Genomic DNA, 144,179 nt, shown 5'->3' with positions numbered 1-144,179 from the left:
AAGTGAGTACATGCAGTATTTGTTTTTCCATTCCTGAGACATTTCACTTAGGATTATGGCTTTCAGTTCCATCCAAGTTGCTGCAAAAGAAATTATTTCATTCTTTTTGATGAATGAATACCATTTCATGGTGTGTTCTGTGTGTGCGTATACACCATGTTTTCTTTGTCCACTCATCAGATGATGGGCACTTAGATTGATTCCATATCTTTACAATTGTGAATTGTGCTTTGATAAACATATGAGTGCAAGTGTCTTTTTGATATAATGACTTCTTTTCCTTTGGGTAGATACTCAGCAGTGGGATTGCTGGACCTAATTTTAGGTCTACTTTTAGTTCTTTGAGGAAATCTCCATATTCTTGCACTAATATACATTCCCACCAACAGCAAATGAGCGTTCCCTTTTCACCACATCCACACCAACACCTTTTTTTAATACTTTTTAATAAAGGCCATTCTGACAGGGGTAAGGTGGTATCTCGTTGTGGTTTTGATTTGCTTTTCCCTGATGGTTAGTGATGTTGAGCAGTTTTTCACATATTTTTTGGCCATTTGTATCTCTTCTGTTGAAAAATGTCTGTTTATGTCTTTTGCCCACTTTTTAATGGGATTATTTGTTTTTTCTTGCTGATTTGTTTGAGTTCTTTGTAGATTCTGGATATTAGCCCTTTCTCAGATGTATAGTTTGCAAATATTTTCTCCCATTCTGTAGATGGTCTATTTACTCTGTTGATTATTTCTTTTGCCATACAAAAACTTTTTAGTTTAATTAAGTGCCATTTATTTATTTTTGTCTTTGTTGTATTTGCTTTTGGGGTCTTAGTCATAAATTCTTTGCCCAGGTCAATGTACAGAAGAGTTTTTCCTATGTTTTCTTCTAGAATTTTTATGGTGTCAGGTCTTACATTTAAGTCTTCAATCCATCATGAGTTAATTTTTGTGTATGGTGAGAGATAAAGATCCAGTTTCATTCTTCTGCATGTGGCTACAATTTTCTGAGCACTATTTATTGATAGGGTATGTGTTTTTGCCTGCTTTGTCAAAAGTCAGTTGGTTGTAGGTATTTGGTTTTATTTCTGGGTTCTCTATTTTGTTTCATTGATCTATATGTCTACTTTCAGTTACTATAGCCTTGTGGTATAATTGGAAGTCAGGTAATGGAATGACTCCAGATTTGTTCTTCATGCTTAGGATTGCTTTGCTATTCAGGCTCTTTTTTAATTCTATATAAAATTTATGATTCTTTTCCTAATTCTGTGAAAAGTGATATTGGTATTTTGATGACAATTGCTTTGAGGCTATAGATCACTTTAGGCAGTACGGACATTTTAACAACATTGATTCTTCCAATACATGAGCATGGAATGCTTTTCCATTTGTTTGTGTCATAAACAATTTCTTTCATCAGTGTTTTGTAGTTATCCTTGTGAAGGTCTTTCACCTCTTTGATTAAGTATATTCCTAGACACTTTATTTTTTTTACAGCTATTGTAAATGGGATTGAGTTTTTCTCTTTTTATTTCAGCATACTATGGGGGTACAAATGTTTAGGTTACATATATTGCCTTTGCCCCACCTGAGGCAGAGTTTTTTGTATCTGAATGTCTAAATCTTTAACAAGACCAGGCAAGTTTTCCTCTACTCTTCCCTCAAATAGGTTTACCATGCTTTTTGCTTTTTCTTCTTCTCTCAGGAATACCTATGATTCTTAGGTTTGGACATTTTACATAATCCCATATTTCTCAGAGACTATCTTCATTTCTCTTGATTCTTTTTTTATTTTTGACTAAGTTTAATTTGAAAGCCTTGTCTTCAAGCTGTGAAATTCTTTCTTCAGTTTGGTCTAGTCTATTGTTAAAACTTTACACTGTATTTTGAAATTTCCTAAATAACTCTTTCATTTCCAGAAGTTCTGTTATTTCTTTTAAGTATCTATCTCTTTAATGAATTTTTTATTCTTGTGAATTTTTTTGTTTCTTTGTTTTCAAGTTTCTCATTGATCCCATTGAGCTTATTTGTGATCCTTATTTTGAATTCCATATCCAACATTTCACAACTTTCTTTTTGGTTGGAGTCCATTGCTGGAGACCTCCTATGATCCTTTGGGAGTGTTGAAAGAGCCTGTTTTTCATATTGACAGAGTTCTTGTGCTGGTTCTTTCTCATCTGGAAACTCTTCCCTCAGTTCACCTGTTCTCTTCTTCCTGGAACTGTGCTGCTCAGTGTAGAGAAGAGAGGTACACTGCCTTTCAGCTCACACAGGTAGGTACCCACTGTGGTGTTGCCGGCAATTTGAGTCAGCCGGACCTCAGACCCCTGGGAGAGTGTTCAGGTGCCAGTGGAGGTTAACTAGGTTATGTAATTTCCAGCTCTCAAGCCCCTGGATGGCATGCTTGAGGCCTGGGGGTACCAGACCAAGACTGAGATGGCAAACATGCCCTCAGTCCTCCCTGAGTTCAGGCAGTGGCTATAATATTGGCGGGGGGGGGGGGTGGTGGTCTCCTGCCCTAGAGGAATGCTCAGGCAGGAGAAGGGTGGATGCACTGTGAGTCTGTGACAGGAGGATCAGGCCCCTCTTGATAAGATTGGCAAAGGTGGGCAGCTATGGCACACACAAGCCACTCACAACTCCCTCTCTCAGCAGTGACAGTGGTCTCTGTCCCTCAGGGATACAAAAGCACCCAGATTCCCAGCTCCCACTCTGCCCCAGCTGCAGCAGAGGGAGTGGAGGCAGCTCAACCTGCTGTGTGCAGGGCTACCAGACTGGCTGTGGGCTGTGGCTAAAATGCTCCAGCATGAAAGGTGTGACTGTTTCAGGGACTTGCTTCCAGGATGGGTAGCTTCCTGGGAGAAGAGACAGGCAGCTCAGGGAGAGGACTGCTAGCCCCACCCTACCTCAGAGGAGGCAGTAGCTTTTGTCCTTGGGGCACACAGAAATCCTCACTGCTTCTTTTTAGAGGGAAAAGAGTGTGCCCCAAGCTCCGTGGAAGCCTGGGTATGATAAGTGCCCTGTCAGAGGCCGGGCAGCCACTCCCAGGTACCCTGGTTTAATCGTCCCCTATAGAACACTGCCAGTCCTTAGTGGAAACAGCCTTTCAGCCGTGGCTGCCTCAATGGCAATGGGCTGGGGAGGGGAGAAGAAGGAGAAGGCCCCAAATGGTAGAAAGCATCTCCCCTGGGAGGGGTTCAGACAACTTCGGATCATGAGCCAGGGGCTCTCCGGTATAGGAAAATTCTGCCTTCCTCTGTCCTAAAAAACATTCAGGGCACTTCCCAGTCCCCTTGGGGCAGCCTGCCCCATAGGTCAGAACTCTAGGAACAGTGCTAACCCTGCTACTCTCCTGTGTTTCCCTGTTCTTTTGTGGTTGTCACAGTTCATGTGGCTGCTGGGGAATGTTCATGTGGGCTTCGGTGACAGGGAGACGGAGGGGCTGTTACTTCGTCAGCTCAATATAGGCACCTGGTGGGTGCACAGGCAATATGGTGCCCACCGTCTCAGCTTGGGTCCATGGTGAGGGGAAGCAACCCTACACAGGCCTGCAGCCCAATGCTCTGCTCCCAAGAAGCTCTCAGTTCACTGATGGCAGCAGTACCTGGATTCGTCAGGGCAGAGGGGTTCTCTGACAGATCAGGAGATGGCAGACCAACACAGGTATGAGGAGAGGAAAAGTATACACTCCACTTACCTTTTCTACCAGGCTCCAAATCCCTCAGGGGTCCACCAAAATTTTGCTCCTTCTTATTCTGCTCCACCACCATACAATCTCTGGTTAGAAGAGGTTCCAGCACTTTTCCTTCAGTGTTTCACCTGGGCTATGCTTTCTCACCTGAAACATCTTCCTCTATTGGGACAATCCAGCAACCGGTGTCTCTAGTCAGCCGTCTTGCCCCCTCCCCCTTCCTCATCAGTTTCTACCAGCCCCCCACAAGTAATAACATCACTGACATGAAATCCAGGGAAAAGATCATTTGCAGCTGAAATCAAGCAGCCTTGCTCTTTTTTGAGAGCACACAACACATAGCCATGGCAGTCCTAGTGTGGCAGAACAAGTATCACTTTGGAAATGAAGACCTACTGATCAAAAAAGAGAATGAGAGATGACAGGGCCCCTCAAAAGATACTTTCTCCTCCACTCTCTTTTAATTTTCTTTCCAGAGATTCAGATTTGATTGTGTTGGGATGGGGCTTCAGGCATACATTTGTTTAAAAACCAACCCTAGGCTGGACGCAGTGGCTCACGCCTGTAATCCTAGCCCTCTGGGAGGCCGAGGCAGGTGGATCGCTCGAGGTCAGGAGTTCGAGACCAGCCTGAGCGAGACCCCGTCTCTACTAAAAATAGAAATAAAAATTATCTGGACAACTAAAAATATATATAGAAAAAATTAGCCGGGCATGGTGGCACATGCCTGTAGTCCCAGCTACTCAAGAGGCTGAGGCAGTAGGATCGCTTAAGCCCAGGAATTTGAGGTTGCTGTGAGCTAGGCTGACGCCACAGCACTCACTCTAGCCCGGGCAACAAAGTGAGACTCTGTCTCAAAACAAACAAACAAACAAAAAAAACAACCCTGTGTGCCAGGGTTGAGAAACACTGGTCTAAGGGTCTTAAACCTGTGTATTAGGATCATCTGGGGAGCTTTTAAAAATTCTGATGCCCCAAGCTACACAACTCCACACCAATTAAATCAGAACCTCTGTGGGTTGGACCAGACATCAGCACTTTTTTAAACCCACCAAGTGTTTGTGTTTCCAATGTGCAAGTCAAATTTGAGAACTGGTGCTTAAAGGTGTATAAGAAAGAACAGCAAAGAAGAAGAAATAACTCTAAATCCCAGGCTCTGCTTTGCCACTAATTTGCATGTGGCCTTGGACATGTCACTTTACCAGTCTTAGCCTCAGTTTTCCCACCTGTAAAATAATATCCAAGACTTATTCTGGCCTTAATTCACATCCTTATGAATGTTAAAATGGCTTTACTAAGCCAACCCACTCTACCGCATGTGTTGCCTCCTATAGTTCTGACTTTATCTACAGCTCTCTCTGCTATTGGAGAGGTGGTCACTTGCCTCGAGGATTAACAATCTTGGGCATTGCCTCTAAAGCAGAAAGATCTAATGCATCCCAATTCTCCCTCCATCTCCAATCAGATTGAAGGTGTAATGCAACCATGGTCCTGTGTAGAAGAGCCATCACTAATCAATTGGAATGAAGAGTCATGGTCAGAATGTGGCCTGACATGGTGCGGCTGTCACACACATAGAAAGAGCGGTATTTGATTGATTTGTAGTTTTTGTTGTTTCACTGGAGCGCAATGCATCAGACACAAACTCCCTGTTAATCTAGACAGACTCACATCCCTAATTTTGAATTACTGGGAATGTCAGACCTCTTCACCAGCATCCACTGGACTTGAAAAGCTGCATCATGTTCCTTATTTATTTTTAAGATCAGTACACAGGCAACATCCCTAAAATGAAAACCAAGGAGAAGATAATTACCATCCAAAGAGTCTAGCTCCTTCTTGTTAACCCACAGTTGCCTTACTTTGGTTGTCAAAAGACTAGGATTCTAGCCTCAGCTCTCCCATATGCTGGCTGGATGACTCTGGGTAAATGAAGCTCTGTTAATGAGGCCCTTGGTCTCCCCATTTCTAAAATAGTGTTCATACCTGCTACTTCTCCAAAGGGTGTAGATTGGATGGAGCAACATAAGGGAGAACATTTTGTAAAACATTATTTCTCTACCTTTTTTCCCTTGGACTCCCTTCTATTACAACACCTAAAAATACATTTTTAGAAATTTAAATTATTCCCTGCTGTGATATAATTCCCCCACAGATGGGTCCCATTTGATATCCCAAACTTCAAGTTGCTGTAATCTAACACATATGAAGGAAGCAGGCAGTGTGGAGATGCTACCAATTAATGCAGGACTTAGGAGAAGACAATAATGCAATTAATAAAGAAACAATCCCCATTCTCATTTCCAATTCGGTTTGTGTGTTAGATTTTATCACAAGCGAAAGTGAAATTATTCAATTAGAATGTAAATACAAGAGAGAAAATAGAAAGGACCTGGGTTGTTGAGAAAAGTGAGACTACTCTGTGAAACAAAATCAGCAACAGGACGATAGAACAATGTTAAAACAGAAATAAAAAGGTTTTATCATGGTAACAAGGATAGGGAGGGTTCTTTGCCTCTCTTGTGTTCCGGTTCTTCCGTATCAGAGGTGCTTTTCAGAACAGAGACACCACATGCATTCAGCTAAACCACCAGATTACAAAGACAGAATCTTCTCTATATTCCCAAAGAGACTCATTTCTGCATGTTAAGTATAAGTTGTTGGAAAATGACTTGGAGGCTGAGAATGATGAAAACAGTGACAGAAAGTAAGAGTTCTGCCAAATTCTAAATGAGAAGACAGATTTAGAACCAAGCCAAGACTTCTGATCCCAGACTCAGCTCTTTTCTCCACACTGTGAGGATACTATGGAAGATGTATTTTCAAACAAACAAAAACACTTACACCATTTATCTGAAAGTCAGACTACTGTCAATCTCAGTATAGCCCAAACATAGAAGTCATGATAACAATAGTTAATCACGTGCCCAGTGCTTCCTACACTCCAGGTTCTCCTTAAAATAATTTTCATATGTTGACTTATTTAATTTACAAACAACCCTCTCAGTAGATGCCACTATTTCCCTACTTTACAGATGGGGAAACAGAGGCACGGAGATGTTAAGTAGCTGCCTGAGCTCACAGAGCTAAGAACTGTCAGAGCCTGGATTCACACACAGGCCATTGGCTCCAGACCCCACACGCACAACCACTATTGATACTGTAAGTGACTCTGAGCATTGGTAATAACTACCCCAAACCCTGATAAGTCATCTATGCTGTGATGTCTCAAGCCTTACTTGGAGCCTCACTGACTCTTATTTAACATCTAATTATTAACAAACTTGCAAAGAACTCACGGGCAAGGCCAGCATGATCTGGCCCCAGCCTACAACTCCACTTCTACCTTCTGCCTTTCTCCCTGGGCTCCCGCCCCACCAGTCTACTTCAGTGCCCTCCTTAGGGCCTTTGCCCAGAATGTTCTTCCCAGCATTCCATGCCTGGTGACCTCCTACATCCCCTTCAGAATTCAGTTTAAATGTCACTTCCTCATGGAGCCTCACCATCATTCCACTTTTCTATAGTGCTTACTTTTCTACCAGAGCACTTACCACAATTAGTTGTTATATACTGGCTTGTGTGATTACTGGCTTTACAAGGACAAAAGTGGAGACAGTTCTGCTCACCCCTATATTAGCTGTGCCTAGCATGCTCTGGAACACAATGGCTGTAGAAAAAACATCTGTTGGCTACATTAGTTAATTAATGACATTATTTCACATAATCTTCATAATAACACTGGGAGGTGAGTAGGCAAGGGTATCATTAAACTCATTTCACAAATGAGAGTACTTAAGGCCAGAAATATTTAGAGTGATTTGCCATAATAACACTCCTAATAAGTCGTGGGGCTAGAACTCAACTCATTCAAGGTCAGGTGGTCCAAGTGCCTAATGCTGCCTTTTGCCTCCTCCATGAGAGGAATTAATAATAAACTGTCCTCTACTTTCAACAGTAAATAAGTTGCATACTCACAGGTTAGTCAAGGGCAATATCAAAACCAGATCTATGCCCATTTTCCTTTCTCATTTCCCCAGAATCAGAAAACACTAATGTTCTGCTGTTGTTTGATAGTCATTGAAAGTCCACAGTGTTCTAGGCCCTTGGTTTCAAACATTACCTGACAACATAGAAAGTCAAATTCAAGCAATTTTGAGTTATTCTTGGACATTAGTCCAAAAGCCTGGATGAGACTGACTCAGTATTTATTTGGAGACAACAGAAACAGTAACCAAATGCACAGAAAAATTTGTTCATGAGGTTTTTTTTTTTTTTTTTTTTTGAGACAGAGTCTCACTTTGTTGCCCGGGCTAGAGGAAGTGCCATGGCGTCAGCCTGGCTCACAGCAACCTCAAACTCCTGGGCTTAAGCGATCCTACTGCCTCAGCCTCCCAAGTAGCTGGGACTGCAGGCATGAGCCACCATGCCCAGCTAATTTTTTGTATATATATTTTTAGTTGTCCAGATAATTTTTATTTCTATTTTTAGTAGAGACAGGGTCTCGCTCAGGCTGGTCTTGAACTCCTGACCTCGAGCGATCCACCCGCCTCGGCCTCCCAGGTGGCTAGGATTACAGGCGTGAGCCACCGCGCCTGGCCTGTTCATGAGGTCTTAATCAGATCATTGGCCTTTCAGGCCCTTGGATCTTTCATGTAAAAAAAAATGAGAGGCCTGGATGTAGTGATCTCTAAGATTTCTTCTCTGAATGCATGGCCTTCCAAATATACTTGTAGATTTAACTGCTCACAATTTGGCAGGATAATTTTTGAGATGCTAATTATATTTTTCATATATTTTCTACCTTCCCTTTCAATAAGGTAGAAGTCAATGCATACACCCTTTAAAGGAAGTATGAGGTAGGCTAGAAATCAAAAGTTGCCTACATATAATTTTCTTTCATTTCCAAAACACTTAAGACCCTGTAGGAGAAAAAAAATTGAGGGATGAAAATTGAGGAGAAAGAGGTCTGTAAATCTAGAGAGCAGATGACATGTAGACTGCTCCCTAGAAATGCCCAGAAGGTGACAGGACTGCCTAGAAAGAACCTCATGGGAAACAATAACGGCTAATCTTGTAGGCTGGAGCTCCCAGACTTACCAAACCTCACCATGCACCAAGCACAACCCAAAAGCACTAAGGCCAACAGATCTGAAGAGACCGTGTAGTCTGGGATAATGGTGTTATACAGAGCCACTGTGTACAGAAGAGATGACCAAAGGAAGTTTACCAACATCTTGACAATGTCTAAGACTACAGAACTTGGGCTGGGGGCCATGGTTGAGTGAGGTTGAATTGCATGCCCAAGGTTGGGAGCTCGAAATTGAAATCAACTTTAAAATTTTTAAATGCAGTATTTCTGAATTTCTGAGTGAGTTAGCTGCAATTCCTATCACTGAGATATCATAACCTGTATCAAGACCAATGGGATGTAGTTGCAATGAGAAGCCTTGCAGAGGAGAAAATGTCACGGACCGAGCAACCTGCATCCTGAGAACTAGATGAGAACAGCAGCAAAGGAAACTCCCTGATTTTGTGGGGAGGGTGAGAAAGGCTTTGACTAGGTGAGAACTTCTGGCTGCTTCTTTTAACAGAGTATACAATTCAGTCGTTCTATTCTGTAATTTCAGAGCCTGGCACTTAATAGACACATTTTAAACAATTAATTCATTCTAATTTTTAGTTACTGGTATAATTGTTCATTTAAGTTATGCTACTATATTAAGAACTATCTCAGGAATAAATTTCCTATGTTTATAACCGTAGCTACTTTAGCCAGCCTGGTTTTTGGCATCCTATATCTTTCATTGTCAACTGAAAACATACATCTCATAATTAAAGAGAAGCACCAGCTAACATCTCCAGCAAATATAAATAACTTGCAAATGCATTAGTAAAGTTTCTCTTTAGGCTTTTACTATAAAGAATAATGACTTGAGCAGTGAATAATTCAGATAAATTAGGAATAGTAAACATTTCCATTCTATGCTCTAAAATTAACCCCCGAAACATCAATGTGAACAACAAACAGAAGCACAAGCACAATCTCCATTTTTATAAAACCAAAAAACATATCAAACCCAGAACCACAATATATTAAGATGGAAAAATGATGGAGAAATGGAACAACCATACAGCCAAGGAACAAACCAACATATATAAACAATCCTCAAGAATTAGGGACACCTGGTAAAGCAGACAGCAGACTGCACAAAAAGGGATTATTTGAAAGTTGATATACCAAGCAATTAGACCCCAGGTCATTCCCACACTTAACAGGTGAACATCCTCCAATCCCTGAGGGAGATGGGCAGCACAGTCTGGGGGGAAATGAATGAGAGAATACAGAATTGAGGTCACCAGGGCACAAATGAGGCTCCAAACTAAAACCAGGCACTAATTTGAAAGTTTATATGCTGAACAGAAAGACCTCCCCCAAGCCCTCTTTTCCTGACCATTTCCAAAACTCTAGCAGTCCAGTCTTTATCCCTCAAGTAGTAGACTGGAGGAAATTCTCCTGGTAAAATTGAACCACCTCAGAATAAAGACAGTGAGAAATTAACATGTGAGGTTTCCAACCAAAAAACTGGATAATCATCTGATTGTCCTAGGAGGCCCATCAGTTGACAATATCAATGCACAGTGGCTTTCATAAGCTTTTAGCCACCATTATTAAATGCAAATGGATAGCCATGGATTATTAGAAGCAAATGAACAATGTCTCCAACATAAAAGGCAGAGGGACAACAAATATTAATGGGGAATTTGGAGAAAACAATTCAGAAAACAGGAAAAAACTTTAAAGTAAAGATAACTACATTATCATCACAGGGAAAATGAAAGGTATTACATTTGTGAAAAAGAATAAGATGCTATTTTTATAAATGATCAATTAGAAAAAGGAAAGAACTTTCAGTAATTAAAAAATACAATAGTCAAAATAGAAATTTCAGTGAAATGGCAGGAAGGTATAGACAAGGAACTTTCCTAGAAAGTAATACCAAAAAGAGGGAAAATAGAACAAAAATAAGAAAATTAGAACATCAGTGCAGGAAGTCTATCATATCCATATAGTATAAGTTGAAGAAAAAAACAATACAGGAAAATTTCCCAGTGAAATTTGATTAAAAGGATCCACCAAGTGCCCAGACCAATAAATGGAAAAGAGAAACACTAAGGCAAATATTGTGAAATTTGAGAACCAGGAATAAGAAAAAAATTCTAAAAATCTCCAGGGGAAGGAGGAAAAGTTCACAAAGGATCAGGAATTTGCATTATGTTGCATGTTTCAGCAGCAGCTTTGGAAGCTAGGAAACTAGGGAATAATTTTGAAGAGAAAATTAGTTTCTACCTAAAATGCTATACCTAGGCAAGCTATCAATTAGGTATGAAGGTAGAATAAAAATTCATCAGGTTCACAAGGTTTCAAAACTATCCCTTCCCTTGAACCTTTTCTAAGGCAACTACAGAAGGATATGCTCCAGTAAAACAAGGGAATCAATAACAACAAAAAAGCAAGTGACTCAGAGAAATGGGGAGTCCAACACAGGGAAAGAAGCAAAGAGCATTTTCAGGATGGTGGTGAAATGAAATCCAAAGATAATAGCTGTGAATTAGACCAAGCGAGCAACCAGTCCAGATTGGAGCAGGAAGGGAAGTTGAGGGAAAATGTCTACATGATAAAATGAAGCTGAACTTTTATCTGATAAGTTGTATGGAAATTGAATGAAGAGGCATTTTATAATGGTATAGGAAGTGATGAAAATTAATCTATAGGTTCAAAAATATATACATAAATGGAAGGAGGCAGAGAGAGAGATTATTATCTACAGGAAAAACAAAAGATTATAGTAGAAAGAAAGTGTAATCACTTGGCTCACTTGAATCTAGATTTAACCAAACTACGTGAAATAATGGGTAGATAAAAAGAAGAAATCTAAAAAGAGATAAAACTTTAATCTTCCATAATAGGAAGTCAATAAATGTCCAAAACTGAAGACTAAAGATGTAGACATATGCATATATCATTTGAAAATGTGAAGATAAATACAGAAGACATAGCTTAAAAATATAGGTGGATGTCTCTGGGATATAGATCAGCAATGGTCAGGGGGACAGGTCGAAACGGAAATAAAATAAAAATAAAAACAATAAAATAAAATAGAGGTCTTTTGGGATTTTATAAGATTTTTAGCATTATGTATGCATTCTTTTCATAAAAATATAAATTAAATTTTTAAGGACACCTTATTCCAAGACTTTGGGTTAGGATCTTCATAAGAAATGTAATAACATGAATAAAATTCAAACTCAGAGTACTTAGGAAACTTAAACACATTTTCCTTTAATCATGAGTACTGCTGACTTTCTTCTTCTTGAAAGAAAATCAATGATTCCTCTTAAATGAGGGAAGTCATGAAATTGCTTCTTTACTGCTGCAGTAAACATCAGCACGCCTGATGATCAGCGAAGTGCTTTGTTAATGTTTTTATTATTCTAAAAAGAAAACCATGATTGGGGGAGCTTCTGAACATTTTGGAAGATATTTGGAGCTACCCGGTTTGAAAAAACTACCAAGATATATCCTTTAGTAACTTTGATGTAAAGCAATTATCCAATCATTGCTTTGAGAGAAAAATGGGAGGGCATCTTATTAATATATCTAAATGCAAACAGTACTGTTCACTTTTGAGTTTAGTAATGTAAACTGCAGGTTTGTATAATTGGACTATGCCTTTGAGGAAGGATGATAAATAGATTTTCCAGAGAAAAGATTATTATTATTATATACAACTTTCTACCTGCTCCCCTCCCCTCAATCAAACACATGCAAAATCACATTGGGTTATTTAAGGCTGCATGATCAACACTTCAAAAACTGTGCTGTGGACTATTGTGATTACTCAGGCTGGAGCAGCAAGTCTATACTGGACCATGATTTGAGGTAGTTAAGGAAGATGGCTATGTGTGTATTTGGATCAAATTAGAAGAAAAGAGCTGATCCTGGACACAGAAAGCTAATGCTAGAACAGCTCTTGATCTAGCATCATGAGGAATGACTGCGGGACCAGAGTTATGGCAGAATGGGGCCACAACCACCATGACAACCCCTGCCAAGGATGTGGTCTTGCACAGTACCCTGGGTCACCCGGTCTTGGAGGTTACACTGTGTCCCAGCTGAAGCAGAAGTAGCAGCAAAGAAACTGGGCTTTTTAGTGGCCCGAACAATTTATTAATGGTGTTCTTAACTGACCCCTTTGGACTTAGTAGGTAAACCTGGGGTTCCAGGAAATATCAAAGAGACCCTCTGGTGAAAAATGAACATCTCATATGTTGTGTTAGGGACACAATGCCATATTCATTTAAGTAGTAAATATTAATATGTTGTGGCTTTATTATATCCTAAGCTGTTGAGGTGGATATATATAGCAGTTTGTTTTGTACTGATGTTGTTACAGATTGGGGGGCAGGTATGTGGGGGGAGTATTTTTTTAAGAACACCTTTAATTCAACCACTCAGAATCACGCACTGTTAGTATTTTGGAATATATACTTTCAGAAATGTTCCTTTGTAAACGTACAAATGCAGGCATGATACAGAGTTAGTCCCCCCAAAATTAGATCGTAGTATGCAAACTGTTTTGTAATGTTTTTTTCCAGTTAAAAAATAATGTGAATAACTCTCCATATGAAGTATACATCCACATCATTTATAGTAATTGAATTATATTCTATTGACTTGATGTACCAAATTTTTAATCATTCCACACTAATGAATAATTTGAATTTCTTCAATTTTTAAATATTATAAATAGCATTGTATGGAACATCCATTATGTCTATTCCCTTATATCACTACCCTCATTATCTCTCTCAGAACTGTTGCAGTGGTTTCATAAATAACATCATTGGCTCTTTCAGAATTATTCTCTCCTCAATAACAGCCTCTCTAAACCAGTTTTCTCTATGAGATAATGTCCAGGTTACAAACATGACAGAATTCTTCATGATCTAGACTCTGCTGATATTCTTTGTAATGCGCCTTAGAGTGCCATATTCTTTTTACAACCTGATATGAAAATCGATCTCTGTTTAGAGAGGGCTACCCTCTCCAACATTTGAGCAACTGTGGTGTTAGTCACAGAAAGCATCCATTAGTTATACAAACTCACAGCACTGCTCACCAGAGCCATCCCTAGAATGCGCAGGGCCCTGGACCATATTTGATTTTGAAATGTATTGAAAAATGCTTGAGTCTATGTGAGGTATAGTAATTGCCAATCAAGAATAATGAATAAGGAAAGGTGCATAGAGTTTACTTATTGTCCAATCAGTGAAGATTCTTCAGAGTACCATGTCTTTCTGTTCAGGCCCATTTCTCCTCCTTTTTTTTTTTTTTTTTTTTTTTTTTTTTAACAATTCATGATTTTATTGAAGACTCATTCACAGGATTTTGACCTGAGAAATGGAGATTATAACATACACCTTCAGGCACCCACATTGATCCTACTCAAGGACCCCCTAGGCCCCTCCCCAGGCTTCAAGATAGTTGTGATTTCATCACACCCCGGACACTTCCTTCGCAAATGGAGCCAGGCCAGTTTTTTTTTGTTTTAATTGTCAAATATGTCATGACTAAAAAACGTCATATCTCCCACCATGAGCAAAAGTAGCCACATACTTGTTCACAATGCCCTAGTTATTCAGAATCTCTTTGCATTGAAATAACATGGATGTTCCTGTCTTTGCAGTTCCCTGATATCATTTATTTAGTGCCAGTTATATCATTACTCACAATGCTGCATCATCCATCACACTGCTATGGAGCTGGCTTCTAATGAGTCTCTCAAAGCTTGTTGCTGTGCTTCTGTGAAGACCATAAATGCAAGATTTACCCATAGTAATAAAGGAAAACATGGACAATAATATTTTTGGCCATGTAAAATTTATCATTCAAAATTTGATAGCATAAATACAGAACAACACATCTTCCAACCACGTCTTCCCTTTAATCACTGCTTTCTTAGAATGTGGACTCTTTCCATATTAGCCACACACCTGCCTTCCACACACTGCCACCAGTGAGGAAGCTAGGTGGGAGCCCCTGGGTGCTGTAGAAGGTGTGGTCCCACTCACAAAGATGATTTCATCCCTATCTGACACAGCTTATGACCAACCTGAGAGAACACAGTATCACCATATTGACTGGTAGCAAAAGAAGACATGGGTTGGAAGGGCCCACTGGTGTCACAGAACAAAGATCTCCAAAGCCTATGGAGGACATAGGCACATCAATTCTGGAAGACTGACAAGTGGTGTGGAGACTGTGGAAGGGTAGAGTGACCACCCTGGATGCTGATGGAACGGGGTGCCCAGGTAAAGGACATCTGCCCCCCACCCCTGCCATAATCGTGTGCTGTAAGCTGGAGGAGGCACCACAGGTAAGCAAGAGAAGACACATGAGCCCACATACATGGCTCAAGCCCAAGGTGGACCAACAGAAGCCCAGACCCCAGAACTCATCCTGGGTCTGACATGATGAGAGTCACCCAAAGGCAGTGTGTCAGCATCATTCTGATGGTCTAATCTCACATGATCCCACAAAAACATACTTCAGCAGGAGCAATCCACTGCCCTCCTGGAACCATCCCAGCTATAGGGCCTCAGGGTAACGCCACAGGCACAGTCCTGGAAATCATTAGGGTATCTCATCAATCCACATGCACTGCAGCCCTGGCTAGTCCCAAGCATCCAAGGGAGTCTTAAAATTTTTGATAAAGGCACTCCAAAGCATGGGGCCCTCTGAGGCCTAGGATCCAGGCAGATGTCCTGTCTGCCCAGGTCTAAGGTAATTACCGTTGTTCACATTCTACTGCATATCTCATTCATTTCACAGTCTTTAGTTGAGTACCTTTTTTAATTAAAAGATATAGTTCCGCTTTCAGTTTAGAACAATCTTTGTCTCTGTTTATAAGTTTGCTTTTCACTTAAGTTTGCCTAGTGACCCATAGATGAATCAAGCACAGCTAGTTATCTAATCAGGAGTACTGATATAAATATTTGTCCAAATTTGAAATTAAAAATTCAGTTTCTCAAAAAGTCAAACATAGAATTACCATAAAACCCAGCAATTTCACCCATAGGTGTACACCCAAAAGAATGGAAAAGAGCTACTCAAACAAGTACTTGTACATGTATGTTCATAGCAGCATTATTCACAACAGCCAAAAGGTAGAGACAACATAAATGTGCATCAGTGGATGAATAGATGAATGGTGGTATATACACACAAAGGAATATTATTCAACCATGAAAGGAATAAAGTACTGATATATGTTACAACATGAATGACTCTCAAAAACATGATGCTAAGTGAAAGAGGCCAGACACAAAAGGACAAATGATTGTATGATTCCAGTTATATAAAATATCCAGAATAGGAAAATCCATAGAGACACTATGCAGATTGGTAGTTGCCAGGGGCAGGGAGGAGGAGGAAATGGAAGGTAACCACTTAACAGGTAGGAGTTTCCCTTTAGGGTGATGAAAATATTTTGGAACTAAGCAGAGAGGATGGTTCCACAACATTGTGAATTTACTAAATGCCACTGAATTGCTCACCTTAAATTGGCTAATTTTATGTTATGTGAATTTCACATCAATTTTTTAAAAAAGATCTCAACCATTAAGATATTTACTCAACATATAGTTGATATTAAGTTATACTCAAACATAAAATCAAGTAAACTATGATGATTTATGATTATTATTTCTCATGGAACAAAATACTACTGAGAAAAGACCCAAAATACATCCATTTAGGATGATTTTCAAAGAAAAGAAATAATGTTAAGGGGGAAAGATGCTGAAATAAATCTATAGGAAAAGCAAGCTGGAAAGAAAGAAAGGAATTATATTTGCTTCTTTAAGAAAGTGATCTTTTTTATCAAGATTTTTTATATATCAGAAAAAAGAAGCACACATCCACAGTTGACCTTGGAAATGATAGAACAATCAGAAATCCATTTCATAACCAGAACACTGAAAATATTACCTTAGCATGGTGGTCTTCCACAAAGATAGTTTCTGTCTGTTCAACAAATATATTACCACCAAAGATACAAAGGCAAGTGCAACCTAAAAATGTACAGTGTTCTTTTGTACAGTATTGAAAAAGATAGACTTTCACTGGAAAGATGGAGTAGGCAATATGATTAATTCATATGTGAGTTCAATCTTATTACAACCATTACCTTCTAAGTAAAGATATAATGTAAATAAGGCTGTATTTCTCTTTAGACTGTTCTTATCAATTGCAGATATTAAAATAATTATTTTAAGCTGTTATAGGCCATAGGCAAAATCAAACAGCATAGGAACCATAAAGCTTTGTAAAACAAAACATATAAGTAGCCAAACTGAGCTTATCAACCCCTGCCAGATAAAAAAGAATGATCACCAGTCAAGAAATACAGGCCGGGCCTGGTGGCTCACGCCTGGAATCCTAGCACTCTGGGAGGCCGAGGCGGGTAGATCCCTCGAGGTCAGGAGTTCGAGACCAGCCTGAGCAAGACCCCCGTCTCTACTAAAAATAGAAAGAAATTATCTGGACAACTAAAAATATATATAGAAAAAATTAGCCGGGCATGGTGGCACATTCCTGTAGTCCCAGCTACTCGGGAGGCTGAGGCAGTAGGATCACTTAAGCCCAAGATGTTGAGGTTGCTGTGAGCTAGGCTGACGCCACAGCACTCATGCTAGCCCGGGCAACAAAGTGAGACTCTGTCTCAAAAAAAAAAAAAAGAAATACACACATTAACCCTGAAGGAAAGAACATTTGCATTTCTATAATGTGAAATTACTCCTGCACTAAAAGATCTTGTTGTCGAAGAAATTTAATGTATTTCTCCCAAAAACAATTTTTAAAAAGTACTTCAATGCTGGGATTTCTTTGGCACAAAAAAATGAAACAAAAAAACCATCTACTTTCACAGTATAATAAATTTTTAGGAGTAATTGTTTCTTCAACGGAGATAAAAAGCTCCACTTTTAATGTGCATGATTTTCTAGATAATATTAAAAGCAATGCAATTACAGTTATGGTAATTGATATGGTTTTTACCTGATAATGATCACGGGTCAAGAGTTCAAAACATAAAGCAGAACACGTTTTGTACTTTTTAAAGTCAAGTGAGTGATTTGAAGCTTGATTTTCCTATGACAGACAGTGGGCTCTCTCTGCCCTGACTGCTTGAGGTAGAAGTGGGGACAGAGTGTTGCTTAGAAATTCCATGTCGTTTCTTCTTTCATTAACACTCTTATCTCCCCCAAACCAGAACTGTTCTTTCCTTAGGAAAAGAGTATAATTCTCAGTTATCTGGGCAAAGGAGAGTCATGCATAACAAGGATAAGTCAATTTCACAGTTAATCTCAAAGCCCAGTTTCAGCCCCATTTTACTAGTGTCCTAGGCTTACTTAATACATTGACTAAGCAGAATCCATAGGTCAAGATAAATAAATAAATAGCCTTTTAATTCATTCAGAGTGACAGCACCTTATAAGATTGTGGAGACCTCTCCAGGTCCCATGGTGCCATTTTGTTCCTGCTGCTACTGCACCTCCTGCCTTGGACAGTCAAGAGTGGACAGCAAGTCCCCTTTCTGACAGGGGTGGTGGAAGGCAGCACGATTTAATTAGACCATTTGGGTTGTTCATTTGTTTGGGTACTTATGAACCAAATTCAATGGAGTCAGACAATTTACTCAGGTGGAAGAAATGAGGAGAAAGCTCATTACCTTTAATGTGGCAGATACAGGAAACTCTAACGAAAAATGGAATCTCAAAAGGAAGTCAATTTTTCAATGACCTGGAGATCACAGTTGAATCTGCTTAAGACAGTACATAAGATCACTTTTGAACCTTTAATGGCACTGTGTGATCCTTTCTCTGAACCAGAAACAAAAATATGTGGCATTACCAAATTTAAACACTGGCATATTTAAAAATCAGTGTGTGTACAGGATAATACTAACAGTATTATTAACCAAGTTTATCTTGGGGTGCTAAATGTTTGAGATATTCTGTAATTATTTATATTTTTAATTTTCCCCAAATAAACATATATTGCCTTTATATTAAGAAAAATCAATAATAATCTTGTTCTTAATTTTAAAAATTAATAGCATATACTCTCATTGAGCTAGAATTTCTAAGTGGTTTTCAAACTGTCTCCTCTAGGGGAGAGGCAGAGTACACAGATATTCAGACTCCTTGCCCAAACTTCAGTTTTATTTTGTTTATTAAATTTTCACATAAGATTTCTTGTTTAAAAAATTGTTTCACTGTTTTAAAAAAAACAGTTGGAAGCCATTAATCTATTTCAGATAGTTCCTGGGAATTTACTATTGTGTTAAGATGATTGAGTCACATAGAGGTTGTGATTTTCTATTATTTATTTATACACACACACACACACACACACATCTACTTTCCTTTTTTCCTTTACTCGCTGTTCTTTTTTTCTTCCATCAGTAAACCTCAGTCCTCTCCTGTTTTTTTTTTAATTCTTACACACCTTGATTCTACATCCCAAAAACCCAGAAATGAAGAAAGCAAGGACAGAACTTTCCATAGAGGATGGGAGAGGGAGAATACTACATATATTTACAAATTACTTGTTCCTTGAGTATGTAGAGGTGGAGGGAAAACATAGTTGTCAACTGAAAAGTTTTAGGGTGATTAAGAGATGGTTGGGGAAAAAAGAATAGGTTTTAAGAAGGTTTTTCTTGATGTTCTTTGAGAACTTCCATTTTTTTATTTCAGAATATTACAGGGGTGAGAACCTCCACTGTGATTTGCTTGCAATCAATTACACTTTTTTGTCAGACTGCAGCTTCTTTGAACTTGCACTTAATGGAGATTTGGCTTCATGGCTCTCTGGTTATAAACAGGTTTCAAGTATAACAGGTGATGGGAGCAATACATAGAGCACATTAATTACAAACATTACATAAAACTTCCAAAAATGAAAGAAAGTCTAAATGAACCTGGACATAAAATTATCTTTGTCCTCGGCATGAATCTTAAATGGCAATAACAACTGGTGAGATGTCTTTCTTCTAAGGAACTTTCAGTATGCTTCTGAGTCTATGATGACAGCACCAACATACAATGAGCGTAGGCGTTTTCTGGTGTAAAATTTGAGGTATGCTACTCATATTTAGCATAACTTCCAATATTCTTTTAGTATATTGACTCACACACGAGTGTACATGTGTGCACACACATGCACTTGTGGGCCAGGAGACATGGAAATGTATCTATTAGGCCTGATTTAGTTCTTCAAAGACAAAAACTGAACTAGTAAGGAAATTAATTTTATTCATGCTCTGGCAATGGGGGAGCACCAAAGATTGAAGGATCAGAGTGTCCCAGCAAGGTGGCTTTGTCTTATACTTTTACAGGTAGGTGTGGCCAAGTTATAGGTGAGGTTGCTTACAGTAGGGATCGATTTTGCAATCAGGAGAAGTCTCAGTCAATCAGCTTAAAAGGAAATGTTTATCTCTGTGTCTAGCTAGTTTCAGGAGGACAAACAGTTCAGCTAATTGTTCTTAAGACAAAGCTTGGGACATTGGAGGGTCTGCGTTTGGCCTTGTCCCATGTAAACAAGGAATCATCCCTGGGTTCATGGAGTCCTGAGAAAGAGTCAGGAGCGGACAGCAAGTCTTATCTAAGTCACATGGGGAAGGGTGGTTCTTTGTGGCAAGTGGTTTCCCAGAACATAAAACCACTGCTGTTTTCAGAGCTCAGGTGAAGTTCAACATTGTCAGGCACAATCATCTGCGGAGGGAAAGAATTGGACCCCTGAGATTCTCACATAAAAAGCACAGCTTCACGGTATCACTGGTTCCTGAGGCTGGGCGTGACTAATTAATCACCATACGTAATACTCACCTGAGTTTAATACCTGTGCATTTTGCTACTTGCAGAAGTTGAAAAAATTTTAAATGAATTTCTTTCCACTGCTTGGTGATAGAATGAATGTGATGAAATCTGAGGGTACCTAACAGTCAAAATGGCATATAGCTGACCAAACTGTGTTACAAATGTCATGTTATCAAAAAAAATAAGTAAATAAAAACAAAAACTTTTAATGAAGCAGCATGGTACTGAGGAAAGAGCACAAATGGTTTTGGAGTTCAAATCCAAGGTCCATCATTTGTTAGCAAGCTGACTTTGGGTGACTTAACCTCTTTATGTCTGACCTGGAAAAGAGGAATAAGGCTTATTTTGAAAGAGTTCCATGATCAGGTAAAGCCCCAGGTAATGTCTACTTGGAATATGGTAGGTACTCAGTGATGGAAACGCACTCCCTGGCCGAGGCTGAGTGGTCCCACACTGTATCAATGAATGCCTCACTCAACTTGGGGAGAGGTGAGTGTGTGTGTGTGTGTGTGTGTGTGTGTGTTTCATAAGAACTTGAGTCTATGCACATTAAGTCAAACTCTCCCTGGCTAGTAAAACTGAAGATGTAAACCTTGGGAACTCTCAGTGGTCATATCTTCTGCCACATGGAGAAAGCCAGTCTGTGCCAAGAAAGAAGCACGAAGCTGACACCCAGAGAGAAGTCAAAGGGAAGGACTAAGAGTTTGAACAGTGTTCAAGTCCCTGGGCCCACTTATCCCTCTCTCTGGCTTCACCTTTCCCATACCTTGGCCATGCTGAAGCCTGAGTTCCTGTCACTTATATCCCATAGTCTTAATTAATACAAGCAGTAATCGTTATTCTAATAATAGACAGGATGCCAGGAATAAAACAGGGACAGCAGAGAATAAACGTTGTCTTCCCAATTTCATCTAATTAATAATTTATTCCATCACTTATTCTCTGCTTTCAATTGTCTAACAGAAATCCAAGAATGTTAAATATATGCAATAAATATTTTCTCAAAAGATGCTTTTTCCCCCCCGCATATATTTGGCTTTACTTCGTTAGAATTCATCTTCAAAGAGTAAATTTCATCTTGACTCTAGTTCTAATCTTCCTAGTGGAGCTTTTAAAGTAAGCTAATGGTTTTGATGTATATCCAGCTCAAGCTGCAGAGTATACTATTATATAGGCTGTTTCATCTGGGAAACACTTAAAGGAAATAATCTGATTATTTGCTTCATACAAATTGCTGCTCTGAAAATTAGTTTTTAATGTAGAAAATAAGAAAATACTTAATACTTCTTATCAGGCTTAGTCTTTTCAGATGTTCAAGGGACTCCAACACAATATTGACATGTAGCAAAACACTGCATTAGATGCAATAGAGACATTCTAAACTATGCAAACAAGAATACATTTATTTTGCCAACCTGCATCCGGAGTTATTCTTAAGAGTTGTTTTCAGGGACTTAGGAACCAAAAGAATCAGAGATAAGAGTGGGCTCCTAGTCCCATCTAGGAAATAAATTCATTCTAATTATATATACTCTGGGGAGCAATAAACAGGTGAGGGCCAAAAACACCTTCAACAGTAATGTGTTTCATGGATGGAATGAATTATGAGCTAAACTCACTTTTAAAAAAATTGTAGTCTACATATACAGGATGCCAAAAGAACAACAACAACAAAAGCAAAACACAGATTTGTACCATGATGTACCCTTCTAATGCAGAATAAAATGCTCCTAAAATGAAAATACTATGTCAATGGGGATACTTGGTTTTAAGAGTTTAAAGTTACTCGGGTTTGTACTTTGGGTTACCTTTTAAAACATATTTAAGTAAAATGTTTTACAGCTTTCAGAAAAATTAGCAGAACATCAGTACATAATTAAAATAAAACATGTAGGCGGGGCGCGGTGGCTCATGCCTGTAATCCTAGCACTCTTGGGAGGCTGAAGCGGAGGATCACTTAAGATCAGGAGTTCAGAACCAGCCTCAGCAAGAGTGAGACCCTGTCTCTACTAAAAATGGAAATAAATAAATACAATAAAATAAAACATGTAAAACCAACACACATTGCCTTCTTTGTCAAAAAGTAGTTACTGCTCTTATTCCTAACCAGAAGAAATCGAGTACATGTATACTGTATTAGCCAGGGTTCTCCAGAGAAGCAGAACCAGTAGGCAATAGGATATGTGTGTGTGTATGTGTATATATGTGTGTGTCTATATATGTATATATATAGAGAGAGAGAGAGATTTATTTTAAATAAATTGACTCACATGATCATAGAGGCTGGTAAATCCAAAATTTGCAGATTGAGCCAGTTGAGCAGGAAACGCAGGGAGAGTTGAGGCTGTAGCTCAGAGGTCATCAGGCTGAAAGATGAAGTCTGAATGCAGTCGGTTGGCTGGAGAATTCTCTCTTACTCACAGAAGGGTCAATCTTTCTGTTCTACTCAGACTTTCAACTGATTGGATAAACCCTATCCAAACAATGGAGGGCAATCTGCTTTACTTAAATCCACCTACTTCAATGTCATTTAATGTTACTCTCACCCCAAAACATCCTCACAGAAACACTCAGAATAGTGTTTGACCAGCCCTCTGGGAACCCTGTAGTTGTCACATAAAATTAGCCATCAAGTATACGTATACCAGCTCAAAGCCTTGCCCCCCCCCGCCCCGCCCCCGACCTACCCAGAGGTCACCTGCACGGTTCCCATTTACTATCAAAGCTTCCTGTAGCATCATTTATTTGAGGGCATCCTCTGACCACACAAGGGAGAAAAGACACAACGGGAAGTACCAGGAAGTGAGTGCTCCAAGGACGACCCCTTAACTAATGAATGGTGGGAGTTGGTGGAGAACCTTAAATTCCTCATCATTCGGGGTGATGTTCAGAGACTCATTTCACCCCATCTCCAAGGGGAGGATCCCTTTCCTGTCTCATTCCCCTGCTCCTTCACACTGCCTCCTGGGATCACCCCCCAAAAAACTGCTTGCACCTAATTTCTTGTCTCAGCATCTGCATTTGGGGCAGATCTCCAAAAATTAAAGGCAGTCTCTAACCTGGTTGCTGTTACTCCACATTGCTCCCTTCCCTTTCTACCATTCCCTTGTTAGTTTCATCCCCTAAATCATACAAAGAGAGCTTATGTCTATAAATTGTAGAAAACAAAAGTTGATCTCTGCATTGAGAAGACAGAACCAGGAATAAGGGATTACCCCTTTTTTATCCAAGGACTTTTTTAGCAATGTACATAACACACACACACACACACACACACAAATTTGACAGTATCATTATAAAATAACAAATAGATTCTTCCCATAAATAATTGTATCTGTAAAGCTGAATAAAACCATTCCTAGACAGAGATGCTCAATTGATACTTATTCGTGGAGAGCACATAAGTGAATGAATGAATAAATGGTTAACTTTCAGTTGTAGAATTGAACACATAGGTCACCAAAACAAGGGCTGTCCCCTGATAAATATTGGAAAAGCCGTCGAACTGAGCATAAGATCCAAGTGGAAAAGCCTAGCTCTTGCTCCATCACTGTCCATGTAAACACCCACAGCAAGTCACATTACTGCTGTGTCTTATCTTGCATCAAGAGTGTCACCCATTCCAGCATTAAGAGCTTTGGTCCCCAAGTCAGGACAACTGGACAGGAAATCAAGCTCACCCGTAACTGACACTTAACATTTGGTAAATTACAATCTCTATTGGAGTAAATGCAAAGACAACACTTAACAGATTATTATTCAACTGCAATGAGAACTTGGCCTCAAAAATGTAGTTAATTAGGTTCTATACCCAGCATAATTATTTAGGGGCTCAGAAATCCGAGGGCTTTCAGTTATCTTTGCTTCCCTTCCTCAAGGACAGAGGATGATCCCAAACCATGTTCCAGGCACTTTTGTTTTATAGTGTTAGAAACCTTTATCAAAATGAACTGTTAGTCAGAAATAAAATTTATATATTATAGTATCTTAATTTAGTCCGTCAACCAGTATTTATCATGCACCATTTTTCAAAGTACCAGAGATACAGCAGTGAACACTGTAGACAAAAAACTCTAACGCCATAAAACTTACTTTTTAGAAGAAGAAGTGCTCTGGTTCCAGGGTATATATGAGCCAGCAGAGGCAAGGGGGAAGAGTCTCTGGGGCTCTTCAGTATGCATAAGAATCACCTGGAACAGCCTCCAGGAAGGAAATTAGAATTTTTAACAAGTATACCCCAAAGTATTTGATACCCACAATACAGACCACACTGGAGAAACACTGCCCTAGAGTTACTCAGGGCATAGTTTGCAAACTGCGTGCCTAGATGACTTCTCTAGGGACCGGTATTTCTGTCCTGTTTCTCAGACTGTCATCAGTGAATGTATCTGATAGATGTCACCATTAAACTAGAGCATGGGAAACGCATGAAGTTTAGCTAGAGGTAGTCTTTGTGCCAAAGTCATAGTCAAATAAAAACAAAGACTAAACCTCATATCTTAGAGCCCCAAAATATTCTTAACAGAAAACAGATGAAGACTTGTTAGTTGATGTTTAACCGAGTTCCAGAATGCTCAGCATATACCTCTACACACAAACTTAGCCTAATTATCATAAATATCTATGTCTGCCACTGTTTCCTATTCTGGAGTAGTTGTTTCTGAAATATGAGCACTGTGATTTGTGTTAGTCTTTGTGTCCATTTGTGTCACCACAGTACTTGTCATATCTAGACAATAAATGCCTGTGAAATCCTTGAATAAATGAAATAATGAATAAATGAACAAGTGAATTAATAAACAAGCCAACTGCTTCTGCACTAGCTTCCTCATCTTGCAAACGAGTAGGTCTCCTTTCTACATGGTGTCCAGCTTCCCTCCCAAGTCTCGGATTTTAATATTGAAAGAAGAAAGGACAGGAATGAAAAGAAAGATCAGCCACTTACTGAATGCTGCCTCCAAAAATTGGCCAAAAAGAAAAAATTACAGAATGCTGATTACCACATGGTTTCATAGCTTGTAAGTCCTAGATCTGTTTACATTTCAAATCAAATCAGCAAAAATATATCTGCTAAAAAGAAAGCTTTTGTAAGGCAGCTTATAAGAGTTTTCTGGTCTTCCAATACCAGAGTCATATAAAGTTTTCACAGCACACCCTATTTCCACTGCAAACACTTTTAACCTTTAAGGTATTCCCCTCCAAAATTTGATGATGGTAGTGGTGGTGATTGATGAAGATGACAGCAAAGCTTCCAACTGTTTACTTAGGTATCACTGCCCTCTGCTGGATAGAATTAGAAGTTTCCATGTGAATGTACATAATTTTCCAGAATCTCTGGGTTGGAAGGGACTTTTAAAGTTATTCTTATCTAGTCAAATCTGGGACTAAAACTAAAGATCAGTCATTGATTTTTTTTCCTTTTGCCTAAGGCTTCACTATGACTCAACACAGCGTTGTTACTGATCCTGTCTTTATTCAAAATGGTGATATTTTGTTCATCATGGGTTTTCACATTAATTTTGATTATTTTTAATATTGCATTAAAATACTGTTTATCTTGATGACTGATTCCTTTTGTGCCTCCGTAAATTTTGGGCATGAGGTGAATGCCTCACCTGCTTTACCCTAGTGCCAGCCCTGGACAAGCTAGCCCTGAAACTACTTGCTCCAGGTGGTTGGCCAGCTGCATTTGGACACTTTAGGGACAGCTTCCTTGACCTTTCTCACTAAGTCTAGGCTCGTTAAACCAAGCTCATGCAAAATCATGTACCCTTCCTTGCATAATTGCTGGATAAATGTCCAACTCCACTCTAGACTCTGAGCTCTATGAAGGCAGGAACCTCATCTAGTATTTTTTCTAACCATAGGATTTTTCAGTCTCTAACACAGACTTGGCACATAGTAAACTTCCATAAATGTGATTTGGGTGCAAGAAGAATCAAATACCCTCAGTGAAAGAAGGAAGATCTGTGTGGCAGACTTGTCCATACTTAGCTCTATTAAAAAGATCTTACCATGGAGCAAGGTAATAATAACAACAACCGCCACGTCCTGATCATTACTACAAGGCAGACCTTGTGTTCGGTAATATTTGGTCTCATTATCCATACAACAACCTTATGAGGCATGTACCATTATCATCAACATTTCAGTAGAGGGGGAATTTGAGTCTTAGGAAAATACAGAAACTGGAAACATTTCTTCACATTAGTTCAACACTTTTACACATCACATAAAAATAATTCCAAATCCCACCCAAAAAGGATTTTATATCTGTTACGTGAAAGCCTCTGGACTAATATCTAAAGGGGACAAAAAAGAAATGCAAAACATATTTCCATCTGGGATCATCAGTTTAGGGAAATGGAGAGTATTTTTAAAAATAAGTATGCATTGCACTAGAATGTTTATAGCAGCACAATTCACAATTGCAAAGATGTGGAAACAACCCAAGTGCCCATCAATACATGAGTGGATTAATAAAATGTGGTATATGTATACCATGCAGTTCTACTCAGCCACAAAAAACAATGGTGATCTAGCACCTCTTGTATTATCCTGGATAGAGTTGGAACCCATTCTTCTAAGTGAAGTATCCCAGGAATGGAAAAACAAGCACCACATGTACTCACTATCAAATTGATTTTAACTGATCAACACTTAAATGCACATATAGTAATAACATTCATCAGTGTCAGGCAGATGGGAGGGGGGTGGTGGGGAAGGTTATATCCACACCTAATGGGTGCGGTACACACTATCTGGGAGATGCACATGCTTGAAGCTCTGACTTGGGTGGGGCAAAGGCAATATACATAACCTAAACATTCATATCCCTGTAATATGCTGAAATAAAATGAAGTAAAATAAAATAAAATAAAATAAGTATGCAAATGACAATTTTAAAATATAAGGTCTAGAAGGGTCAATGTCATAAAAGAAGGACTACATGTGAGTGAAAGATTATAATCTGGTTGGAGGGATCAGGAATTCCTTCACAGGAGGTGGTGGCACATCAGCTAAGCCTGGAGGGAGGGATAAAAATTAACAGGTAGAATAGGAGGAGGAGGAGGGAGAGCAGTTTAGAAAGAGACAACAGTCCAAGCGCAAGGAGGGAGGCAGGATCCAGTTGGGGGTGGGGTGCATGTCACTCAGGAATGTTCCAGTTTGTCTGTAACCCGGGGCACAGGTAGAAAACCAGAGGGATATAGGGCAGTGAGGCAGACTGGAACATACCACCAAGGGGTCCCCATGCCAGGCCCAGGAATCTGTACATAACTATTAGAAGGAAACAGTGTTCTTGGGAAGAACAACGCCATGGTGTTCAAGCCCTCCTCCCCCACTAAAATCCATTGCCTCTGTCAGCTGGTAGTTCTTCTGGCTAACAAGGATACCTCATCCAAGCCAGTCCCAATTCCAGGCCACAAAGGTAGGTGAAAGGGTCTGGAATATTGGCGGCACAGGGGAGGGCAGCCCCAGGTGGCTGCTCAGCCAACCTAGGTAGTAGTGGAGGCAGCAGCGCTGGCCCCACTGGGCCACATAGGTCTGGGTTGGGACAACAGACCCAGTGGTGGGCAGTGTAGTTTGGATGTTTGTGCCCTCCAACCTTGTGTTGAAGTGTAATCCCCAGTGTGGCAGTGTTGAGAGGTGGGGCCTTAGTGGAAGGTATTTGGGTCATGCGAGTGGATCCCTCATAGCTTAATGCCCTCCATGGGGGGAGTCTCACTCTCTTTGTTCTCAAGAGATTTAGGACACCTCCCCACCCCTTCCTGTCTCACTGTGTGATCTCTGCACACGCCAGCTCCCCCTCACCTTCCTCCTGGAGCAGAAGCATCCTTAAGCCTTCGCACCAGGTGCAGATCCTCAATGTCAAACTTGCTAGCCATCACAGTTGTGAGCCAAATAAAACTTTTTTTTAAATAAATTACCCAGCCTCAGATATTCCTTTATAGCAACACAAAACAGAATAAGACAGCAGGGAATAACGAGATGAAACTGGGGTGTCAAGAAAGGCCATCATGAGTCACCTGAAGAGGTCTGGGCTTTCCCCTGAGAGGACTGGAGGGACATGCGAAAGGATTTAAGAGAAGAGTCGCGTGATCATATTTGCACTAGAGACTGGACGCCCAGCTGCAGCGTGGGGCCGAGATAGGAGAGGGAGGGACTGGGAGCAGGCAGCCCATGAGGCTCACTGTGCTAGATCAGGGGAAAGAGGATGGCGTCCAGAACTAAGTTAATGACCGTGGGAGCTGAGAGAAGTGGGTGTTCCAAAACCTATTTATTAGGAAGAAGTAAAGACCTTGGTGACTGATGGGTGGTGATATGGAACGAATGTGTTACCCCACAACATTCATATGTGGAAGCCCTAACCGCAGTGTGCCTGTGTTTAGAGACAGGACCTCTGAGGAAAAAATTAAGGTTAAATGAGTCCATAAGGGTAGGGCCCTGATCCAGTAGGTTTAGTGTTCTTATAAAAGAAACACCACAGAATGTGTTTTCTCTCTCTCTTTGCTCAGCATGTAAGGACACATGGAGAAGGTGGCCATCTGCAAGCCAGGAAGACACCCCCACCAGACACTGAATTTACCAACATGTTGATCTTGGGCTTCCCAGCTTCCAGAACTGTGAGAAAATAAATTTCTATTGTTCAAGCCATCCAATCTGTGATATTGTGACATAGCAGCCTGAGCAAACTAATACAGATGGGGGTTCAAGTAGAGGGACCTCCAGGGCTCTAGCTCAGTAGCAATATGACCTGGGGCACCGGCCACTGATGGCCAAGCACAGGAGAAACAGGCTTGTGGGGGAGGATGAGTTCTATTCTGGGCATATGCGTAGAGTTTGAAGGACAATGGGACATCCAAGGAGAGATGCTCAGTAAGCAATTGGATATATAAATCTGGAGCTCAGGAGAAAAAGCTAGACCAGAGATGCAGATTTAAGAACAATCAGCATATAGATGATAACTAAAGCCTTGAAAATAGATGAAATTTCTCAGGAAGAAAATGAGGATGAACGAAAAGAAGAAAAAAGACTGAGGATCTAAGTCAAAAGACCACCAATATTTAAGGAATGGAAAGAGGAAAAAGAAGAGATCTTATGAAGTTTAAGAGTGGAGAGGGAAAATACAAAAAAATGACGGTGGGCAGAAGTCGGGGGAGGGGGAACATCAAGAAGGAGGGCATGAACAATAGAGTGAGCTGGAATGGGAAATTAAGTCAGGTAAGGACAGAGAAGGGCTGTGTTGGTTCAGCGGTGCAGAGGATGCTGGCAACCGGGAAAAGAGGACTCTCAGTGGAGCAGGAAGGGCAGAGCCAGGTGCAGAGTAAAGGGATGAATTGACAAAATAAACTCAGAGAGAAATGGAAGCCAAACCACAGGAGAAATGAGGTCAGTGCATATTTGCAAATTTTTTACTATTGAGCTGTAATTTTTTAAAATAGATGTAAATAGTGAGATGGAATTCATTACCAGAAGGCATAAAGAGATACTTTATTTGTGCAATGCTATTTTTTAAATTAGGCCATTTGGCAGGTTAGAAATGAAGCCACATTTCAACCTCATGTGGAACTAGATTGGTATATTTTGTTCAGATTAGATGTTAATAGAAATGAAGCCTCATGAATCTCTAAGCTTTCAAAACCGTTACTTGTGTTTATTTGTAAAGTGCCTTGAGAGCAACTGTAAACATATTCTGACACCTGGCAAATTCCAGGAAAGTTCTGTGTGTTGTAATATGGATTGTCATTATTGTAATTTTGGGATAATAATATGCTGCATATTATTATAATTGAATGATTCATACTGACCAGAACTTTACCAGTCTATTGTTGAGATAGAAATCTCTGGATTTTAGTGAGAGTCTAGGAGGTGCTAACTCTTTCCTTCTCGCTGGCCCTTCCACTTCCCTCTCCCTCAGTGATCATCCAGATGTGCCCTAAATCAACAGCTGGCAAGATCCTAACTAGTGGTTTGTTTGTTTGTTTGTTTGTTTGTTTGTTTTTCTGAGATGTCTCTGTTTGCCTGTGAGTTTAATTCCTCTGCAAGAAGTCCTTTCCTGCTCTCAAATCCCCAAAGGTATTGAAGGATTCTATCACTCTCCTCCTCCCTCTAAATCCCAGAATTTGGCCCATCTGAGACCTGTAACCTTCTCACTTTCCCTCTAATTTTCTTCTGCTTCTCCCAAGTCTAGGCAGATATTATCCAGTCTGTATGCAGCTGAACGGGCTCTAACCCCTCATGTAGTCTTCTAAAGTCTTTGTCTTTGTCAGGTGTTAACTTCAAAAACACAAAAGTTAAAAACTGACTTTCTCCTACCTGCAGTCTACTCCATGTCAGCCCGTTCTTGTAGCATAAAGATGAATTTCATACTGCATCAGACTGACTCAGAAGTATAAAAAAAATAAAAAAATAAAGCCCTATGGAGGGAAATTTTAGTTTATATCTCAAAATATCTTGCCACTTAAGCAAATAAAAGAGAGAGGAAAAAAGGAAGGAAGGAAGGATAGAAGAAAGGAAGGAAGAATAGAAGGAAGGAAGGAAGGAAGAAAAAGGAAAACCAATCATATAATTTAAGAAATTAAATCACTCATCATCTAACAACACAATCACTGGCACACAATTTTGGTACATATCTTTTCAATTCATTATCTACTTATATGTATATATATATATGTGTGTGTGTGTGTGTGTGTATACATTTCTATTATGCATATCTTTTGCTACCTGTAGGTTGCAAGTTGCTTTATTTAACTTAATAATTCACTTATCCCATGTTTGATAGCATTATTCAATTCTGGAAAACCTTGCTAAATGAAAGAAAAAGTAAATTAAGAATTTTTCATTAATTTTAAAACAAGCATCACATGTACTCACCAGAAAACTGGTTTCCCTGATCATCACCTAAAATGTACATCGGGGAAGGATACCAATTGGATATCAGACTGGGATGGGGTGTGGGGGGAGGGGATGGGTGTATGCCTACATGACGAGTGCGTTGCACACCCTCTGGGGAATGGTCATGCTTGAAGGTGCAGACCCGGGGAGGTGGGGGGGGAGGGGATGGAGATATGACTACATGATGAGTGCCAGGTGCACTGTCTGGAGAATGAGAACGGACGCGCTTGGGACTCTGACTCGGGGGGATGGGCAGGACATGGACAATGTATATGACCTGAACTTATGTACCCCCATGATGAGCTGAAATAAAAAAAAAAAAGAATTTTTCATTAATTTTAATGGAAAAATTATGAAATGTTTCATTCCAACCTACCATATCCAATTTTCCCATTGCTAACTGAACAATAAAAACATGTTTATACAAGCAGTAGACAACAATATTTGAAAGTCTCTGAATATAGTTTACACATTGACTAAAATATAATAAAGATTTATTGTACTCACGAAAGGAAGAAGAAGAGTCTTGTAGTGGGTGTTGGTTGGGAAGAGCTATGAGGGAGTCATTCTTTTGGAAGATGAACTCTCTGTGAACTATTTTATTTACAAACTTTTCAAAATTTCAGGAATTTCTTCTTTTTGTCTTTTTTTATTTTTATTTTTTGGTGAGATAAGGTCTTGCTCTGCTGCCCAGGCGTGAGCGCAGTGGCATCGTCAGACATCACTGCAACCTCAAACTCCAGGGCTCAAGTGATCCTCCTGCCTCAGCCTCCCAAGTAGCTGGGACTACAGACATGTGCCACAGTGCCCTGCCACTTTCAGGGATTTCTGATTATTATCTTGCACTCAAATTAGAAATAATTGGGGAAAGAGAGGATGAGTAAATTCATACCTAATGGATGCAATGCACACTATCTGGGGGATGGGCACACTTATAACTTTGACTCAAAAGGTACAAAAGCAATTTATGTAACCAAAACGTTTGTACCCCGATAATATTCTGAAATAGAAAAAAAAGTATACCAAAAAATTAAGTTAGGTTAAATTTAAAAAGAAACAATTGGATTTAGAAATAAAGTTAGAGCACTTTTCTACCTTAAGGGCAAAATTAAGGCTAAATCTGACACTCTAAATATAACGCATAAAAGGCTAAATCTAACATATAGAAAGAGCACACAAGATGCTGTGGCTTCACTCCCTTGATTGTTGAACGTACACAAAGGAAAGTATCTTAGAATCACCTAAAATGGTGCCCAATTCAACTCTGTTTCATATTATATTATTTCATTAGAAACTATTATGTTGAGAAAATTGGTGAACCAATTTGGTTAATATGGTTAGCCTAAAACCATTTTATTTTTCCAGAGACAGGGTCTCACTCTGTCATCCAGGCTGGAGTGCAGTGGCACTATCATAGTTCACCACAACCTCAAACTCTTGGGTTCCAGCCTCCCAAGTATGTGGGACTACAAAAGTGCACATCACCACATCCAGCTAATTTTCTTTTATTTTTTTGTAGAGATGGGATCTTGCTGTGTTGCCCAGGCTGGTCTTAAACTCCTGGGCTCAAGTGGTCCTCCCACCTTGGCCTCCCAAAATGCTGGGATTATGAGTGTGAGCCACTGCTCCTGGCCCAAAACTGTAATGTTTCTGTTAGCATATTTATTTAGTATTTCTTGGGTGAAAAATAATTAAATTTTTGTAAAAAGTTGTCTGAAAAGTGGTATAAGTGTCCAATAGCTAATATGGCAAATAATCATTAAGTGAAAAATCATTATATTGAGTAAATCTATATATAAAAACATCATTTCATGCCAGTAAACATAATTCTACAGCAATATTTTAAATGGCTGCATAAATTCCACTAAGTAAATGTACCATAATTTATTTAAACAATTCAAAATTGTTGGAAATTTAGTAATTTTTTTCAGATTTCATTGTTATAAACAATACTATGGATGAATGTTCTTGTGGTAAAGTCTCCTAAGAGGTTTTTCATATTAAAGCATTAGCCTTTTTTTTACCTGTAGCTAGATCTCAATTTTTCTGTTCCCAAGTTAGTATTTCTACATCAAATTGAGCAGACTTGGATCACATTAAATTTTCTATACATAGATTCTGTACAAACACAGAAACAAACAAGGCAAGATTCCCATGAACAAACACATAAAAGTTTATGTTGATTGTTCAATTCAAGAGAATACAATTCTCACTCCAGAGTAATTGACTGAGAGTTTATTAAATAATATGCCTTTTGGAGACATATAGCCAAGCAAAAAAATTTAGTTCTTGTCCAGATTCCTTTGTCCTCATGGTTTGGACTGGGAATCCATTTTGAGAGACTCCATGCCTGTAGGCTAGAGCCTCTTTAAGAGTATTTCACCTTTCTTTGCTTAACCAAGTAGGGGGGAAACAGTGATGTACTAAAAAGAAAAAAAAATCAGGCTTGGCTAAAATTCTTCTGTCTTTGCTCGTATTGCTTTATTGACTTGTAAAGGTAATTAACATGGAAAAACTCTGGCAATCCATATGGCCACAGTGTTCTGCACTAATTATGTTATATGGTTCACACACACACACACACACACACACACACACACACACGTTACCTGGGCAACTATTTGCACACAGAAGCAGAAATAAACCTGGTGACAAATATAATTGAAGCAAGAATGCAAGGCCTTTGAAAGGTAAAATATAGTATAGCTAAAAGAGTAAAGACTGAGAGTGTTTTCAGATACAGAGAAATAAATGGATTCAAATTCACATTTCCTATTCAGATGTGGCATTTTCCTGATGCAGCATAGGTCCTGGACAAGCAGAATGCTGTGTTATAAACAAGCAAGTTTTCTTTAAATTCTACCAATCTATTTCAGATTCAACAAGTTCTCTTAACTTCTCTCTCCAGCAGTTTGGGTTTAAAAAAAAGTATATATATATATACACACACACACACATATATATACACACATATATATATGCACACACAGACAGAGCATATTAATGTAATTTATTCATCTTGTTCAAGAAGAATAGAGCAAGGTTTTTATAAATTCTGCCAACAGAGTCCACAATTGGTAAGGTTAATTGATTTCCTATTTAAGGTTTCTTTGAAAAAAAAAGGTGTTTTGATGAAAACTTCATAAACAGAAAATCAGTGACCATTTCATTTTCCTTCATCTCTTTCTGAGCCTAGGGCAGTAAACCACTCCCCAGACAGAGAAGTGGAAACGCCAGAGAAGTGGAAATGCCAGAGAAGAGCTACTGCTGCTTAACAGACCCCGGGGGTTGGTAGTTGCCCTAACCCCACAATGCCCACAACAATCACCAGCAACTTCTGGCAACTGTACACTGCTGTGGAAGCCAGAAGCAGAAAACATATCTCTTTGTCCCACTTCTGAATGCCTTTTAATGACAGAACCTAAGAGGAAGTCCGTTGGCAAAGGAGCCTGGGAAATGTAGTTTGTGGACTCCCAGAACCCTCAGTACAGAACCAAGTATGGAAGAGAAAGTGTTCAGACTAGAGATAACAGATAAATAACTAGCACACTTCTAAAATTAAAAATGTAAGCAGAAAAAGAAAACAGGATTAAGGAATTCAGAGAAAAAACTGACAATATAAAGAACATTAACCCCAAAAAACTTTTTAAGCAATAAATTAGAACTTCAAAAAAAAAAAAAAAGAGAAGGTATAACATACATAAAAACAGAACAAGAAATTGTTAAATAAAAGGAAATTTCAAAAAACAAAAAAGAGCAAATTGAAATGGAAACTGTGATAACCAAAATTAAAAGTTCAGAAGAGGTCCTGTAAGATTAGGTCAAAAAATTCTCTCATAGAATTTAAATATATATATCAACAGAAAGGAGTACAGAAAACAAGAAAATGATAAAATCTACTAAGATCTGAACAATAAGAATTTCAGAAAAAGAGAACAAAAAATAATGAAAAAGAACATAGCAAAGATACAATAGAAGAAAAATAGAGAGAGAGTTTGAAAATGCCCACCAAGTACTCTAAAATTACCAAGTTATGTCATCACAAAGTTTCAGCACACCAGGAATAAAAAGAAGATCCCAAAGTTTGAAATAGAAACCGCAACGATATTATGTATAAAGATTCAGAAATACAAAAATGTCATTAGACTTCTAAAGAGCACAAATATAGGGGAAAGGAGTGCAAAATGTCATCAAAGTTGAGGAAAAACTATTTTCAATTTAGAATTCTTTTCCACCTACATTATCAAACAAAAGGTAAAATGAAGGCTTTTTAGAATACAAGATACCCCCCAAAATTATATCTCCCAAACATTGTTTCCCAAAAAACTATTCTAAAGTAAATTCCACCAAAAGTAGGAAGTATGCCAAGAAGTCACAAGATCCAAAAACAAGCAGTCAAACCCAAGAGAGAGGTGAGGGGAATTTGGATGATTGGATGAACATGTTCCTCAAGGGCAGCTGTACAAAATTGTCATCAGCCTAGAGATTAAACAATCCAGACTGGAGCAGCAGAATAAAAGGCTTCAAGAGAGTTGCTTCCTATGGGAAGAAAAACTAATAGATCAGGTGTGGCTATACAGAAAGCACATTACAGTGAGAGTATGTGGGGAAGTATTAAATGATATGCACATAGAAAACCAAATATATGAGGGAAAAAAACACAGTGATCACTAACTCCAGAAAAACAAAAAGTTATAAAGAAAGGAAATATAATTTTATTACACTTTATGGTAATCCTGTGAACAATATTCACATAATCAAAACAATATAAGTGGTGAATATAGATTTCACCAAAAATATATAATATATATATAATGGGAGATGAGAGCAGAAGGTTGCATGCCAGCAGAGGGAGCATCGTTGATGAGGGGCACAAAAGAGATAAAACCTCCACTACTGTAGTTAGAAAATCAATAGAATATATTGAAAACTGAAAAATTAAGAAATATTGTTTAAGCACGTGGATCCATTGTACAGACCATGAAACTAATGTTTTTAAATTGTGAGCAACTTGCCACAGGTGGTACACAGAAACAGGCAGTGCTGGGATTCCAGTCCGAGTCTGTCATGCAAAACCTCTGCCTTCAACCCCTCTGAATGCTGATTCTGTCTCACTGGCTGTCTTGGGTGCTTAGGCTCCAAAAGTCTCACTTTCTAACCCCACAGACTCTCCCATACCATGAAGTTAGGGCTGTTACTCAGAACTTACTGCAGAGGAGAACCGTGCCAGCCCATGTGTCGGTATGCTATTGAGCAGCATCCTCTGAGAATGAATGACAATGCCAAGATCCTCTTACCATTTTACAAGGAAATCATTTTAAAATTAATTATTCTCACTCCTGACTTCTTAAAAATAAAGGTTCTTAATAACCATTAAGGTTCTTAAAGATTCTTAATAATCATTGTTGACTTTTTATTAATGATTCAATGCCATTGCATTTATAGTGTCACTGAAATGCCCTTTTTCATATTGCAAGCTGCTTTGGAGAAATGCGCAAGTAAATAGCAGATCTGAACTAATAGTTTTTGGCAGCTATAAATTAGACTCACTGGGGAATTTTTAAAAATACTGATCCCTAGGTCCCACTAAAAACCAATTAAAAATTCAACTCTCTAGATTTTTTTAAAAGCATCCGAGATTATTCTAATGTAAAGTGTTGAAAACCATAGGTCTACAATCATGATTCTTAAAAGTGTGGTTCCCAGACCAGCATCATCAGCATAACCGGGGAGCTTGTCAGAAATGCAAATGCAACCCCAAACTTGAAACACTGAATCAGATACCGTGGAAATGGGGGCCAGCAATCTGTGTTTTAACAACCCCTCCACGTGAGTCTGATACACACTTATATTCATTTCCTAGGGCTTTCATAAGAAATTTCCAGAAATTGGATGGCTTAAAATGACAGAAATTTATTTCCTCACAGTTCTGGAGACTGGAAGTCTGCAATCAAGGTGTTGGCAGCATCTCGCTGCCTCTGAAGGCTGCCCCCATTCCTTGCCCTTCCAGCTTCTGGTGGCTGTCGGCATTCCTTGTGACTGTGTCACTCCAACCTCTGCCCCCATCTCCCTATGGCTTTCTCGTCTGTGGATCTGTGTCTGCTCTTCTTCTGTCTCTTACAAAGACAAGTATCATGGGATTTTGGGTCTGCGTGATAACCCAGAATGATCTCATCTTAAGATCCTTGAGTTAATTACACCTGCAAAGACATCCCTTCCCCTTGCATTCACAGGTTCTGGGGGCATATCTTCGGGGGGCTACCGTTCAACCCACCACAACACTCAAGCTTGAGAGGCACTGGTAGAAGAAGGACAAATGAGGAAATTCCACATCAAAAGATACTCCCTTCAATTTCACACAAATCCTCCACTCTTCATTTTCTCCTCTTCACAGTCTTGTCTGCTCCCTTCTCTTCCTTTTATCCACTTAACTGTTATGTGTTTGTATTTCTTTTCCACTATTTCATCTTTTTCTCTTTCCCCACATTCCTGGAGACAGAATGTTTCCATTACCTTTTGATTCTTCCCCTTGTAATCTCATTCAGGCTGGAAACTGCATTTCTATTTTAGCAGAAAACTCAGAATAGTAAAACAAGGCTGCCTTTCTTGGGCAGAATATCAAAACTCATATTGCACATAAAATGTGATCAAATCTGATTTTAGAATTAGTGCAACAGATGGCAATTAAATGCTGTAGATAATTTGTAATAATTCTACTTTTTTACCACTGCAACCAGTGTCCTCTAGTGGCCAATGTAGAAACTGATGGTGAAAAATAAATACTTTCCATCTTTTTTTCTTACTTACTGATGAAATCACATATGAGCAAATTATATGTGTCAGACACTATAGATGTCTATATGAAACATGTAGACAAGAAAAATACAAACCCTGTCCTTCAAAAGTTCAACTTTTCCCCATATTATTTCAGAGATGCTGGAATAACATGTGATTGGAACATTTATCAGATTAGAATCTATGAAAACTATTTCAAGTTCATTAGGGTAACTATGCAGACTTTCTAGACAGCAATATTTTTCTTGTCTGGAAGTATCATTCCATAAGTTTTATAATTTTTGAAAATGAATGAAATATGTAACTATAACTCAAATCAAAAACCCTGGGTGCAATTTAATAAATCACACATGCTGCTATGAAAACTTTTTAACTCTTTGAAATTCTTTTATTTACAATGTTAATCCTTATATCTATTTTATATTTTGAAAAAATAGCAGTTCATTCAAGATAGCTAATCAAGCATGTACATATATCTCTCCTTCCTCCCCAAGTCCCATGGAATTAATAAAAGAAATATAAACATGAGAATAAATCTGTAAAGAGTTGAACCATGGGAAAGGTGGCATCATCAGACCAAAAGAAAGTGCAATTTGGACAAAAGGTATGGGGCAAGTGTACAGAGGATTCATGTCAGGCATGAGACCCGTGGTTAGTGTAGGATTTCCTAAGAGTCGTGCTGGTATTTACAAGAAAAGAAGGTGCTTGGGGAGGCAGAGGTCATGGCAGGAAGGGAACTGGGAGAATGTCATATGAAGAGCCCAACTCCTGAGATACTTTCCTCAAAACTTCAAGAAAAGTCTCTTTCAGTTAAAATTTAGTTCTTTCCCTTCCTACACTATCATTACTTCTTTTAAATCATTCCAACTCTTCAGTAGATAAATTCTTAAGAGCTGAATTAATTGTATCCCCAAAAATGCACATGTCAAAGTCCTAACCCCCAGTACCTCAGAATATGACTGCATTTGGAGGTAGGGTCTTTAAAGAGGTAATTCAGGTAAACTGAGGTCATACTGGTAGGCCCTAATCCAATATGACTGGTGTCCTTATAGGAAAAGGAGACTAGGACACAGACAGCACACAGACAGAGGGATGGGATGACCATGAGAGGACACAGCAAGAAATCAGCCCCCTACAAGCCAGGGAGAGTGGCCTCACTCGAGACTAACCCTGCTGACACCTTGCTCTTGGACTTCTAGTCTTCAGAACTAGCAGAAAATAAATTTCCATTGTTAGGCCATCCAGTCAGTGGTAATTTGTTATGGTAGCCCTAGCAAACTAATACACATATTCACCTGCAGGGCCTAGTGGGGTGATCTTAGAGACATTTTTTAATTTATATGTGCTTAACAGGATGGCTTCAAAACATACATAGCAAACATTGAGAGAATTGCCCAATGAATTTGATAAATCTACACTCACCATGGCAAAAAGCAACATAGCTCTATGAATAATTGACAGTTTGAGCAGAGCAAAAATATTAAACCTGATGTAGTGATTATACAGAGAAAAACTTGTACCAAACAATTAGTAACCACACATCATTTTCAAGTATGTAGGGTATATTTACCAAAATTTGCCATATGCTAGATCACAAGGTGATTCTCAGCAAACACTAAGAGTTACTGTCATATGTACTAGATTCTCTATTATAGAAAAATATAGAACTTAATAAGTAAAATATGATTGTGTTAGTTTTCTATTGGTGTTGTAACAGATTACCACTAATTTAGTGGCTAAAACAACACCCATTTATTATTTCAGAGTTCTGTATGTCAGATGTCCAAGTGCAGCAAGAATCAAGTCCTGGCCCACTTGCCTGCAGCTCCCAGAGGCTGCCCATTTCTTTCTGGTGTTTTCCATGTGCCCTGCCTCCTCCAATGTAGCAACACTGTCAGTCCCTCTCACACTTGGATCTCTCTGGTTTCTGCCACATTTCTGTGTTTCCAGCCAAGGAAAGTTCTCTGCTTTTAAGGACTCATGTGATTAGATTAGTCTCACGCAGATAATCCAAAATAATCTCCCTATTTTAAAATTCATAATTTTAACTACATCTGCAAGTCACTTTTGCCATATAATGTAACATGTTTATAGCTTCCAAGGTTTAGAGTGTAGACATTTTGTTTCAGGGGGTAGGGGCAGTTCTGCCTACCACAATAATCCAATTAATTCACAACGTATTTGGAAGTGTTTAAAAGCTACAATTAATTAATAGGTCAAAGGAAAAAATCATAGCAAAAATTTTAAAATATTTAGAGTTCAATCATGATGGAAAGCCAAAACTTGACAAAATGAGCTAAACCATATTTTCCTTAGAGTAAAAGTCATAGCTTAAAATGCTCACCTGCAAAGAGAAGAAAAAATATTAATAAATAAATGTACTAATGCAGAATTTTTATGAAGAACAACAGTCTAAAGTCTAGGGGCAAAAAGGGAAATAATAAAGATAAAAGCCAGAATCAATGATGAAGCAACAAAAGAACCATAAAGAGAATCGAAGAAATCAAAAAGTCAATCTCGTGGTGGTTGGCACCTGCAATCCCAGCTACTCAAGGGGCTGAGGAAGGAGGATCACTTGAGGCCAGGAACTAGAGACCAGCCTGGACAACACAGCAAGACCCCATCTTCATTTTCTTTAAAAATGAAAAAAAAAATTTAAATCAATCTTTGAAAATCCTAATAAAGTAGACAAATTTCTGGCAATACTGGTCAAGAAAGAGAGAAAATAGAAATAAAAATATTTATAAATAAAAAGGGAGAATGAACTACATTGTTTTTAATTATAAGAGAATACTATAAACAACTTTATGACAATAAATCAGCAAGATTTTTCTACATATGATCAATAAATGAAAACTAATCACTGTTTTAGAATTTATTGCTATAACAAAGTACCATAAACTGGTGGCTTATAAACAACAGACATTTATTTCACACAGTTCTGGAGACTAGAAGTCCCAGATCAGGAAGCCAGCGTGGTTGGGCTCTGGTGAGGGCTCTCTTTCAGGGTGCAAACAGCCATCTTCTCCCTGTATTCTCACATGGTTGAAAGAGCAAGAGCTCTCTCACCTCTCTTGCCTCTTCGTATAAGGGCACTAATCCTATTCATGAGGGCTCCACCCTCAAGACCTAATTACCTTCTACCTGCTCTACCTATAAATACTATCACATTGCAAATTAGTTTCTTTTTCTTTTCTTTTCTTTTTTTCTTTCTTTTTTTTTTTTTTTCTGAGACAGAGTCTTGCTCTGTTACCCAGGCTGGAATGCAGTGGGTAGCTCACCACAGCCTTGAAGATTTCAATATATAAATTTGAAGGGGGACACAAACATTCAGTCCATAACAGCTGCCAAATAAAAGACACAAAAATGTAATCTTGCTCTCTAATGATAAAATGGAGACTTGGGGGGAGGGGAGTGACATTCATCAAAGAATAACGCAAATACTAATACTTACAGAAATGCAACTATATTAAATACTGATCACCTGATAAAGTCAGTACTGTTATCCTCATCATCATTCCTATGTTATTACTGAGAACTTTGAAGCACAGTGAGGTTTAAAACCTTACCCAAGATTGGTGAAACTAGCAAGTGGTAGAGCTGAGGCTTGAAGCCAGAAGGTGTGTATTAGGGAGCCCATCACCTTAACCACTCATCTCCGCCGCTTTTAACCACTGCACTGTATGGCCTCCATGAGAAAAAGGCAAGTATCTGATGCCAGGAAACTGTGCTGAGAACCTGAACGACAGGGATTGTGTGTGGTTAGTGACAATTTAGCTTAGATCTGAAGGGATATGTGAGCCTTCGCCTAGCAAAGAAAGGAAGTGTTCCAATCAGAGTGAACCGCTGGCAGAAATTACCTTTGGCAGTAGGAGCACAGCACGCAGAGAGAAATAACAGGAGGTAGGAGTGGCTGGGACTTGACAGCCAGAGGGAAAGTAGTGTGAAAGGGGCTGGAGAGGAAGGGTGAAGGCTGGAACAAGAAGGGCTTTTTGTTTGTTTGTTTGTTTGTTTGTTTGTTTTTTGTTTGAGACAGAGTTTCACTCTGTTGCCCTTGTTAGAGTTTAGTGGCATCATTGTAGCTCACAGCAACCTCAAACTCCTGGGCTCAAGCAATCCTCCTGCCTCAGCCTCCCAAGTAGCTGGGACTACAGGTGCATGCTACCACACCTGGCTAATTTTTTCTATTTTTGGTAGAAACGAGGTCTCCTCTTGCTCAGGCTAATCTCAAACTCCTGAGCTCAAGCAATCCACCCCCAGACTGGCCTCCCAGAGTGCTAGGATTACAGGCATGAGCCACCATGCCCGACCAAGCGGGGCTTTTTAAAGCAGTGTGACATTATCCTGAAAAATAAATGAGAATTCATCCACGGGCTTAAGAGTCAAGTGTATGGAGCTGATTGGATGGAGCAGAAAATGGATACAGGTGACATGGGGTGATCAGTCAGAAGGCACGTGAGACATAGTGTGGACTGGGCGGCTGATGAGGAGTGGACAGGTCCCAGCAGGGGGCCAGGAGAGGACTATATAATGGATGGAGAGGGAGGGGTTATGAGGGAGGAATCAAGGATTATTCTAGGTTTCTGACCTAGAAGGATGGCTGGTGTTGTCATGAAGATAGGAAATGCTGAGTAAAGTCTGAGAGTGTGGCTATGAGGGAAGATCCTGAGATTGGCTTTGCACATTTGGGTTTGGAGTGCCTGGGGAACATTCAAGAAAAAAAGTCAGGGAGGCAATTGGAAGCAGGGGTCTCGAGTCAGAAGAACAGAACCATCTGGGATGGAAAAATAAATATGGGCGTTTGGGAGTCTTCTCTTTGGTGGTATTTAAAACCAGGAACATGAATGATCTCCCTTAGGGAAAAATAACCTGAGAAGAAACAAGAGGCAAAGGGGGAGAGAATATTTTAAGGGGAAAAAATAATCACCTGGGTTGAATGCAGCACAGAGTAGGGAAAAGAATGAAGATAGAAAAGAGGGAGCTTTTCAAGATGGCGGTCGCTGGTGACTAGAAAAGAACAGCTTGGGCTGGAAATAAGACTGAAGTGAATTCACAGGGAACAGAAGTGGGGACATAAAAATAGACAACTTGTCCATATTTAGCTGTGAAGGGAACCAGGGATGTGGAGGGTTGCTGAAGAGAAATGTGGGTTCCTAGAGACTTCTTTAACATATTGAACATACTAGAGCATAGATTTGGGAATGTTCACAGCACTTCCAGCAGCTGGGGGATGAGAAGATTTGAGAGAGAGGAGAAAAAGAGGACTGTGAGATAGAGGAGAGAGAACCCCAGCAAAGTAGCTGGATACACTGGCTTCCAGAGAGAACTGAAAGTGGAAATTCCCCAGAGGAGAAGGAATGATGAATTTTTGGAATAATGGTATCTAATAAGCTAACTTAAATTGTTGCTTATAGTGTGCTGGGCTGAGATTCTCTATCATTATCATAAAAATGTCAATGAAGGCTGAGCATGGTGGCTTATGCCTGTAATCCCAGCACTTTGGGAGGCCAAGGCAGGAGAATCACTTGAAGCCATGAGTTCAAGATCTGCCTGGGGAACATAGTGAGACCCCTTCTCTACAAAAAAAAAAAAAAAATACTTCTTTTTAAATTAGCCAGGCATGGTGGTGCATACCCATGGTCTTAGCTACAGGAGGCTGTGGTGGGAGGGCTGCTTAAACCCAGGAGTTTGAGGCTGACTACTGCACTCTAGCCTGGGGGACAGAGTAAGACCCTGTCTCAAAAAACAACAAAAAAAGAAGGCATTGAAATCTGTTGTACATAACTGCCTTGTGTTGTATTGCTGGCACTTTGGGTTAGTAAGGACATACATGGGTGAAACCATGGAAAACAGGAGGCTTGGAGATCAGGGTGCAGCATGGAGAACGGGGTTTCAGAGGAAACAGGAAATGAGAGCAGGTTGGGATGGGATGAAGCTCATGGAGATGTCTGGAGACACTGGGGAGAACACTAGACTTCCAACAGCATGTGAGGTTCACGTTGCAACAATTCTACTAAGTATTAGAGGAAAAGGGAATCTCCTAAGGCTGGAGAATGTGAGAACACCCAGACTAAAGACTGCTGGATTTTAAGTAGCTAAAATAATTGAGTTTTTAAATTGTTTCTTTTTGTGTGTAAATTAGGATGGTCTTGCAATCCTTATTAAAAATACCACGTACATTCACCTGCATTTAACACGCTTCCTTGATGGAGGCAGAAGGGGGCGGTTAGAGCCCGCCTGAGGCTGGTGGGAACCAACTGTAGATGGGCTGTGCTGGAGAACCTTACCCAGCATGTGCGTCACAGTGGGGGGAAAATCCGAGATGATCCAGGTCATGGAACGTGCTCAGGGAGGGAGTCTGTCCTGGTAACGCACCTGATGTGTTGTTCATAAGTCTCTAGGCGACAGAGGTTTGGCCCACACTTACCTGAATGGCCAGAGCAGAAATCAAGAAAAAAGACCACCCCTTCAGTGCCCTCAAACCCAGGCCAGCACACCCACCCAAAATAGCCCCAAGCATCCTTGTTATGAGCTGAATCGTGTCTTCTTCCCACCCCCAAATTGATAACCCCCAGTGCTTCCAAATGCGACTGACTGTATTTGGACATAGGGCCTTAAGGAGTTGATTTAGTTAAAATGCGGTTGTTATGATGGACCCTAATCCAACCTGACTGGTGTCCTTAAATGAAAAAAAAAAAATTGGGGCACACAAAAAAGACACCAGGGGTGCACCAGCACAGAGGAAATACCCCATGGGGACACAGTGAGAAGGCGACCATCCACAGGCCAAGGAGAGAGGCCTCGGGAGGAGCCAACCCTGCCAGCACCTTGATCTTGGACTTTCAGCCTCCAGAACCATGAGAAAATATATTTCTGTTGTTTAGGCCACCTACTCTGTGGTATTTTGCCATGGCAGCCCTAGCACACTAATATATTTCTCACGGTACGATGTCTGATTTTTAATTTTCTGTCAACCGAGCTATTAACCTTCACCCACTAAAGATCACCAAGACACACCTGTGGTCAAGAAAAGGTTTATTAGCTTCCTGCAGCAAGGGGAACACACCCCATGAGAACTGTGGCACCCCTCAAACTAGGGCAGTCGGGGAAGTGTACTTAGGGTTTGGGGGACTGACTGGGGTATCTCATAGGATGGATTTAGGGCAGAAGGTAATGAGGAAGGTCTGGGAAGTAATGAGTCAGAATTTATAAACTGTTGTTATAACTTGTTGGAACTTACTGGAACAATCCAATAAGTTGGATTGGAGTTGTTAGAACAATCAATGGTCTTGTTTCTAAAAGATGCAAGTCCTTGTGTAGTTACTATTAGATCAAATTTGTGGTCTTAACTTAAACACAGGGGTCTGAATGAGCTGGGGTTAAAAGGGTGAGAGCTTGGATAGTTTGTCTTGCATGTCGTGGTTGGGTACGGTTTGTTTTGCAAGTTATGGTATGGTTTTGCAAGCTGTGGTTTCTGTTTTACTTCTCACCGCTCAGAACCTCTTTGTGCTTACCTCAGAGATCTCAGACATGATTCAAAGAACTGACACGGATAAGTGAGCACTGTATTGTTGAGATGTGACTATGCTCACTTTCTGGGTAACTTCAAGATTTCTTATCTGTTTACAAACCACCATGATCCTAAGATTTAAAGAAGCAACTTGGCATCTGAAAAACTAAAGTTTCAACACACGCAATTAACACAAATTTATTTTTTCATTTAACTGTAATCCAAACAGTGGGATTACATTAACAATTTAACACAAAAGTTCAAAAGAGGGCTCTGGAGTTACATAGACATCGATTCAATTCACATCTTCCTGGCTTGTTAGTTGTAGGATCTTCGGCAAATTACTTAACACCCTTGGGTCAATTTCATCACCAGTAAAATGGCTTAAATAACAGTGCCTCCCTCATAGGGTTATTGTGAGAATTGAATAAGTTAATGCATGTAGTCTAGCTATCTGTTGCTATATTAACAAATAATCCTAAAACCTAGTGGCTTTAAATAGAAATTTTATTTTGCTCATGATGTTGTGGGTCAGGAATCTGGTAAGGGTTGGGCTGAGCCTTCATCTCTGCTTCACTAAGCATCAGCTAAGGTGATTCCATCGAGGCTGGGGGACTCACTTCCAAGATGGCTCACTCCCACGACTGGCAAGTTGGTGCCGGCTGTCAGCTGGGAAATCACCCAGGGCCGTTGATCAGAGCCCTTGGTTCCTCTCCAGTGGACCTCTCCACAGGGCCACTAAAGTTCCCTGACAGTCTGGTAACTGGGTTCCACACCCCTGAGCAGATGCTGGAAAGCTCCTTTTAACACAGCATTCAGTCCCAGAGTGTCACTTCCACTGCATTCTGCTAATAAAGCGTGTCACAAAAGCCAGCATAGATTCAGGGGGAGCAGAATTAAACTCCTCCTTTCCCCGGGTGGAATGGTAAAGAATTTGTGACCATCTTAAATCTCCCACACATGTAAAGTGTTGCGCATAGTGACCACCACATTCTGTGAGCTATTACCATCACCAGAGTGAGATAGCTTTAGTTTCCTAAACCCAGCAGGGGAACATAAAGTATATATCTATTTTGATAGTCTGATAGAAATTTTATCATTTTTATTAACTCTATATTTTTTCAAGGAATCTTAGGCTTCTGCAATAATCATAGCCTCCGTAGGTAATAATGATAGTGTTTCAGAGATGTATGAATTCTCGCTTAACTATTCTAGATTTTTGAAACATTTTGTAAATAATTGCTCAAGAAGCACATCATGAAGCATTCCCCATGCCAGCTGTCTCTTGCAGTGGCTAGCAGGCAGAGGGTATGGAAGAGCTTCCTCAAACACCAAGTTAAACCCTTTCCTCTCTTCCCAGCCCCGACACAGCACTCGCTACTTCCATGGGATAAAGCTAAATGACCAGTGATCTAAGTGCCTGAGAAAGGAGGATACATAGCCAGATTTGAGAGAGCAGGTACAATCTACCGGATTATTTTCCAGTCCCATTTTTTGAAAAGGAGAAGATTTAGGCTGGCAATAAAAATATCTAAAGGGCTGTCATATAGAAAGAGCAGATTTAATCCCAAAGAAAAAAAAGAAAACAGTGAACCTTGGATCAGTGTGTGGAAGTCTTGGTACAATAAAAACAAACATTTTCTTTCTCTTAGAGCTTATTAAAAATGGAATGAGGTCCCTCAGGAAGTAGCAGCCTTCCAGCCCCTGGAAGAATAGGTAGTAGCAGGTCTGGATAACTATTTGGCAGAGATGTTGCAGATGGATTCCTGCAACTGTTGGTCAGGGAAAGGTTGTTCCTATGACGTCCAAGTGGCCTCTGACCGGGGAATTGTATAACTTAATGTCCAGATAAAATTCACTTCCTGTTTTTCTGACTTCTTTTACAATCTATGTATGCAAAACCGTGTAAGTATATAATCTATTAACCATTCCTTCCCAAGTGGGCAATAGGTTTAAAGTTCAACAGATCCATCCAGCAGAATTTGGAGAGTAGCAACTCCTGCTAACAATTCTAGTATGTGCAGCTGTAATTACTAGAATAACAGCAGAATTACCTGCAGAATCTGCACATTCGTGTCAAGGCAAAAAGGCCAAGGTGCCATACAAATGCAAATGGGATATACAGGAACTAGACACAATAAGATGTGACATCTATTGGTTTGGAAGCACAGGAAAGTGGATGCACAAGGTATAGTATTTTAAAGCAGAAGAAAAGTAGGTAAATCTGGTAGGAATCTTGAACTTAGTAGTATTTATGCAGTACCTACAAAACCCTGTCCTATGCATGCCAGGACTAGGTAAGAACCAGTATTGGTATGTTGACAGAGTGTTTGTACCATTAGTCTGGGGAAGGTCTTTCATCACTAAGGGAAAAGCTATCACAAGACTGAAGATTACCATCTCCACATAGATCGTTCTTACAAAGTGTTTTATCTTTACAGGAAGGATAATTCTTAACTATGAGCTCACCAATGACCTGGACGTTGCCAAAGCCAGTGACCACACTCTGTCTTAATCTTATTATTTCTTTCAGCAGCTTTTCACGCAATTTTCCATTCCTCTTACTCTCTTTAAACATTTTCCTCCCTTGGTTTTAGTGACTCTACACTCTTCCTGCTTCCTCCTGTCTGTCAGTCTATTCTACCCACAGTCCCTTTGAGGGCCTTCTTGACATCCTAAGGATTGGGAGCCCTTAAGCTACCTAATGGCAACTATTCTCTTCCTGTATCATTAAATACCATCTATATCATCTATACACTGATCACGGAATATCTTAAGGCCAGACCTCTCCTCAGAGCTCCACTATATGTAGGTCATAGGACAAATATCCAGCTGCCTTCTTGACACCTCCACCTCTATTCGTGTATTCCACATCTTTTATACTCAGTGTGTAGAAAATACATGGGTTGATTTTGCCCTTTTCTCATACCATTCCTCATGCCCCCACTGCCCTCTGAAATCTGTTATTTTCTGAGTCTTCCCTATATCAGCAAATGGTGCATCACCATGTAACCAGTTGTTCAGTCGGACACCCAAGAATCATCCTTGACTTCTACTTCTTCCCCACTCCACCATATCCAATCTACATACAGTTTCTGTTGAGTCCACATACAAAAATATATGTAGAATCCATCCACTACCCACCTTTTCACAGCCACAACCCTAGGGCAGGCTACACTGGATACTGCAATGGTTTTCCTAACAATTCTCCCCAGCCTCACCTCGACAACCTTCAGTTTACTCTCCACCCAGTAACCACTATAGCTCTTTTGAAAAATAATTTGTTTTTCTAACATGCTTCTACTTTTCCTCCCCCAAAAAGCTCAAGAAGAAAAATATTTACAAAATTTTTATTTGACTGTAGTAAGAGGTGAGGTATCCATTCTTACTATTTGTAAGGGGTAATTTGTTCTGTTCTTGTTAATGCTTCTTTGCTATTTTTATTTTCCTTTTCATATGTCAATAAAATGATTAGGGAAAATATCCCTCCTCAAAAAGGGAGTCTATTTTATGACATATGTGCTAGTCAAACTAGCCCCATTGTCGTCTTTTTAAAAAATAAATCAATTCAGGTGAATCTTAAAACTTAAAGCTTTCTATGACTTCCCTTTGAACTTCAGAGAAAATCTAACTCTTTACTGGGGACTAAAAGGTCCCCACAGCAATGTTTCTCAAACTCTCTATGGTAAAAAACAAGCTTGTATTTTTTTATTAATTTTTCAATCCCTCTTTAATGGATACATTTATAAGATATAATAAAAGTGAATTACTAGAAAAAATGAAACCAGAAAAAGGGACATCAAAATATAAGTCTCATTTTTTCATTAGATTGAACAGATATAAAACCACTCTGTCAAATCGTTTAAAAAGTGTCAAATGCTCATTTTCAATGTCTGTATTTATCCCATCATTAGCCAGTCCAAGGATTGGCACTGACCTGGATGATCTAGTCCTGCCTAATCCTCTAACTTTGTCTTAGAGACTCTCACCCTGCTTCACTCTGTTCCAGCCCTACTTTCTGTATCTTAAAACAAGTTTTTTTCCAGCTTCAAGGCATATTCCTTTCTCTGGATCTAGAAGCTTCACCATCCCCTACTTCTCTGCCTGGAGAGTTCCTTCCATCCAGTTTCACTTTAATTCCCCCTTTCTCAAATGACAATCTCTCTGAAGTCAGTAACACTGTTATTTTCTAACACAGCACCTGGTTCATTTCTGCATATCACTTATCATAATTCATAGTGTTTGGTTACTTGTTTACTGTTTATCTCCTAAACTAGACCTCAGTTAAATACAGGCAAAAACCATGTCAGCTTTATTCACTACCAATGCCTGGTATATACTAGGCACTCCATAAATATTTGTTGAATGACTGAATGAATGAGTTAATATTAATAAATTGTACAAATAACTGAGCTTTTCTGACAGAACATACTAATAGTCATGCTATACATCCTCTAACAGTCAGCATTTGGCGTAGCCCAACCCAGTCATAATGAATGCAAAAGTATACCTTATTATTCTACAACTTTGTTCAATAGTTCATTTTGTTGACGTAAAGGAAAAACTGAGGCAAAATTAATGTAAGTAGAGAATTTATTTGGGCCAAGTTTGAGGGCTACAACCAGGGAACACAGATTCATGTTGCCCTTAATATATTCTCCATTTAGCAGCAGTTACAAGTGGATTTTTAAAGGGAAAAACAAGGGGAGTTTATAAGTAGTTTACCAAAAATTTGCATTAAAATATTAATAACATGAGCTATTGATTGGTAGTACATTGTTCTTTGTATCACAAATTCCAGGAACATAAAGATAAATGGTGAGGCAAGGCAGCTAGTCAAAACTACAGGGAAGAAAAGAAAGAACAAAATGCCTTTAAACAATTGCTCCTGGGCATGGAGGGAGTGGGTTGGGAGAGTGACTGAAGTCCCTTACTCACATCTCTCCAGGCTTGTATACTTCACACAGTTCAGACTGCTCTGAGCTATTTTTCTTTTCTCAATTTAAATTAGATATTTCCTGGCCTGGCACACTGACTCACACCTGTAAACTTAGTACTTTAGGAGGCTGAGGTAGGAGGTTCGCTTGAGCCCAGGAGTTCTGGGCAACATAGCAAGACCCAGACTCTACAAAAAATTTAAAAGTTAGCTGGGTATGGTGGCAGGCACCTATAGTCTAGCTAGAAGGGAGGCTAAGGCAGGAGGATGGCTTAAGCCCAGGAGTTAGAGGTTACAGGGAGCTATGATCATGCCACTGCACTCCAGCCTGGGTGACAAAGCAAGACCCTGTCTCTAAAAAATTAAATAAATAAAACAAATTTTTAAAAATTATAAATCTATGCTACTGAACACATATGTATATAAAGATGAAATTTGTGACAACACAACATAAAGGGAAGAAGGACAGAGCTACGGAGGAGCAGAGTTTCATTTTCTTTGAAGTTAAGTTGACATCAATTCAAATTAGACTGTTATAAATAAATTTAATATGTCAAGGTAATCCCTATAATAACCACAAAGAAAATATTTTAAATATATACAGAAAAAGAAACGAGAAGGGAATCAAAATGGTCTGCTACCAATAAATCAGCTAATCACAAAAGAAGGCAATAATTGAGGAAATGAAGAATGAAAAAAAGTTGGAAGATACACAGAAAACAAATAAAGTGACAAAAGTAAGTCCTTCCTTATCAGCAATTATTTTAAGTATGAATGGATTAAACTTTCTAATCAAAAGGTAGAGACTGGCTGAATGAAGAAAAAGACATGACCCAACTATATCCTGTTTACAAGAGACTCACTTAACATCCAAAGGTACAAATAGATTGAAAGTAAAAGGATGGGGAAAAAATTTCATGCAAACAGCAACCAAAAGAAAGCTGGTGTAGCAATACTAACATTAGACAGTATAGACAATAAGTTAAAATCTGTTTAAAAAAAGACAAAGAGGGCAATATATATTAATAAAAGGGTTAATTCATCAAGAAGACTTAACAATTATAAGCATATATGCAACAGACAACAGAAATATCAATAGAATTGAGGGGAGAACTATATAGTTCAACAATAATAGTTGTAGACTTCAATATACTTTTAATAATGGTTAGAACAGCTAGACAGAAAATCAGTAGGCAGATAGATAACTTGAACAACAGTATAAACTAACTAGTTCTAACAGACATATACACAACACTGCACCCAACAACAGCAGAATACACATTTTTTTGAAGTGCACATGAAACATTCTCCAGGATAGAGTATATGTTAGGCCACAAAACAAGTTTCAATAAATTTTAAAAGATGGAAATTATACAATGTATCTTTTCCAATCATGATGATGGGATAAAGCTAGAAATCAATAACAAAAGACAAACTTAAAAATGTACAAATATGTGGAAACTGACACATTAAACCAATGGATTAAAGAAAAAAAATCACAAGGGAAATTAAAAAACACTTATAGAAAAATAAAAATAAGAAGACATCATGCAAAAACTTATGGGATCCAGTGAAGGCAGTGCCCTGAGGAAAATTTATAACCAAAAATAACTACATTAATTATGAAGAAATATCTCAAATCAGTAACTTAATTTTATACCTTAAGGAACTAGAAACAGAAGAACAAGGTAAATCCAAAGCTAGCAGAAAGAAGGAAATAATAAAGATTAGAGTGAAGAAAAGTAAATTAAAAATTGAAAGAAAATAAAGAATCAATAAAACCAAAAGTTGGTTCTTTGAAAAGATCTAAAATATTAACAAAATTTTTACCTAAAACTGACAAAGAAAACACAGAGAAGACACAAATAACTAAAATCAGAAATAAAAGTGGGAACATTGCTACCATCTTTACAGAAATAATAATAATAGTAAGAGAACATTATGAATGATTATATGCCAACTAATTGGGTAACCTAGAAGAAATGAACAAATTTCACACAAATTACCTAAACTGATTTAGATCAAATAGAAAATTGTAACAGACTTATAACAAAAAAAATTGAATCAGTAATCAAAAACCTACCAACAAAAAACAGTTTAGGACCAAATGGCATCATTGGTAAAGTCTACCAAGCTTTAATGATTTACCAAACATTTAAAAAAGGATTAACACCAACCCACTCACTCTTCTAAAAAATAGAATTGAAAGGAACATTACCTAACTCATTCTATAAGCTCAGCATTACTATGACATCAATGCCAGATAAAGCCATCACAAGAAAAGAAATGACTCAAAAAAAAAAAAATGGAAAGATCCCATGTTCATGGGTAGAAAGGATTAAAACTGTTAAGATGTCAGTACAACCCAAAGTACACTACAGATTAATACAATGTTTATAAAAATTGCAATGGCTCTTACAGCAAAAATGGAAAAGCCAATACTCAAATTCATATGGAATTACAAAGGTCCTGAATAGCCAAAACAACTATGAAAAAGAAGACCAAAGTCAGAGGACTCAGAAGTCCCAATTTCAAAACCCACTACAACACTACAGTGATCAAAACAATGTGGTATTGGCATAAGATTAGAATACAGATCCATTGACAGTCTCGAAATAAACCCACACATATATGACAAATTGATTTTTGACAAGCATGGCAAGTCCATTCAATAGGGAAAGAACAGGCTCTTCAACAAATGGTGCTAGAACAACTGTATTTACAAAGGTAAAAGAATGAGGTTGGACTGGGTGCAGTGGCTCATGCCTGTAATCCTAGCACTCTGGGAGGCTGAGGCAGGAGGATTGTTTGAGCTCAGGAGTTCAAGACCAGTCTGAGCAAGAGCAAGATGCCATCTCTACAAAAAAATGAAAAATTAGCCAGGTGTTGTGGTGCACACATGTAATCCCAGCTACCTAAGAGGCTGAGGGAGGAGGATTGCTTGAGCCCAGGAGTTTGAGGTTGCAGTGAGCTGTAATGATGCCACTACACTCTACTCAGGGTGACAGACCAAGACTGTCTTGGGGAAAAAAAAAAAATGAGGTTGGACCCCCTACATTATACCATATACAAAAATTAACTTAAAATGTGTCAACTACATAAATATAACAGCTAAAACCATAAAACTCTTAGAAGAGAACACAAGAGTAAATCTTCGTGACCTTGGATTTAATATTAATAATAGAGTCAGATAAGACACTAAAAGCACAAGCAACAAAAGAAAAAAATAGATAAATTGGACTTCATCAATATTAAACACTTTTGTATATCAAAGGACATTCATTATTAGGAAAGTAAAAAGACAACCCACAGAATGGGAGAAAATATTTGCATGTCATATATCTGATAAAGTTTTAATATCCAGAATATACTTAAAAACTTCTAAAACTCAACAAAAAGATAAACAATACGATTTAAGAATGAGCAGATTACTCAAATAGATATTTCTCGAAAGAGATATAGAAATGGCCAAGAAGCATATGAAAAGATATTCAATATCCTTAGTCATTAGGGAAATGCAAATCAAAACCACAGTATAATACCACTTCACATGTACTAGGATGGCTATAATTAAAAAATTCAAAATAAGTATTGGCAAAGATGTGGAGAAATTGGAATCCTCATACATTGCTGGTGGGAATGCAAAATGGTGCAGCTGCTATGGAGAACAGTTTGGTGCTTCCTTTAAAAGGCTAAGTGTAGAATTACCATATGGCCCAGCAATTCCACTCCTAGGTATATACCCGAAAGAATTTAAAACAGGGACTCAAACAGATACTTGTATGGTAACATTCATTGCAGCACTATTCACAATAGTCAAAAGGTGGAAACAAAATAAGTGTCATCAACAGATGAATGGAAACACAAAATGTGGTATGTACATACAACAGAATATTATTCATCCATAAAAAGAAATGAAGTTCTGATACATGCTACAACATGGATGAAGCTTGAAAATATTATGCTTAGTGAAATAAGCCATACACAAAAGGGCAAATATTGTGTGATTTCACTTATGTAAAATATGTAGAAAGGCAAATTCACAGAGATAGAAAATACCTTAGAGGCTACTAGTGTTAGGCAGGAATAAGGAGGGAGAGGAGCAGATGGCACTAGGAGATGCTTTGTCTACAATAGAAGGAACAACTTGATCAGCAGGGGCTTCCAAGAAGGAACAGATGACGTGTCAAGGGGGATTCTAAGGACTAAACAGATGTTTGGTCTATGATATGGGGTCTCCAAGGACTGACCAACCACAAAGCGGAGCTATAACCAAGGCCACAAAAGAGGGTCTTTGGAGCATGCGCATAGTTGAGGTAACGGTGTCCTTAAATGAACTACTTCATTAATATAGTAAAAATCACACCTACGGGCACCAAGACAGTTTACAAATACCATGGCAACCCCCGGAAATTGCCTTACAAGGATAGAAAAGGGGAGGACTCGCCGTTGCAGGAATTCTCCACCCTTTTCCAAGAAAAACCATGAATATTCCACCCCCCCCACACACACACACTTAACATAGAATTAGGGAATCAGCACAAAGGAGAGAAATCTTGTTAAACTCAGGGTCTCCTCCTCCCCAGGGGGTTGACCAGTTCCTTCTCTGGAACATACTATGCTTTAATAAACTTTGGCACTTTGCCTGCTTGCATCTTCTTGGTCTGCTCTGTGGATGCGGTGCCAGTAACCATTCTTTGGTACTGGGAACCAAGAACCAGGGAACACGGACCTGATATCTCGTCCCCACTCCTGACACCAGGAGCTGAAATAAGAGGGGAATGGGAAGTTATTGCTTAATGGTTACAGAGTTTCTGTTTGGGTAATGAAAAGTTTTTGGAAACAGATAGTGATAATGGTTGCACAATAATGTTAATATAATTAATGCTACTTTTTAAAAGTTTTATATATTTTACCACAGTAAAAAAATAAAGGATACTAACAAAAGAATGTAAACAGATATCTATCCTAAGATTATTTATCTTTTAATAGGGGACTGTATTTAACCAACACTTGTTGAGGCTCCTCAGTGGTCCAGTCTTTGTGCTAACGCTCTGGTCCATAAAACAAGACACCTGAGCTCAAGGAATTTACAATCCAATAGAAGAGGCAAACCCTGATAATTCCAACCCTGATAAATACAGGGATAAAGGTAAATTTGGGAAACTAGGCAGTGCACAAAAGGAGTACCTAATCCAGCCCTGGCTGGGTAAAGGAAATAAAACAAAAAAGGGTCTAAGCATTCCAGGAAAGAACAGCAAGTTTGCAAAGACAGGTGAGACAACCGTCAGGCAATAGGGAGGAGTGGTTAGTGGCTGAGCAAGGTTGGAGCAGAGTTGGGGAGGGAGTGACCCTTACTGAAGGGCTGTGAGGAATGAGATTAAAGATATCAGCAAAAATCAGACTAAGCTGCACTGAGGTGTCCTTATCTTATTCTACAGAGAAGCTATTACAGGAATTTTTTTTTATCTCTCCCACCCACCTCCACCCCATTCAGTACAGGGTTTTAAGCCAGGTGGTAATACAATTAGGAATAGCCTTGTGAAGACTGGATTTAAGGGTGGTAAAACCAAATAAAGGAATTCTATGGGCTTGAAAGAGAACTGAAAAATAGATCTTTAGGAGACAGAAGAGCTATCAATAATGTTCTAAAATCACGAAATGTTTGATAATTCCCGTGTTGGTGAGGCTTTGGGTAAGTAGAGTTCTCATACATTGCTGATGTAGGGCAATTACCCTGTCAGGGTAATTTGACAATATTTATGGAAGCACACGTGCATACTCAGTAATTCTTCTAGGAATTCATCTTAGAGATAGATAGATGTGCTCTTGTGTAAAATGGAATACATAATATTTATCACAGTACTGTTTGTAATCATAAATTATTGAAAATAACCTAAATATCCATCAGTTGCAGCTCAGCCAAATAAATTATGATACAGGCATACACAGGAATACCATTTAACAATAAAAAGTAAATGATAAACTCTTATGTACAGATGGAGAACAATTGCCAAGATAAATTTTTAAATAACAAAAAAACAAAACAATCTCCTCCCCATAAAGGTTTGACATAATGATAGTATTTATGTAAAAATAAAAAAAAAGGAAGGGGGTAGAGAGATTTTAATTTAAAAAGAAAGTGCTATTGCCAAGATAAAATTTTAAACAATAACAACGAAAACAAAGAACCAAAAAGCAAGGATTGAATATTTTACTATTTGTGTAAAAACAAAAGAAAGAAAAATCCTGGATTAAAAAGAAGAAAAGTGCTGTAAAAGACATAGTAAGACACTTGCTGAACTAGCATTTTAGCAATATTAGTGTTTTGATTGTGCTGTAATTATATAGGAGAATTTTCTACTTTTCCAGAAATTCATTATTTGTTTTATTATTTATTCTATAATTTTGGCAATGATTCCTATAAAACCCATTAACATGTAGCATCTGAAATCTAATTAAATACTTTCTTCTTTTGAAAATAAGGACATTCGCTACCACGAAATATATGTTTTTCAGAGAAAAAATAAGGCCCTTTGCCTTTTATGCAACAGACTCCCAGCAATATTAATTGCTCAACACCCAGTCCTAAATTTCCTCATGACCGTCTGACACCTTGGTTAGAGTTCTGTGGCTTTTCAATCTTCTCTGTGTTTTAGTAATATACATAAGAATTAATTTTAAAGATGGATGCCAGACTAAAAAAATTAAAAAGAACAATTGGGAATCATTGAGTTCAAGGTTAGGCATTTAGTGTCATTATTTTTTAATTATCATCAAGTATATTCCTTAATTTGGAAGCCTGGATCACGAGGTGATGTCTAACTTCTTCCATCCTCCCAAAGTAACTTCAAATAACAACAAAAACATTAAAAATTTATCTTAAATTATCTAATATGAGTCAAACTGGAATATAAAAAAAGGACTTGGGACATAATATTTTACTTGCCAATATAGAAAATTGTGTGCATGGAAGATATACCCATTCACAATTCACCCAATACAGCAACAAAATTCCAGAGTTAGAAAAATTTCAAAAATCATCTGATCTTAGCCCCACATTTTAAAGATGAGCAAGTCGAAACTCAGAGAAGGAAAGAAAAAAGGAACTTAGGAACTCAACATTTACTGAATGACTATTATGTGACAAGCATTTTATATACATGACCTCTTAAAATTGTAACCATCCTATTTGGCAGCCAATAGGTTAGCCTCAATTTTAGAAATGAGAAAACAAATGTTTAGAGAGGTTAAATAACTTATCTGACATCATTTAGCTCGTTTGTAGTTAATCCAGGTCTAGTACTCAGCCCCCCAAAAAAGTGAATGTATTTCTCTGTGTGTCATAGTTTGTAAAACAGACAGCCTTCTGTTAGTAAAAGGGGAAGTCAGAACGTTTTGCACTATTTTGAATTTTCTGAGAATGTCTTTCTCTATTTGAATTTTCTGAGAGTGTCTACAGTGACAACATCACAAGAAACTCGTATTTAAAGTGCTTTGTATTTCTGAATCATGGGGAATGATATGTCAATGATATAAAGATACATTGTGGACCTCTTGCAAACATTTCAAAAATAGTCAATTAATTCTATATAAATCACAAAGCAAACAAGTCTTTGAGGAGGTTCATGAATTTCCTTGATTTGCAGTGTCAAGCCTCTGTTTGGGCAGCAATTGTTTGATTTCAAAATCCAAATAATATTGATCACACCTCACCCACACACTCACAACTAGCCAGAAGTAATCCTGCCTCTTTCTGAAATCTGAACATTGTTTATACGTTTATTTTAGAACTACGCATTATATATATATAAAATATAACCCTTGTATATATATAACATATATAAATATAATGTTTATGATCATTTCTTTATGTGCCTCCAATGAAGCCTATCACAAATTTTGCTTATGTATAGCACTCCGTAAGACCACATGGTTGAAATTATTTATTCATCTGTTCATTTAAAAAGCACTTGCTAAACCTGTACTCAAATGCTTATAGCTCTTTATAATTGCCCAAAGCTGGAAATAACACAAAAAATGTTACATCCATATAATGGAATACTACTCAACCATAAAAAGGAAGGAGGAACTGTTGATACATGTAACAAACTTGGATAATCTCAAAGGTTTTATGATGAGTAAAAGGAGCCAGTCTCAAAAGACTACATACTGTAGGATTCAATTTATACGATATCCTAGAAAAAAACCAAAACTGTGGGGATGGGGAGCAAATCAATGATTGCCATGGCATGGAAGAAGGGAGGGTGTGACTCTAGAGGGATAGCACAGGGAACTATTTGGGGTGTTCTGTATCCTGATTATGGAGGGTGGTACACAAATCTACACATGGGTTAAAATTTGTAGGACTGAGAGGAGCACAGTGGCTCACGCCTGTAATCCTAGCACTTTGGGAGGCCAAGTGGGAAGGATTGTTTGAGGCCAGGAGTTTGACATCAGCCTGAACAACACAGCAAGACCTCATTTCTAAAAAAAATTTTTAAAAATTAGCTGGACATAGTGGCACATGCCTGTAGTCCCAGTTACTCAGGAAGCTGAAGCAGGAGGATTACTTGAGCCCAGGAGTTTGAGTTTGCAGTGAGCTATGGTGATGCCACTGCACTCCAGCCTAAATAATAGAGTGGGACCCTGTCTCAAAAAAGAAGAAAAACAAAATATATATATATAGAACTGAACATAGAAAGAGGTCGATTTTACTATTTTTAAAAAATACTTAAAACATTTACTGTATGCCAGGCACTGTGCTGTGTTGTAGCAAAAGCAAAGATAGACCCTATCCCAAAGAGCTCAATGAGTTAATGCATGAATATAAACACAAACGATGGCACAAAAATATTTGATATATGGTAACTGAAAAATAAAAACAGCAAATGTTATAGGAAACTAAAAGAGAATGAGATTATTTCCAGAAAATGCTTCAACGTAGAGGTTGCATTGGATTTCAGTTTCAAGAGTCAGAAAAGGTAAATGTGAAAATTCTCATGTGAAAAATGCTATTTTAGAAAGACTATCTTATCAATAATGTGCAAGAAGGTGTCTTAGTCCATTTTCTGTGGCTTCTAACACAACACCTGAAACTGGGTAATTGTGGAGGCTGAGAAGTCCAAGGTCAAGAAGCAGCAACTGGTAAGGGCCTTCTTGCGGTGGGGACTCTCTGCAAAGCCCCAAGACAGCACAGGGCATGACATGGTAAGAGGGCTGAGCCTGCTAGCTCAGGTCTCTCATCCTGTTCTTATAAAGCCACAAGTCCCATTCCCACGATAACCCATTAATCCATTAATCCACAGGTGGATTAGTCCACTCATGAGGGCAGAGCTCTCATAAACCAATCACCTCTTAAAGGCCTAACCTTTCAATACTGCTACATTGGGGATTAAGTTTCAAAATAAATTTTGGAGGGGGCAAACATTCGAACCACAGCAGAAGGAATGAAACAGGAAGAGCCAAGGGGCAGAAATCATGCTTAGACAGAAGATGAGGAGTTTAGAGACACCTTGAGCCAGGATGCTGGCCACGTAGCCCGACAGTCTTCCAGGCAGCTGGACCCACACCTGCAGGGTCCATATACAGGGCTAGCCTTGCCCACTTCATTTCATTCCCAGCAATTTATTATTTCTACCAATTAAGTTTTTTCTCATTTGCAAATGTGAGACACATCGTCTTCTTTGCTATAAATTTGGCTTTTCCTAACTATGCTTATGTTGTCTTCTAAGCCAGGCATGGTGGCTCACACCTGTAATCCCAGCTACTCAGGAGCCTGGGGTGGGAGGATCACTTGAGCCCTGGAGTTTGAGACCAGCCTGGGCAACATAGTGAGACCCCATTTCTAAAAAAATAAAATAAAATAATTATACTGTCTCTCACTTGAAGTTTATCCACAATCTCCAAGAATACCTCTTCCTAGTTTATTTTATTTTCTAAGCACCTCCAATCCACTTAAGTACCCCAAGAACAGGGACACAAACTCCCCCTTTGGGATCTAGGCAGTAGTAGCAGAAATAGAAAAAAAAAAGGACAGAAATTGAGAGACCTCATTTTAGAAAGAGGATTGAAAATACTGGACTATAAATTGGATGTAAAGGATGAAGGAACAGAGAAGAAAAAAAAAGATTAAGAGACAAAGTCCTAAAAAGATGAAACATGGCTAGTGATTATTTTATTCTTGTCCAACAATTCTATTTAAGTATCGATTTTCTTGACTTAAGTGAAACCAATTTTTCTTTATTTTAAAAACATACATGCAGGGCAATAAAGCAATGTTTGAGAGTAGGCCATTCCAATTTAGAAAGTCTTTTTGTTTTCAGTTGTTTGGATCTTAGCATAAATTTTCATATGGTAGCTGAGTTCCAGGATTTGTCTCAAAAAGATCCATTTAATGTACAAAGTAGATGAAATAAAGTCACCCTGAAAGCGTTGCATTTGTAACTATTGGTCAAAGCAAATCGAAGTCTGATGGAACCAGCTAGATAGCAATTCAACACGAGTGAGCCAGTCCCAAAGGGGAACAGTGACTTCAGGCAGCAATTTCAAATGCTCAGCTCTATTGATCGCTCCACGCAGACATCCAGAACTCAAAGGCCATAACTGCAAAGGCCATAACTGATCCCATTGATTCAGGAACAGAAATATATAATTCAGTCTTCAAATGTGGAGACATGTTGAGCTTTGATGTAACATTTCTCGATCAGCCCCAAAGAGCAGACTGTGGTTGACACTGTTAGTTGCCCTTGTAATATCCATTCTCCCCTTCTTCCCTAACAGGACCCTGATTATGTTCAGGGTCGCAATGCATCTGGCATAAAAATTACATTTTCCAGCTTTCTTTGCAGCTAGAGGAGCCATATGATATACTCTTGGCTAAAAAATGTATGTGGAAGTTGCTGGAAAAGAGCGTCCGGAGCGGCCGGCACGAGCTGAGCCCATTGCCTTCCTGTCTCCCAAGGCAGAGGGGCAAACACTGTCCTCACATGGCTGAAGGGCAAAAGGGACTAGCAGACTCCCTCAAGCCCTTTTATAAGGTCACTAGTCCCACTCATGAGGGCAGAACACTCATGACCTAATCACCCCCTAAAGGCCCAGGTCTTAATACTATTGCACTGGGGATTAAGTTTCAACATGAGTTTGGGAGGGACACAAACATTCAAACCATGGTACTCTTCTCTTATACCTTTTCATGATGGAGTACCTTGGACTCAGACTTTTGACCCCATCATATCCAAGACTGTATTTACAGGCAGGTAGAAGAAAACCCAACCCAGTGTGGTGCCTTAAAGATGTACTCTTGCAACTAAAAGGCAACAAGCCTGGGATGAGGCTTGTTGCGAGATCAGTTATACAACAATGTGAATTTAGTTCATGCTGCTGAACTTTACTCTTTAAAAACAGTTAATACAATAAATTTTATGTGTTTATTTGCAAAATTAAAAATGTTAAATTTTTAAAAATTAGATGGTGATGATGGTTATACAACTCTGTGAATATACTAAAAAAACCATTGAATGGTGTGTAAATTATATTTCAATAAAGCTGCTTAAAAAATAAAATAAAATCTTAAAAGTATTTTAAGCAACAGCATGAGGCATGATGTAATCCAACTGTTTTTGAAGATCAAATAATAGACGATCTCTCAAATCACAATTAAAAACTCCTTATGGATGTGGAGATGAGGAAAGAATTATCATGGATTTTTATAAAATAAAGAATAAATAAAACACAAGATTGAAGAATTTCTTAAGACATAAATACTGGCTTTTCTCATAATAAAGAAATTATATTGAAAGAGAAATGAAAATGACATATAGAGAATAAAGTAAGTTTATTATACAGCTTGCAGTAAAAAAAGGAAATTAAATAGTACTGGGTGTACATTGTTACAGTTTTAGTATTAAACCACAATCCTATGCAAGAGAAGAGACCCACAGACTAATGTGAACACACAAGATTTTTATTGTGTATTGGTATGAATCATGTGAAACCATTATTAACAACACAATAAAAAATATATGCAAACCATTAAAATAAGCAAGGCACATCAATAAAGATTGAGGAAATGAAAATGGCCATGTATTCTTATTCATTTAAAGTCATTACAAAGTTTACTGGACTCTTGGTTCAAAGGAAAACATAAAAGCCACAAGTATTTACTGAAACATTTACCTATTTACCATGGTTTCATTCTTAAGATTCCTTAGTGGGTCTAAAGGGTAATGTTGCTACACAAGTACTAAGCAAAGACATTCAATATATTTATTCTTATTCTTCAACTTAAAAAGGAAGCACCTTAAACATACAAATACTATTCATTGCCCATAGATGAAACAGAGACAAAGCACAGTGAACATCGATATTCTGTGACAGGACATACTCGGTGGCATTGAGCGATCCTGTTATTGTAGTAAATAAGACACCATAAAAATTACGACACAAGACATTCCACTCCTGTTGAGCTAGGAGGTGAGAGAGGACAGCCATAAAACATGGACAATAAACTCTACCATCTCAAATTTCAATTTGATTAGCATTTCAATTCCTTCCCATATTAACCATATTAACATTTATCAGAAGATAAAAGTTAAAAAAAATTAGTTGATTGGATCAGGCCCTTCCCATGCCCCTGTGTGTGGCTAAAAGGTAGTTGAAGGAAAAGAAAAGGGATGGGGGAGAGAGCGAGACAGCTGAATACACAGTACGTGGAAAATTCACTACAGGAAAAAATGCCTACAGTCGGAAAAACGATCTCTCACACAGCAACATGATCTAGAAAGAAATACCCATGGCAACTATCTCCAATACCCTGCATCTGATTCCTCACTCGGTGATCAGCTCTGTCACTAACTTATGTTCCTAATAGCAAGTCACTTCTGGGCTCGGGCTACAGCTACTAAAAATGGGGTGACGGAAAGGCATTGGGCTGAACACCCAAGGACTGTTTCAAGAGCAAAATCTAAGAACAATCCTCATCTTAGCAATTACAGTTTTCTTGGTGAGATTTCCTATCAAGGAATGAATGCTTAATAGTTAGAAGCAGTAGTAGTAATTACTGATTCCAAATAGCAGTACAGAAGAAACTATTGCTAACTAGTTATGAAAAACGGAGAGAGAAAGATGATAAGGCACAATTTCCAATTTTAAAAGAGAGAAGAAAGCCATTCACAAACTCCATATGGTATCTGTGAATGGTGGCCCAAACGCAAACAATATGTGACAAGCACATGACTGGCAGGAGAGAAATACTCCCGGCACTGCCCAAAGCAGATCTAAAGATCCAGTAAAAATCTCGGACTACACCACACCCAACCCAAGTACTCAGCTGGGCTGTACGCAGAACACCCCTTTCCACCCTGAGACCCACCATCTGAACCCAGTTGTGAGATTAAGTGCCGGGGTTCATCTCGTGTCCCGCTGCAGATGAGGGGTATCACACACTAGAAAGCAACCACAGAGAGACCTGCTGTGTGATCTGAGGTTCTCAAAAATCAGGTCCTTAAATCACTAAACGAATGAAATTGGAACATTCCTAACACAAAAAAATGATAAATGTCTGAGGTGATGGAGACCCCAATTACCCTGATTTGATTAATTCACATTGTATGTCTGTATCAAAACATCACATGTACCCTAGAAAGATATGCAACTATTCTGCAACCATAATAATTAAAAATTTTTTAAAAAAGAAAAAAAATCAGGTTCTTGTTGAGGCCCTTTAAAAACCTGAGGCAGCGATGACACCTTGCTTCCCACAGAGGAGGCAACATCACCTGATCCTCATTACAGGCATATCACAAGGACCAAGCCACCTGGTCAATGTCACAGGGCTCAGACATGACAGGTAGAGGGCTGCAGGCCAGGCGTCCCTGAGCCCAGGTGCCATGGTGACACACCCTCTCTATCTGAGAGCTTTCAGGGCTATGGATTTCTCTGAAGCTATTTCTAGTTTTAATCAACAACTGGCTTTGGCCGATTCTTTAAGCCAACCTGTGTTCAAAGAAGCCTCACTTCCACATCTCAGACTCACTCCTGGTCTAAGAAGACATTCTCCTGTGGCCTCAAGTGTTCCCTCGTGAGGGGAATGATGAAATATCTAATTTAGTTCTTATTTGTTCAAAGTTGGTGACGATTGTATGATACTTCTGTCTTAGATTTTCTATCTTTTGAATTCATAGGGAAACATAGGAAGTTGTAAAGTTTATCCATTTGAATAATTGGATTGTTTCAATTTCGAAGTCATGTATGACTAAGGTGGTAACACTAAACATCTTTCTGATTTGAAATCATCACCCACCAAACAAACATTGGACCCATGATCCTTCATGCCCATCAAAGCACTCCAAAGCAACAATGTAAACTTGAAACAGTGGCAGAGACATTCTCCCTACTTGACTTTGAATCCCTTTCATAATAGTAATAGCCAGGTCTCTTCTAGTTATACACCTCTTCCCTGTACCTCAAAAAAAGTACATTTATACTGAAAAATGCTACTGCCACACATAAACACACCTCAATGGCTAGAAGGAAACATCATTATTCTCTACTCATTTTTAAATTATTTTAGGAAATTCTCCTCTTTACAATAACAGCAGTGAATCTGAAGAACATTTGTTGGCATACCATTGGTGGACACACACATCTATTTGTTTTTGATGAAAACTTCCTTAATCAGGCTCATGATTACAGCCAACATTTATTGGGCAATTATTCTTACCAGGCACTATTCTAAGTTATTTAGATACATCATTTTATGTAATCCTCCTAATTCTAGGCAATGGGTACTGCTACTTCCCCATTTCATAGCTAAGGAATCTGAGTGCTTAGGTAACCTGTCCAAGATTACTCAGCAATGAGCAGGAAAGCCAGACTTGAATCCAGACGGTTTGACTCCAAAGCCCATCCTCTTAACCACTTCTTGAAGCTTTCTAATGATTGCTGTCAGAACTATGGGTCATTTACAAAACGTGGCCATTTTCTCCTTGGGGCTCAGGATCTTTCTCCTCCTTGTTTCTTCTTCCATTTTCCTTCCTGCTTCCTCTCAGCTCTCTGACACATACCTTTGGATTTCCTCAGTTTTCCTTTCCAGCCACAGCCAGGAACCTGGCCTCACTCCAGCTCCCAGTCACCGACAGTAGGAAGAGCTGAGCCTGTCGGGAAACCAAGCAGATGGCCACAAACAAAAACAGCAGAGCTGCCTGGGAAGAGCGAGGCTACCTCCACGTCCACGATGAGCTCCCAGACTCAGGTAAAACATTCTCTGACCCTTCCCAGGGACACATTTATTTTCATGGTGACATAGAACTGAGGCGCTCTCAGACTATCTGAGAGAACTGCTGAACTTAGCAGTGCAAACTCAAAGCAAAGCAAACAGCTACTTATCTGAGCTTTCCTTCTTTAATACTTATTCACAGTCTAATGTGCACAGAGCAAGAAATTTTGGAAACTTGGGAGTAAAATCTGCTTCCTTAAATCTTATTTCTACAGGGTTCCTGGGAACGAAAAAGTTCTGCCAAAATTTTTCTGGGAGCTCTTAGGGTGGGTTTAAACAACACGATGAACTGATTAGCACGTCCGCTGAAATTATTAGATGTCTACATCTAGGGCTTGAGTTGGAAAAGGAACTGTTGTGTTTCTGCACACTTTTCTGACGGAATGTGAAAGACAACATCTGACTGTCGCAGCAAGCATGAGGTGCATGGGCTCAGGTGTCCGCCAGACCTGTGCATTCCCCTTCAAGCAGATTGACCTTGAACCGGTTACTTAACTTCTTCAAACCTCAGCTACTCTAAAAAGACAGGGGCAGGAACGTTCATCGCCCCAGGTTGCTGGAAAGATCAAATGACATCACGGCTGTGAAAGTGCCTCTCACAGGAACTGGCAGAGTAGGCATTTAATAAATGGTAGTTTTATTTAATTTTATATCATTTTAAGGGAGGGGCAGATGTAAAAGCTTGTTATTAAGAAATAAGGAGACAGAAACCATAAATTTGTGGTCTGCAATTTTCCCTTCACTAAGAAAACTGTTCACCGAAGCTATATTTGAAGTTAAAATAGGGATAGCAGAATCTTTTATGATACTTCTCTTACCAAAACCTCAGCTTTTAGTAATCAGACACTTTGAAGTTTGGCTACATAATGTATCCCTGCTCTGTGTATTACTGCTACATACAAATTTACAATATAAAAATCAGGAGAGAAAAACAAAATCAAAGTCAATAGGGAAATGCGAGATGAAATATAAATGTCAGGTACGAAAACCTATCAGAAAAGAAATCATCATTTACAAAGATGAGAAAGATAGTGCTCACAGTAAGAAAAATTACTGGTCAATTAGAAATTCTACATAAATGGCTCTTATGGAAAAATTACATTTTCTTCTACCTAAAATTATCTGAAATTTCATTTTCAGAATTACTTCCAATTTGTTTTTTAAGATTAAAAAAATAATTTCACCTTTGCTTTGCACAGCATTTTCCTTCGGATAATAACAGGACTGGTCTACCGAAAAAAGGAGCCAGTGGGGCTCACAAAAAATTCAGAAGCTGCCAGCTATCATGTATGTCAGTCCAGCAACAATCTGCAACGGAACAGTCCCAGAAAGGAAACTAAAATGGGAACCCCTGATAAAGACTATTCTCTGTATCAGGCTGCTGGGCCTACAGCTAAACACGTCTGTCTCTGTCGCTGCCCAAGGGGCTGGAAGGCATCTTCTGTCTAAAGGATGTGATGCCAGGAAGGCAGTTCAGGCCACAGTGACTGTCAGAAAGCTCGGGTTACAGCAAAACCTCCAAAGTCATTTCCAGAACATAATCAAAGCTCTCCTCTGCACGGTCAGAGCAGTGGTGAGTTCCTAGAACTGATTTTTGTTGCTGAGTTCAGCACTAAGCAATCTTGAGAAAGCTCAGATCAGCTAGGCCAAATAAACAAGCAGGAAAAAAAAAAATCCTATAGAGGTTTATCCACAACTAAATGACTTGTCCTGTTTCACCCAAAAATCATGCATATACCTAAGTCCTCCTCTACCTTTCAAAAAAAACTATAGTTGGCCAACTTTTTAGAGTTTCTCATAGTTCAACAATGTTAAAAGCAATGATAGTGAAATCTCCACTATGCTTTCCCTCAGATACACAAATATCTAAATCAAGCACACAGTATTGTGATGAAAATTGTCTGTAGTCACACAACCTGTATTATCTCTGCCCATGTTAAGAAATTAAGAGGCTTAGTTGGCACCTATTCCAATTACCACAGGCCCAAAGTACAGAAGAGCAAAAAAATTACAGGGTTCTCCAAACGCTTTTTTTGAAGGCACAAGCCACATTTTAAAGAAAAATCTTTAAAGGTTCTATGGGAAGAGATACAACTTTAAGAAGGATTTCCTATCTTCAAGTTTATGCTTAAGAAGAAATACAAATGGTTTAATTAAACTTAGTAATATATTTTTTTAAAAATAAAACACCCTCTTTGAGTAGTTTCAGAATTTATGCTCAGCCTTTGCTGTCACTAGAAGTACAGACTCCTTGCTCCTAAAATTTATTGGGATATTTGAAAGACCTCGAACTGGCCTCTCTGGGTGTCCTTTCTCAAGGCAGCCACAGAGAAAAAGCAGTCACAGACAGAAGAGACCCTGATAGAGGCAGTTATTCATTTCCTGAGGTAACCCACTTCCTTCTTCACACATTTTCTTCTCTTCATCAATATGTTTTTTGAAATTCACATCGAAGTCATCTTGCAAAATATACTTTTGGGCCTAGGGCCGGGAATCTAGGCAAATTCCAATGGCCATGTCATTTTTAATATTACTATCATCACTGTAGTGATACAAAATTAGAACTTCAAAGGAAATGTCATGTCAGTCATATAGAAGGCTCTCTGCAATGTTAACCGATGTTTCAGCAAAAGAATCTGAATTGTTATGCACTAGATCCATACTTTGAGAAAACATATGTTATCAAGGGAAAAACCGAATGCAAAACAATTTCATGGCTCCTGACTACTCCGTATGGAAAACCATGGCATCGTCCACAAGAAAATCAATTTTTTAAACTTTCAAATCTTAATCAAACTGCATGAGTTGCTAAGGTTTCTTCACTGTAAGTATGACCTTGAAGATAAAAACTGAAAGTCTCGTAATTATTAAAATTATCTATTTTATTTAGACATGTATCTTCTCAATGATTATTACCTTGACTTTAAGCAAAGCAGATATAGGAAGTTGAACAGAACTGTGGCTACCATGATTCTCCTGTGTTAATAAATACAACATATAATTTAAAAAATCAGTTCTTACCCTAAATATAAAAAGCTTTATTTATTTATTAGCAACGAGTGATAAACACAGAAACAGACAAAAGGAGTAAAGTCTCTTAAAATGTTTATTTTTGTCAGAAGAGCTGACGATTTTCTGGTAAGTATTTTGGTTTATTATTATAATAAGCATTTCCCCCCTTTGACAAATCCATTCAAAATATCTCAATCCTTGAGGTAAAGAACTAAAAAAAAAAAAGAAAATCTTGATTTTTCTTTAAGGAAAAAAATTCTTAAAATTCCTTTAGCTTGATAAATAGAAATAATCTCTTCTTGTTCTACTCTGGTGAACCTAAATGTATTTTACACAGAAAGTATCCAGTCACTTATTGGCAAACCAAAGGTGAGAACTAGTCACGTACACGTTCTATTCAAACACAGTGCAACATTGGCATGTTCACATACACTTTTTTTTTTTTCTTTTTACAGTTACCAACACCTTGCTGGCAAAGACAAAGTTTCAGAATGGCAAAAGCAACAGAAGTTTTAGATCTCAAAGCTCCAAAAGGGAATTAATCCGAGTCTTCATCATCAAGATAGTCCTCGGCATTGCTTAATGTTCGAACAGCATCTAGAAGAAACGGGGGAAGAAGTAAAACAGAGGAATTTGTAAATTGCTCAGATTTTTTTTTTTCACTTTCAAAGCTCTTGACAATTCAAAAACATAATCTTCCATCTGACCCAGAGATTGTACTTTCCCTGAGAATCTTTTCTACTTTTGTTTTGCAGCCTATTAAGTTGCTGCTGCCACAGAGGCTGACAAACACATCTGTCTACACGTTCCTTAGTCACGCAGAACTGCAAAAAGCATGTGGTGCTAAGGTGCCACTGGTCCAGTCCAGTTCCGACAGAAAGCGACTAGCCACGTGCAGCGTGACCAGCACCGAGCACAGCACTCTGACCACTGTGCTTCCAACTTCCTCTCTCCCGGTGACAAGTGCACAAGACTAGTGGCTTCAGTCAATCCACAGCCTGAAGCCTTACCTGAAGGCAAGGTCGCTGGGTGAAAGATAACTAATTAGGGGGGAAAAGAAAAAGAAAGAGAATGACAACAGATGCTTCGGTTTCATTTTAGAAAACACTAAAAATAAAATATTCAGAAGCAAAAGACTGAAATGGAAAAAAAAAGTTTTAAAATACAAAGAACTGAACCCCCTTAAACGTTAAATCAACCTTGAAGGGCTCAAAAGGAAGATACCTGATCTTCAACTGTCTAGTCAAATTCTTATAGCAAAAGATTATCCTAGGTATAATTTTAGGGGGAAAAATAGAATACAAATACAGGCACATTGTTGGAGCACAATATATGTATGCCATAGCACTCAGATCATGGTGTCTACATGCCATATTCGCTAAGCTCTTTGGAGATAGGACTGATTCCAAGTCTGGGGCAGGAAATATAAGAGATGGACCTAAAACTCTTGTCATGCCATAAAGCAAGGATCCTATTAAAGATAGCATCATGTGAAAAGAGTTCAAGATCTAACATAAAGAGGCCCCCACTAGCCACAGTACAATAAAGCTATTCATTGTAATGGATTAAAGCACATCAAATATTTCAACACACACCAAAAAGAACTCATTAGGGTCCCTCTGGAGAACAATAGGGAACCAGCTCATTATTTTAAAAACTCCTAAATAAAAGGGCAAAAATCAAGCACTTATCCTGTTATATGAACTATTCCACCAAGTAACCAACCAGTTGATGAGGGAAAATTTTTATTTATAAAATGATCCAGCTAATAACTGAAAAAGATTGAATTATAATAGAATATCATCATTTTGCAACCGTTAGTGAAATATCAGATCTAGATAATGGTCATCAATGGAAATTAATATCACAGGAAGAGTGACAACCAGATGTTATGTACCTCTGATGAAAGAACACAATATTCTATATATTTTTCCCTCTACCCCTAAGAAAGATAGATTATAGATAGACAGATTGATTGACTGATAGAACCTAAATAGAATCCAACCTCTAGATCTAACACCAATTGACAAAAACATAAATGACAGAGAAACATGACAAACACCACCATGGGAATGCAGTCAGCAATGTCCAGATTGGAAAATTCAAGTTAGTTGACCTAGTTTCTTTAATAAATAAATTTCAAGGTTAAAAAGAGAAGAAGAAGAGAGAGAAAGGAAACACTGATTTAAAAAAAATTAAGAGACATACCTATCGATCACAAACTGACCTTATGTGGACCCTGACTTAAATAAACTGTAAATAGATAAATAAGTGAACAAAGAAATAAACAGGTATGAGAAAAAAGGCAAATTTGGACAATGACAAGTTATTTGGTGATATTAAGGAATTATTAATTTTTAGGTATGTTAATATTTTTTTAAAGAGTCTTCATGCTTATGGGCTTAGAAAAATGATTATTGAGAAAAAGGAAGGGAGAAGGGGGATCAGTACAAGGGAAGTAGGAACCGATTTATCTTGTACAAGAGAGAGAAGGAAAGAGAAAGGAAGAACAAGTGAATGTAAAGCAAAACAAAGGCAAGTGGCAGGATTTTACTAGTTTCCAAGCTGCTAGAAGATTCCAGGTTGACTACATTCTCCTCAAGAGGAGCTCTAGGGAACTGGGAAGAATATATTAATATTTTCTTCTCCCCAACACACACCTAGGAAGGAACTTCAGGTCTTCCTGTGAACTTGATAAAAAGTAGTTTTTTAAGCTAAAGCAAGAAAGTCAAATAGCAAAGCTCCTTCCCCTTCTACTTTGCTATCCTGTTTTGCCCATTTAAGATATCCTGTGTCCTTCAGTTGTTACTTCTGCTCTTTATTTTAATCTTGTTCCTCCTATTAAAGAAAGAAATATGATTTGCCATGGCACAAACTCTGACTGAATAGAAATCAAGACAGGCAGGCATGAGTCGGGTAAATAAATTCCTTCTCCTTCCTTTCATGAACTGTTCTGAGGCAGTTAGTTTTCTCTGGAAACTTCCCACATGGCCAAGTGCTGACTAACGAGCTGTATCTCTTTAGAGCCAACCTCAGGGTATGGCCAGTGTGGTAATTATCTCCTGTCTGCATTCTCATCCTCCTCTACTTCACTGCCATTTTCCTCAATCCCATTGCCCTGGGTTTCCATGTCCCAAACCAAGCATCAACACTTAAGACAAACAAACATACAAACAATAAATAAATAAATGGTAGCAGGACAAACACAGTCACATGGATGAATCTCACAGACATAATGTAAGTGAAAGAAGTCAGATACAAAAAAGTACATACTATTCGATTCCATTTATATCAAGTTCACGAGCAGACAAAACTAGTCTATGGTAAGAAAAGCAGAGGATGCTGAGAGAGGCTTTTGGGGGTGTGGGAAGTGTCCTCTAGCTAGATGTGGGTTGTGGTGAATAGGTGTAAGCATGGTAAAAAATAAAATAAAATAAATCAAGTGTACACTTAAGATGTACCCAGTTTACTTAATGGAAATTATACTCCACTTTTTAAAGATTGGGGAAAAAATTTAAAGGGTTCAAGTCTCAAGTACGGCCCTTACCCCTAGCCCCATATCAAAGTTATCCTCCATGCTAATTGCAACATATGAATTATTTTGTCCCTATAAAAAATCTAAGCTGTGCTTTTAAAAGTCAACAACAATACCAGAATATATCTTTTCCAGTTTAGAGTTCATCCTGGCAATGAACTCTGTGGCCAAATGTTCCAACCCTCATTCCAACTAAGATCATAATACAAATTAAAACTTTTTAAAACCAGATGATTGGGGAAATGAAGCAAGAAAAAACATAGAAAAAAGTAACCTGAAAATTGAAATATGAAAATTCATTTCTTGGTTCTGCCTGCCAGGCCCCAAGATTACCTCATTAACAAATTCATTATGTAATCAGTACAAATTTAGGAAGGTAGACTAAAACACACTTGGAGTGAACAGAGCAAAGAGTACCCACCTCCCAGCCCGACTCTATAAAGGCTGCCAAAAGATGACGGGGAAGAAAGATTTTACCACCGGCTCCAACCCCTCCTAAGTACAGCTGTCCAGGGTCTGAGGAGGTTTGGTATTTTCCTTGCCTATTACGATGGAGCTCATAGATGCAAGAGACTCTGATAACCTTCAGCTCGTAAGAAACTCTTCAGGCAGGACATTCGAGCGCTACCCACAGCAACAGGAAGTCAGTGGCAGAGAAAGGAAGTTAGGCCACAGTCCTACTTCTTGACCCAACCAAGACAGCAAGGAATAGGCAGCAGATCTCAGGCAGAAGTGTCTCTCCCACCCGGATGCAAATGTGGCTTCTCAGTCCAAAGGCAGCTGGGGAGCAGCAGCTCAGCTGACAAATGCTTGCTCACTCCCTAGTAGGACCTATACCCATCTATGCATCAGTCATTACTTTAAAGAAAGATGTGCACTGCCAGTGAGCATTCATGGCTTAAAGAAGAAATCCCAAACTAATCAACAGTTTACACCACATCTGAACTGAAGTTTAAAAATAAATTAAAATCTGGAATAAAGGACAAAAGGGACAGCAGGTTTGCGAGGAGGGCTATGATGGGAAACTGATGATAGGTAAAGAGGATAATTCTGGGAAGCTCACCTGGCAAGCCATGAAGACGGAGGGCCCTGCTCACTGTTTCTGACTGACTAAAGCAGGAGACAAGCAGACTGACTTTCTTTTGTTGCTTCTGCTAGGAACGAAATATGGACCAGCCTAACATTGCCTCTTCTCATAAAACAAGGGGCAGCTCAGGGAGAAAGAAGTTTTCCAAGGGTTCAAAAATTAATGGAAATTCAATTAAACTGATAAAAACAGAAAAGCAATCAGTATTCTACTATAGAAGGTCAAGAACTGTGAAAGGTCAAGAGGCTGAGGCAGGAAGATTGCTTGAGCCCAGGAGTTCCAGGCTGCAGTGAACTATGATTGGGCCACTGCACTCTAGCCTGGGTGACAGAGTGAGACCCTGTCTCAAAAAAAAAAAAAAAAAAAAAAAAACCAAAAAGAGCTGTGACAGGGATAACACCCTCAAGTGAAAATGGAAACAAATGCACTTAGCCTCTATAATGGAAATGTTTTCTCAAAAGTCATCTGGTGATTCTCTACCAACCTGGCTCAGTCTAAACTTTAGATGCTAAAGCAAAACTAAAAAGGTTCAGAATGAGCAGCAATGCAAAGGAATTAAAAAAGCAAGTCTTCCATTATACTAGTTTCTTTCCAGAAAATAGTGGGGGAAAAAATTAGGGGCTTATAGTTCAAAGTGGTATTAAATTGTCGAACCTAAGATAATAGTGCAGAGTAAAGCTTGAGAAGAAAGGAACAGGGGATTTAATGTCCCCTCCATTCAAATCTTCTTCTACTTTCTTTTTTTCTGCTTTTTTGACTTTGGCATGGCCCAGGAGGCTGATGATGAACAGGAGGGAAAGGAAAGGTGAATGGGAAGAAGAGTTCAAGGCACATTCTCTTGGCATTACGTTAGATTGAATCTAGGGAGGATAGAATTTAACAGGCTACAGCTGAGAGATCAAATAAACAACTAGCCTCTGAAGAGTAATCATGAATGACGCAAGTGTGTTTTAACACGTTTCTTTCAAAACAACCACACAAGCTTTCCTTTTTTAACTTATTCTCCCACATCAATAGATATTTTTGTCTTTAAGAATGTATACCTAAACTTTATTTTTAAAAACTTCCCATAGTACTATGAATAAAGTCTAAGATGTTTGGCAAAGCCTAGAATAATTTCTATTATAGTTTATTGATACCATCTTTTTTTTTTTTTTTTTTTTAGAGACAGGGTCTTGCTCTGTCACTGGGGTTAGAGTGCAGTGGCATCATCATAGCTCACTGCAACCTCGAACTCCTGGTCTCAAGCAATCTTCCAACCTCAGCCTCCCAAGTAGCTGGGACTACAGGTGGTCGCCACCACACCCAGCTAATTTTTTTTTATCGTAGAGATGGGGTCTCTCTGTGTTGCCCAGGCTGGTCTCAAACTCCTGGCTTCAAGTAACTCTCCCACTTTGGCCTCCCAAACAACTGGGATTACAGGTGTGAGCCACCACGTCCAGCTGGTATCCCCATTTTAAAAAAGAAACAATATAATCATGGAGCTATTGAATACTTCATTTAAAAAACATTTGCTACTAAGGACTGATAAATACATATTAAAATGAAGAATGGAGATGATGGTTCTCTGAAAAGTACAGCAAGCAAGATGATTAGAAAATGATTGCAAGGGAACAAAAGACACATTAAAAAAAAAAAGTAAAAGATCCATTCTCTCAGCTGGCATGGTGGTGCATGCCTGTTGTCCCAGCTATTCAGGAGGCTGAGGCAAGAGGATCACTTGAGCCCAGGAGTTCAAGGCTGCAGTGAGCTATGATGACACCAGTGTTCTCCAGCCTGGGCAACAGATCAAGACCTCATCTTTAAAATAAAAATAATAAAATTAGGCCAGGTGTGGTGCCTCATGCCTGTAATCCTAGCACTCTGGGAGGCCAAGGCGGGAAGATTGCTTGAGCTCAGGAGTTTGAGACCAGCCTGAGCAAGGGCAAGACCCTGTTTCTACTAAAAATAGAAAAATTAGCTGGGCACAGTGGTGCACATCTATGGTCCCAGCTACTCAGCAAACTGGGAGAATCCCTTGAGCCCAGGAGTCTGAGGTTGCAGTGAGCTACGATAACACCACTGTACCCTATAGAGGGGGCGACAGAGGGAGACTCTGTCTCAACAAATAAAAAATTTAAAAAATTTAAAAAAAAAGATCCATTGTCTCTTCAAATTTGTTTACTTGGGTATGTTCTTCTATTTTGGAGGTTCTGATCTAGAGCAAGGATATTTAACTCCAGAATCACCTAAAGATTTTATCTCTTTTTCCCAATACTAAATTGGTAACTCATTAGTCATGACTCAGAAGAGAAAGAAGGATTTAAAACAAATACCTGTTCCCTGTTTCTTTTTCAGGAGAGATGCACAGGCAGCGTTAGTAGCCATGTCGAAGGCCAGCTTCTTCTCGTTGTTTCTTAAGTCTGTTCTAGCACCTTCCCAACGCAAGAAAAGTAAATTAGGTGTTTTTGAAGACTACATAGTAGCAGCCGATCCTCTTTCCACCACAGCTAATCACTTTTGGCAAAACTAACTGGAGGATGATTCTGACCAAGAAGTAAACTTTTTCAAAACAGTAAAAATTTCTCAAACAAGTATTTTTGGCATCTTTAATCAGGGAATTTATTGCCACATCTGTGATAATTATGCACAATAAAAACAGAGTCTTTCCCTTCGAGTCCCTATAGGATGATGGAATGTCAACTCTGCAGTGAGGAGTTTACTGTCCCCGTGGAGCCTAAATTCAATAAGCCCTTTGCTGCTTCTTTATAGAAGACAAATTGGGTTGAACTTGAGGGGATTAATATTTTATGTCTGTAAGTATACTTCCATGCAAATTAGCAGAATGGCAACATAATAAAACCCAGAAGCAATTAATTGTTCCTGTAAACCATCTTCTACCCACTTTGTCTTTATCGTGTTAAAAATTACATTAGAATTCATGAATACATTTGCACTGTTAAAAATTAAAAAATACAAACATATGCTGACATAAGTCCCATTTCATCTCCCGTGGTCTACCCTCTCCAGAGGTAACCATTCTTAACAAATGAGCATGAGTCCCTTTCTCCCTTATGTGTGTCAGTGCATACACAATACATATATGGACATATACACACAATCATACCACATGTGTTGGTATGTAATTTGATTTTTTAACTTAACAATGCATATAATAGTACTCTTTTCTTATCAATACACATACTTATCACTCAACCTATTTAAACATTTATAAGTGTTCCATTTTGTGGATGTTCCAAAATTTATTTAATCACCCCTCTACTGATGGGCACTTAGGCTGTTCCCAACTTTCATTATCACAAATGCTGCAATGAACACCCTTGAACAACATCTTTGTTCACATGTATTTCTGAAGAATGGTTTCCTACAAGTGGGGTTGAAATGTAAGGCTAAGTACATTTTTAATTCAGCCATACTGTCAGATTGCTTTTCATAATAGTCTCTAATATGTCTTTGAATTTCCGTGGTATCAGTTGTACCATCTCCTTTTTCAACTCTGATGTTAAGAATGCTTTCCAAGAAGGCTTTACCAATACACACGTTCTGCCACAGCATATGAGGGTGTTGTTTTCTTTGCAACCACACCCTCTTTGATAAACAAAATAGGTGTCACGAAACTTAAAGGCACAAAAACATTGATGCAAGAAAAAATAGTACATTTAATGAGTAATATGATGATCTTGTGTCAAAATCTTTCTCCTGAGCAGATCTATCCCCAGTAGGGTTATATGGAAAACCTCATTCTCTCAGTGTGCTACAGGTAAAAAATTCCTGAAGCTTAACAGTTCCACGAGTAATCATATCTTATGTTAAATTATACTTTACAACTCATACACATGATTTCTATCAGGACAGGAAATATTCAGACAGTGATGTTAGAGAAGAAACACAACTATTTCCTGGATCCTTCTTGACCAAGCTAAGAGAAATACAATGTGAGCCATATATGTAATTTTTAATTTTCTAGTAGCCATACTTGCAAAAAGTAAAATTAATTTTAGTAGTATATTTTATTTAACCCAGTGTATCTGCAATTTTATCACTTCAACTCATAATCAATAAAAAAGTTATTTTGATGTTTTGCTTTTTTATCTAAGTCTTCCAAATCTGGTATTCATTTGACACTTACAGAACATCTCATTTCAGATAGCCTCATTTCAAGGGCTCAGTTGCACAGTGGCTAGTGACTGCCATTTGAGATACTACAGCCCTGGGCATAACCTTTAAGGGACGCAATAGTGATCCTCGAGGTGTCTGACCTCTTAGACCTGGAGCTTACATCATCAATATACTTAATATCTAAAACATCTCCCCTCATATATCCCACCACTTTGCTCTGAGGATCCCTAATGACGGTGATTTCATGACTTGTGGCTTGGGGACTCAAACATCCTACATTATTGGCTTTGGGACCAGGGTGTGGTATGGGTAACCTCCCTGGCTCTCTTTAAGAGTTAATTAATGGCCAGGCGTGGTGGCTCACGCCTGTAATCCTAGCACTCTGGGAGGCCAGGGCGGGAGGATTGCTTGAGCTCAGGAGTTCAAGACCAGCCTCAGCAAGAGTGAGACCCCGTCTTTACTCAAAAATAGGAAAAAATTAGCCAGGCGTGGTGGCATACATCTAGTCCCTGCTACTCGGGAGGCTGAGGCAGGAGGACTGCTTGAGCCCAGGAGTTTGAGGTTATAGTGAGCTACGATGATGCTACTGTACTCTAGCCAGGGCGACAGAGTGAGATTCTGCCTCAAAATAATAAAAAAAGGGGGATTAATTAATATTTGTGGGTCAAATGGATGGAAGGATGGTCAGTCCGTAATTTCACTGTTCCCTGTGACTTGTGAAAACAGGGGATCAAGATAAGCTCTCTCATTCACTGTCCATCTGGCACCTGCTCAGCTCCACGCAGGACACTGGAGCCACCGCACTCTTTCTTATCTATCAAGACTTTAGTGAGCAAACAGGGGCCTTAGCAAATTCACCCACAGGTTTCTCAGACAGGATCTCCCCACACACATGTACACACACACCACACACACCCCTTCCTTCTAAGGCCCCATAATCCTGCAGAAATGTACAATAAGCTCTTACTAAAAGTAACATATATAATTGTAAAGCTTGCCAAGGTTTTAATTTATACTAAAAAGTAACACAAATATACCCCAATAATTTCATCTTATCATAACAACTGTGATACAGGGTAGAGATTAAAACCCCAGTTTTAAAATAAGGAGACTATTATTCTTCTTACTATTTCAAATGGTATAATCTAATACAGCCTATTTTTCAGGGTAAGCAAAGACCAGATAAACTCAGCACCGACTTTACCTTTTTCCAGAAGCAACTGGACAATATCTGCATAACCCTTCCAGGCGGCAGCATGCAAAGCTGTGTCTCCCAACTTGTTCTATGGTGATAAAAGAGAAAGTACCATTTTTAAAACAAAGAGTAGATGGAAAGCACACATTGATTCAGGTTTAATTTTAGTTAAACCTAAAATGAGAACAAAGTGATAGAACCATGTAAAATTCCAAAGACAATAGGAAAGGAGACTCAAGAGATGGGCAATGAGCCCTTTTTGGGAGATGGAGGAGATGGAGAAGTAGACAGAGACTTGGCAGAGCACAGGCTGAAATGCAGACACCTGCAGAGGGAGATCCAGGAAGAAGCACACAGATCTGCCCCTGCAGAAACCTAGCAAGATGCAGGAACTGGAGATTCCTGGGTATGCTGGGCAGGAATGGGGCACGGATGTGAAAACAAGAGTTCTGGTGGAAAGTATTCAGAAGTCATTACAACCCCAGAGCCCCTTTCTCTCCTCTTGCTGCCAGATGACCCAGTACAGATGACAGAATTACCCTGCTCAGAAATTAAGCAGGTAGTTTCCAAGCCTGTAGACACTAGGTACAAGAGAAGGTGGCAACAGGGCCAGAAACCAAAAGCTGAGGGTCAGGTGAAAAAGCTACCAAATGAACAGTAAGGCCCTCTCTCAGCTACCTTCCCCTACCCCACTGCCCAGTGTGTGCTGTCAAGTGCAAACCTCAGGGGCAGGAGACTGGAGGATACGTCTCGGGTGAAGCAATACAGCCCCACGTGGGAAATCGGGAGAAGTGTACTTATATGAGCAGTGGTTGTCACCCAGCAAAACAGGCAGGACTCACCACAGAGAAGCCCACCAGCCAGAAGCCCCACCAAGCACACACAGGTTCCAATTACGCTTAAAAATGAATGGACTGGGCTGGGCGCGGTGGCTCATGGCTATAACCCCAGCACTCCGAGAGGCTGAGTAATCCCAGCACTCCGGGAAGCTGAGTAATCCCAGCACTCTGGGAGGCTGAGGCGGGAGGATCGCTTAAGCCCAGGAGTTTGAGGTTGCTGTGAGCTAGGAGGATGTCACGGCACTCTAGCCCAGGCAACAGAGCGAGACTGTCTCAAAAAAAAAAAAAAAAAAAGACAACGAATATACAATGACATCAGGTACTGGAGGAAAGCCTACAATATTTAGGGATAAACCAAAACAAACCAAATTAATGGATCTCAGAGAGAAAAGACACAGTAGAGTGAAGAACAAAAAATATGTTTTTCAAAGCTAAAATTAACACATCAGTGAGCTGTAAGATGATACTGTATCATGAAAAAAGAAAAAGATACTATGTAAAAATAACAATCAGAATAAAGTGAGAGCTTATGGTAGACAGAATTCTAAGATGGCCCCCAAGTCCTTTCTCCCATAGTACAGAACCCCGTATAATTCCCTTCCCTTGTGGGTGAGACCAGTGAATATAACAGGTTATCCCTATCATATTATATTATATTATCACTCTCTTGCTGGCCTCGGGGAAGAAAGCAAACAGCAACGCTGTGGCCTCTAAACGCTGAGGGCCTTGGTACATACAGGAAGTCCTGACTTTACATCATGGATAAATTCTCAAAAACTGTGACTTCAAGCAAAAGGACGTAACACCAATATTTTTCCTCACCAACTTTATAACAAAATGGCATTAAAGAAAATAATGTTATTCAAAGACCTGTGTATGTGGCTTTGCTTAAAGTTGCAAGTTTCTAAGAACCTATGGACAAGCTTGAAGTTGCAGTTTCCAAGAACCTACTGATGGCATAAGTGAGCACTAACTGTACTACAGGTGCAAGAAATTCAATGCTTCTGACAGCCTGAATGAGCTTGGAAGAGGACCCTGAGCTCCAGATGAGAATCCAGCTCTAGCCAATACCTTGATTTCAGCCTAGGAGATGCTGAGCAGAAAACCTACTCATGCCATGCCCAGAATTCTGACCCACAAAAAGTATAACCTCCTAAGCTTGTGGTAATTTGCTACATACCAACAGAAAACCAACACAGAGCTCTGGCAAATTAAAAAGATAGCCAAAATAAAACATAAAGGTGAGAAAAATCTCTGAGAAAAACTAAGAAGATTGGAATCTAAGAGGACGTTCCGGAACCAAAAGAACAAAGACAATGGTCAGATAAAAACTATAAAACTAATAACACAAGATAATTTTCCAGGCTGAAAGAGTTCATCATAATTATTGGAAATCGATGCACACTAAGGCACACCATGGTAAAACTTTAGAACACCAAGGATAAAGTAAAGACTCTCAGTGAGATAAAAAGCAGATCTCACATAAAAGAATGAAAATCAAAATGGCATCAAACCTCTCAGAAGCAACCCTGCAAACTAGATACCAGAGTCCATGTCTTCAAAATTCTGAGGGCCCTGCCAGAAATGCAGCCTCTTTCTGCAGCTCCAGGGGCTCAGAGCGGAAGCCTCTTGACCGTGAGCTTGTGCGCAGCCCTCAGTACCGCCCAGGGAAGCCTGTCGGCATATCCTATCACCTTGGAAAGGAACTTCTCTGTTTTATTGGGGGGGGGGGGGTCTCTAAATTTTCCTTTCATATGTTCAACTAAATTTTTTCTAAACAACAGCAACAACAACAAAAAAACTCTAAGGGAAATGACTTTCAACCCGGAATTCCAATCAGCCGAATAATCAATCCCAGGCTCCCCTTTCTCAGTAATCGACTTGAAGATGTTCTCTGACAAAAGGAAGCCCCAGGACCCAGAGAAGGGGAGAGACAACACAGCAGACAAGTAAAAGGGGAATCCACAGGAAGACAGCAAAGGGCGGCAGAGACCAAATTGCTCAGACCGGAGCATGAGGATGGAGAGCTCCAGGAAGCATCAGTCCAGGGAGAAAAAACAAAGTCACTGAATTAACTTATCCATTTTGGAAAAGTGTATAAAGCAGTGTAGACATCTTAGATACCAAAAAAAAAAAAACCCTAAATAAAAGTCAATAATTAAACACAGAAGCAAAAAGTTATATAAATGGTAAACACTAGTTAGATAGCCATAATAATGCAAACATTATGTAGTAATATAACCAAAAACTATGGTAAGATACATTGGGCAGAAGAGAGGAACAAGGGTTGGGTGTTCGGGTGCTGGGAGGTCAGAGTTGACAAGCTTAACCCATCACCTACCCAACAGGAAGCCAAAATACGTAAGAAGACGATGCATGACAAGAGAGCTCCAAATGCCTATTCCTTAGTAACATGAAGGTATGTACAAGAAGAGGTCAAAGCTGAAAGTGATATATGAGGGGGAGTGGGCAGTGCTTTTGTACAATTTGAATTTTAATAAAATAATAATTTTTAAACCATGTGCTTATAGTATTTTGATTAAAATACTTTGGAAGCCCATAAGTTGTACTGTGCTAACAAGAACACGGCAGGGTGTGTCAAGTAATTTCCACGTAAGCAGTCTCACCTGCTGGTTCAGTTCAATGTTTGGCTGAGTAAACAGCATTTCCACTATATCTGAAATTCAAATAGAGGAGATATTATTTGAGAATGAAAAGTAAAAGGCTGACAAAACCAGGCATAATAAATTTTAAAAAGATTCTTTGGGCCAGGCGCGGTGGCTCATGCCTGTAATCCTAGCACTCTGGGAGGCCGAGGCAGGCGGATTGATTGTTTGAGCTCAGGAGTTCTGAGACCAGCCTGAGCAAGAGCAAGACCCCATCTCTACTAAAAATAGAAAGAAATTATATGGACAGCTAAAAATATATATAGAAAAAATTAGCCGGGCATGGTGGTGCATGCTTGTAGTCCCAGCTACTCAGGAGGCTGAGGCAGAAGGATTACTTGAGTCCAGGAGTTTGAGGTTGCTGTGAGCTAGGCTGATGCCACGGCACTCTAGCCCAGGCAACAGGGTGAGACTCTGTCTCAAAAAAAAAAAAAAAAAAAGATTCTTTGGAAGCATCTTCAAGAAAATTGTAACGAATTTTTAAAAATACATGTAAATGGAAGAACTTGAGAATCTAAAAAGTAAAATTATTTAGGGAAAAATATTTTTTTCTAATAGTTTTGGCTTTTGCATTTTCATATGACCTCTATTATAGGAATATTTTAACATTCATTATAATACTTTATATTCATATATCTAAATTTTGTTTATTAACTAAAATAGTCTTCTTTTGGTAGACAATCACAAATTTTCCTTTGGCTATGCTATTTGATTGGCTGGGTTCTTTATTTCTCATTGCTGTTAGGTTTATTATTTTTTTATTTTTAGAGAGCAGTAGAAAGAGAATGCGTGGTAGATTTTTGGCTAGGATGAAATACATCTAGAAATTCAATTTGTCATCATTATTGATTGTAACACAGAAAGTATAAATTGAATCACAAACTTAAGTGAATGGTGTCTTTCTCCTGAATCTAATAGTTCAAATTAAACTTAAAATGCAAATCATAAAAGCATACCTTGGGAAAAGCTAAGCTAGAGGAGTCCGTTCTGTCCTTTTCTTCTGTAAGATTACATAGTTAGTTTTTTTATTAATATCACTATTGTTTTCTGGTAACCTTTCCAAGCCAGAGAGAGGAAAGGAAGTTTCCAATCTTTCAGGTGAGAGAGGCCCATGCAGTGAGGCTGACTGGCCACATTCTACCCACTATTCTACTGAGCTTCCAGGAACAAGGCTTTTTTTTTGGCTGACATTCTGAAAAGAACAGCCAATGGGTTTTGTTTTCATTTTTGTAAGTCTGGCTCCCGAAGGTGAAACACATTTTCAGCAGCATAGAAATTTACAATAACAAACAAAATGTCATACCTTTGTGACCCCCATGACAAGCCCAGTATAAGGCTGTGCTTCCGGCTTTGTCTAAGCCATTAACACCCACTCGGTTGTCCAAACACTCTCTCAACCAGCTCAAGTTGCCTGAAAGAATTTTATGTTTATCAAAACACAAGAAAAAAGCTTTAATTTTTTTTGTTTTGCTTTAAAATCAATTTCACCTTGCATAAATTTCCATTTTTAATAGATTAATCAGCATGTCTTAGATGAAGACCTGCCCCATAATGCATTTATTATGGTATATTTTGATTTCCAGTTTATTAATGGAAGGCATTCACATCAATTTTTAATGGTAGGTTAATGGGAAGAGTTGCCTAAATGGGTCTACTTAAGATATTTCTGTGGCTATGACCAGGGCTGGAAATGCGGCTCACTGTAAGGGTATATTTGGGATTTCAAAGACTATAAAAAAAAATATACACATATTTTTATCTGGAACTTAGGAAAAAACCAGTTGAACCTAAGAACAAATAGATACTATCCGTATTCATATTTACAATGCATTTTCAGTTCTTACAAGAAAAGAAACACTAAGTAACCTACTCAAAGCTGCTGCTCCTACATGCTAAAATATAACTATTAATTTAAAATCCTCAGGCTAATGACCTAAGTATCTAATTCACAAAGAATTTTTAAAATTTCAGTTTAGTAGTTCTACTTATATACAATCCTAAACCAATAATTTCCTTCTACACATTCAGATTTCAAAAAGATCTAAAATAGAATGAAATAGAGAGTTCATTGAGGCTTTACAAAAACTTTCCATTATCTATAGCAGGGTTTCTCAACAGCAGCCCTACTGGCATTTGTGGCTGGATTTATTGTAGGGACTGTCCCACGTACTGTAGGATGTTAAGCAACATCCTCTGTCCCTACCCAAAAGATGCCAGTAACATCCAGTCGTGACAGTCAAAAGGTCTCCAGATATTACCAAATTTCCCTGGGGTTTGAAGGGAGCAATCACCCCTACTTGACAACCTCTGATCTACAGTATAAAGCCCAAGATAAGACCCATCATTGTTTGGCCATGGCTCTTCCATAGATGCAACCCTGCTGCTCCCTCCCTCCCCAGCCAAACCCTCACAGCTCCTACACTCTCCTAAAGCTGTACCCCCTGGACACCTCCACCCTCCTGCCCTCCAACTACTCACTCTAGCCTCTTCAGCCTATTTAACTTAAGCCCATTTCAACTGCTATACTTATCACACCATATTTTACACATATTTCTCTCATGCCAGCCTTTGAGCTTTGGAAGTCACACACCATAACCATAAACCATGTCTCTGCCCACCACTGAACACAGGGTAGGAAAAGGACTCAAAAGACTAACGCTTTAAAAGTAAAATCACACTTATCTCTCTAGAATGATAGGAATCAGAACAGACATTACCTCTAGGGGAGGCAAAGATTTAACTAGGAAGGCGGACAGGGAACTTTCTGAGATGATAGAAATGTTCTAGATCTCAATATGGGTATTGGTTACATGGGTCTATGTATTTGTCAAAACTCATCAAGCTATACAATTAAAATCTAAAATTTTATTGTGCTGTATACCTCAATCAAAAAGAATCACACCTACCTCTTTTAGCAGCTTCATGCAATGGATTGTCAATGGATTCTGCCTGCTCAGCCACTAGATTGAAAACAAAAAGTGCAAACTCAATGTTGAAGTGCCACCTAAGGATTCACTGAAGCTACTCACTCACCACGGCTCCCCAGCTTCAGAAGTGCCAGGGCCTCAAGACAGCGTCGCTCACTTAATGTGGACCAAAAATAACAGAAAAGCAAATGGACAGTTCCTGCTTTAAAAGAAGCTGAATTATGTGTTAAATGAAATCAAGCTAAGCAATAAGGCAATGCCCCAGCAATGAACTGGAAGTATAAACAAACAAAAAAAACTCCACAGCAATGAATTGGAAGTGTAAATAAAAACAAATAGACCTGCATACCTGAGTTAACTGCATAATTGAGTTTACTCGAGCATTTAAGAAACAGTCACAAAAATGGAAAGCATTTGATGTTCACTTTTACATTCTGCAAACAGCACCCTACTTTGAAGATGCCTGAAAATAATTCTGATTCCCTTTTGTATCTGCGTGAAGGAGGGGATATGGGGGAAATACGTTGCTTAATGTACTTAGAAACGACAATGGCATATACCTACCTGCCCCTAAGGAGGGTATGTTCACTGCTGCCCTAGAATCAGTGGGAATGTCCAAAGGAAGACGGTTGTTCAGACAGACTTCCAGCTCACCCTCTCCCACCATTAAAGGGCCATCACAGGACACGCCCTGGGCTGCCAGGGGTCCAAAGCAGTGGAGGCTCATTCTCCGCCCTCAGTGTCTACGACCCAGGCTGGAAATGCAGTGCACTGTAAAGGTGTATTTGGGATTTCAAAGGCTTAGAAGGGTGTAGAAATGTTGAAAGTCTTTTTTGGCAAAGAACAGTAACACCATTAAACCAGGGCAAGCAGAGACTGTGTGCTGGGCCCCAAGCCTAAGCCCTCACCCCGGAGCCTCCAGAACTCTGCAGGACCTTCCCTGAAATTTTCCAAGTCTCTCTAATGCCTGGAACTGGTGCCTGACGCCAGCCCTATTGTTCTAAGAATTCATCTGATGCCAAAGTCTAAGGAATCTTAAGTGATCTAAATCCAACCCTGTCATTATACCATTGGGGAAACTGAATCCCAGAGGTAGTGTGTTAGGTGTCTTAACTAAGGTGCCCTGTTATCAGGAAGTGGAGGAGTTAAAAACCAGGACCCTTGTTCACCTATCCTGTGCTCTTTTGGCTTTACTCGCTGGTTTCTACGTAAGTGTTTTTGTCTGTTTTGTCCTCTTCCAGCTAGAAGCAGCTTCATGGCAGGAGCCATGTCTTATCGCTCAAGCTCCCCAAACTGCCGTGATAAGCATTTAATGAACATCACTGCCCCAAACATGAATTAACAAGGCTGGGTTACTTCATCACAAAAGAAAGGGCTAGTCTAAGAAGTGATCTGTGAGATTTAGCTTAACAGCATTAAAAAAAATTGTTTTAAGAGTTGAATAAAGTAAAATCAGAAGCATTTCCTTGGAAACCTTGGGTTCTTTCAAGAATGCTACAATACGTTCTCTTAGACCAAGGAATCCTAAGCACATCTGGTGTCCAAGGCCATTTTATTAACAGGAGGACCATGGAGTGGAAAATGTCCTAGACCGGCAAAAACTGCATTGCTTTTTCAGTCATAATAGCAAGCAGAAAGGCCTCAAGAACCAGATAATTGAAAAAGAACAAAATATAGCTGAAGTAAACTCACTTGGGCAACACTTACCATAGTTACTTGGAATTAGTCCAGTCCTGCCTTTGGAGGTACCTTTCCACCAATTGGTATCACTCTGGTAAAAGAAGAGTTAAATTAAGTGATACCAAATCCACTTTGCATTCAATCACTTGTAGAACCTTTTGGCTCACAGGGTGTACCTGTTCTACAAAATTTCCATCAGCCCTACTGATCACGCTTCCTCTCACCCCAGCTATGCCGTTCATTTTCTTAACATTAAATTGCAAATATACATGCATCTGCCTGTAACAAGTCAAATATACACTTCATCACAGAGACTCAACAACCAAACAATTCAGAGATAATATGAAAAAGAAGGAAAAAAATTACATTAGTTTAGACTAACTGTATGATTTTTTTGTCTAGAGTTTCATTTCTCTTAGCTTCAAGATATGTTTTTGAAGGGGGTTGCGGGGGTGGTTCTAAAGACTTCTTTCTTTTACCTTAACTTTGTGGGTAACTTTTTATTATAGGAAAGTTCAAATCTATACATAAGTAGAATGGACAATACAATGAACTTACATATACTCATTTCTCAACTGCATGAACCATCTACTTACTCACGGCCGATATTGTTTCTTACACACCCCCACAACCTCCCTCCCCTCCTGAATTATTTTGAAACAAATTCTAGACATCATTATTACTTCATCTGCAAATATTTCAGTATGTATCTCTGAAAGATAAGGACTTTTTTCAAAGATAATTATAATACCATTATCATAGCTTAAAACTTTTTCCATCAATAATTCCTTGATATCATCAAATACCTAGATTAATACTCACATTCCCCAATTGCTCTATAATTTGAGATCCAAATAAGGACCATACAATATGACTGATTGATTTGTCTCGTAAGTTTCTTTTAACCTATAGGTTCTCCCTTTATTCTTTTTTACCTCTTACAAAGTATTTGTTGAAGAAACCAGTCTGTTAGTTCTGCAGAGTTTCAAACACTACAGATTTTGTCTGTTGCATGACTGTGATATAATTAAACATGTTCCTCTGTTTCCTGTATTGCCTATAAATTATTTGTTAGTTCTAGAGTCTTAATTAGATTCAGCTTCAAATTTTTTGACAAGGCTATTTCATAGGTAGTTTTGATTCCTCCCACTGGGAAACACATAATGTCTGGTTGGCGTCTTTTTGTAATGTTAGTAGCCAGTGATGATCATTGTCTCGATTCGATATTTTGTGGGGGCTGCAAAATGGTGACATTCTAATTCTATCATTCCTTCTTCATTTAAATAACTAGAATATCTCTTTAAAGAGAAACTTTCCCTCATCAACTCTTAGGTTACCCAGAGATGAAGTTCATAAAGAAAAGGCAGAAAAAATATTGATTCTTTTCCTTAACAGTTGTCAGAATGAAAAGTCAATTCCCTAACATCCTCATGCTAACCAATCATGTTTGCTTGTTTTGAAGTAACATTAGAAACTCATAAAATTTAAACATACTTAATGTGTTTCAATCCTTGGGAGTTGTTGCCCTAACTGATAATACTCAAATTGTCCCGTCTTTGGCCAGTGGGAGCCTCTTCAAGTTAGTTCTCGAGTCCTTTCTACATGATCCTCCTAGTCTTTGGGAGCTTCTTTGCTTTCTAATAACAAGATGTTCTGGGTTTAACATGTACATCTGCTGTCCCAGAGCTGGTACCAGCCATTTCTCAAAGGAGAGAAACAACATATTATTATTGGGATGGTCATTTTTTCTAGGCCCTGTCAAAAAGCAGAGCAGGGAATGTTTTTGTTTTGTTTTATTTTAGATAAAATACAACATGATCCTTCCAATTCAAATGAAAGACAACATAGTATTTACTTAACATCATCAATCTTACATCTGTACATCCTTTTTGCCATGCTGAAAATCCCAGTTATCAACATCACCGACCTAATGACTCATTTGCTCTAAACCACAATACACATGCAACAATCTTAGAATTAGCAATACCAACACTTCTCCCACAAGATCATGATTTAAAAGTTTATTATTATTATTATTACTATTGGCATTTCTTTTTGTTCTTCATATATATTCTACTAGAGATGTTCAATCAAATTGTTGAATTTTAAAGATACTTGGAATACTTTCTCTTTCCTCTCTGTGTGGTTGTGCCAATTAACCAGGATATAATTAAGTTAATTGAATTCATTCTGCTTTTAATTTTTAATGATTGCTTTTTACTATTTAATTTTATAACTATGTAAAAGTTTATATAATGCCAAAGTCAAATCTTCAAAACAAGGTAAAATTTTTTAAAAACTTCATCTTCCATCTATGTTTATTCTTCCCTACTTCCTTTTCTCTACAAACTATTTTACTCCACATAGAGTAAAACTATATTTTATGACTCATCCTTAGACTTTTTATTTTAAATTGAGGAAAATAGGTATATTTTTTCCTCTCACTTTTTCTTAGATAAGTGAAGGCATACTATCTACATTTTTCACCTTGCTATTTTTCACTTAAATTATGCCATAATAGCATACAGAGATATTCCCCAATCCTTTTCATAGCTGTGTAATATTTCATTTGTGGACAGACCAAAGCTTATTCAACTATTATTTTATTGATGGAAAAGGCTACTTTCAATCTTACGCTACTATAAATTGTACTAAAATGGATAGACTTGTACACATGTATTTCTGTGTACATATACATTTAAATAGTTTACAATGTTATGACTATATAAAACAGTCTTATATGTCTTTAGTACATATGCAGTATTACAAAATGTTGGCTGGGCTTACCATGTCAGTAATGTAAATAATATCACCTTCTTCAAAGTACAATTCATCTGGCTGGAAGAAAAAAAAGGTTTGACTCCATGTGATTTTTTATGAATTAGAAGACAATGATTAATAAAGTATCCTTATAAACAATGTGGTTTTTATATACTTAAATAAGCTCATAAGCCATATAATAAAACATTATTGACTAATATATGAATAGAAGGCTTAATTTTTCAGACGATAAAAGAATTATATATAAAACAAATAAGGAATCCCTCCACACACACATCTTATATTCTTCCATAAAAAATCAAGATATTTATATCAAAATAGAATATTAATAAAACTGCTTCCTTGTAGAAATTCCAAAAAGTGATATATATTTTTTTCATAAAAGGATAAATATCTAGAATTAAAACCATGAAAAACAGCCAGAAGCTCGGTTCTCTCATAAAGGAGCCCTCAATTCTTAAACACTTTAATATCAACTTGTGCTATACACTTATATTGAGAAAACCATTATCCTAGCTTTTCATGTTCAGAAAGAATGACTATCTCATGCATAAGAACAATTAATACATAATCCAACCATTAATAAGGCTAAAGGGCTAAAAGTTATAAAGCAACTAACTCAGCCAGTCCAAAGACCACAAGCAGCCCTAAGGGGTTAGCTAATTACACAGATTTCATGTGCTCTGGCCTGCACCAACCAAATCTCCTACAAACCCTCTGAATAAAGCCAGGCACTTTAATTAAATATCTTTTTCCCATCAGTAGATAACACTTACCCTGACTTTCTAAGTAAACAGGATTATGACTTTTGAGAGCAAATTTCAGATATTGGGAAATGTTTACATCATGATGTTGAATTTAAAATGTAGGGCACAAATTTCACATAGGATAAGATCACAATTATGCATTATACACACATAGAAAATTCTCCAAACTTCCTATCACGAGTATGTATTACTCTCATAATTTTGTCAAGGAAGATACCTTTCAAAGAAAGCCTTTCATATTTCTGATTATAGTCACTATTCCATACAAGTAAAAATTATGCTAATGAAACAAATTATTTCATCCACTCATTTTTTTCACGTTATCTACCCCCTCTCAGTAGCAGACTACGGCAGTAAACATGACTCTGCATTAATAATTTATTTAGGTTCAAAGCTGATCCATATTATTATTATAACTATTGCCCCCAGATCTAAATGAAGACTATATCAACTACAACACGCTTTAAGCAACCCAATACATGAATATTTAGATGCAATATGCATTCGAATACAAAAATTAGCAAATGATGATTAATGATACCCCCCCAAAATGGTTAAAGTCTTTTAAAAGGCATTCTTGCAGCATGTTGCATTTATACTTTCATCTATAGTGACAGCATAAGCTATGCAAAATTAAACTTATTAGACCTGATGATACACATTTTAATATTATTTAAATAAGTTTTTATTTATTTTTATTTTAATTTAAAAGAAAAAAATAAAGACCTCTAAGATTTTCTCAAATTTGTCTCTAAAATGTTCTGATGATGGATGACCAATATTACTACCAATATGTTATGAACATAAAAAGTGACTGAGAAACAAACTATATCCTTTAGTATTTCCTTGCTGCAAACTAGATCACTCTCAGAGAAGCCAGAAAGAGGACTTACTCCCCACCACGGCATCCCAGCTGGACACAGCAGCCATGCCCCAAAACAGTAAGGGTGGCCTTCGCTGGCAATTTGAACACCATTTGACTCTCTCTCCTTTAGATAACATGAAGGTATGGGAGGGGAGAATGAAAGAAGTAAGATGATGTAAGGAAAATAGGATATATGTGAACTGCAGCATTTTCCTGGAGTTTTGAAAGAGTTCAATACCTTGAAGAGATCTGTCCTGTCTTAGAGCTGTCCTGGGCCATTCTCACCCCAGGTACATTTCCAAAAGCTAACCTTGCCCAGTAATGTCTTCCTATGAATCCTCCTCAATCAGTGCTTTTAGAGAAGTTAAGGAGTTATCTCTCCCTATGGATTTAGCCTCTTCCTAAAATCATAAAAGTCAAGTCTCTCTAAAATTCCACATTTAAGAAGAATCACTCACCCTTGAAACAAAAAGGTTACCAAAAAAGCATCCAACAAATAGCTTCTAAAAACAAAGTGCACACACACAAAATCCCGGTAATTAGTCTTTTTTATAAAATAAGTAATAAAGTCAGGGGGAATAGGCAGTCACTGCTTAATGGGCATGGGTTTTATCTGGGGGTGATGAAATGTTTTGGAAGTAGACAGACGTAGTACAGGCACCACTTTGTGAATGTACTAAACGCCACTGAACTGTTCACTTTAAAATGGTTGATTTTACGTTATGTGAATTTTACCTCCAGTTAAAAAATGTAATAAAGCCCCAAATCGGTAAAACTTTTAATGTCTTTTAAGCAATTCTTGCTCGTGGTTTGGTAAAGTGTACCAGTTGGAAAATGCCACTAAGTCGGGTCACCTCACTACCTCTCGCTGCTGTGTCAGTTTTGAAATTAACGGCTGCTGTTCAGTAACAGTGTCGGCCACAAGCCTGCCATGAGGTCACACTTGCTTTTCAACAGAGGCAACAGCAAAACAGGGACTCGATTTGAGTCAGATAAAAAAGGGTTATTTCTTCATCCTGAGGAATTACAGTGCATGGTTTATTCTCTTTTAATGCACAGCTCCCAGACGCACAGTGCTACTACCTGTAAAATACCTTCTTCCAAAGAAACCACGGGCGCTTTCCCCAACCTAGCTGAGTAGGGGGTCTATCAAATTCTTCAGACTGTTGGTGGCAGTACAGACAACAAGGTGCTGTCGTGATTTTAAAACAGATTTTTATCTATAATATTCACATTTTCCATTAAGAAACCACTAGCAGGACACTTGATGCAAATTGTTCGATGAGGATCTACTTTTAAATTCCTGGCATCAAATTCATGGAACAGAAATGGAAAAATAGTGACACAATGAGGTAATAAGCACTTCTGTATTTCCAGTGTGTTCTTTGGTTTTGAACCACATTCCTCCTTTCTGCTCTCCTTGAAGAACCACAAGATATCAGAACGAGTAAGCTGCCGTCCACTGGGAAGTTTCCCGCAATGAGCACAAACTGAGTGTCATATATTCCCATTCCCATTCCATATATTCTTGGTAACACGTCATTCCGAGGGCATTAATTTTGTTGGTTTATGCAAATGTATTTTTTATGAAAAGTTTAGAAAAACTGTGATAGACTTTTGAAAGTTTTTAGATTTGTCAACCTGGAGCCCCCAAAATTAATAAAAATAAAAAACCAATTCTCCACAGATGTCTTTATTTAACACTTTATAGTATTTATTATGTGCCAGGCACTGTTCTGGGCATTTACAAATAGTAACTAATTTAATCGTCACCAACAACAGTATGAAGTGGGTGCCATCCATATGGTCACCTGGTAGACAAGAAACTTGTCCAAGACCACAGAGCAGGTACAAGGTAGAGCCTGGACTTGAATGATGAGATGACAATGCTCTTAACCACGACCTGCTTTCTCTCATACAGAAGCATCATGCTGGCCATTACTGGTTGTCATGGTGCCGTAACCAAGTTACAAGCCGTGGCCTTGGAAAATATGTCACTCCCCCTCCCCACACCCCACTTTCATAATATGGTACCAAAAAACCAAGAGCAGCACCTTTGTCTTGCCAGGCATACTTGACCTCATCTGGTCCTCCCAATGGCCCACTCGGCAGGGCTGGGTCATGGGTATAATCTCTATTTCACAGCCAAGCTCAGACAGGTTGAAGAATTTAGTACAAAACACAGAATGAGTGGCAGGGCTGGGCCGCTACCTCGGCTTTTGGATTCTCATTCTGGAGCTCGTTCCTCTAGGCAAAGTGCTATAAAACCTAGTGCAGCCCAGCAAACTTTACATAACAGGGCAGGACCCTGCTGGCTTCCCTTGAGAAATCAACACACCTCCGACACACTGCAAATGCTGCTCTCTCCCCACCAGTGTCCTGCATCTTTACACTGGTCTAACCAGTCCAGCCAGGTCCCTCTGTGACACTTTATTGGATTAAGGGTTGGGGAAGAAAAAAGAACCAAACAAGGCTGGGTGGTGCCAAGACTCCCTTGCCTATAAGCAAGACAGATGAGGAATGGGTTGGCAGGAAGACCCAGGAGCCACAAGCTGCCTAGTGTTCGACCTGTTCAGTGGATCACCAGGACTGGGTTGGGCTTTGCTGTCCCTATCTCCTAAGGGTAGACCGGCAGCTAAAAACTGGACCCAGGCCTCCTGGGGGCGCTGCACATGTCAGCATGTCCCTCAGAGTCCAACTCAGCCTTTCAATCTTGCCTGGTCCCAATGACTTTAAGGAGGCCAGGTCAGTTTGGGATATACAGTGGTGTACCCATCCCTCCAGAGAACACGGCTAACGGTGGCAGGGGAGAACGATCAAACTGAGCTTCCAGCATTATCTAACAGAAACTCTCACTCAGAAAAAGAATGTCAGAAGTTGGGTGGGGTGGCTCATGCCTGCAGTCCCAGCTACTCAGCATGCTGAGAGGTGGGAGGATGGCTTCAGAGTTCAAGGTCAGCCTGGGCACCACAGCAAGACCTTGTAAGGGAAGGGAAGGAGGGAGGGAGGAAGGAAGGAAGGAAGGAAGGGAGGGAGGGAGGGAGGGAAGGAAAGGAAGGAATGTAAGACTAACCCAGTTCTGGGCTGATACTTAAAACTTAACAGGTACAGCATGAGCACTGAACCCATCAGGAAGGACTGTGGGAGCTAGAGGCTACCTGCTCTGCCAGACTCTCCCCCTTTCCTATCTGGATTGAGAGGAGGGGGAGAGGGGATAAATGTGGAGGCAACAGGGTTTGGGGTGTCGTTACTGACCACTGCCTACAATCCTTGGGACCAGGGATATTAAAAATACAATAACATTTTAAACATACAGTATTTTTTAAATAAAGTCACTAGGTGATTTTAAAGCAGGTGGTGTCACCACATAAGGAGAAGCTACGTGAGATGGACAATGTGACCTCGGGACTGGAAGGACATGCACATTAACCCAGGGGCTTAGCTTGCACACCTCTGGACAGTGTGGGAAGTGACCCACACTCATTCCTGTGAGCCACCTAGGTCTATCAAAGAAAAGGCAGACCATTTAAGCCAGAGGAAGTGTCTAAATGAAACCACCTCAGGTTTTTATGTCAATTTTAAAGTTCAAAACTGAATACTTACAGTTCTGGGTTCAAATGTATACAGAGCTCTGAAGACTTTAACCTGCCCTAAAAAAAAAAAAAGAAAAAAAAAACTGATCAATTCTTTCATTTCTGAATCTGCTCTCAATAGCATTATCCATCATATCCTTCAGAATTTCTTCATGAAAAGCCTATGTGAGAAAGTTATTTCAGAATTATTTTGCTATTTCAGAATTAAGTACCTTTTCCACCCAGGAGTCATTTTTAAAATGTTTGTTCAATGAACACAAGAATAAACACAACACACACCTCTGAAAGATGACTTTGCTTCCTCCTAACGGTAGGAGCTACATGATTATTTGTACTTAGGTTCTGCCCTTTTTTTTTTTAATTTCACATAAAATTTTTTTTCATGAAAAATACTATAAACAATGTTAAAAGACAGCTGACAAACTTTGGCAAAATGCAGATATTTGCAATATATATCACAACAAAAGGTTAATATACCTAAGATATTAAACCTTTAAAAGCCAGCTGACAAACTTGGGCAAAACACAGGTATTTGCAACATATATCACAACAAAGGGTTAATATAACTTACGTTCTGTCTTACACAGAGTCCTTCCAACCCTAAGATCTAAGTTTAAAAATATAAAGGTAAGCATCTTAACATAAAGAAATAATGTGATAATCTGTACTGGTTTAATATTCTCAAATCAATGGGTTAGAATTTTATATTTTCCAAAAGAAAAGAAAATATCATGGAGAGGGGGCAAAAAAGGACCTGTTGGAGAAACCTGTGACTTATTAAGTCCCCAAACAGAGAAGAGGGTGTAGTAACTGAGCAACCAGGTCACAGTCTTGAGCCGCTGCCAATGTCTCTCTTTACACCCCCATCTGCTGGATTTCCATAACACTCTGGATTATAACCACTAATTGGCTGGCCTGTCTCATGTGAGGGCAGGAACTCTAGCTTGTTCAATTTCCCTGTACCTACTTAGCATACAACATGAACTTAATAAATGTTTGCTAAATGAATATAGTCATCCCTCAGTATTCTCAGGGGATTGGTTCCAGGACCCCTTTGGATACCCAAATCCATCCATGCTCAAGTCCCTGATATAAAATGGCATAGTATTTGCATATAACCTACACACATCCTTCCATATACTTGAAATCATCTCTAGATCACCTATAATACCTAATACAATGCAAATGCTAAGTAGTTGTTACACTATACATTTTATTTGTATTATTTTTTAGTGTTGTAATGTCATTTTTATTGTTTTTTTTCCAAATAATTTTGATCTGCAGTTGGTTAGATCTGCAGATACAGAACCCACAGATACAGAAGGCCAACTGTGCACAAGTAAAAGAACTCAAACAGTATAAGAAAAAGGCTACAGATAGCAAAAAAAAAAAAAAAAAAGCAGAGTCTTTTTATGAAATAAGTAGATTTAGAAAGGATATCAAAATAGAAGGACTATCTGCTTAAGAGGTGACTTCAGTTTTAGCACTGGAAGAACCTTTATAGGTGACCATCAGGAAAAAAACATCACTCAGAACAGCGGTTTCCCAGGTGGGAGACAGGAAGACTACTTCAAAAATTATTTACATTTGTATCATATTCTTTTCCATTCCTATTTGAACATATTTTATAATATAATAGCATAAACATAATACATATACAACTTACAAATTCATATATATTTATTGGGAATGAGTATGCAAAACACTTTTTCTGACAGACTACACATTATGAAGTCAGGTACTTTTGTTGTTTTATTAATGAGATATCCAAGTGCCTAGCACATTGCCTGGCATACAGGAGGCACTCAATAATTATTGGTTGAATGATGAAAAACGGATGAATACAGAAGTGAACGGAAGCATGTACTCAAAAAAGTCTGAAACAAAAAAGTTAGTTCAGAATAGCACTAACCAATAAGGAAAGGTCTTAGAGGTTTAGAATAGCACTGCACGCAACGATGGAAAGAGTCTACATCCGGTGCTAGTCACGTGTGGCTACCAAGCACATGAAATGTAGCTCATATGACTGAGGAACTGATTTTTAATATTATTTAACATTAATTAAGTTAAAGTGCCACACCTGGGTGGTAGCTAGCGTATTGAAGGGTGCAGGTTCAGAACATCAGAAAATGGGAAATGACTTAATGTCCATTAAGAGAGGTCTATGTAAATCAACTCTGATTCATCCACATGATAAGAGTCATTTTTAAAAGAATGCCATGTATTATCCACAACAGCCATGCTATGGAATCAACTTAAGTATCCATCCATGGAAGAATGAAGAAAATGTGGTAAGTATACACAATGGAATAATATTCAGCCTTAAAAAGGAGGAAATTCTGTCATTTTTGACAATATGAATGAACCTGGCTGGAGGGCACCGTGTTACGTGAAATAAGCCAGGCAGAGAGAGACAAACGCCGCAGATCTCACTCATACGTGGAGTCTAAAAGTGTTGAATTCACAGAAACAAGGTAAAATGGTGGTTACCAGAGGCTGGGGACAGAGGGATTAATGAATTATTGGTCAAAGGACACAAAATTTTAGTTAGATAGGAGGAATAAGCTCAAGAGATCTACTATACATCATGGTGACTACAGTTAGTAACAATATACTGTATACTTTAAAGTTGCTAAGAGAATAGATTTTAAGTGTTCTCACCACCAAAAAAAAAGTACGTGAGATAATGCATATGTTAACTAGCTTGATCTAGCCATTCCACAATGTATACATATCAAAACATCATGTGGTGTACCATAAATACATACAATTTTTACTTGTCAATTACAAAAAGCAAAACAAAAAAAAATGCTGCGGAGCCACAGACACTGACAAGTAGAAAACGCTCTACCTAAAAAAGCAGGTTATAGAGCAGTAGGCCAACTATCATCCTGTCGATGTTAACAACACACACACACACACGCACACACCCTTGAATAACAGCACCATTTGTGCGGGTCCATCACACTCTACTTTACATTTATTGTTTACATTCATTACACTGAGTGCGAATACTTTTATAATCAATGCAAACAGTAATGATGTGACTTGGGGCAGGGAGGAGAAATCATTCTCTTTCTTCTAAATGTCTTAATATAGAAGAGTAGCTCAGATCCCCTGTGACTTAGTGTGTCTACAAGAAAACACTCTTTTTGCCATCAGGGGAGGTTAATAGGCAGAAGTGAAAACTTCTTTTGTTTGGAGTTTGTTTTTTACCCACACTCACACACCCTGAAGAAAGGAAACACCAAGTGGGAGGAGGAGCTGCCAGGAGAAAAGTATTTTCTGCTGACTTGATTGTTTCTCTGAGAAGGAAAATCAGTTATCTTGATTACTTTGAACTTTGCAAAGAGCAGTTACACAAGCAAGCAGTCCACTTGTGACCAAAATCAATAATGACAGAACATTCTTGTTCCTTTGAGGGAAGGCAGCAACAAAATGTGTTATGGCTAATTTTGGAAACAAGATCCAATGCCAACTCAACAGGCTTAAGTAAAATTCAACAAAAATTAAAGAACCTAAAAACAAATACATGGAGTCTGATTAAACCACTGATTTTCATAATGGCATCTTTTGTGATCAGCTTCCTTACAATGTTCCCAGCTGAAAGGAAGTGGGAGATTTATTTGCATTTTGATTTATACTAAACATTGAACAGCAGGCAACTTCTTAGGCTACTATGGAAAGGAACATTCTATCTGCTGGAGAAAATCCTTTCATATGCACAATCCTACTTATTGCTTAATGCTGGGACATTAGCCTCTTGTGGATCCCTTTTGATTCACACATTATAAAAGTTCTGGGCCTTAATTTATTCCATTCTCAAAATTGGGTCAAGTAGAAACAAAAGAATACAATAGAAACTACCATAGACTGTGAAAGAAACAGATGATTTTTATGATTACAGTTTAACAACCCTAGATATTCTCACTAGAACAATAATTAATAATACTTAATTCACTGATCATTTTTACATCACATTTAGTTCAATTTTGAGCAATGTTCTATAGGTCTACAGGTTTAGTGAGTACTGAGGGGAAGAAATTAGGGAATTCTAGGTTGCTACAGGGTATCCCAAAAGTCACCACCATACCTAGGGAAAATGGGAAATTGTAGCTAAATGTACTTTTATTTACAAAATATTCATTACAAAATTTTTCCTTTGTATGGAGACTTTTGGGACGCCCTGTATCTTCTCCTCCTTACAGACAGCTAAAAACCAGGAAACATCTTAATAGACCATTAAGAGCAGGCACTGATCAATTCCAAATTTATTTGTTCTTATATATGCAAGCAGACTAAATTAGATGTCTTCTTCGAGCTCTGTCAAGTTTGATCCTTTTCTCATCAAAGTCTGGTTACGTATAGCAAAGAGATAAAGTAGAGCTGAGAAGACTATATGAGTGACCTGAAATCACCCTGGAATTCACCTGAATTGAGGCTGGAAAGAGGCTCAACCTTTTGTCTGATGCTTTAGGTGAATCTTGCAAGAACCAGCATGAGGACGGCATTAAGGATTTGAGCAGGGCTGTTCTGCTTATATAAGCAAGATAAGCAAATTCTTATTAAAGCAGCAGCAGCAGCAGCAGACCCCTGCTGGCTCTTCACCTTGCCAGGCATGCCCTTCCCTTTTCTCTCCAACCCCACCCTCCCCCTATGGAGAAGGAGTGAGTCCACTTAGCCATCAGCCACACACTGTATTTTCCTCTGGAATTAGACTAACCCCAGACTTCTAATAAATGAACCCTTGTCCACAGCGGTCGAGGCTGCCATGGTTGTAAAGGGAGGGGTTCTGAAACAGGCTCTTTTACAGGCAAAAGGAAAGAGAAATTTCTGCTTCTGAGGTATGCAAACATAATACATATCAGTGCACCTCTGAGGCCCAGGAACACCACTTAGAAAGACTTGGAGCTTACAAATTCAAACATAGAATTTCTAACCTATTTTATTCCCTGTTGGTGAAGAGTGGAGAAGCTTCTAGAGCAGCCGTCCCCAACCTTTTTGGCACCAGGGACCAGTTTCATGGAAGACAATTTTTCCACAGAGCGGGAAGGGGGGTGGTTTTAGGTTGATTCAAGTACATTACATTTATTGTGCAGTCAAACCTCTCTGCTAATGATAATCTGATAATCTGCAGCTGCTCCCCAGCGCTAGCATCATCTCCTCAGCTCCACCTCAGATCATCAGGCATTAGATTCTCATAAGGAGCCCGCAACCTAGATCCCTCACATGTGCAGTTTACAGCAGGGTTCACGCTCCTATGAGAATCTAATGCCGCCACTGATCTGACAGGAGGCGGAGCTCAGGTGGTGATGCAAGCGATGGGGAGCGGCTGTAAATACAGATTAAGCTTCACTCACTACCCCCCCAAACCTCCTGCTGTGTGGTGGCGGGGTGGGGAGCACAGTTCTGGAGAAAACCAGCATTAAAAAGGGACTGCTCACCATAAGGGACAGATATGCAATAAACAGCAAGAGGAGTGACCATTCAAAATATCAGACCTTGGTTACCTGTAGTAGATGGACTATTTCATTTACCTTCTGTTTAAGAATGCTGGGAAGCATGAGATATTTAAACGGCTTGCATTTAAAATGGCTGTGATAATTATTACATAACCACTACGATGGTAACAAAGAAAAATACTGACAATGAGATAAACTGTAGCACATTCAGACAATGGAATATTATTCTGCACTAAAAAGAAATGTGCTATCAAGCCATGAAAAGACATGGAGGAACCTTAAATGCATATTACTAAATGAAAGAACCCAGTCTGAAAAGGCTCCATACTATATGATTCCAACCATGACATTCTAGAAAAGGCAAAACGATGGAGACAGTGAAAAGACCAGTAGTTGTCAGGGGTTAGGAGGAGGGACGAACAGGTGGAGCACAGAGGATTTTTAGGGTGGCACAACTACTCTGTATGATACTGTAATGGTGGATACATTTGTCCACACCCATAGAAACTACAAGAAGACAAACCCTAATGTAAACTATGATAACTATGTGACAATGCAGGATCATTAATTCTAACAAATGTCTCCCTCTGATGTTGATAATGAAGGAGGCTATGCATGTGTGGGGGCAGGAGGATATGGGAAATCCCTGTGCCTGCCACTCAATGTTGCTGTAAACCTAAAACTGCTCTAAAAAATTGCCTATTCACTTTTTTAAAAAAATACTGACAATGCTAAGTGTTAACAAAGACATAGAACCATTGCAATTCTCAGACACTGCTAGTGGGAGTGTGAACTAGTACAGCCACTATAGAAAATTGTTTGGCAGTAGCATTAATTCATTTTTCATGAGTCTTAAGATGCCTTTGAGATGTCAAATTACATTTTTGGGAAAGGACATAATTAGAAAATCCTTCCCAGCATTTGTATGACCAAAATATTACATACAAAAATAATCTCTACCTAACTGTCTCACTGTTCCCAAAGGGCAGTGAGTGTCAACATTTTTAAACTGTGGGTCATGACTTATTAGTGAATTGTGAAACTAATTTAGTGGCTATTAAAAAAATTAAGTAGGACAGAAAAGAGCAGAGTACACTGTATTTATGAGACTGATGTACTGCCTACTGCGCTAAAGAGGCAGATGAGTACATTGTATTTAAAAGAAGTAATTACAGTTTTGTGAAATTTTTATTTCATTGGGAATGAACAGGTAGATAGCCAAATATTTAAGAAAATTACTAAATACACATTTTTGGCATGTTGCCACATGGCCAAATATTAAAATCAATATTTGCCAACGCTAAACGTGATTTTCACAGAATGAACTACTGGGATACAACAACAGACATGAAATTTTATTTTAAAAATTAATTATGATTATAATCTCATTAAATTCCAATAGACTCATTTGTAAGGTTTGATGTAAAAGGGCAGGAACTAAAATTCTTTGGCACTATCAACTGCAGCCTGATGGGACTTTTACAAAACTAAACAAATGCTCTCTCTGAAATGAGGTCTCTGAAGAAGCAAGACATTTTTGCACTAATTCTGCCAGTGTAGCTACTACTATAGGTGATGATGTTTCCAGCACATTAGTAAGCGCTCCTTCCTCCCTACTGGGAACCAACTGCGGTCAAGACTTGCCTTCTCTTCATCTCCTAGACTTGAAGAGTTGCTTAATGATGATGACGCAATTTCACTGAAGGTAATTCCACAAAGAATGTTCTACAAAATGTTTTCTACAGAATTATTAACGATTGCACTCTCTCAACATTAAATCTCAATCTATATCTCTAACTTTTTACTCTTTATATAATACTTTTTGAACCTATAACAGCCTTACAAGCATCATTAATTATTACAACAGTTTATTCTTCTAATAGTAAAATATACTTTTATACTTTCAACTGACAGAATATCGACATATAAGGCACAAAATATAAAGCACACATTCAGAATAAGTTACAATACATAAATCCATATGGCACGCCTGGTTTGCATTACTGGTACTGCCACAATGATTAGGCAGGAGGGTTACCTGTGCAATCTACAATCCTTGCTCAAGCAGAAGTCTTGATATGCCAGAAAAGATACTGAAGTAGGCATTCCACCATTTGGCCAGTCAGCCAAAGCTGAATGACAGATTTTGGAAGAAATGTGAGGCTAAGGTGAACTTCTGTCAAAAAAGGTTTGGAAGCCACTGCTCCAGACCATCTGATCAATCCCTTCCAGGTGGTCTAGTGGCTAGGATTCAGACCATCTGATCAAATTAGGAATTTGCTACAAGACTCTACAAAGAATGGGTAATATTTCCTCTACTTTGTGAATTTCAAAATTCAGCCAGTATATAAAAAATATTCTCTCATCTCTCCCAAAAGGAGATAGGTACACTCAATCTCAGAGCTCTCAAAAAGAAAGAAAAGGAAGAGAATTATTTGATCAAAAGAGAATTGTAAAAAACATGAATTTACTATATACATATAGTTTTTTCTTATTTATCTAACAACACACACGGAGTATTAATCTTCTTAATTTATACCCTGTGGGTGTAAAAAAAAAAATAGTGTCACCACCTCTGAATATTCTCAGGGTAAGTAAAAGGATTAACGTTATTTCTACTAAGTATATTTAAATTATTCTATTAAGCATTCATGATGAAACAGGATGTTTTCCACTCAAAAACAAAACAGACAGTATCCAAGAGTCAAGGCCATCATTTTTTGATTCCTAGGGTGATAGGAAACAGCTGTGCTCAGTTGGGCCGACACGGGATCCCCTGGGCTTTGTGGATTCCAAAGCCCATAAATGAGGTGATTAGCTCAGAACAGCCTTCTTGGCCTAGATCTCTATTGGTATCAGTCCAGAAAAGCCCACTGCTCTTGAAAATAAAAAGAGAGGCTATAATCCTTGGAAAGAAAACCATACTGTGAGCGTAACAACGTCCAAGAGTTTTTGATGTAAGGAATAAATTTCTTCCCTCATACTTATATTCTTGGATTAGTGAAATCAAATTCAGTCAGTGCTATTTGGACATATACCTTTAAAGGACATAACTAGCAGAAAAGACTATGAACGTGACATTTTCATCTCTCTTTCCTCCAACCATCACCTCTTCCCTGCCACTTCCCCTAGCCAATCCAAAAAAGAAAAAGAAAAAAAAACTCTAAAGAATTTGAAACGTGTCTTGACTTCAGCTGCAGAAATGGCAGACTTGTTAAAAACAGTAGCCAGTGTGTTTTCTGACAAGAGGGTTCTGTTTATTAACAGTGTGCCTTTCTAATCCATTTTTTCCTTTGCTTATACTTTTCAGTGCCTTTGAGCAACTTGGATACTTTTACATCTTGAGGGACCGGACCCGCCGGTTAATTCATTTCTCCTTCACCACAGAACATAAAACTCCCAAATAGCAGAGTTCAAAATTTCAAATGACGAGCTCTTTGCCAACTGTGTCCTGACTGGGAGCAATGGCCCCTAAAAACCCTTCATCCCAGGACAAACTGCTTACAGAGTTAATTTCAGGAAACCTTGGGAAAGAATGGAGGAAACTGAAATTCAAAAAAAAAAAAAACAAAGGCCACCTTCTGCAAAAGCCAAGATCAGTCCGAGGGCTGACCCATGACAGCAATGCCTGATTTTGTATGACCCCTGAGCTAAGAATGGTTTTACATTTTTAAACAGATGGGAAGAAAATGAAAAGAAAAACAGTATTTCATGACATGTGAAAATGATCTGAAATTCAAATTGCAGTATCTATGAATAAAGTTTTATTGGAACACAGCCATTCACTTGCTTTTTGTCTGTGCCTGCTTTCACAAAATACGATGGCAGAGTTGAGTAGCTGTAATACAGAACATTATGTGGCCCACAAAGGCTAAAATATTTACTATCTGGCCCTTTACAGATAATGTTTACCGACCCTTATCCTATGGTCCCCTTTTCCTGTAAGTTAGAAGTCAGACAAAAGGAGCACACGCCACAGCATGAAAAGCTGGGGCTCCAAATATGCCTCTCACTGACCCCAAACCCAATCTGGGTCTCAGCCTCCTCCTATATAAAATGATTGGTTGGGCAAATGACTCTATATATCCAAGATTAGAGACAGTAAATCCCTAACACTAAAATCTTTAATCCAAAACTAAATTACCCTTCTAGAAAAAAAAATTGCCCTTCTAAGCTCACATTTACAGTATACTTACCATGGGCTGGACACCATGCAAGACACTAACTTGCAGCAATTTATTTCATCCTCAAAACAATCCCCTGATGTAAATACTCTATGAACCCCATTTTACAGCTGAGAAAACTGATGTTAGAGAGTGTAAGTAACTAGTCCAGGTCCACAGGTCCACACAGCTAGGGAGCAGTAGCGAAGAGGCTTAAACCCAGGCCATCTGGCTCCAGAGCCCATGCTCTGAACACTGCTCAGAGAGATCTGAGATTTTAATGTTAGCACCCAAGGAATAAATGACACTAAACAAATTAATATTTGTAAAATCTTGAGTGTATTTCCTGATGCATTGTATGTGCCCATAAATGTTAGTTATTATTAATTATTGCACCTTTTTACCTTATTTTGGGGCTCATTCCTTGTTTCTGTCCTCACTGTTATCAAAATCCTAGTCCTGTATATTATAAATTTATCATTTACAATATCCCAGCAAGAGATATCCTAATGCTTCTGTAAAGCAAAGCATAGCATCTAACATTATGTCCCTCAAGAGTTACTAAAGAATTAAATATGAATTTAAAAATGTCACTTTTGAAGCCTATGTCTATGAATATAGAATTACTTATAGAAAAAAGAGAAATGCACGAATGTGTAAATGTATACATATGTTGGAATACAGGTTACCATAATATAAAAAAAAGTTTATTATTTCCCTTAAAAATTAGCTTTTGGGGGATATATTTATGTTTTGTTGTTATATTAAAAAAGGCTGGTAGTAATATTATACGTGCTATCAGCTATGTAAAACAAAAATATGCATAGAAGAAAAACTGGAAAGAAACAACACCAAAACGTTAACAGTTATCTCTGGGTGGTAGAACTATGAGTCATATTTACTTGCTTCTTTATTTTCTAAATTGTCTACAATGAATAGAATTCCATGCACAACATAAAAATGTGTTCTCTTTTGATGTGCTATTGGAGAATAACTTACAAGTAACCTGTATTTTCATTTATCAGCAAAGTATTTATTAACATGAGTCCTCCTTTGTTTTCTTTTTCTCCCTGACCTTGCCATGAAAAAAACTGGTGGAGAGTTAAGCAACTACAATGCCAAGTACACCCACGAAACAGAGAAGACAGGGACACGCAAGGTAACACAGTGAGCAGACTCCCGGGGTCAGTGCAGGCTCTCATAGGGGGTGAACATCTACTTTGATTCTGGAAAGATAACAGCAATTACTGAAGCAAAGAGGGCAGCATGGGGCAGTTCCAGAATAAAGAGCAGTACAAAGACACACACACGGGCTGGAGGTAGCAGGTGTGGTCTAGGAACGTACCTGAAGCCTGGAGTAGAAAATGGTGACAGGTTAGGCTGGGGGCCTGAGCATACGCTAGGGTTTCTCAAACCCTTTGGGGACCCACAGGAATAAATATACTGCACATCCCAGGACACACACACACACACACACACACACACTCTCATAAAACTTCAAAAAGCTTTTACAAAAAATTCTTATCCTTACTTTGAGTGATTCACTCTGATATTTGTTTGTTTTTATTCTATTTTCTTTCTTTCAGGATGCTAGTAGTCATACTGACTTCATAATCTATTGGGTCACCACTCGCAGTGTGAAAAAACACCAGGATAGAGCATTTAGTATATATGAATGTGTGTAACAGCGTGTAGAGACTAAACGGAAAATTTCCAGATTTAGATACCTGGTACTATTAGCAACAATAAAATGCTCTCAGAATGTATTAAAAATGGCCTCGTCTTACCCCTCTATAAAGACACATCCTAGCAAGACATTATGATAAAAATGTCCTTTATTTATAGCAGAACCCCTTTCAAACCTGGTAGAGACAAGGATATACACGGTATCTAGGAAAAAAAGAAAAGAGAATCACTAGAGACAGAATTGAGTTTAAGCTAGGTGCTCAATCAAAGCTGACTCGATAAACACACAGGGCTCAAATCTGTAGCTGAGGGTATTTTACTATTTCTAGTTAATACTAGAACTCTGGCATAATAGTACAAACTCTGGACACGTGAGGAGGATTATAAGACACAAGAGGAAAAAGTAAAGAGCAAAGAATCAGCAGTATCTTTGAAAACTGAGCCCCTCTCCGTTCAGAAGACAAAAGGATTCAAATTTTCTTATGTAGCACCCACAAGAGACCCCACAAAAGTCCAACCTCAGATTATAACAGAACCAAAAAGAGGTAAGTGAGTGTAGAGAAGCCATCTATAAGAAACCAACAAGATGCCCAAAACATTTCATTTCTTCCAAGATCTGCTCACTAAGACAACAGCGTTTAAACTGGAAATTGTTTCCCTAATTGCATCTTCATTCAAGGCCCAGAAACACTACTCCAAAAGGTTTGCATGTGTTCCTTTCATAAAAGTGGCAAGGCTTGCCTAGAGGCCTGGAAATATTGCACATGACACCTCTACCCGCCCCTGTACTCCAGGGCCAGAGCTGGCATGTCGTTGATGGCTCAGTCCAAGCAGTCCAGGTCTGGAGGTCCTTTCCAGCTTGGCCTGGCCCAGAAAGTCAGGATTGTTTACGGAAAGGTGGGGCTAGACAGAACTTAGGAGGGTCTGGAAAGATCGAAGAAGTCCAAGTGAATCCCAAAAAGGCCAGGGGATACTTTTAACCCAAAGAAATGTCAAGGTGTCTTCCCAAACCAGTTCAGATCTTGGGAAGAGGAAGAGGGACTCAAGAAAACAGAGTCCTTCTGGATTTCCCCAGAGAATGACAAGGCCAGACAAATGAAAAGCTGTGGTTTTCTGGAGGTGTATTTAAAATACGGTAAATTACAGGACGATTCCTGTGGAAATCCCTCTTTCTCTCAAGGCCTTGGTGGGGGTAGTAAGAGCTATGACGACACCCATAAAAGTCACATACTGACCTCCAGCCCCTCCAAAGCCTAAGGCCACACCCATCTCTGAGATTGCAAATGCTAAGTTTTTTTTTTAAAACTCTTTTTCACTAATGGAAACCCAGAAGATCACTTTATCTTTTTATGAACATGGGGACACGGATTGGGGAAGGTGGGCGATGGACATGGTAAAATTTGCCGTTAATCTTCGAGGAATGCCCTTGGTCCCCTCCCAACCCCTGGGACTGCAGAACTATTTGCTGTTTAAGATGTGGATGGGGTGACAGTGAAAATAACCTCTCTCCCCACAGGGACAGAAGAGGCGAAGAGTCAGTGCTCTCTGGGGAAGTGGCTTGCCACCAATATGCAGCGGTCATCTAAATTGTAGGCTTTCAAATTAAACACTAGGAATCTGCTCTCCTCCTATGCCCCTTGTCCACACACACAAGTGGCCTGCTATCTCGTTGCCATGTGTCCTAACAAATTGCCATTCTTTACCTTTGGTTTTAAGGATAGCTAGTGGAAAACTAACACTTGAGCATAATTTTTAACTATGAATAGAATGATTTTTGTTTGAATTCTAAAGCCACAGCAATAAAATTTATTCCCATTAGTGTAATTCTATGTTCTTAAAATTGCCATTATATCAGGATCCCTATAAATATATAAATGTTATTTTCTTTAAAAAAAAAAAAAAAAGAGGTTTCTGGTTTCTGCCAGTGTAACTGGCAGAGTGATGGGTGGACTGAAAACCAATCTCTTAGAAGACTCATCCTCCCTCTTCTAGAGAGAAGCACTGAAAACTCTCCTCCCTGGAATCAAATATGAGAATGTCTATAAAGCAAGGCTGAACTTGAATCCAGGGCTTAAAACTGTCACTTCCAAAAGAGATGGGGAAAAAATAGGATAGAAAAAGAAAGGAGGATTCTGAATGATATTCTGCATAGAGAATTAATTTCTAAAACCTAGTAGAAGACAGGTCTCAGATCTCAGGTCTACAGAGTTGAGTTATAATCAACTAATTTTAATTACTGAGTTATAATCAACTTTACATTTTCCAAACATAAAAGTCCTTAATGTCTCGATGGCCATTCATGAATGATCACATTTTGGTCACTGCAAGAGTCTCACTGGAATCTGTGCATATAGAACCCCAAACACATCCTTGCAGGGCTATCCCAGTGTTCTCTTTCTCTAGACAGCTGCAAAACAAAACAAGACAAAACAAAACAAAAATGCTGCCTTACGTAGCCAAAGCCTAAGTGAAATCATATCAGACCTAATTATTAATACATTATGCCCCCTCCTTAACCCTCATCCTATCCTTTCCACTCTCTCTTTGTTTTTCATGGACTTATGAAAAGCCCTTGTTTAATTCCTCCACATTTTTCTATTCACATGACACTGAGCACTGAGAGTAGCTGGCAGTGGGGTGGGAGATAATAAAAAGTGGCCCTGGAGTCTTGGGGAAGCAGCACAGAATGAAATTATTTACCAATTTGAGAAATTATTTGAAAGCCCAGTCTAAGGCAATGAAGATAATTAGAATCACATTTAGCATCAGATGAAGAAACTGAGGCCCAGAGTAGTCTAGTGACTTACCAAGGTCACCTAGCAAGTTAACCAAAAAATTGGGACCAGAAGTTCATCCCAAAGTGAATGTTTAATTTCCATTACTATACTCTGCCTCCTCCTCCTCCAAGGCATAGCTTGATCCTATAATATCCCCTATAAGAGAGGCTTTATGCCTAAAGTCCCATCATTAAAGAGTCATTCATTTTAAAAGGGAATTCCTTCTTGGAATTTTGTTTTTAGCTTATCTTACATTTAATGTAAGTACCTTTGGGAAGAGAATGACAATAAATCAATGATTGGTTTAACATTGACGGTGAATTTGTTCATCAGTTGAGAAGCAGTGAATTTGTTCTCAGGGGCCCTATGGAATTGAGAGAAAAGGAAACCAAGTTCCAGTTGTCCCAGGGATTCTTTTTCTCTCTTTCTTTTTTTTTTTTTTAGAGACGGGTCTGGCTCTTGCTCAGCCTGGTCTCGCACTCCTGAGCTCAAGCGATCCTCCTCCTGCCTTGTCCTCCCAGAGTGCTAGGATTACAGGCATGAGCCATTGTGCTGGGCCTGAGTCCTGGGGATTCTTTAGGACCCACATATTTAGATGCAGAATTGGTCCCCAAGAGTGGGAAAGGCTTCAGATGGGAGAGCTTCCCCGAAAGAGGAAGTGGGCAGTCTCTATAAGCAATGACTCCACTTTACATTTCAGCTTAAGGCAGGCCCCGTTTCTTGTGAGCAGCTGCTTGGGTGACTTAGATTCAGAACCTGAATGCAGAGGATTAAAAGAGAATGTTTTATTCCCCAACAGAAAAATAAGGTTGAAAATTTTAAGTTTGGCACACCATTCAGAATATGACCTTTGGAGGGAATGGTTTCTGTTGCAATGTTTCACAGCCATTTTCCTTGCCTGAGAAGTAAGAATAGTTTCAGTTTAGGTTCTCCCAGGCCTACCATCAGACAAAGCTGAGCACTAACTCATCAAAATGATAGGCCCAAAAAGTAGTAAAAGATTATGTGCTAGCCAGAAAATTCTGTAAACCTGGGTGGTCAACATTTCAGAGATAATCGTTAAGAGTCTGGTTTTCACGCAAGGTAAGATAAGACTCTGAAATCTTCCAAATCCCCTAAAGTCTGAGATACCTGCCAACTATGTCAAAGGCTAGAGAGGCTTCTCTCAGCCAGTCCACCCTCACCCATGCTCAGTGAGCTAGAGTTTGGAAGCACCTTTTCCCCAAATATGGATTTAGTCAGGAAGTTCCTAGAAGACAGACAAACCAGAATAACCTCCAGTTTGAAGTCATTTCTTTGTCTTATGGGAGTGAATTGATTCAAGGCCTTGATGGGGAGCCAGGAATCCCGAAATAGAACCCAGGAGTTTCTCAGAACCAAGCAAAATTCCTGGAGTGCAGGGATGCCAGAAAGACCCTCTCTAAGGTGTCTTCGGCTGAGGCAGCCCCTTTAGCATGCGTATAATGTGAGTTGGTTAGAAGGGCTCCCTTAACTTGAATTCAAATTGCCTTCAGGCTCCCTGGAAGTCAGGAGCACTAGGCAGAAAAGATGCACATTAAGTGCATTCTTGGGTCCCAAGAATATAAAATCAAAATAGCTTATCAAATTACAAGGGAAGCTAAAGAGTTTTAAAATCCCATGCCAATCAAAATGCATAAATCTATCCCCCAACTCCTATCCTAAGTTGAGAAATTTGCCTTGTGGCTTTCTAAACATTCTACAGATGCCCAAATATAAAGTAGGAAATGACTAGGTGGCCACAGCAGTCACACCAGTAACTTGTTTAGTTGATTTCAAAAGTGCTAAACTTCTTTAACTCATGGCTGCAAACTAAAAACCTACAGCTATTGTTAACTATGACAAACAGATAAGTGACCTGCACAGAGAGCTGATGTGTACATTTAAATTCTTGCTTTTTTTTTTTCTTTTTTTGGAGGCAGAGTCTCACTTTGTCACCAGGGCTACACTGCAGTGGTGTCATCACAGCTCACAGCAACCTCAAACTCCCGGGCTCAAGCTATCTTCCTGCCTCAGCCTCCCAAGTAGCTGGCACTACAGGCATGTGCCACCATGCTCTGCTAATTTTTCCATTATTATTATTTTTTTTTTTTGTAGATACGTGGTCTCACTCTTGTTCAGTATGGTCTTAAACTCCGGACTTCAAGCAATTCTCCCACCTCGGCCTCCCAGAGTTCTAGGATTACAGGCATGAGCCACTGCGCCTGGCTTAAATTCTCGTTTTCTATGTGCACGAGTACCATTTTCCATAAATTGTTACACTAGGCAAATGGCTTTCTCTTGAATACAGAAAAAAAAATTCTCCAGTTTGCAGTTCCATATGCATGCACCAAGTTTCCTTGGCTTTTCTGAGAGAAGCTCAGCCCCTATGCAGTCAGGCAAATGTGGACAGGAGGATGTGCTAAGTTATTTCATTTCTGCCTGAGTCAAATGACTTTTCCCCTTTGCTGCCCAGCAAATTCTTATTCAGCATTCAGGACCCTGCTTAAATTACCCCTCTTCTAAATCAGCTTCTCAGCTTCCTTAAGTTCCTTGTTCCCAGCCCTCTGATCACACTTTGATAATGTCTCCTACAACATGCATTGTAATCTTTCTGTTTAAGACATGCTTACACATTTTTAGTAGAGAAGTAAACTGACATGACTTCTTTGGAAAGCAATTTGGAAATGTCTATGAAAATGACACTGCACATATCCTCTGACACAACAAATCCCACTGCCAGGACTTTATCCCATGGATTTACACTGTAAGCAACAATAAGGCTATTCTGATACTATTTGTTATAACAAAAGATCAAAAATAAACTAAATGCACATTAATAGCCATCTGGTTAAATAAGTGCAGTAGAATGCCATACAGTTGGCACTCTCCATATTAATATTTGCAATACTTTTGAAATTCTTTGTTTCATTGAGAATCTTTACTTGACAGCTCACTCACAACAGCCCACTGAAAGGTCTCTGTATCTTTTTGTAAAATGTATTTTCTCTTCCCCTGTGCCATAAGCAAGTGAGAACTTTGGCAACAGTCTCTTATGCCTGAGATATAAGGTAGCATCAGAAAATCTCCCTGCACTAGTCACATGGAAGTCAAGCCATGGGAATGCTGAAACACAAGAGATAGGAAATTTCACTATTTCTAGAAGTGCTGATCAGACAAACACAGCCTCCAGCTTTTGCTACTTTATAATAAAGGTACAAGAAGAGCCCAACTACAGTCTCTCCCACCACCTTCTTCCAGACAAAACGACTTTATCATATATCAAGACTTTTTATGTATCTGTCATTTATAAACAGTTTAGTGGCTGTGCAGTTACAAAGGACTCAGAAAATATGCAGTCTAATAGTCTAATACAGATCCAATGAAAGAGGACAGTTACAGTTATACAAAGCAAATGCCAGTGACACAACTGCATAAGTTAATAAACCCAACAAAAGTGGGTCCAACCCAGTAGAATCTCTCACGAGGTTCTCTGCCCCAAAATGCACAGATTCAAGTGAAATCTTATGTTCCATTCCCAGGTCACACCAACCACTAACTAGCTTTGAGACCTTGAGTAGTTTACTTTACCTCACTAAGTACTACTCATCCATAAAACAGGGCCATTAGGAGCCACCTCACAGGAAAGTCAGAATAATTAAAGGAGACAGACCATATAAAGTGCTTGGTACAGTGCCTGACACATAGGGTCAAATAAATGTTAATTATTACTACCATCAACATCATTCTGGAATTTTCAAGATGATTCTCAGACTTTATTCTGCCATCAGGTATAAATGCAGCATCAAGTTTACGAGAGAAAACTATTCATGTGCATATTTCAAAGCCAACCGCATATTCTCAGCTTTGATTAATTCCTTTATCCGGGGGGAAAAAATTATACAAAAATTGAGATCATTTTAGATGAAGAAGTTTTTCCTCTCGGTCGTGTTATTTAAGCAGCGTATGTGTGATGCCTTTGAAGTTTTATGATTTTTTTTACCATGAATAACAAAAGAACCCAAAACACTGACATTTGCTTCTTGAAAGTTCCATGCATTTATTTTCCCAAGACACATGAAATATTTATGTTGCTTTACTTTCACCACCAAAATCAATAAGCCATTTGAAAGAAATGGCCAAAGTCAGACATCAGATTTCCAACTACAATGGAGAGTTATTGAATCCAGTCAAAATGAGATGATTTTAAGGTCCAAATCTCATTCAATATCCTTTGGCCTATCCTTACATCAAGTTTCAGAATAAAGTCTCTAAAAAAGTCTTTAAGTGCTGTCTTCTATACTTGACAAGTCAGGCAGATTCACCCAAACTGAACTTCAAGCTTCCTGAGGGTGGCTGAAAACAACATATATGCTGTATGTATAAAATCGAGAGGTTTTGCTGGTTCAGAAAAAGGAAAGCAGGGTCCCACAAAGAATGAGTTGAAGACCATTAAATTGCAACTCATCTTAGCAGACAGAGTACCATGGTGGCACCACTAACAATTAAAGGGGAGGGTTTCAATGGCAGACCTTGAGTGGCCAAAAGTGATCCTATAGAAAAAAATCAGTAAGCAAGGAAAGGTCAGCTGTGACAGAATTGATTTTTCAAGCAGAATGTAGGTAATACTACACAGACTGTTGAAAACATATGACAGCCAAAAGCAAGACACTTAAAACCGAAGCTGAGAAAACATTCTGAGGATAATTGTTTTTCTTTTTTGAATGTCATGGATTTGAAAAAGAAAATTCAACCAAATGTAAATAATGATTATCATCAGATGATAGGAATGATTTGTATATTTTTATTAATATTTATTTATTGTTTATCTGTACTATATTTTCCAAATCTTCTATATTACCCAGTCCACTCCAACACTTTAAGAGAACCCATGGGAAAAGTTTGTCTCAGATCTCAAGGCCATTAAAATAACTACTTCTCAGAGCAAATAACACATTTTAATTTTATGAGCACTGGGAATCTTGTCATTGATCTTTTTTCTGTCTGCCTGAAGCTGAGGGCCAAATCTACAGCCCTCCTTTAGTAACTTTGTTGGATCTTATGACATACGTGTCCGTCTGTAAGCTAACTTTTCCTCTCATTTCCTCTTATTATTCCTCCCTCCTCCTACATGACTTTGCTTTATATTTCTTTCTCTCTCTCTCTCTCTCCCCCTCTCTCAGATAATTTGTATTTTGAGAAGTCCTTTTGGGATGAGGCAGGGTAATAATAAACCAAAAATTAAATACACCCCTCCTCCCCCAATTCCAAGCTTGCTTCGTACATTCTCACCCATGTTAGCTTGCCTGCAGGACAAGAAACTAAAGTGCAGCACCACCCTCCTTACTGCTACCCACCAAGGAGTCACCTTTATATGCATTTGGGACAAGTCTGACTGAGGACCAGAGGCCCCTTCCTTCCCACTTCCTGCCCACCAGCTCTCACATACGCATGACCACCAATGTGAATTGTATACTGTGACCTAAGGCATTAAGGCAGAATAGCATAATGGTTAACAGCACAGACTTGAAGCCAAACTAAGTGGGTTCTAATCCTGTCTACTACCCCCACCCCCAGCTGCTGACTTTAGACAAGTTAACTAACCATTCTGTGCAACTTCAGTTCCCCACCTGTGCAATGGGAATAATAACAGCACTGAACTGACAGGGTTATTGGGAGGAGCAAATGTGTAAATACATGTAAAAGTGTCTAGACCAGTGCCTAACACACAGTAAATGTGGGACAGTACTATAAGAGGACACTTCTGTTTTCGATTAAGTCAGCCCACACAAAGTTTCAAGTCTGATTGACAGTAATATTTCTCACTGTAAATTACTAAACCTACAAACCAGTTTCTATGGTGACTTTAATTGTGTTTGGATCTCATTTATAAATTCATGTGGAGTTAAAGTTCTCTCTAAACCACAGTCATGTTTAACCATGTGCTTTCTCATTTACCGAAGAGAAGGAGAAAGCAGTGATGTCAGACAACAAAAATGGTTCTTGGGAGTGTAACCCCAACTGGTAACAGGATAGTCCCTAACCACACGCAAGTGTGCATGAATATCCAAGTATACATACACTCCTGCATGTATGTGTGCATCACACACATCCCTGTCAATGTCCCTCCAGATACAACACAGACATCATTTAATATGTCTGGAGAGATGAAAAACCTCACGCAATGTGTCTCAGGACTTTCTTTAAAATAAGGTATTTTGTTCTGCTTGAGCACAACAGTGAAAAAAAAGAATGAAAGAAAGAAAAGCAAAAATAAGGCACTTTGTTTAGCTATCAAAGAACAACTCTGCTTTGTTAGATACTAGAGGTCCTAATTTACATCAGAGTTTAGAAAGCTGCTACCTCATCCAAAGCACTTAAAATGCAAACTTCTCATCGGATTCCACACTTAATGCAGTGCAGAGCTCAACTCTAGCCACACCCCATCTCTGCTCAAGGCAGAGCCTGTCTCGGCTACTTCCTTCACACGCAGCCCACCAAGATTTAAGTCCTCAGTGAATAACTATTCTACACATGTGAGTATGTAATAATTTTCCAATAAAAAGACTTGATACTGCCACTGTATGATTGCAAAGAAAGAAAACTGGATAATTATGAAAGCTGTAGTGCTTAACCAAAGTTTAAGAAAATTAATCACTGAAACTTACCTCCTGCAACGAAAGTTACTTAAAAATTCGATTTAAATAAACTAAGTTTAAGCTTTCACTATGCTGAAATTACACAAGTTTGGAAGGAAAACCCGGAGAGTACATCGGAGCCATTTACCTTCCATTTCCAGCGTTTCCTTTAAGTCCCTACCCAAATGAACGCACCTGAGTTTGTTACAGTATTTAATTCAAATGCGTCAGTCTCTTTTAAATTCCCTTGTTTCTCCATGTCACAGAAAATATTCTAAGAACAGAATCAAAAGTGAACAAGGACTCGCGGCCAAGAAAACTGCTTTGAGGAACTTAGTAATCTCACCCCTCTCCGGTCTAGCACGCCAAAGTCTTCGGGAGAGCGGAGGCAAAGGACATGTACTGCATGATAAAGTGACACTTCGGAATAGTCACAGCCGAGATTACTCTGCCGCATCCTAGCTTCCTCCCGCCAGCAGCATGAGTACAGAGTTTTCCAAATGCTCTTCCCAAGCTCCCGAGGTCAATTTCAAACTCTGCCCCTCTCACGAGTCCCGAAGGAGGCTCGCTCACCCACTCCACCCTGCAAGCAGCAACGCACTTCCCGTTCGCTCTGGCCGGTCAAGAAACCTAACTTGACAGTGACACACTAAGAAAAGAGGAAGTGGCTAAAGGCCATTTCAAGACATATTTATTTATTTATTTTTTAAGGAAATCAATGGTCCTGTCTTTCCGGAAAACTTCAATGGGACGTTACCATCACACCGGCTGGAAAGTTGCAGCGAATGACAATGTTGCAACACCGAGGGCAACTCCTCTTTTAAAATATGTATTCTTTAAATCCTCGAAATCCTCTCGCTATCAAAAGTGATCTCTCCCCTGTACCGAACGCAACGAAGCTGAGAGCTGCCACCCTGGTGGGTCCGATCTCGGACGCGGGGCTGCGGGCGGGGTGCGTGCCTGGTCCGCCGGGCCAAGTGGCAGAGGAAGCGCGCGGCCCAGCGGCGGCCAGGGGACCGGGCGAGCGCCTGCCTTACCTGGTTTGACTGGTTTGGGTGGTGGCTTCGACATCTCGCTTCCTTGGGCGGCTAATCCTAAAGACCACGCCGAAAAGCCAACCGATCGCCCCGCCAGCCGGCGCTCCGGGCACCCCGAAGTTTCCTTTTGACCGGTTTGCAGCCGTGCGCCTTCGAGGACCCGCGCCCACCCCTGGCTGCGGGGAGCGCGGACGCAGGCAGAGCGGCTCGGCCGAGTGCCCCGCCCCGTCCTGCGGCCGCCGGAGCCGCCCCGAGCGCGCGCCGGGCGGACGAGGAAGTGGACGCCGCCTCGCCGAGCGCCGATTGGCTCCCGGGCTGGCAGCTTCGCCGCGGCGGGGGCGCGGGCGGCGCGCACGGGGGCGGAACCAGCCGGAGCCGAGCGAGGGCGCCGCGGGCACGCGCCAGGGCCGGCCGGGCCGCGCGCGTCCCCGACGGGAAAAGGCTGGGGCCGGACGGGGGCGCGCGCGCGAGGCCGCGCTCGCCGGAGCCCCGCCCCAACGGGGGCTGGATCCCGGCTCGGCGTCCGGCCCGGGTGGGGAGGAGTCCCCGGGTGGCCGCGTCTACCTGGCTCGGCTCTGACCCAGGAGGGCGCGGGGTAAAGGGCTGTAAGCCTCTCGGTTAGCGAGCCGCGGGTCGCGGCGGATTAGTGACAGGCGCGCGCGTGGCCGTCGCCTCTGCCGCTTTGCTTGCGAGGACGGAACTGGCGCCAGGTGAGTACCTGCCTGCCCCGCGCCGCGCCGCTGGAGCCTGCAGGTGTTTCCAGAGCGTTCCTGGGCAGGAGCCTGGAACCTGGTTGCGCCTTGAAAACCCCGCGGGGACTCTCGCCCCCCTAAGCGAGCTGCTACATGGCCTGCCGCGGAGGACGTGTCCTCATGGTGGCGTAGTGCTCTAACGCCCGGTAATAATCCTGAAACCCGGAGTGCTGCCTCCAAGAGACCGCACGGGTGTTGGGAGAGGTCACCAGGGACAGGATCAGATCTTGGTCACCACGAGACAGTCTCATTCCGCTAACGTCGGAGTGGATACACTACGGCCTGCTAAGAGTGGTTTTCACATTTTTTAATGGCTGAAAAAGAATCAAAAGAAAAATGATACTTTGTGGCACGTGAAAATTACATGGAATTTAGACTTCAGTGTCCATAAAGTTTTATTGGAACACAGCCACGCTCATTTGTTTATGCTATGTCTGTGGCCCCTTTCGCATTACTACCTCAGGGTTGGGTAGCTGCCGGCTAAACCTAAAACATTGACTATTTAGCACTTTGAAGAAAAAAAATCTGTCAGCTCCTGATGTAGCAGATTGAATCTCCTCTGGGAGGCAAGAGCTAGCGCGTACAAGGAAGGCAGTGGCATAAGTTCAAAATAGCAAAGCCGATATTGTAAACCAGTTGTCTATTTCGGGAAAGGAAAATTGAGAAGAAATGACCATTTACATGTGAACCTACATAAAATGAAACTTAAGAATTTCTACTAGGGATTGGTAAAAGATAAGAGTGTTTCCAACAGGGGAGGGGCACGAGTTGCATTTTTTGAAGCTTCAACTTTGGGAAATTTCAGCTTACCAAACGGGAGCAAAGTTTAAACAATAGTAAGAAAAGACTGCCCTATCACGTGGAACCAGATAATCAAAATATTTGTTGAATAAAATAAATAAGTGAGAAGTCCTGAAAACATTTTATTCTTTTTCACATGTCAGACTGCCCTTTGCACGAGTTTGAAAAGCACAAGACTTTGTCCTCTTTGAGACCGTTTGCGTTAGGCAGTCGCTATCTTCTTTACAGTCTACTAATTCTGCACCTGTCACTTTTGACCATTCTGCAGTGTCAAAGCCAGAATATACCATGTTTAGTAGTGAAATGGATTAAACACAGTAAACACATAAGAATTATGAAAAACTCAACATTTTACGTAGGATAAAAAAATTATAAGAAATAAAACTTAGTCATATTGGGGTTACTCTTGGCTATCCTAGTCTGTTCTCCTTCCCCTGTGCAAATGCTCTCTGTCCAGGAAAGCTTTGCACACATTGGGAGGGTAAACTACATAAATATTCCATGAGATTGAAGGTGGGTATATTCCTAGTGATAGGATGCCCTGAAATAATGAGGCCAGAAAGTTCAAAGGGTTGTCTCTGGAGTCATCAAATGATTTACAGTTTGTAGTTGATTGAGCTTGTACTTGCTTCATGAAGTCTGCTGCTGCATACATTTAGAACCTGGCAACTCTTGATTACAAGACTTTTAACTTTGATTTTTAACAGTTCTTAAAGAGGGCAATAGGCAATGGAATAGTAGAAAGTGATGTGGAAGGGGACGATGCCGGGCCTGAACTTGGAGTTCACCTGAAGCTGCCCTGTGCATCAACACTGTTTTTGAACTAAATGGCTTCAGGGATTGCTAGGCCCACCCCCAACTCCACCCTAGCTACTTAACCCAGCCACTTGTCTTGTTTCTGCATGTCCCAGTTTCCCACCCCTCCTATCACATTGTCACCTGCTCCTTGATAATGGTTGTATGCCCAGCATTCACCCAGACACTGCTGTGGATAAGCCCAGACTGCTAGCTAATGCAGAGTTGGGGGTTCCTGTTTTGGTAAAAACTTTTAATTTCACTGCGGGATTTCCCTCCCATGCGCAGGGGATTTTATAAGTAGGTTTACTTTTATCTCCAGGTTTCTGAATTGCTAGAGTTGCCACAAAAATAACTCCCTCAAACCTATTTCTGGTGCTACAGCCATGCTCACTTGTTATTTGCTTGCCATGTATTGGATGCAGTAGCCACACATGTATGCACAGATGTGGCAATTAGAATGGGGACCAGTACTTTCTTTTCAGTGTGCACAGCAAATATATGCCCCATCAATAATACATCAATAAGAATGACATCAATTATACATCAGAGCCTGACAATTAAGCTAGCACATGTGCAACATTCCTTCTTTGCTCTTAGTAATAAAGTGCTTTTTAGCAGCTTGGAGTGATGCAAAGAAGTTAATTGGTTTAGTTTCATTTCTGGCTTTTCCAGTGCGCTAGCTGTGTGACCTTGAGCACATCATCCATTGTCTGGGCCACTTTCCACTTCTGCAAAATGAAGGGGTGTACTAAATGATCTCTAAAGCTATATACTTCTCCAAGTTTGAAAATTTATGCTTCAACAAGGTATCCAGAAATAAGCAAGGTGGGGACAACAAATGACAAAGGCTTATGAATTTTTATTCAACCAAGTGAGGACATCCATTTTCTACCATCTACTGACAACATAATTTCATAATTTATCACCAAAATAGTAAGAATGATACCACCTCAGGATAAAGGGTAGCCTCTCCCTTCCCCAAAACAGGATAGTTGTCAGCCTTGCACTGACATATCAAAACTTAGACTAGGGTAAAATAAAATTAAAAAGCAGAAAAATTACAACATAAAAATTTATTTTACAATATTCATTGTCTGCAATTTTTCCCTTGATATGCCATGGCAATTTGAATTGAGATACATGTTCAACAGTGTAACTCTGGGTGAAACTCAAATGTCCAACTTGTTCTGCTATTTTATTTTTGTCACAGTTATTATTGAATTCTTGTCTCACATAGGCTTGTTAATGAAAGTGGAACCCAACCTTAAGCAATTGTACTCCATGTGGAATATTCTGGATAAGGGAGAAGAAGCCAGGGAACAACAGCCCTCTCCCCACTTGGCTCTTCTCCACACCCCTCCCCAGGGGGAGCATGGACACAGATCAGGATGGGAGCACTGCTGGGGGGGCTCTAGCTCAGCGCCCCTCACCCGCCTGCTGCACAGCTGAGGTCCCTGACCACCCACGCTGCACAGACAGCAGTAAGGAGCAGCTGTCAGAGACGACCTTCAGGAACCACTATTCTGAGCTTCCCTCCAGCTGCGCTTCACTTTTTCACTTAGAGATGAAAATGGTCCATTGTAATATCCAAGGACTGCTTTGGTGAACCTTAGGGGTATGAAACTGCCCTCCACCCCTTGGATTAGGAGTCAACAAAACAGCCTGTGGCTTAAACCTGACCTTCTGCCTGAACATTTGCAGTCGGTTTCATGACAGAAAAGATAAGCTTTGAAATCCAGTTAAGGGAAATGTTAGCCCAATAAAAAAGGAATTCCATTCTTGTCATTAGTAAATCTGTATGTCATTAGTAGGCCTGTAAAAAAAAATGAATTATGATTATATTTTGAATTTCATAACAAATTTTGTGAAAATTTGTTTTTCTTTTTGTTATGTAAGTCCCTACATAATAACCCAGATTTTGCCTCTTGCCCCACGGAGCCTCAAATATTTACTATTTGGCCTGTGTCCAAAAACTTTACCTAGTTGGGCCCTAGACCTAGGCTTTTGGGAGAGGAAATAGTGCCCTTGAAGGGCATTAGCTTCTTTTTGCCCCTGGCCAGCGGCGACTTTCTCCCTCTCCCACAAGGGGAAAAAGAGAGGCCTGCCCAGAGGGATCCCTGCTGAGAGAGTGCGAGGTCATACCCAGGGGGTTGAATCATGCAGGTGGAAGGTAACCTGGCTATGGGGAGGGTGAAATTTCAACTTCATAGACCATACTATGGCCTAGCAACTCTTCCACACCTGGAAAACAGAGAGATGTTCAAGGGGTGTGCTTGGCCATGAGGGCTCTTTCAGCTCTCCTGACATTGGCTGACAGGCCCTGAGCATGCACCAGCTACAGTGGCAGTGGGAAGCTCACTTAGGAAATCTGGGTAATGCAGGGCTGGGGTAGCTAAGAGATTGCTGCCATCTTTTCCTCCCAACTGTCGCTCCTAATTTAGGACTGACTGTCTCACTTCTCTAGACATCTAAATGATACACATTTGATTTTTTTTTATTTCAGGAAATATTAGGAAGACGTGATTTTCAAAGCTAATTATGAAAACATTTACCATTGGAATCAGTGGGTGAGTAATTTTGCTATAAACAGCTGGTCAAAATACCAGGATGTCCAAATGGTGTTTTCATGTGGCTGGGATAGGGGAAGGAGAACCAGTGGGGATTCCAGAGTCCTGGGGAAGAGCAGGCCACTGTGGAATACAAAACCAGCGGAGTCCTGGCTACAGAAATGCCAAGAGGACGTGGAAGACTTTCCTATAAACAGAGAAATAGAAGAGTCAGTCAACAACGTTTGCCTACTTTTCCATTTATTTTTCTGAGCCAACATCAGAAGCAAGACCTAGTTGGCACTACTTTGGTTCAGGGTGATATATCATTCCCCGTGTGGCTGCTCCTCCAGCGTGACATAGGAGAAGATCTGTCATATCTTTCCTGTTATGGCCAGCTTCATGCATGTGGAGTACAGAACGACCTCACCTCCATTTCTTTTCTGTCATACTTTGGGTGGCCTCCATTTCTTTTCTGTCATACTTTGGGTGGCCTTATGTCCCAGGTACCCTGGCATAATTATTAATCGTGTGCCCCCTCCCTCTCAAAAGTGCTCTAAATTATATGGTCATCCTCCCTATGCTACCAGAGGCAGGCCTGGAAATAAGACATCAGCAACAACTAAAAAGGGCATTATTTGTTTTGCTATCATGTTCATCTTTCTTCCATGCACATTCGTATTATATATGGCCCAATTAATAAAATATTTGAGGTTATTAAAAGGAAAAGTTTATAATTCTGAGGAGACCATTGTGTTATTATTACATTGCTATACTAAGTCATCCATTAGAAGTGAAATTTTTTTTTTATTGAGACAGTCTTGCTCTGTTGCCCCGGCTAGAGTGCCGTGGCATCAGCCTAACCCACAGCAACCTCAAACTCCTGGGCTCAAGCAATCCTTCTGCCTCAGCCTCCTGAGTAGCTGGGACTACAGGCATGTGCCACCATGCCTGGCTAATTTTTTTCTATATAGATTTTTAGCTGTCCAAATCATTTCTTTCTATTTTTAGTAGAGACGGGGGTCTCGCTGTTGCTCAGGCTGGTCTCGAACTCCTGACCTCAAGCGATCCACCCGCCTCGGCCTCCCAGAGGGCTAGGATTACAGGCGTGAGCCACCGCGCCCGGCCTAGAAGTGAAATTGAGTGAACTAAATGTGAGAGCTCTGCCTTGCCTAGCCTCCCATCTAATCAGAACTCAAGTTCAGTTTTTCTCTGCAGCACGTCTCTTGTCCTTCCCTTCCTTTTCACATTCACTGTCCTAATTCAGGCCGTCATTTCCTAATTCTAGTCTCCCCCTCCTCATCTTTCCTACACACCTCTGCCACTTTAATCTTCATACAAAATGTTTTAATTTTTACTCTGCTTGGTGAATAATACTCGATGGTTCCCAGTTATCTGGAATGAAATCTGAATATCATGGTATATGAGGGCCATCCATAAATAACAAAGGAAATTCATTAGCTTGAGGGGTAGGCAGGCTGCAGGAAAGGTTTGATACAGGAGCTCAGTGGTATTGCCAAAGACAGTTTCTTCCTCCTCTGTGTTTTTCTTCATTTGGGTTCATCCAGGCAGCCCGTTGTGACTTCATGCGTCTTCATAGTCTGCCACTGCTGGGGGCGGGTGCTTCTCTTCCCCTAGGTCATGGGTCTCCCTTTGACTGGACCAGCTCCCTTCACATACCCCGAGTCACTGTGGTGGTAGGGATGGGATTACATTATTGTTTTAGGCTGGTAGGCGCTGTTCTGGAGTTGAGAGTGGGACCAGTCACTACCAGGCCTCAAGAAAAGGCAACCTGGGGAGGCAACTATTATACAAAGTCCACTGCAGGGTCCAATCCAACTGTCATTCTTATGTGTGTGAACAAGATTTTCCTCTTCTCTGTTCCAACACAGTGCCCTCCACCTAGAAACCTGCCTCAGCCCGCTTCTTGCCACATGCATGAGGGACCATCATAACTCCCTAAGAAAGCCTCCTTTCTGCTATCTCTTCTTCAGCAAGTGTCATGATTTCATTTCGGTGCTGCTGCTTCTGTGAAGCCCATGCCAGACTCACCTACAGTGACTTCTGTTCCTGCCTTGCATCCTTCTTCCAAACCCACTGTGCTGTCTTTGTTGTATGCTTAACCACATACTGCCCTATGAAGCAAGACTGCAGGGAATATTAGGGATTCTGAAGGAATTCGGAGGGCATCCATGAACCTCCTGAAAATTTAACATATGTGTGAAGATGTTCATTTTTCTGGGGAAAGGGCTTATAGCTTCATCAGATTCTCACAAAGTTCCACAATGTAAAAAAGTTTAAGATCCATGCTGGAGTTAGACTTTGTAACTTCTCCCTAACCCACTGTCATGTTCCAAATACAGTGAGCCCTCTTGTTACCTGGCACATAAAAAATAAATGGGCCAAGAGTTGTGCATTTATTTGGATGTTGTGAAGAAAGAAGGGAGTGACACCAAGTAGTCAGATCCTAGATAGAACATGCTCTGAGCACTCTTCACCTGCATTTGGATAGCACATGCGAGGGAGGTTGTGCGCATGCCTGGGGGAAGGCTGAGTCCTAATCTGTTACCTGACCAGGACAATTGCATTTCAAGTTTGAGTCCTAGGTTCCAACTTGTTCAATACCTTTTCTCCCCTCTCCTCTCTATGACCTAGACTGGTCCATCTCCAAGGCTTGTACAAAAATGGAGGGCTTGTTTCTCATTGGCTCCAGCTAAGTCAGTGAGGAGGGATCTAATTAGTAGTATTGGTTAGACTGCATGATCTTAACAAAGAGATAAGTCTAGAAAAACACATTTTCTAGCCAGATTGCATGTATCATAATAAAGTTACCCATTTACCGTCTATTTTAAACCAAAACTCAGTTTCTGAACTATGGACATTCAGTATGGTTTACAGACATTTTTGTTAAAGAGGAAAAATGTCATAATATTTTCTCAATACATAGGGTAACGTCCACCCACTTTTCCTTGTTTTTAAAGAGATTGCCCATGTCTTACCCAACTATGTATTGTAAAGTTAAACAAAAAATCTCATTAACCAAGTTCTTCTACTTTGTAGGCGTAAGATGTTTGGGTAATTATTGAATTATATGTAACAAGCTATTTTGATGAATAACTATTACTTCATTTTCCCTTTTCTAGATTATAAACATTTTGAAATTGATCTCCTCTGGGATTGAACACAGGTTCTTGCAAATAGATGTATAGTCAGGAGTTTTTTTTGTGCTGTGGACATTTGGTGGTGTGGTGAAGTCTTGACTTCCTCAGAGTGATGGTGGTGGGGTTTTTTTGTTTTGTTTTTTTTCTGAGAAAGGGTCTCGCTCTGTCACTTAGGCTGGAGTACAGTGACGCAATCATAGCTCAGTGCAACCTTGAACTTCTGGGCTCAGGAGATCCTCCTGCCTTGGCCCCCCAAGTTACTGGGACCACAGGCGCACACCACCATGCCAGGCTAATTTTTTATTTTTTTTGTAAAGATGGGATCTTCCTATGTTGCCCAGACAGGTCTTGACCTCCTGGCCTCAATTGATCCTCCTGCCTCAGCCTCCCAAAGTACTGGGATGACAGGCATGAGCCACTGTGCCTGGCCCAGAATAATGGCTTTAAATGCACAAAATAAAATACAGAAATACAAAGGAAATCAGTTATATTGAAATACAGTTATAAAATATTTTAAAAGTCAAATTTGTGACATTGTGATACATATACTTCTTTGTTAACATATTAAATAACAATACCCAGTGGTGGGTCTAAAAATAATGAGCATCAATAATACTTTAAGATATCTACCCCAACTATTACATAATATGAAAATATCTATGAGGGTGAGGAGTGGAAGGAGGGTGGACGATGTGGTGGGAGGTTGCTTGGTGGGTACGATGTGTGTTGTTCCAGTGCTGGATGCACTGAAGGCCCTGCCTTCTCCACAGTGTAATATATCAATGGAACAAAATTGCATTTGTACCCCAGGAATACATGCAAATAAAAAAAAGTTTTAATAAAGTGCAATAAATACATAAACTGTAGGTGCTCTAAAAAAGAGAGTATCTGTAATTTCTCTTGGTGACAAAGTCACAGGTACTTACATTCCTTATATTTATAATTAAAGGAAATTCTAAATTTTTGTTAGAATTCAGTGAAACTAAAAATGTAATTTTTTTCCCATTCAAGTTCTCAAAGACCCTGAGTTCTGTCCACAGACAGGCTGAAGGTGCCTAAGCCCCAGGTTAAAACGCCCTTTGAGTGAATGACTGGATAGAGAAGTGCCTCCTGGGTGTGCTGCTGGATGCTGGGAAGGTAGACATACAGAGGAGTTCGCTGCCCATTCTCAGTCCAGCCAGGAGGGACAAATAACTGACCTGATGTGACAACCTACAAAGAACCCCCCCACCTACCCCACAAGGTGAAGAGAGATGGGGAAAAGGAGGCATCACAGAGAAGGGATTTCATGGTAGGCCTGTAATAAGCCACTCTATCTTTTGCACTGTACACTGGAACAAAATCACAATGACCATGTGCAGTTTTACACACTTGGACTAAAATGTGCTACTCGTATTCTCTGTGTTGCATAGCAACCTTGTGAATGTTTTGCCATAGACAAAAAGTACTTTGCTTCCAACACACTATCTGTATTTTTCAGTCTTAGCGTTGCCCAGATCACTTGCCCAATAGTTAATTGCCTTTCTCCTCCATCCTTCCCAGCTTATTTCTTATCATTTAGTACATCATATCTGCCAATGCCCATGGTTTTGCCAACAGAAAAAGCAATATCTATGGAAAAAAAAAATCACTTTTTTCTTAAGTAAATATTGCTTTAAGTACTTATTTTTAAAAGATCATTTTAAAGTATTTTATGTTTTTTAATACATTTTCCTTCTTGGCATTTTTTTTCTTCGGTTTAGTGTGACAAATGGTGGGAAGACAACACTGGCTAAGAATTTGCAGAAACGCCTTCCAAATTGCAGTGTCATATCTCAGGATGACTTCTTCAAGGTATCCGTAAAACTTCTTAGATCATTTATTTAACATAAAAATGTTTAATGACAAAATTAATTGAATGTAGCTTTTATGCTGAAGGTAGGCTCGGTGCAACAGTGTCATTCATCCACCAGATGGCACCCTCTATGGGTGCTGATCTTTGCTTTTATTTATCATCACCCAAGCATTTATTAAAGGCTTATCTCCTCTTTAGTCTATAATTGCATTATTTCTACCCTACACATTATTTTAATGGGCACTTTATTATTTTTCCAGCCACAGTCTGAGATAGAGATAGATGAAAATGGATTTTTGCAGTATGATGGTAAGTAGATTAGCTTGTAAAACATTATGTGCTTGTTGTTCATTTTTTTTTTGAAACTCAAAGAACTTCACTCCCTATGAAGACAGTCTTAAAATGTGTTTAAATATTGCTATACTTTAAACCTGTCTTTGTAGGTTTCAGATTTATGGTTAACTGATTTATGCTGAATTATTTAAAGAAATGCAATCCTTTTCCCAGTTTTGTATTTAAAACTGAAAACATTGGAATGATAGATTTTTCTCCTGAAGCTGGGGCAAGATAGGTTCACTGTCCCTCTGTTCGTTCCTGCCATGGACACACATACGTAACTGTACTTACCACCTGGAATCCCACCCCGTGAGAGAATCTTGCCTAGAGCAACCCCTAAGCTCTCATCCACTCAGCTTTCCTTCCTGGTGGCCAAAGTACTGGACAGCTGTTTTGTTTTGTTTTGTTTTTGTCTTTTCACTGCTCAGAAAGGTCTGTGAATATATTTTAGATGGATTCATCTCATTCCTTTACCCGAAGCTGGCAGTGTTTTGAAGCCAAAGGATTAAAGTCCATCAAAAATATTTATCTTCCTATAGAGAATATCATGCTAATAAACAATGTTATATTTAATGATCTTATTAACTTTTATAATTAACAAGATGATCATTGAGTACTTTCGTAAACTAGCAACAGAAAGAGCTCCCTTAAAATGTCAGAAAGCATATTCTTTATTTTTAACTTTGATAACCCTTTGGAAAAATGTTATATAATCATTTTTTACAGACACATGATAGTTTTAAGCCAGGCAATACTCTTGACTCACTCTGTGTTCTTGTGTTTTGAGCTGCAGCCAGGATATTTTTTTTAATTCTCTTCCTCTTGTCCAAAGACTAGTGAGAAAAATTATTACGAAGTAAGAGAGAAACCAGAAAAACCTGTTTTCAACAATTCCAAAGAGGTATTATTCCTACTTTTTTTTTATGACCGCATCTTAATTAATTACATACTAACCACTCTATCACCTTGAGTACAATGGCATCATCATAGCTCACTGCAGCCGCAAACTCCTGGGCTGAAGCAGTTCTGCCTCAGCCTCCTGAGTAGCTGGGACTACAGGCTCGCACCACCACACCCAGCTAATTTTTTTACTTTTTTGGAGACAAGGTATCACTATGTTGCTCAGTCTGGTCTTGAACTCCTGGCCTCAAGCAATCCTCCTACTTTGGTCTCCCAAAGTGCTAGATTTATAGGTGTGAGCCACTGTATCTGGCCTGTTATTCCTGCTTTTTAATGAATTCCTGCATACTGGTAAGAAAAACTAATATCCCATTACAAAAAACGTCTAAGGATGTGAATAAACTATTCACAGAAGTAGTAGGTTATTTCATTAATAAATGTACAATAAAGAGTCAACCTGGAAGAATTGCAAATTACTTTTTTTCCCCACTTACCAACAAAGATTTTTAAAACAATGATAATTATCTAATGCTGTCATGGGCTCAAGAAAACAATAACTCTCATATACTTTAGATGGAAGTATAAACTGATCTACCTTTTTAGAAGGGAGGTTGGTCATATGTTCCAAAGACCTTAAAATATTCATACCGTGAGTTCATGTATCACGCATCTAGGCATATATCTTAAGAAAAAGTTAGAACTATTCAGGTAAATGTACAAATTTAAGGTAAGTCAAAGTGATACTGAAATCTTTATAACCATTAGTAGAATAGTTTAAAAATGTATAACTATCAGGTTTATAGAGGAAATAGATAAAATCATTACAATATAGTTGATAGAAAAAAAACAATATAGTTGATAAATACAAAAAAGTCCAAAACAGAGAAATAGAAAATCAAAGGATGATGGAGAAATAGAAAATAACAGTGAAATGATAAATTTAAACCTAAATATATCAGTAACTGCATTAAGTTAAAGGAACTAAAATACCCCAAGGATTGTCAGGCTGCATTTTTTTTCTAAAGCCAACATAAGCTCCTCAAAAGAGATAGACTTGGCTGAGCGCGGTAGCTCAAGTCTGTAATCCTAGCACTCTGGGAGGCCAAGGTGGGAGGACTGCTTGAGGTCAGGAGTTCAAGACCAACCTGAGCAAGAGCGAGACCCCGTCTCTACTAAACATAGAACCGGGCATGGTGGTGCGCATCTGTAGTCCCAGCTGCTCGGGAGGCTGAGGCAGGAGGATCACTTGAGCCCAGGAGTTTGAGGTTGCTGTGAGCTAGGCTGACGCCATGGCACTCTACTCAGGGCAACAGAGTGAGATCTGTCTCAAAAAAACAGAAAAAAAGAAAATGAAAAGAGACTTAAATATGAGGATGTAGAAAGATAGGCAGTAAAAGGCTAGAAAAAGATATACTATGGAGACACCTACTGAAAGAAAACTGGTATAACTCTACTAGCTATAATACCAGACGTACTTTAATAAACTTTAAGGCAGAGTATTGCTAGAGATAAAGAGGGATAAATGGGTTATTTCAACAGGAAAACAATCTAAAATTAGTATGCACCCAATACCATAACATGAGAATACATTAAGTAAAAGCTGACAGAACTAAGAGGAGAAATAGGCAAATCCACAATTAGTGTGGAAGATTTTAACACAACTTCCTTTGCATTATTAGTTTGCTAGGGTTAGCATAACAAAGTACCACAGACTGGATTGCTTAAACAACAGAAATTTCTTTTCTCATAGTCCCAGAGGCTAGAAGTCCAAGATCAAATCGTCTGCAGGCTTGGTTCCTTCTGAGGGCTGTGCCAGAGACTCTGTTCATGCCTCTCCCCTGGCTGCTGCTGCTTCGCTGCAGTCTTGGGCACGCCTTGGCTTCATCTTCTCATGGTGTTCTCCCTGTGTGTGTCTGTGTCCACATTTTCCCCTTTTGTGAGTCATGTTAGATTAGGGGCATGCCCTACTCCAGTATGACCTCATCTCAACTAATTACATCTGCAATAACTGTATTTCCAAATAAGGTCACATTCTGAGCTATTAGGATTTAGGACTTTAACATATGAATTTTAGGGGGACATAATTCAACCCGTAATGGTAACTAATGGAACTAGCAGATAAAAAGTACTAATGATATAACAGATTTGAACAACATAATTAATAAACTTGACCAAATTGACATATATAGAACATGCACCCCAGCAACAGCAGAATACACATTTTTTTCTCAAGAGTACATGGTACATTAGCTCAAACAGACCATATAAGCAAGGGCATGGAGCAAGTCCTAATAAATTTTTAATGGATTAAAGTAATATTAATACAAAGATATCCTCTGATCACAATGAACTGAATTAGAAATCAATAACAAAAGGGTAAATAGAAAGTTCCAACTGTTTGAAAATTAAGCAGTACCTTGTTTTCTGATTTTTAAAATCTTTTTCTAGTGGAAGATTTCAAACGTGCAAAAGTAGCTAGAAAACTATAATGGCCTCTCTCATGGTTTCACCGTCCAGTTTTAATAATCATGAACTCTCGGCCAATTATATTTTAGGTATACCCTCACTCACTTTCTCCTTGAAACAGAATCTCATTCTGTTGCCCAGGCTGGAGTGCAGTGGCATCATCATAACTTCCTGCAGCCTCCCACTCCTGGGCTCAAGTGATCCACCTGCCTCAGCCTCCTGAGTAGCTGGGACTACAGGCATGCACCACCACCAGCTATTTTTTAAATTTTTATAGAGATGGGGTCTCGCTATGTTGCCCAGGCTGGTCTTGAACTCCTGGCCTGAAGCAGGTCTCCTGCCTTGGCCCCCCAAAGTGCTGGGATTACAGGTGTGAGCCACTGTACACAGCCCTTCTGTATTATTTGGCAGAAAATCCCAAACATCATTGCATTTTATCTTAAGTAAAACACTTATATATTCTATGGGTCAAAAGATAAATCACAATAAGAAAATATTTAACTGAATGATAACAAAACTGCATAAAAACTAGTAGGACTCCTGGTTCCAGCCAAGATGGATTAGCCCCATTCCTCTCTGGTCCTCCCTCTTACAACTACAAACCCTGGACTTAATAGAACAGACAAGGGAAGACTGAACGATGAAGAGGGCAGGCTGGCTAGGGACTTGGGGACTTGAGGGATGACATGGCCATGAGCTCCTTGGGTTTTCTCTTTGTCTCCTGTGTATCCGGGATGAGATGCTGGAGAAGTGTACAACATGGAACCATCAACAGGCACAGACAGAAGAAGCACCAAGAGACCTGTTCTCTGTAATCAAAGGACCAGGAAGAGGGTGGCCTAGCAGAATAGAAAACGTTTTTTGACAATATCCAGCCTACTCTAAGCCAAATACGGGAGGAAAAACCATCTTCCCCTCATGGTGTTAGCAGAGCCTAATGGGGAGCTAGACTTCCAGATCCACCCAGCATCAGCTAGGCAGGGTGAGTTGGCACTCCACATCACCCACAGGGTTTGTATCAGAGGAGCCAAGCAGGGAACTGAACTTCCACCCCCACCTGACAACACAGAAGCAGAGGGAGGCAGTGTGAAGCAGAGCAGTTTGGCACTTCAGCTTCCTCACTCCGGTAGTGTCAGCTCCTGTGAGCAGGACCTAGTGGAAAACTGGACTTCTACACTAACCTTGCAGCAATGAAGCTGAACTGGACTCTGCTTTCCCCCTTTTCCCCAAGGAACCGCCCTCCATCTGCAGGCCCAGCAGAAAGCTGAAAATCCACTCCCACCCCCGAACCTGCACACTACACCTCAACAGGGTGACTGCCAGCAAAAAAACAGATTAAATAGGATCCAGAATCTCATAACATAATACCTGAACTTTCTAGGACACAAATCACTTGTCATACCAGGAACCAGGAAATCTAACTCGAATAAGAAAAAACAGTCAATAGGCACCAATACCATGATGACATAGATGTCAAAATTAACTGACAAGAATTTTAAAGCGGCATTATAAAAAGGCTTCAACAAGCAATTGCAAACATGCTTGAAATACATGAAAAATTAGAAAACCCCATTAAAAAAGTGTAAGTGTGAAAAAAAAACCAAATGGAAATTACAGAACTGAAAAAATACAATGACCAAAATGTTAAAACTCACTGGATGGGCTCAGTAGCAGAATAAATATGACAGAGGAAAGAATCAGTGACCTTGAAGACGGAAAGACAGAAATTACTCAATCTGAACAACAGAGAGAAAATAGACTAAAAAGAAATGAACACAAGTGTGGAACAGTAACAAAAGTTCCTAATATCCGTATCATTGGAGCCTCAGGAAGACAGGAGAAAGAGTATGGGACTAAAAAAGTATTCAAAGAAGTAATGCTGGAAAACTTCTCAAATCTGGCATAAGATGTAAAACTTCAAGAGTCTGAGTGATCCCCAAACAGATTAAACGAGACTGATCAAGAAAAAAATAGAGAAGGCACAGACCACAAATATCAAACGCAACAAAAGTAATATTGCTATAGATTCTATAGACATTAAAGCGATAGGAGGAGATTAGAAACAAACACTTTATCCAAATGAATTTGAAAACTTAGATGAAATTGACAGTTTCCTTACCAAAACTAACACCAAAACAAAGAAAAAAATTTTAATAGTTCTGTATCTATTAAATAAATTAATCATAATTTTAAAACCTTCCACTAAAAATACCTCTAAGCCCAGGTGGGTTGATTCAGTAGTTCTGGGGTGGGGCTGAGAATTTGCATTGCTGACAAGTTCCCAGGTGATGCTGATCCTCCTGGTCTAAGTACCACCACCCTTTGAGAACCACTGGTATAGGCTGCTTTCCTAGATTTGGAATTGTTAGCTCAAAAAAGTATGCACGTTTTAAGTTTGAAAATAACATATTTGTGTTCTTCATAAATTTTTTATGGCTTTTTATCATTTATCTATAAGAGCTCTTTCCCAAACACTTACGGATATTTTCCCCAGTGTGTCATTTATCTTTCAAACTTATCTATAGATATTTGTCTTCCAAAATTTTAAAATTTTTGTGTAGTCAGGAGAGAGTAGAAGTTATAAGTGAAGCAAAGTTAGCCATTAGTTTATGACTGTCAAAACTAGTAGTAGGAACATGGGAGTTCAGTGTACTTTCCACTTTTGTAAATGTTTAAAATTTTCCATCATAAAAATGTTTTAAACACTCTAGTTTATCAATATTAGAGTTTTAATTTATTACCTAAAATATTTGTTACTAGGTATTTCAAAGGGTAAATAAAATAATGTTATTTTATACATTTACAGAGCCCTGGATAGGCTCATCCTAAAAAGTCACATCACAAAATTTTTGTTGTATTGATTTCATATTTTTGTGTTTGTTTGAAGTGCTTGAAGCACTTAACATGGAAAAGATGATGTCAGCCATTTCCTGCTGGATGGAAAATCCAAGACACTCTGTGATATCAACAGACTGGGGAAATGCTGAGGAAACTCTCATTCTAATCATCGAAGGTTTTCTTCTCTTTAATTATAAGTAAGCATCTTTACTCTAATATGGACTCTGAATGAATGGGAAAAAAAAAAAAAAACCTTGTGTACTAAATATGCTGTTATTTTAGGCCCCTTGCCACTATATGGAATAGAAGCTATTTTCTGACCATTCCATATGAAGAATGTAAGAGGAGGAGGAGGTAAGTTTTAAATTTATCTTTGTGGATTGTAATTCAAAAGACTAAATTTAGGAAAAATGAGGAAAGCAACATTATTGAGCAATGTGTATAGCTCATTTTCCAAACAAGGAAAACTTTAACTCTTTTATACAAGGAGCAAAACGTTTTTCCATAAATGGTCATCCACTGTTAGGAAATTACTTTTCTAAGAAAAGGGCCTTATATCTAGCTATTTGGCTCATCTCTCCTAAAGCTTAAAACAAAGCAATCCCATGTTGATTATAATTTTGAGTTAGTGGCTCTGTATTCTGCTACAGCTACAAAGAACATCAATTAGTTTAAGGCTTAATCTAACATGCCAGTATCTCTATCATTATTTATACTATTTGTCTCTTAATTCTTTCATAACACTAGAGAAGTAAAAGATATTTATGAATGATAGTGAATTACAAAGTTAATTTTAGGATCAGAGAACTAAATCCATTTTATTATCTTTCTAACTGCCATTGAATCAGAACATGTAGCCTTAATCCTATTTAGATTTACTCTCTGAGTGATTTTCCTATTATGCTGACCATTATTATTTTACTTTATCAATTGTGTGTTTCTGTCAAAATAAGTTTCCTATGTGTTTTGATAGTACAAGGGTCTACAATCCTCCAGACCCCCCAGGGTACTTGGACGGCCACGTGTGGCCCATGTATCTAAAGCACAGACGAGAAATGGAGGAGAACGTCACGTGGGAAATTGGTAAGTGCCTTTTCTTCCCCCATTCAAAGCCTTTTACTCATCTTTTATCTCAGAGTACAGAAAAGAAAGGACATGTAGAAGATTATAAAGGGATACTTGAGGCAGAACACTCTGGGCTCCCCCTTACAGCTGGTTCTCCTGTTCTCCAGTTTCTCTGTGGCTCTTGTCAAGCTCTGGACAGTTATTCATTCCACCAGCATTGAATGATGCCTTCCACGTGCAAGGTGCCACCCTGGAGCTCACTAGTTGAGTGAGGCAGAACCAGCCCCTACCCTCATGCAGGTGACATTTTCTCAGGGAAACAGGCATTATAGACATTAGCTGCACAACCGTGTCCTTTCCAGCTGTGATTAAGTGTGTCTGACACCAAGCTCTAGGGGACTGCCCAAATCCCAGTGGTAGGGGAAGACATCCTTGAAGAAGCCACATTTAAACCAAATTTTGATGGGTGTAACTGAATAAAGGGAGGTGGGTTGGGGGGATGGAAGATCATCCCAGATGGGGTAGGACACACAAAAAGGCCAGGGGGCAGGAGGGATTGACCAGTGCCTGAAATAAAGCTGGTGTAGAGAAAGCTTTGTGGTAGGGGAAGCCAAGGGAGAGAATTGATGCTGGTGACGTAGGCAGGGTCCAGACCCTAAAAGGCCAATAGGCCAGATAAAGACTTTGGTCATTATCCTAAGAGAAGAGGGAAGCTCTCTACGGAGAGGTTTAAACAAGGACATGATTCATACAAATTCTTGTTCTGGTAAGCTCCCTCTGGCTGTGTGGAGGATGGATTTAGAGGGTGTTATATTGGATGCTTGCACTCAGTAGAACTGGGTGATAGAATAGATACAGAGAGGGCGGGAAGATGACAGACACCTCAGCAACTGACAGGTGTTATTTCAGAAAACAGGAAAAAGCGAAGGAGTTGCAGATTTGTAAGGGAGGAATGCAAGTCTGCTTTGCACTTAACGAGGTTGAGGTGGCTGGGAGACATAATGTAGCAATTTGGATCTGTGGCTTGAACTAAGAACAGATGATTGGAATATAGATTTGAATGCAGAGAAGATGGTGGAAGTCTGTTGGATAAAGCAGAAGAAGCAGAGCTGACATACACTTTTCACAGGAAAGGGGGCATGTCCATATTGTCAGAAACCTGTTGACCTGCAGGATAAGTGGCTGTGTCAGAGCTGAGCAGAAAGCACATGGAGCTCGTCCCCTGGGCCAATGCTCCAGTTCTGGCTGCACCACTTCCAGCTTGGGCCATGGGTTGCAGGGAGGTCCTCTTGCTGCCTTTCTCTCCCTTTTCACCTAAAATGCAAATCTAACCGTGCTCCTGCCCTGCTTGAATACCTTCAGTGGTCTCCATGTCTTTGGGATGACATCCAAACAGCTAGACATCAAGGCCTCTAAAGACTAAGGCACAGCCTTGTTCCAAAATCTCATTTCTCATCTGTTGCTGCCCCCCCCCCCCGACATTCTAGCCATTCCAAACCATGCATCTTTTTATTAACAGGCAAAGTTCTCTCGTACCTCTCTGCCATGTTGTTTTCTGACTAGAAGTCCCTTTCCTTCCTTTAACCTAAATAACTTCTACTTTTTCTCTAAAGCTGCTTATGCCAGTTTTATTAAAAATACATATCTTCTGGGCCTGGTGAATTCTGACTGAGTACATATGTCGCAGAGCCCAGACCACTGCATGGTTGAAGAAGCTTCACAGGTGATCCTAATATATACGTTAGAGAATTACTCCCTTACATGACCCTCTTGGGCAAGCATCCCTTCAGTGCTGCTGAAGTACTACATGCACAGTGCCACTTAACTCCTTTCCTTCTTTCTTCTTTTTTTTCTTTTCTCTTTTACTTAAATAATTGTCACATAAGCCAGTGTGGATTTATCTGTAACAAATAAAAACTTTTGCCCTATTGTACCCAGCTGTGATCTATTTTTTTAATTGCTATTAATTTCTTTTAAGGTATGGTCCTTGGTTCTTTGGTTGAACCTGTTGGCATCTGTGAGAGATGTCGGGTGCCAAAGTAAACATCCTATGTTAATAAGCCTGTTAACATTTGAACTGCCCCTCTTTTCCCATTCTCAGTTTACCTAGATGGAATGAAATCTGAAGAAGACCTCTTTTCACAAGTATATGAAGATATAATGCAAGAACTAGCAAAGCAAAAGTGTAAGTATTGTGCTATCAAAGTGGATGGTAGAGGAGTAAAACAATTCATTACATGCCCAAGAATGGCATACGAGAATGCTAATGTAGGACTGACTGTTATTCATTCATTCTTGGCTTTGAGGATAATTTAGAATCAGAAATTCTGTATAGGTTTGGAGACTTGATTATTTTGTTTGTCAATTCTTGTTGTTGTTGTTGTTGTTGTTGTTGTTGTTGTTGTTTGAGACAGAGTCTCACTCTTTTGCCTAGGCTGGAGTGTCATCAGATTAATAGCTCACTGCAGCCTTGAACTCCTGGGCTCAAGCAATCCTCCTGCCTCAGCCTCCTAAGTAGCTAGTACTACAGGCACATGCCACCATGCCAGGCTAATTTTTTATTTTTTGTAGAGATGAGGGTCTCACTATGTTGCTTAGGCTGGTCTTAAACTCCTGGCCTCAATCGAGCCTTCCACCTTGGCTTCCCAAAGTTCTGGGATTATAGGTGTGAGCCAGTGTGTCCAGTCTGTTAGGTTTTTGGGGATGAAACTATTTACCCTTTGTTATATCTCTTAAGGATATTTATGTTATTTAGTTTAAAGTTTTTAATGGATGGCTGTCCCCAGTGGAGTGGAATTATCATTTGGGCATAGTGATATATCTGATAATTTTGTTTTAATACATCTGGAGTGCTTTTTTCTTTTATTCCTTTAAAGACTTTCCATAAAATTTCTATTTTTCCAAATAGCTCAAAAATAAACACAATAGGTTGGTCTGAAGGTAGTGAGTTATCTCACTTGATTGTTCACAGTCAGTTACAGATTGAACTCCTTGTTCAACTACTTTCCCCCCTCCTCACTACTGCACTTGACTAGTCTTAAAAAAAATAAAAAAAAAATGGGCCGGGCACGGTGGCTCATGCCTATAATCCTAGCACTCTGGGAGGCCGAGGCGGGTGGATCGCTCGAGGTCAGGAGTTCGAGACCAGCCTGAGCAAGAGTGAGACCCCATCTCTACTAAAAATAGAAACAAATTAGCTGGCCAACTAAAATATATATAGAAAAAATTAGCCGGGCATGGTGGCGCATGCCTGTAGTCCCAGCTACTCGGGAGGCTGAGGCAGAAGGATCGCTTGAGCCCAGGAGTTTGAGGTTGCTATGAGCTAGGCTGATGCCACGGCACTCACTCTAGCCAGGGCAACAAAGTGACACTCTGTCTCAAAAAAATAAATAAATAAATAAATAAATAAATAAACAAACACAATATTTAAAAAATTATTTATGGAATGTTTCTTTAATGTTTTCCTATTGGACAACACTTTTTCCAAGTGATGAAAGTCCACCTAAATCAGCCCTAAGCAAAAAGAAAGTACAGGGGTGACAGTGACTTCAGGCTCAACTGGCATAAGGAGCTCAAATAAAGTGCTCAGGGTTCTGTCTCAGTTCTGCTTTGTGTTCGGGTTTATTCTGAAGTCAGGCCCTCTCCGCGGACAGATGTAATGTCTGTTGGCAACATCATCTTCCTCCTAGGTCCCACAGCCCCAGTATAAAAAGAAAGTTTATCCTTTTTCAAGATTGTCTATGAGTTGATAAATGTTGGAACTGGGTGTTAAGTATAAGGGGGTTCATGGTATTCTCACTTCTTTTGCATGTTTAAAATTATTTAAACAGTTTTTTAAAAAGCAGTTTTCCATTTTAGTCCAGATGAAAAGTTCCAGAGAAGACACTGATTGGTCCTACGTGGGTCACATGACTCACTGAACCAATCACTATGGCTAGGCAGATGGCATACTCTGATTGGCCAAAACTAGATCATATAGCCTATCTTTTAATTAAATACTCCACCTAGGACCTCCAGATTTAAAACATTTCCCAAAGGGAAAGCAGGCAGGAGCTAGAAACTAGAAGGAGGATGAAAAAACACGTTGGAAGGACAAAACTATAGATCTAGCTGCTGTTATATTTGAACTATTTGGATTAAAAGGATTTACGTGGCTAACACGAGCAAAATGCAGTCATCAACTGGCTCAAGAGAAGACAGTGTGACTCACGGTAGCAGTGAACAATTTCACATGGGTGTTTTGGTGAGAAGCAACTGCCCTAGTCCAAATGTCACCTCTCAGTAAGAATTAGATTCTTGTCTTTCATCTTCAATAAATTCCTCTCTGACTGCCCAACTAGGCACTTCATTGATGCTAAACACTCCTAATTTCAGGATCAGCCCTTCCTGTAGGCATGAACCCATTCGAAGAAATTTCAGAACCACTTTAAAATTTCTTCTTGCAAGTGGAATTTATAATCCTTTCCGTATATGCCCACCCACCCCCGCCATCTGTTACTCTGATGAAAGACAGGCCTCCAGTAATGAAGCTCAGAGCACTGACATGAGTGGATATAAAGAGGGTGTGAGGGGGAGGAGGGGGGCAGCCATCCTAAATGATAGCACATGAGCCAGAGCCACTTCTCTGAGAGTTACTGGCTCCCCTTTCGGGCACTAATGAGATGGTTCTGGGGGTGTCTCAGCTGCTGGACACCTGTACTTCTCTGTCTTCTCAGTAATGGCCAGTGCTGGGGTCCAATTCTCCTTTAGTGACTAAGTCATACCCTGGAGTTTGGCCTTGTGATCTGCTGGCTGATAAAGATGAAAGGAGCCTTGGTTATGTAGTTCAGGTAAACTGTGTCCAGTTCCATTTCAGATCCTGCCTGGCCATCTGTTCCAGGTCCAGAAACAGCTGACATGTTTTGACGGGTGCTGCAAGCCCCAAAGAAAGGACATTTACATGTATGTGTGACAGCCCTCCTCTTTCCTTGCCTAGAGGGGGGTAAAGAAGTATTCAACTATGCCATTTAAGGCTATCATGCTTCTGTTCTAGATACTGGGTAAAGTTACAAAACAAAAAGAATAACAGGGCCGGGCGCGGTGGCTCACGCCTGTAATCCTAGCCCTCTGGGAGGCCGAGGCGGATGGATCGCTCGAGGTCAGGAGTTCGAGACCAGCCTGAGCAAGAGTGAGATCCTGTCTCTACTAAAAAATAGGAAGAAATTATCTGGCCAACTAAAAATATATATAGAAAAAATTAGCCAGGCATGGTGGCGCATGCCTGTAGTCCCAGCTACCAGGGAGGCTGAGGCAGTAGGATCGCTTAAGCCCAGGAGTTTGAGGTTGCTGTGAGCTAGGCTGACACCACGGCACTCACTCTAGCCTGGGCAACACAGCGAGACTCTGTCTCAAAAAAAAAAAAAAAGAATAACAGAAATATTAGAAGAGACATAAAATCGGAAGCAGATCAGCTTTTTCTACCTCCAAGATTTATGTTAGTTTTACTCAGTTACATAAAATACTGTTTTATTTTTAGTAACCCATCACCTTTCCTCATCCTTTCATCCACAGTATCCTGGCAAAGATGGCCTGAGGAATCTTCAGCATAGCCTTGTTTAACCCTAGTATGACACTGAGCTAGCTGGAGAGGCCTTTCGGATGTTTCAAGTGACTACTGTTAAAGTCTTTTCTCATAATATCTCGTGAATCTATTTAGCTAATTTTTCATTCTAAGTATATAAGATCATAATTATGATAAAGTAATAATGAAAGGGAAACAAAGATTAGAATTGTTTTTTGTTTATTGATACATAATATTTTATATATTTATGAGGTTCGTGTGAGTGCTTTCCACATGCATAGAATGTGTAATGATCAAGTCAGGGTATTTAGGGTGTCCATTACCTTGAGCATTTATCATTTGTATGTGTTGGTAACATTTCAAGTTCTCTCCTAGTCTGCTATCTGCTATCAAACATTAGAACTTATTTCTTCTTATCTAACTGTAAGTTTGTACCCATTCACCAACCTCTGTTCATTTCCCCCTCCCACCCTCACACCTTTCCCAGCCTCTGGTATTTATCCGTCTATATCTACACATGATACATTTTTTTTTTGGTCTCACAAATGAGTGAAAACATATAGAATTTGTCTTTCTGTGCCTGGATTATTTCACTTAACATAATGGCCTCCAGTTCCAACCATGTTGCTACAAATGATATGATTTTATTCTTTTTTATGGCCAAATAGTATTTTATTATGATTATGTGGCACATTTTATTTATCTATTCATCTGTTGATGGACACTTAGGTTAATTTCATACCTTCGTTATCATAAATAGTGCAATAAACATTTGAGTGCCAGCATCCCTTTGATAGACTGATTTTTTTCCCTTTGGATGGTACCCAGTAGTGGGATTGGTTGGTCATATGGTAGTTATTGGTTTTGGGGTGTTTTTGTTTGTTTGTTTGTTTGTTTTTCAGAAATCTCCATACTGTTTTCTTTAATGGTTGTACTAACTTACCTTCCCACCAGCAATGTATGAGAGTTCCCTTTTCTCCACATACTCAGCAGCATCTATTATTTTTTGTCTTTTTAATAATAGCCATTGAATTTAGTTTTTAATGAAACAATAAATAACCCAGGAGAGTAAGGATATGGAGTTATACATTTAATTTAATCCTTATTTAAATCCAAAGCATAAGGCAAAATTTAATCATTACCTGTTCTCACCATAACAAAGCAATCTAGCCACCAGGAACGTTCAAACTCCCTTTTGAAATGTTTATTGTCACCTCAATATATAAACATACTAATTATAAAAATATTTTAATATAAAAGCAAAAGAGTGGAAATAATCACCTGTGTTCCCACCAATCATCAATGTTAACATTTCAGCGGGTACCTATCCAGTCTTTTTGCTGTTCATATCGGTCTGTCTTTTACAAGCCTTTGCAAGGGCAGTGTGGTTAATCAGCCATGCTATTTCTGTTTTTAAATTAGCATTTAATATTTAAGTAAAATATAAAACTTGACATTGATATTTTAGTCCAAAAGATGTCTCACATGCCTAGTTGCAAATCAAAGGAATAAGAATTTGCAAAATAAAAATTTAATTATCAAATGTTTGTGTTTTTCTATTGGTATTTTTACATTGAATTTAAAATATGTCTGGCTATAAAATAATACTTTAGTATAATTATCTAATGTAATAGTCCAAATTAACGTGAGATCACTTAACCATTTCCCAAGTGTTGGATATTCAGTGTTGTTACAAGTGTCACATTGATTAATAACATGCTGTCTAAATATCTGCACATATTGTTTGTTGGTTTTCTTTTTCTTTTTCTTTTTTTTTTTTTTTTAAGAAACAGGGTCTCACTGTGTCACCCAGGCTGGATACAATGGCGTGTTCATAGCTCACTATAACCTTGAACTTCTGGGCTCAATCAGTCCTCTGGACTCTGCCTCCCAAGTAGCTGGGACTATACAAAACCAGCTAATTTTTTTTTTTTTAATTTTGTAGAGACGGGGTCTTGTTATGTTGTCCAGGCTAGTCTTGAACTCCTAGCCTCAAGCAATCCTCCCACCTCGGCCTCCCAGAGTTCTCAGATTACAAGTGTGAGCCACTTTGCGTGGTGGGTTTTCTTCTTTTTGAATTATATCCTGGGGGTAAATTCTCAGAAGTGGCACTTGGTCAAAGGGTATAATCATTTTTGACATTTTACATATTTCAAAGATGAAATATCACACTAAAAAAAAATGTGTGTTCTCCATCATAAGCCGTGTAATAAGAAGGTGGTAGAGCTTTATGAATGAATCTCTAAGCCAAATCAAGTATTTAGCTAGATTTCCTTCATTTAAGGAAAAGGTTTAAAGGTAATAATGCTTCTTTCCCCACATCAAGGATAACCCTCCAAAACAAGAATTATACTGCAGCCAGTCACCCTTTGTGATTTTCTTCTAGTCTTCAAACTATTAATATTTCATTCCCTGAAGTAAGGGGTTAATATACCAATTACAAGTGATATTGGATATCTATCTGATATTTTCAGGTAGGCTTAAAATTTAGTGCAAGGATGAAAAGACTTGGGACTTGGACCCTATTTAGTTTTACAGGAAACCAGCATTTTTGGCTCTAGAATCCTTATAATCTTAACGTCCTTAGATTTCTTGTTGTTGGTGTGAAGATTTACTAAAATGAGAGTTGGAATTCTCCATTAATTTCTTTTTTATATTTATTCCCTAGGTTTGCAAGTAACAGCGTAAAGATGGAATGCAACAAATCCTTCCTGGAGTGATTTAGAGAAATCGAAGGAATATGTTTAAGAACCTAAACCAAAATACAATATGTACTGTGGTGCGATGACAGCTATTGTTTTATATGTTTGTTTCTTATTGCACATGGTTTTCTCGATGTGTAGAACAGTAAATATCCCTGCCAATGGACAGGAATTGACCTTAACAAGTTGCCCCCATTCCAGGAAATGCGTAGATACAGCATAGCTCACAGTGAGTCAGAAAGTCTTCACTTTCTGGATGTAGCTCTATAATAATGATTGTCAAACTCTTCTGACTAGAACCCAGAGTAAGAAATAAAGATTACATCACAATCCAGTATATATGGAATCCATTGTGTGTGTGTTTGTGTATATGTGTGTAGGGGTGTGTGTGTGTCTGTGTGTGTGTGTATATGTATATACACATCAAGTACCACAAGACATTGGCCTTATGTATTATGCACTGTGATTTTTTCTATTTTTAATTTTTTAAAATGTTAGTTTCAACCTACAGTTTGAAAAATACTGCTCTGTACCATCCCATACTAACACCACCTGCAAATAATAGCATTACCAGGAGTTGCGGTCACGTTGAATAAATGAACAATTTACTGCAGTGTCTGGGGGTTTTTGAGTGTTTTGTTGTGTGTTTTTTTGCGTGTATCTAACACCATTGTATGTCACACCATTGTATCTCTTATGTTGAGACTTTGTTATTGATAGGGGTTTTTTTCCTCCCTGCAGTTTATTTTGTTTTTGTCAAACAATGGTCTAAAAATCACCAAAATAAGCAGTTACTTGAATTGTGGAATTCAGGGGACCTCTCTTTGGAAAGCACAGGCAGAAGATCTGAGTTATGTGATCTCTTGAGGCCACTTCTAATGATGGAATTTAAATTATGCACTGATCAATCTTTTGTTTATTAATAGCAAACAGATTGCCCACAAATGTCTCAATCTTTATAAATATAAAATATATTGTTACATTAACTTTAACCATTTTCTACAGACTCATTCGATCAGCTCTCATTATTTATTTCTAGCTAGGTTGCACTCAGGGATGGTCAGGGGGTTCTTTGGGTCCCACACTACAAAAAAATACAAAACAAAAACAAAACCTACACTCATATTACAGTTCATCCACTTAGCAGCTATGACTTCAGTTGAGCTATTTTAAGTCTTGATTTTCTCTTTTTAAGATGGGGCTATCAATAGCATTTAGTATGGGTGTAGAGTAGAATAAGGATCAAGTTTGAAATCCTTAATGTGGCCTGCAAGGCCCTCTCTGATCTGGCCTCTGTGTGCCTCTCTACCCTCATGTCCCATCCAAACTGAGTCACATAGTCACTTCTCACTGCAAGGGAGGCTGGGAAGAAGATGTCATGATAGGTTTGGACCAGTCCTGACTCTTTGCCTTGGGATATTGCCACGGAACAACATCACGCAGGTCTTTCGGCAAGGAAGGAGGAGGAAATAGGAAAGTAACTGAAAGTGCCTACCACAGCTTTTTCTGCATACACTCCCTGGCCATCATTTTATCAAGCTTAGGTTGCTGTAAATTA

General features: G+C 39.3%; 2 protein-coding genes across 3 annotated transcripts; one reads left to right on the top strand and one right to left on the bottom strand.

The window, feature by feature from the left end:
* Positions 1–69,124: 69,124 nt before the first annotated feature.
* On the bottom strand, positions 69,125–117,107 carry OSTF1 (osteoclast stimulating factor 1). The gene is made up of 10 exons (XM_045562585.1): positions 116,863–117,107; positions 95,113–95,159; positions 89,884–89,934; positions 87,124–87,187; positions 85,396–85,449; positions 83,793–83,900; positions 82,451–82,500; positions 78,994–79,072; positions 75,986–76,084; positions 69,125–69,645 (listed from the first exon to the last, which is right to left on the bottom strand). Exons 1-10 carry the CDS (start codon positions 116,894–116,896, stop codon positions 69,587–69,589), a joined length of 645 nt encoding a protein of 214 aa, XP_045418541.1. The 5' UTR covers positions 116,897–117,107; the 3' UTR covers positions 69,125–69,586.
* A 255-nt stretch (positions 117,108–117,362) lies between these two features.
* NMRK1 (nicotinamide riboside kinase 1) lies at positions 117,363–142,955 on the top strand. Of its 2 annotated transcripts, none has more exons than XM_045562584.1 (9): positions 117,363–117,572; positions 121,717–121,780; positions 126,663–126,753; positions 127,015–127,063; positions 133,344–133,491; positions 133,577–133,648; positions 134,268–134,377; positions 136,461–136,544; positions 142,588–142,955. In XM_045562584.1, the coding sequence occupies exons 2-9, from the start codon at positions 121,752–121,754 to the stop codon at positions 142,605–142,607; spliced, it is 603 nt and encodes a 200-aa protein (XP_045418540.1). In that variant the 5' UTR covers positions 117,363–117,572; positions 121,717–121,751; the 3' UTR covers positions 142,608–142,955. The 2 variants fall into 2 exon arrangements, with proteins under 2 accessions (XP_045418540.1, XP_045418539.1); XM_045562583.1 differs by lacking the exon at positions 117,363–117,572 and adding an exon at positions 125,932–126,211 and having other exon boundaries at positions 121,724–121,780.
* The last annotated feature ends 1,224 nt before the right edge of the window (positions 142,956–144,179 follow it).

Source organism: Lemur catta, chromosome 10 (assembly GCF_020740605.2).
Source record: "Lemur catta isolate mLemCat1 chromosome 10, mLemCat1.pri, whole genome shotgun sequence".
In the NCBI taxonomy this organism is placed as follows: domain Eukaryota; kingdom Metazoa; phylum Chordata; class Mammalia; order Primates; family Lemuridae; genus Lemur; species Lemur catta.
Note: the sequence above shows the minus strand (reverse complement) of the source record. Positions and strands in the feature narration are given on the sequence as shown.

Coding starts and splice junctions, on each gene's coding strand:
- OSTF1 (XM_045562585.1), bottom strand. CDS start 116,896: ATGTCGAAGCCACCACCCAAACCAGTCAAACCAG. Junction 89,935..95,112: donor ATACATTTGAACCCAGAACT/GTAAGTATTCAG, acceptor TTTTTCTTCCAG/CCAGATGAATTGTACTTTGA. Junction 85,450..87,123: donor ACTAATTCCAAGTAACTATG/GTAAGTGTTGCC, acceptor TTTTCAATCTAG/TGGCTGAGCAGGCAGAATCC.
- NMRK1 (XM_045562583.1), top strand. CDS start 126,174: ATGGGGAAAAGGAGGCATCACAGAGAAGGGATTTCATG. Junction 126,212..126,662: donor CACAGAGAAGGGATTTCATG/GTAGGCCTGTAA, acceptor TCTTCGGTTTAG/TGTGACAAATGGTGGGAAGA. Junction 133,649..134,267: donor GAATGTAAGAGGAGGAGGAG/GTAAGTTTTAAA, acceptor GTGTTTTGATAG/TACAAGGGTCTACAATCCTC.